General features: G+C 40.9%; 3 protein-coding genes across 3 annotated transcripts; 2 read left to right on the plus strand and 1 right to left on the minus strand.

The window, feature by feature from the left end:
* The first annotated feature begins 5,409 nt into the window (after positions 1-5,409).
* Positions 5,410-85,208, plus strand: XPO4 (exportin 4). Its single transcript, XM_075719625.1, has 23 exons — positions 5,410-5,487; positions 30,564-30,669; positions 34,397-34,538; positions 34,801-34,939; positions 46,988-47,104; positions 47,889-48,042; positions 56,721-56,833; positions 59,265-59,422; positions 59,695-59,869; positions 64,644-64,820; positions 66,980-67,122; positions 67,249-67,394; positions 68,744-68,921; positions 70,736-70,895; positions 72,587-72,756; positions 73,776-73,950; positions 75,062-75,355; positions 76,273-76,453; positions 77,967-78,085; positions 78,962-79,092; positions 79,865-79,982; positions 81,248-81,340; positions 85,011-85,208. The coding sequence occupies exons 1-23, from the start codon at positions 5,410-5,412 to the stop codon at positions 85,206-85,208; spliced, it is 3,465 nt and encodes a 1,154-aa protein (XP_075575740.1).
* An 18,902-nt stretch (positions 85,209-104,110) lies between these two features.
* Positions 104,111-107,807, plus strand: EEF1AKMT1 (EEF1A lysine methyltransferase 1). Its single transcript, XM_009481059.2, has 4 exons — positions 104,111-104,263; positions 105,166-105,248; positions 105,911-106,191; positions 107,680-107,807. The coding sequence occupies exons 1-4, from the start codon at positions 104,111-104,113 to the stop codon at positions 107,805-107,807; spliced, it is 645 nt and encodes a 214-aa protein (XP_009479334.1).
* Positions 107,808-115,503: 7,696 nt separating this feature from the next.
* IL17D (interleukin 17D) lies at positions 115,504-125,480 on the minus strand. Its single transcript, XM_075727687.1, has 3 exons — positions 125,466-125,480; positions 125,030-125,328; positions 115,504-115,819 (listed from the first exon to the last, which is right to left on the minus strand). The coding sequence occupies exons 1-3, from the start codon at positions 125,478-125,480 to the stop codon at positions 115,504-115,506; spliced, it is 630 nt and encodes a 209-aa protein (XP_075583802.1).
* Between the last annotated feature and the right edge of the window lie 10,602 nt (positions 125,481-136,082).

Here is a 136,082-nt window from a genome sequence, read left to right on the forward strand (position 1 = left end):
CTGGTTTAAGCCCCTCACCACAGCAACGCAAGAATGGGCAGGCAAAGACAGGTGCTCTCCCAAAGTTCCTCAAATCTGCTTATTCATTTTCATTCATCCTGCATTTCCTCAACAAGAAAGGTAAGGTTCCTACTACAGACAAGCTGCTTCTCTCATAGGCCTCCGATTTAGAGTTGGATCTTAATTTATTCACAAAAAAGACTTTGGGAATAACAGGAAGAGTACCATTCTCTGTATCCTGAATGAAAGCAGGAGTAAAGGAGAAATGGATGGTGATTGCAGAGACTTCAGCCAGAGGCAAAAGCAAAACCTCTCTGGAGGATGAGACATGCAGTCCAGTCACGCATGAGAGCTGTGAGGAAAAGGGTTGTTCTGAGATCCTCTGTGAACATTAAGATGAATTGTCATTGAGAAGGGAAATCTGCAGGCTACATTTGCTTTATCAAATCAAGTATGTATTAGCATTCTCAGTTTATTAGTTCAAATGTGGCCAAACACAAACTGATTATCAGGTATGGGAAGAGACACTTTCCAATCAAAATTTTGCTCTTTCTCAAACTTTAAACCTGTTTTAAAAAAAAAAAGTGGCTTTCTGCAAAAGCCTCAATTCAATCTTTCATTTACCCCTAGCTTTGTTCTCAGAAGCAACTACCATTTTAGCCCAAGTGTACATATTCTCTAACCTTGTAACAGATACCTTGTACAGAAACCTATATTCCCAAAATTTCAAACTTTGCCCAACTTCAAAGGCAATGGAGAACTGGCTTCATAACAGGAAGTACTGACCAATAGCACTGGGTGGTGCTACCAGACTTGCTTACAATAATCTCGGCAGAAGCTTTTCCTCAAGAGAGGAACAGTGACTTAGGTGCCTATGTAACTTGACTGAGGTCATTTGTATGGAAATCGAGCCAGGGTGTCTCAAGGAATTAAGTAGAATTGTTTGAAGTGACCCTGTCAAGTAGTTCACACTGGTGGCAGATCTCCTTTGTCACTGGAGATGAGCATCACAGAGTACCACAACTGGAACAGCTAGTAGTGGAGCCACTACTCTGAACAGACTTCTGCTAGGCGCTGGTGAAAAGCCAGCAATAAATCAGAAAGTATCGCGGGAATTTATTGCAGAATTTATTTGCAGAATTTATTGCAGGATTTGTTGCAGAAATCCAGCCAGTGAAGGTAGATGTTAAGAAAAAAGTACCTGGGAAAAGAAGCAAACTAGACATCCTGCCCAAAGAAATGAAGTCTACTGAGAAAGTAAGTGCAGGCTATGTGGGAAGAGATCTCTTGAATGCATTTGGGAAACAGGAGGGAAACAGTCTTAGAGACACCAGGAAATCAAGAATAGGAAATAAATCAAGATGCATGTCCTGATAGGAAAGGATGCCTTCGAAAGCTTCTACCTAACCAATGATGACAGATTAATTCCTCCCAAGCTTGCCACTTGCAAGCTTGCAATTGTCATTACGCTTTCATACTAGTGATCCACTTCCCTACTGACTTTGATTTCTTCATCTCATCTTAATGCTCAGTCACTTTTATTTCCGTACCTTAGACTTTGTCAGATGCTCCTGAATACAACAGATCTTTTCTAGAGTGACTGTGTGCATGCATAGGACTGTCTGATTAACACATATTTAAAACAAAACAAAACAAAAACCCTAATTCATGACTGTTTTACTACCAACTGTTGGCTCATTTTCCTTAACATTTTAATCTTTAGCCAAAACTAGTACTAGTTGCATGTTTTCAGCTGTGGAAGAAAGCAAGCTAGAGAAGGACTGTTAGAGCAGGAAACAGTCTCCACTACCCACAACACTCTTTCTGGCATCGAGTCCAAAAGCTTTGAACTATTTTAAGAGTATTAACAACACAAAAGAGGGAAGCGTTAAGGAAGAATGTGATGCATCTTTTTTAGCCAACAGCAGAAATAGCTTCAGCATTCACTCTGACAAGATAAATGAACAATCGGCTTTTCTAAGACTAGCCAAGAGAACATTAAGATTGTAATATAGCTGAAAGAAAATGTGACTACTTGAACATGTTCATTTTTACTACAGATTACTCCACTCAGTCCTTCCACTGGAAATGAGGGCAAGATGCACCTGATGATGATATGCTAAAATGCAAGATTTTGTCTGCACATATTGTATACACTTGTGAAAAAAGAGTAGATTTAATAAACATGCTACTTTTAAGTATGTTCAAATAGACAGACAACTTCAAAAGAAGAAGGGAAAGACACAGATTAATCAAACCACTATGCCTATTCAGGGAACTGACGGATGGATCCTAAGGTGTCTACCTTATCTGAGATGGAATAACCACCACAGCACCATAGACTGAGGACTGACTGAAAAAGGAATCTGGAGGTCCTGGTGGACCGTGCCACGGACAACAGGAGCAGGGCCACTCCATGAGGGTGGGTAAGCTGGGTCCGAGGCTGACCACAGGACAGGCAGGGCAGTGGTGCCCTCACCAACCAGGGTGCAGTTCCATAGGACTTGGGGCAGGGCTGCGTTGGTGACAGGTCTTCCTGAGAGTCCAAGACAAGGCGAGATAATGAGTCAGGTCCAGGGTCCAGCCAGAAAGTCCAGCCAGGAACAGCAGAAGACAGAGTCAGAGACAAGGTCCACACAGGAGAAAGGGTTGGAGGCAAAGCTATATACATCGGTCCATCGAGGAAGACCAACTGATAAGCCAAGACAACAGGAGACAGGACTTGGCACAGGTAAACCTACAGTACTGCACATGCCAAAGTCCCAGGTGAGGGTGTCAGGGCAATTAAGGCCCATGTCAGGGCAATTAAGGCCTAGTTGTGCGCTTTACTTGGCCCTGACGGATACCAGGCTAAACATAAGTGAGGCGAATGCCACAGAAGTGAGCAAGCCTACCTTTATAAAGACATACTAGGTTGTTTTTACAGGCATGAAGCCAGTAAATCAAGACAATAGTCCTCTTTACTCAGTACTTGTTAGATCATGTCTGGAAAACCACATCATGCTTTGGGCCCCCTCCAGGATGAGAAAGAAGTTGACAAATTGCAGTGAGTGCAGCTGAGGGCAATCAAGATGGTGAGGGGGTGGGAGCACATGCCTTCCGAGGAGAGGCTGAGGGAACTGCATTCAGTCAGAAGGCTTGAAGGGGGAACCCAAGAGCTTCCTTCCAGTACCTGAGAACATCAAGAAAATGGAGCAAAACTGTTTACTGAGGTGCATGGCAGCAGGGTAAGAGGCAACAGTCACATGGGGAGGTTCTGATTTAAGGGGAAAAAAACTTCACCGCGACAACAATCAAGTATTGGTATAGGTTGCCCAGATAAGCTGTGCACTCTCCACTCTTGGAGGTTTTCAAGACCCTGCTGGACAAAGCCCTAAGCAACTTGGTCAGAGGGTTGAAGAAGCAGAAGGTTGGTCTAGAGACTTCTTGAGCCACCCAACCTGAATATTATTGTATTTCTATTGCTCCCATGGCTATTCAAGTGTGCTGCTGAACACACGAAGGACCTTTGAGCATGCTGAAGAAGTTGCTGAAGAATCTCATTTTGAATACAAGCTAGAGGTATAGAAATACTCAACTGAAGTAGTCCTTTACTGAACACAGAATTCTTTAAGATAGCTTATTTCATACTCTTCAGGTTTTTTTGACATTACCACTTCGTACTCAAACTTCTCAGTCTTTAGCTCTTGTTTTGCTGTCCTTCAGAGTAAGACTCAATTGTAGATTGCACTGTTTGCCCAATAAACACCCTTCAGGACTTCAGTGTGTTGTCACGCTTTCACTGCCTTCAAACTCCTCCATCTCTGACTGTTGGTTCAATTTTCCTTATACTCAGGTCTCCCTTCAGTGCAGCCCTGCTGATCTCCCCGCATTCTTAAACTGTGAAGTTAAATGTTACCCTGAAATACATTTAATGTTTTAGCATCCATCTTTTACATGGTTCTATTGCTACTTTTAATCTTGTCTAGTAGCAAGCACTGCCATTCCCCTTCCGCACTGAAAGCTGTCATTTCTTGGGAGAAAAATACTTGCATTCTTCTTTTGAATAGCAAAGTTGTATTTCTTGCTGTCATCCCATTTCCTTGATCCTTTCTTCTGCCTTTGGCTATTACATTGTATCACCTATATGGAAATATTGCACATTTACACTCAGTTTATGTGAACAGTCTGTGAGCATTCAAGACTCATATCAGCCTGCTCAGTTAGCTGATATGTTCCAAACTTACTGTAAGTTCAGCACTAGAGGTCAGCTAATGTCTCCTCAAGGTTGGAATGATGGGAGCTATATGGTTGGAAACACCTGACTGCTGTTAAGAGTAGAGTGATCTAGCAGGATCTGGGGAACAAAACAGACGATGCTGCTCCGTGGTCCGCACTGTGAGGGACGTACTCTGAAGATCTGGCCTGGTCCTATGCACTGAACATTCATTCCTTGGCAGTTGCAGATCTTCCAATTTAGCTTCATCTAAAGGTATCAAAGCTCCATGTCTGCAAACTGAAGTGCAAACCATTAGATTTGTTTAAAAGGCAAACTCCTAAACGAAAACGAAACGCCAGTGAAGGCACAATCCGAGACCTTTCGCTTCTACAGGCGTACAACGTTCTCTCCAGCATATTTTTCAGAGGTGACGCTGTCTTGTAACTCACATCCAATAACGTGAAGTGAGCTCCAGATGGAGTTACGTGGAAAAAAAAAAAATCTTATTTTGGATCTGTTTTAAACCTTAGCTGGTTTTTTTGTCTGCCGTAAAGCAGTTCCATTTGGAAAGACGCTGGCCACTTTCTCGACCCCCCGCCACTTTCTAAGCTGTGTTTTAAAAACGAGTCCTTCTCGTCCCACGAAAAATCTGCAAGCACCGCTAAACACACGGAACCGCACGCAGCTAACGCCCGCGGCCTCGCTAACACCGGAGCTCACCGGTACGCACTGCGAAACGCGACCGAAGCGGCCGGGGCCCAAACCAGGCTCACGCTGCGGTCTGGCCCTGCCCTCCCGACCCGGCCACCTCAGCCGGCCGCCCCCGGCCGGCCCGGGAGGCCTGGCAGCGCTCCTCCGCCCGCACGCGTGGCCCGGCAGGTGCGGCGGCCTCGAACCGGCGGCGGGCGGCGGCGGGCCCCGCCCCGCCCCGGGGCTCCGCAGGTCCCGCCGCCTGCGCCGGGCCCGCCCCGGAGGCGGGCGGGGAGGGAGGGAGGGGAGGAAGGTGCGCGGCGCGCAGGGCTGGGGGCTGTCTCCGGCGGCGCCGCGCAGCCCCCCTGGCTGGCGGCCGGCGGTCACGCTGCGGCGGCGCCGCCGCTTCGCCTCCGCGCCGGGGCCGGGCCGGGCTGGGCCGCGCCGCGCCGCGCCCGGGATTGGCTGCGCGGCCGCCTCGTCCCAGAATGCAGCGCATGGCGCGTCATTGAAGAGAGACCATGATGGCGGCGGCCGCGGCGGCGGGGGGGGCCCCCGAGGTGATCGCCCAGCTGGAGAACGCGGCCAAAGTGCTGATGGTGAGGCGGGCGGCGGCACGCGCCGCGCCCGGAGCGGCGCCTCGCGGCGGGGGCGCCCGCGCCGGACCCCTCCCCCCCCTCCCCCCCCGCCTCCGCTCCCGCCGCGCCTCCCGCCGCTCTCGCCCCTCAGGCGCGGGGCTCGGGGCGCAGCCCGCCGGGGCGCGGCGCCCCGCCGCCCCCTCCCGCTCCCCGGCCGCCTCCCCGCACCCCCTCTCCGCGGGCGGCCGCCGCCGCACCGGCTCGTCCCTGTCGCCCCGCAGCCGGGCTCGGCCCCCGCCGCGCCGGTCCTCCATGTGCCGCCCGCTCTCCTCCGCCCCGGGCACGCTGCCCGCGCCCCGAGCTCCCCCGCCCCGGCGGGGTCACCCGTCCCGAGCCCCCGCGCCGCCATTGTCCGCCGCGGAAACCCGCGCCGAAGTTGCCGGCGAGCGGCTCTCCCTCCCGGCGGCGGGGGCCGGCGCCCCGCGGTGCCTCCCGGGGCGGCGGCGGGGCGGGAGGTCGCGCCGGGTCCCCGGCCCGCGGCGGGCGCTGGGGCACCGTCGGCAGCGTGGGGGCGAGCTCAGCCGTGCGGCGGCGGCGGGCTGAGCGCCGCTCCTTTCCAGAGTTTTCCTTTCGGTGGAGGAGCGGGGAGCAGCCCGGGGCTCGCCGTGCTGCCGCGCTGAAGCGCAGGCGGCTGGCGGGGCTCGGCGCCCTGACGTTTCGCTGCCAGCCGACTCCTCGTGCGGGCTGTGATTGTGTCGTGTGTTACTCTCCAGCGTTGCGTGCCAAAGAAAGTCCACGCGGCCAAGATCAGAATTGCGACGGAGCTAAATGGCTCTGGCGACTGTCGATGTTAAAGCATCCGAGTCGCGCGTCGATGCGAAAGTGTTTTGTTCCTTTGAATGAAAAGCTGTATATTGGCCTGTGCCGTTTACAGGTCTCAACTTGCAGGCCTTCTAAAAACGGCTAGCTTAAAGCCTTCCCCGCGAAATTTATCTTACCAAAATGTCCCGACAGAAATAAAGTTTGTAAGTCGAGATATTAAAGGGATTGCAAAAGAACCGAGCAAATAGTAGCAAAGTTTGCCTGGTATCTATAATTGATCAATAACCAGAGCCTGAATGATTGCGAGTTTAACATCTACCTGAAGCAGCCTGACTGTAAAGCAACAGGCGATTAGCTTTACTCACAGGTGTGCTCACCAGAATACTCATGTGTTACTCCTTGTGAAATCAGAGCCTGAAAAATGTTGACTGTGTTTCCGACCAGGAAAGTAAAGGCAGATAGCTTAGCAACAAGCACTAATCCTTTAAGAAAAAAACTTCTCCAAGTATGCAAACAGTGATGCATTTTAAGCTTTGAGTTGCTTTTGATTCATGTGTGCCTTTGCAAAACATAATCGTGTCGATTATTGGACGTTCTCATAATATCTGTGTATCTCGGTTTTAAAAATATCGCAGTTGCTGTATTTACCAGAAGCGTTTGACTGCGTAGGGGAAATACGTAATAAGTATTATTATGAGACAGAACACGTGTGTGGAAGGAAGCTGGTGGTTAGGTAGTTTTTGGTCTCAAACTGATAGCACATGGAGTGGCGTGTCCAAAGTTTTGCATCTGTGCTAGAAAACTTAATGTTCCTTGTGTTGGCATAGTTTCCCTAGCCTAGCCCTGCTGCCACAGAGAGGGAAATGCAACTTAACGTGGAGTTAATACAGTGAAAAGATGCAAGCCTTTTATGGTAATGCTTGTGCTTCTGTTGAAGAATAGGTGCTAAACTTGGCATAAAGCTAAGTCTCGGGTCTGTAAGCGCATGGTTGTTAGGAACCTTGCTGAATTTCTAGCTTCCTCTCTCCCTCCAGCCTCTGACGGTATGCAAGCTGACTTGTTGCAGCCATTAGCTTTTTCTTCTTTTTTCTTTTCCACAGCTGCTCTTGGAAGTCTCATAGACAACATTGAACTGACAAGAATTAGTTAGATGGCTCTTCCTGAGGAAGCTGCATAAAACAGAGATATTTACTAAAGCTATCTGTGAGAAGGACCCAGAATCGGGCTTGAAGCAGGTTTGGCTCTAGAAGAGCTGGGAGAACTGCTTAGGGTTATTGCTCTGTGTTTCTTCTCAAAAATCATCAGGTCTCTGGAGTGATGAAGGAGAGGAGGAGCGCACCTCACCATGTATGCTGCTTTACAAAGGTGGATGTGAGACCACAGGGACTGAAATGGTTATGCGCTCTGCTTCTGTTCTTTCTCACTAGCAACTGTGGAAAAACAAGGGCTGAACTGTGTTCCAGGACTGCACCTGGACAGTGATGATCTTAATTTAATTTAGCCAGAGGACTACACTGTTTGGTAAAGTCTGGTAAAATGTCTACTTGAGGATGAGGGCAAGAAGTAACTGTGCATGGCATTTGGGAGGTGTGAACTGATCAGGCACACTGGTTGGGATCATTTAGAAAGGTATTTATGTAAAGATCTGAGGACTTGGGAGAGTGGTGAACCTGGTACTGGTAATGGAGGTCGTGAGTAGAGGCTGGCACCTTGCAGTGGAGCCATACGTGAAGCGATGGGAAAGGGCAAAGCGGTGAATGGTCTGACAATAGATGGTAGTAAATTTTAACTGGGCAGGGAGTGGTGGAGGGATTCAGCAAGGTTTTCTTGTGGCAGCTGAGGCAGTGGCAATCCGTGCAAAATACAGTTGGCTAGGGAGGCATCAAAGGTGGTGCAATGTATCTGAGGATGGAGTAGGGAGTGGTGATGGTTTATGTGATACTTGGCTTGATTTCAAACTGGAATACTGAGCCTTGGGGAGAATAATGGACTAGAGAAATTCAGACATGCTAATAAAAAAACCTGAATGTGTTTAATTAACTTTCCTTCAGGGTAAGTATGGATTACCATGAGCTCTCTCAATCTTTGATAATAATTGATAATAATCTTTGCTAATCTTTTTCATAGTTTTTTTTTTTTAATTTTATTTTTTTATTGCTCTGGATTAGTTGAGTTTTCCTTTGGAAAAACTACTTTTTATATGTCAGATAAGAGATACGTTAGTTCCGATCTCATAAATTGCTGATCTTTATGGACTTTGCAAACCATGGCGTGCAGTGTATGAAAACTGGAAAGATTCAATCTGTTCTCTTACCAAGCTCCTTTACAGCTGCATAGAAATGCTTTTGCTTTGTTACCAATAACACCTTTCAGCAGGTTCTAGGTAGCCCACATTCAAAAGGTTTGGTTTGGAAAATGATTGACATTTGGTGTAAGTTGAAGAGTTGTTATAAAAGATGAAGTTTGAGTTGTCATTACCTGCCAAATATGACTTTGAACACTGGTCCTGTGACAATTTTCTTTGGTGTGTGTAAGAGTATGTGTTATATTAAAAAGTACGTGCTTTTTGGGTGTTTAATTCCTTTCCAACAAATCTAATGGTGTTTACTTGAAGTAAAGTCCCCGCAGTGCCTTGTAACTTAAAATGTAAAATGCTGTGCAGTCATTCGGTGCTGTAGGGTGATGTACGCCTTTGACCTGTGTGACTTTGGCTCGGTGAAGACCATACACCAGCATCTGTATGAACCAAATGAATTTACTGCTCCTCCATTTCCAACTGGCATGGCATGGCATCCCCTAACCAAATGTGTATTGTTCCTATCTATTATGTTCTGCTTAGCCTAGGTGGTAATTAATGCTGAATATAATTAGTATCAGTTAAGCACTGTTTTAATAGTTGTCTTTGTGGATGAGAGAAGACATAGGTTGTATTATTAAGGAAAGAAATGTAAATGTCATCCCATAGGTGAGAGAATGAAGTAGGAAGCATGTGTAAGACTGCTTAGTTATTGCTGGGGGTTTATTAAAGCAGGCTGAAATTTTTTTTTGCATGTGATGTTCTGTGACATGTAAATCTAAATTCACAAGTTATAGCTTGTTCCCCCCACCCCTCTCCAAAAAGGGGTGCTCTGTTCCTACCTGCAGCTCCGCTTTCTCCCTTGTGACCCTGTGCTGAACATATTAATATTGCTGAGATGACATAAGAATTAAACAAGGGAATGGATTTCTGTCAAGTTAGCAAGACAAATTGGCTATCTGTGCAGCCATTTAAGTCACAGAGCTAGCACAGGGGGGCTGAAATTAGATTGTTGGACATGTACAGAACTGGTCTGCCCCTGTTAGCAATGGTGAGGTGTCAGGTCGGCTCAACTTTATCATATTTATTCACTGTACAGTTTACTTGCTAATTCAGACTGTCTTGATATTAGAAATGCCAGACTTTTCTCAGAAGTGTGCAGTGAAAAGCCAAGAGGTTACAAGTTTCAGAAAGGGAAATTCCAGCTGGAGAGAAGGCAAAAAAAAAAAAAAAAAATTCACACTAAGTGTGGCTATGGGACCTCCCATCTTTGGAGATATTTAAAACTTGAATGAACGTGGCCCTGAACAACCTGATCTAACTTTGAAATGAGTTCTCTTTTGGGCAGGAGATTAAGCAAAGTGAGGTCCAGAGGTCTCTGTCATCCTAAGCTATTTTATGTAGTATGGGTCTGGGTAGCATTAACAGGCTCAAGGACAGTGGAGCAAAGGCTTTTGCAGAATTCCCTTCTTTAAAATTTTAACTGTTCTTGTTTCGCTGTGGTCTGTTTTGCGGGTGGTGAGGGATTCATACATTACTGTCTTCTTGGGGTACTACTTAGTTTGTGGCTTATTCTGCCCTTCTGAGGGAGGTTTTCAGGCTAAAGTTGGGTAGTCTGACACTGGTCATACAAACATCTCTTTCAGGTGTTGAAATAAACTTATAGAATAAGAGTGTGAGGGAACATATTAGTATCCTTAAAATCCAAGAACAAATTGTTTATATCATCTACCCCAATAATTTGTGTGGTTGGCTTTTTTGACTTGCCTTTCTTAGAGTTCAGGACCATGACAATCCCCCTTCCATGAGGAAGTTCAGTTTCTCATTGCAGCCTGTCTTCATTGCTGGGCAGGTTTTTTTTTTCAGACTGTGAAGCATGACTAATAGTAAGGGTGAAAGGAAGAGATGGACTAGCTCTGATTTTGTTATGACAGGTTACCAGTTGGGGGAAATCAGACAAGTGAATCATTCCCATGCTGAGATGAGTTGAAGTCCTCCAAGTCATCACCCAGCAAAACAAGCTGGATGTGTGCTATATTGTGGCTGGATTAGACTAAACATCTGCCCAGCTGAGTTCTGTTTCCAGTGATGGCCTCTAGCTGCTGCTTTAGAGAAAGGGTCTAAAAACTAAGGATAATCCTTTCACTAGTATATACTTTACCTTATTTGAATTAGCAATTTGAAGAGCTCAAGGTAGTATCATTGTGTTTAATAATGACTGTTGATCAACTTTCCTTCCATGAATGTGTCCAGTTGTTTCTGGAATGCATCTATATTTTTTATTTTCTTAGTTGTTGTATTATACTTGTCTGGTAGTAATGAGTTTCACAGGTGTTTGGGGGGGAAAAAACCCCAACATTATGTTATTTGAGAGTAGTCTGCTATTTGATAATTTCATTCATTCTTGAATTACGAGAAGTACCCGATCATTGTTCTGATTTTTCTTCTACGGTATCCTTTGTGATTTTTATAGCTCTCTATCATATTGTGTCCTCCAGTTATCTGTTAGCTAAACTGAAGGGTCATATCACTTTTTCGTGTGGGAGATTCCCCATATATCTAATCATCCCTGTACTCCTCTGTAGCTTTTTAGATTTATGATACCGTTTTTGACATGAACTGACCAGAACTGCATTCTTTTGTGATGTGGGTACATAAGGGTTTTAGATGGTTGCAAATTTTTGGTACTCTTCTGTATTCCTTTCATAATAGTACTTAACACTGTGCTTTTCATTATTAATTCAGAGCAGCAAGATGATATTTTCAGAGGACTATGCCCAAGCAGTCCAGATCTTTTTCTGGAGCAGTAGTAAGTTACTTAGTCCAACATGTGTATGTATAGTTTTTCCTCCTTTTTGCTTAAGAACTGGTATGGTTGGTGCATTTTACAGGCACACGGTTCAGATTACAGCTTGGGAGATAAGTATGTGCAGTGTGCAGCATGTTAATGAAACTCCCCTGGGAGCTGAGAACTAATGTGCATGGAGCATTCCCGAAGCGCACAGTACTGAGGGTGAGGAGTTGAGAATAGGAATATGAGGACTGATACAGATTGTGATATCTGTGAAAAGCAAACATAGCATCTGATGAAATGAAAGTCTAGCGAAATGGGATTCTTCACAGTTAGGGTTTATTTCTCCTGATTGTTTCACAGAGGGAGTATTCATCTTTGAATCAAGACGATATTTCACACTCATTTGACATGTCACTGTTGCATTGGCATATTTCTGTATTTTGTTCTGAGTCATCAATGAAAATACTGTGTGTGTGTGTTCCTAGATTTGTCTGCTGGGGAGCTTCATTAGTCTGTAACTCCATCTGGATAATTCTTCTTCAGGCACTAGCTACTGCTGTCTTCCCTTTAACCTGCTTCCTAAGAGTCTTATCGTTGTTATGCTAATCTGTGTTCATTAGTTAATTAACAGCTTTCCCTATGGAAGGGTAGAAGAAATCTCTTGATTATTAAGTTGAGCTGATGCTGTTACAAGCAGCTAAGTAATATATTCCTTTTCATAAATTTCTAACACTGTTTGGATACTAAAAAGTATGTCTGGGTTAGGTATGCATAAGGTCTCCACTTCTGTGTTCTGGCTTGGTGTAGGGGTGGAATTCTGGATTTTGATGATCATGTCCTTTTCTGTTTTACCAGGGGGAAATGCAGTCTTTGTATCTACCTCCTTTCCTGCTTTCCAGGTTTCCTTGGCTTCCCCAGAGCAAAAGAAAGTAGAACGGATGCCTGTGTTGGGACTTTGACCTGGTAAAGGGAATGCGGTAACATTTGGAGCAATTTTGATGCGTAGTGAGGTGTATGAGTGGCATAAAACCACCACATACATACTGAGAGATGCAGCGTAGAAGGGAGGGTGACATATCTGAGCTGTAGGAGACATTGATGTGGGTCTTCAGTTCTTTTTCATCCCTTTAAAGTCTGTCTAAAACATACTGTTGAATAAGGAGTAGTTGTTCAAACTTAAGTTTCAAGTTTAAGAAATGGGGGAAAACTGGCAAGAGGATATGTTTTAAATAGTCCCTATTCTTTCCCTTCCCTGCCTTCCAAAAAGGAGAACCCCAAACTTTCCTACTTCTGAGACTTAATGATGAGTGGCAGCTGTACGGCGCTGTCTTTGGCTCTACCAAAACATAGAGTGGTAGCACACCCGCCTGAGTGGCTGCATGGTGAACTGGATTGGGAAGTAGATGCAAGAGGAAAAGTTTTTTTTAATTCTGGTAATTTTTATGATGTTGCTTTATAAAGAATTTTGCTACCTTGACTGAGATGAAAAAGCTTGCCTGTGCTCCTAAAAGAAACTTTGGTCAAATTATGTTGTTAAATCACTAGGAAGTAGCAGATATAATTCACTTTATCTTCAGATCAAGACTGATTTCTTTTTTTTTTTAATGGAAAATATACTTAAAGTTACTTGGATTAATATAGGAGCAAGTGAATGAAGTTTTATTGCCTTTGTTGCTCTAGAAGTCAGATAAGTTAGTTTAGTGGTACCTACCAAATTAAAAATTTACAGAACTATGAAAGTGAATATCATAGAATCATAGAATGCTTTGTGTTGGAAGGGACCTTTAGAGGTCATCTAGTCCAACCCCCCTGCAGTGAGCAGGGACAGCTTTAACCAGATCAGGTTGCTCAGAGCCCCATCCAACCTCACCTTGAATGTTGCCAGGGATGGGGCCTCTACCACCTCTCTGGGCAACCTGTTCCAGTGCTTCACCACCCTCATTGTAAATAAATTTCTTCCTTATATCCAGCCTAAATCTATTCTTCTTTAGTTTAAGTCCATTACTCCTTGTCCTGTCACAACAGGCCTTGTTAAAAAGATTCTCCCCATCTTTCCTATAGGCCCCCTTTAAGTACTGGAAGGCCGCAATAAGGTCTCCTCGCAGCCTTCTCTTCTCTAGGCTGAACAATCCCAACTCTTTCAGCCTGGCCTCATAGGAGAGGTGCTCCAGCCCTCGGATCATTTTGGTGTCCCTCCTCTGGACCCGCTCCAGCAGGTCCATGTCCTTCTTGTGCTGAGGGCTCCAGAGCTGGACGCAGCACTGCAGGTGAGGTCTCACCAGAGCAGAGCAGAGGGGCAGAATCCCCTCCCTCGACCTGCTGGCCACGCTGCTTTTGATGCAGCCCAGGATACGGTTGGCTTTCTGGGCTGCAAATGCACATTGCTGGCTCACGTCCAGCTTTTCACCCACCAGTACCCCCAAGTCCTTCTCCGCAGGGCTGCTCGCAATCCCTTCATCCCCCAGCCTGTATTGATACTGGGGGTTGCCCCATCCCAGGTGCAGGACCTTGCACTTGGCCTTGTTGAACCTCATGAGGTTCACAGAGGCCCACCTCTCCAGCTTGTCCAGGTCCCTTTGGATGACATCTCATCCTCCTGGTGTGTCATCTGCACCACTCAGCTTGGTGTCGTCTGCAAACTTGCTGAGGGTGCACTCAATCCCACTGTCTATGTCATTGATGAGGATATTAAACAGCACTGGTCCCAGTACGGACCCCTGAGGGACTCCATTTGTCACCAGTCTCCATTTGGACATTGAGCTGTTGACCGCGACCATCCAGCTAATTCCTTATCCACCAAACAGTCCACCCATCAAATCCATATCTCCCGAATTTAGAGAGAAGGATGTTGTGGGGGACCGTGTCAAAGGCTTTACAGAAGTCCAAATAGATGACATCCGTTGCTTTTCCCTTGTCCACTGATGCAGTCACTCCTTCATAGAAAGCCACTAGTTTGGTCAGGCAGGACTTGCCCTTGGTGAATCCATGCTGGCTGTCTCGAATCACCTCCCTGTCCTCCATGTGCTTGAGCATATCTTCTAGGAGGATCTGTTCCATGATCTTCCCAGGCACAGAGGTGAGGCTGACAGGTCGGTAGTTCTCAGGGTCCTCCTTTCTTCCCTTTTTAAAAATGGGCACAACATTCCCCTTTTTCCAGTCAGCAGGGACTTCACCTGACTGCCATGGCTTTTCAAATATCATGGAGAGTGGCTTGGCAACTACATATGAATATGAAGAAAGGCTAAAGATATATCATTGTTTGTGCTGAAGTTATTAATTTCAGTATTTATTCTCATGTAGTCCAGCTGTGTTACGTGCAGCTGTGCAAAGTGGTAGAGGCACAGCTGTAGTAGTGTTGAAAATAAGCGTTATGCCAGGGTCTCTTGAAGGGTTTGTATAATTATTGATTTCACAGCCACAAATTGAAGTGCATAAAGGTGGTTTGCCATGGAATTTTACTGTTTATGATGGTGGTCCCTGGGATTTCAAAAGGCTTGGCCAAGGTGATGAACATCTGCAGTCCCAGGCTTGTAAGCATGATGCAGACATAGGCTGTGTTTTCACAGAAGCCTAAACCAGCCTAGCAGTGAGTGACTGAGGAAAACCATTACTTGTCTTTTTGCTGGATTGATTATCTGCTGCTTTAGTGAGCTGGACTGGCTCACGGAAGGGCATGCCAGTTGCCAAAGCTAGCACATGATAATGTTAATAACGGGCATCTAGGAGTGAAGAGGAATTAGCATGGTTGGAAGGAGAGGAGAAGGGTCTCCATCACTGCTTTGCCTCTTTGGGAACCACAGCCTTGGAGTTCTGGAGAGGCAGCCCCTGTTCTTTACTATTAAACCGAGACCAGGATCCTCTTGTGACAAAGGAAAAGAGTAATACCAGCATCCTTCACAAATGTGTTTTTAAATCTGTTCATGGGAAGAGCTGCAGAAAAGTTACATGATACTTGTCTTTTTGTGTACCTCACTGAAGTATTTTGTTTTCTTGGCAAGAGTGGACTGTGATGCTTAGTGTGCTGGTGTTCTTGGGGAGTTACTGTAGTATGGCATTAAGGCTGTACTGGAGCAGGTGGTATATTCTTTGACTTTGTATTTCCAGTTTTTCAGAAATGGGGGGTAATGATAGCTTTTAAGACACCAAGAGGCAGTTGAGCCATGTTCAATCTGTTCTTCAGTCTGCTTTGGAAGGACTTGGAATTCGACTCCTTCATATCACAAGTAAATATCCTGGCCACAAAGGGAGCTCCAACAAAGGGAGCAAAATGGAGGAGGGCAGGGGCGGTTCGTAGAATTCACAAAACAGGTTGCAGCATCATTAACACAGAGTCTGAAAATCCAGTCGTTGGGTGTACTATGTTGGCCGGTGCCACAGGGCATCGTGGCTCTGGGACTTAAGCATCGGTTTGTACAGAGATCAGTGGTGCAATTGGATGACAACCAACATTGAGTTATACCGTCCTTTATTATTATAGAACAGTATTCCAACTATTGTTAATTGTGGCATTAGTGATGATATGCAAACGGTATCAAAGCTAACACAACAGCAGAAACAGTTGTACGAACACAAACCCCGCTGGCTCATTTACGCACTCGCTGATGAGTTACTGCAGAACTGCCACCTTTCTGTCCCATGGCAGCACAAGAGAAGTCACACCTCCATGCACCGCCTGGCTGGGGACGGGGGAGGGTTCCCATGCCAGTAATGTGGGGGCAAGCGTCATCAATCCGGGGTCCTCTCTGGACCAGGACCTACATGTAAAGCTTCTATGCCTTGGGCACGCAGCGAAGGCACGGTCCTCTTCTCTTTTTGCTGATTTTTGTCTGGCTCTGCAAATAGGTGGTCTTCAGGGTTTTGCAATGAACTTCCCCAGACTTGATCTCCCAGAGCTTGGGCTTGCATCCATGGTCTTGGCGTCACATGGGCCCTTCAGTCAGTTCCTCATTTGTCTTGTCATGACTTTACCCGGGCATCGCTGGTGCTGGCGGACCCTGCATGCCTGCTCTGGCTTTCACCTTATAGTTCAGTTAGTTTCCTCTTACACCCATTGTCTTAAAGCTACATGTTACACACTTGCCACTGGTAGATTCATGAGGACTCCTCCACGGCATCTATATGTATATATGCGTATGCAGTAACTGGGGATCCCCAAATGGGAGACCGGATCTGTGTATCTGTTGCAACAGGACTGCAGCCCTGGAGGGGGAAAAATGTGTTTCCCCTTGCAGCTACAGATGCTGGTTTGATATTAGGTGCCTTAAAGCTGAGTTTGTGTGGTTTTAAAGCGGTGGCTGAAAAGCATTACTTTAAAACTTCACTGATCTTCTGTGCAAACAGAGCTTTGGGTGTTTTCTGCACTGGCCATAGTTTTGAGGATTTTTTTCGTTAAGGTCTTAACCATTCACATTTAGCTGAGCTCTATCATCTCTTCAGTCACTGACTTCTACTATTTGCTTTGCTAATAATGTTGCTGCTATTTGACTTTTCTATCAACCATGGTTTTTTGGTAGCTTTCCAGATGGCTGAAGTCTTGCATGTTTATTGAGAAAATGTGCGAATAGGTTTACAAAACATGTAAACTCCTCTCTGGTGAAGAAAACATGAATAGCGCTTTCCTTACCTGCCAACAACAACAACAGAAGCCCAGCCCAAAAACCAAACATGCTTCTTCCTGAGAGAATTAGGGAGGTTTAGCTGCAAAGCCTTTATTTTGCGAGGTTGTTTTAAGTGTGATTAAGAACAGATGTTGGGTAGCTGCGGGATAATGAATTGTTTAGCAGGGAATATATAAGTATTAAATTCTAATATCAAGAGAAAGGACAATATTGTTTCTGGAGCTATTCTCCTGTTCATGTTACAATAACATTTCCTCTAACATTGCTAAGAATAAAATATATCATTATGACCGCATTTCTTCACAATAGTTTTTCAGTAAGTATGTGGAGCCCTGTGACTGTTCAGAGCTTGAAACTTAGCTAATTTGTGCAGGTTCTTAGAGTGAACTCGGGCACTTAACTTTAAGGGAGTCTTAAAAATTGCCTCTTCTAAACAAAGCCCCAAAATATGTGTATGTGGAATAAAAAATAATTTTCTTCACAAAAGAAGTGCTTTTTAGAAGAGGATCTCTCGAAACACGTATTGTGTCTCTGCTCCTTTGTATATTGGAAGATGAATACAGAGATGTAACTTCTTTGGTAATGTGATTCAGGCTGTATCTGCAAGAGCAGAACAAATTAGTGAAACAAGGTAAAAGTAAATGACATCCTACCTTCTCAAGTCTATACAATTCTAGATACATTTTTGCTATTTCCCGGTAATGGACAAAATGTTAGGGAGAGGAACTTTTTCTAGGTGTTCAGTGAAAGTCCAGAATTTTGCCTGGTTTTGAGTGAAAGAAGTTGCTCGCTTTACAAAATCATTTTCAGTTTCGCAATTCCTCTTGGCTTCGTTATCCTGCAGGCTGGCTTAGGTGATGAGCTTCCTCCTCTGGCCTCTATTCTGTTGTTCTTTTTTTGCTAAATCTTGATGTCATGTTCCCTGTAGTTACATTTCTGTTTGCTTACATGATTCAGGTATTGTGTTTCCATGTGTATTTTACTTGTGTCTGTCTGTAAGTTTATGTTAATGTGCTAACAGCTAAAAGCCATTAATAAATGTAGGTGTTTTAGGCTGTGCCATTTTGAAAGTACACTAAGCCAATGGAGTTCTCCATGTCAAATTTAGATAACCTTTGAAAACTTTAAAAAATTCCTTATCTTGCTTTTAATCAACTCCCTCCAAATAACTGCTGGGACAAAAAGGTTTTGAAACTTCAGCAAGATTGATGGACAAGGAAGTGCTAAAACCTGAATTTTGGCAGGGAAACTGGCTGCTCTGTGTGTCTGCCTTCATTAGCTTGGTGAGAGGAAACGCTTTTGTGATAGGAGGGAAAGCCTAAAACTCTCAGAAACTAAAATGCATCATTATTTCAGTTTAAATCTTTCACGGAGTGATGACTTTCAACTTCTGTGTTGTGGGGGGTGTGTGAGGCGGATGGGGGGTTACCCATGTGATGTCCTCTTACCCCTGTGATGTCATACTCCATCTGCACGTGCTTGCTGTAGAAGGCTATCTGTAAGTAAAAATAATGCCACCCCTGCAACAATGGGTGGTTACAGCTGTAGTTTCAGCAAGTTTAATTTGAAATTGGACAACAGGAAAAAATAGATACTACAAGATACTTCTTCACATAGGGGAAATTATTAAAAGTTTCTCTTGCGATAGGAGAGCAGTTGCTGACAGTATTTGATGTACAGTGAGCCTGATAAATAGGTTATATATCACCTACATCTCAACTTGTGAGCTTTGGAAAATGAGTATGGCCATTACCAGCATTATTATGATCTGCTGTCTAGTAGAAGACAGGTCACAACAGTTTTTCCTTGACTTAAAACTTGAAATTCACTGTCACAGTCCTGGCTTTTTTTGTTAAGCCACGCCTGTACTGTCTCACAGGTACAGAAATGGACGATATTGAGATGAGCTACTTGAATCTTGTGATCGAATTGTGATTGTGCTTTCAGGGGCTGTGGATGGGCTAGGGTCCTATCTCTGCTGGACAGCCAGGACCTGTCATGGGGATAGTCCACCCTGCAGTGGAGGCTGTGGTGTGTGTTGGTGCGGAGACTCCTCTCCTTCCCACCCTCTAGGATAACAGATCCAGAGCCTGAACTTGGGACCCATTTATCTTCCTTCCATGCCTCCTTGCTGGGGAAAGAGGGAAGCACCTGTAGTTGGTAGGAGCTGAGGGAAGAGTTTGGTTCATTTCCGCTAGCCCTTTTCCTCCGTGCTGCAGAAGGCCAAGTTCACTCCAGCTCCAGGAGAAGGTCAGAGGAAGGAGGCAGGAGAGCAGGACTAGAGGCTAGTGCAAGTGCAGTTGTAGTAAGGGCGCTTTATGACTTTTTGTATGCTTTAGTAACATATTTTTGGGGTTCCTGTGCTACTGCAGTAGTGATGTTTCATTCCAGCTGAAGTCAAAGCAAGCTGATTTTATTTTTTAGCATTAAATGGTGTAAAAAGATTGGAACTATGAGCTTTTCTGTAACTGTTCTGTGTAGTTACGATGTTTTTCTTTGTCCTTCTCTTCTGTATTGGGTTGCACTTGTTCTGTCTTGACTGAGCTTTCTCTGGTGTGCATGGGTTGACTTCTTGTGGCTCTGTAGAATCTTACTGACTTCAAAGGACTGTGCGTGGATTTGCCCATCACTGTCAGCCAGGCATTTTACAGAAATTACTTTGCTAAACAGAACTGCCTGTCGGACCTTGCCTGTGCTTTGAAATGTTAGAACAGTGAATGTGGAGATTAGGAAATGATGTTTTATTTAAGGGTCTGAACTGTAACCTGATGTCAGCATTCATCCTCTGGCTCTCCACAGCCAGACTACCATAAGCTAAATATCCATTATAGATATTACCATGTCAGATTTATCTGTTGACAATGTGCTTAAACCAATCTCCTAACTGCAATTACAGAGGAAACAGTAACAAATAGGTATAAAGCACACACATAATTTTCTAAAGCATTTTGTCTTCACTGCTGTGTTACGCTGTATCCTCGTTTTCATTGCCCAAACTTACAGAAGCGAAAGACTGTTAAAGTTTACACTGAATTTTCTTGGAACCAATTTGAAACATTTTCTTGACCCAGAGATTACAAAGAAAGCATTAAGATTTAAAAAGAAAACCAGATCTTGATTGTCGTGTTTGTAAGGTCTGTGATAATTCTGTGTGCTGCTGTTGTGATTACTTTATATGGGGTTCTGTGAGTTTGGTCTAGCACTGATGAGTTTAAACTTGTAACTCTTGGGACATGCAGAATTTCCCATGCTGAATTCAATAATTTTTTCCAAATTCTGCTGGAGCAATCCTCCGTGGGGTGGGTGGAGTCTGGGCTGATCCTGTTCACCTAATGCTTTCAGAAGGTTGGCATGAGTCAATCTACTGTCAATTTAGTTGAATTTGTGGATTTTTTTTGTTGAGCAATGTGCACAGTAGTCAGAAAAGAGAAAGTACTAAATGAATCGTGTGAGGAGACCAACAATGGTCAGAGTTGATAGTGGATGAACAGCTCACATAGATTCATAGACCAGCTACAGACATCTGTTTGTCTGTCCTACCACAGCTATCTGAGGGCTATGCCTTCATCATCCTCGATTCTTTTCTCTTGCTCCTCTGTGGTCCTGCTTCCTTGAACAAAGACTACACCTTCCTCCCTTTTGCTTTTCAAGTCCTACCCACTCTTCTTCAAGCAGCAGGTCTTGGGTACCTGTTTTGACACTGAGAAGCAGACATGAACAGTGGAAGTGGTGTCCTCACTGCATGAGGACAGTTTCTCTGCAGACTGGTTACCACGAATTGTGTATCTGAAGGGTACTGTGCAGATAAATGAATACTAATATCAGTGGAGAACCTGTAATAGTCTGTATTTGAGGGTCAAATTGTTAGCAGAGAAGTAAAATCTCGGTAGTTTTTGTTGCTTATCTTGGAGAGGAAGTCTTATCTGAGAAAACGTTTTGAGATTGATGGTAATGATTTACTTTGGCTCTCTAGTCAATTAATGTGTATATATAGTATCTTATATAAGACCATTTCAAAATTGAGAATAGATCTTATCACAAACCGCAATTTATCTCGTTTTCCTTGCAAAAGACGTAATATTAAGTACTTCAGCTCCAAAATACAAAACAAAATCTGATATGAAGAAAAAAGAAGTCTTTTTTCCCTATTGTTAAGTCTCTGCATGAAAGCAAGACATGAGTGAGTAGATGTGTAGGAGGTAATTCCTCCAGCAGTCACGCATTTGTTCCAAATATATACGGAAAAATACTGGGCACTCTGGGGTTTAAATAATTCAAATCATAATTACTTTTGGGAAAGAATTTTTTTTTAAATCAAACAAAGTTTTTGTTCAGAAAGTCTTAAGTCTTTACCACGTTGTCTCTATTGCAGGTCTGGTCGGAAGCCATCTATTGCATCTTTCTTACCGATCTTCAAAAATAATCTTGAGGATCTTTTAAATCGGAAGATGAGTTACTGCTGTAATTTTAAATGATTATTCCAAAAAGCAAGTGCAAAGGAAGTAATTGGAACATAGTTGAAGTCGCTTATTAAACTAGCTAGGTTTTCTGTAGTAACTTAGCTGTTACTCGAGGCTCTGGCAGTTGTGTAATGACAGATCTGAATTGGACAGCAGAAGCTGCTGTTGATACCAGTTGTCTAAACTGCTTTCTGGCCTGGTGCCCGAGGCAGGAATGTCCGATCCGCTTGTGAAGCAGTTGCCGAACGCCGTAGAGCTGAGCATCTTCATGTAGCCGGAATTGTTGGCTGGTGGCATCTGCTTCATGGACGGATCAGGCATCCCTGTGTTACTCGGTATCAGCGTCTGCTGGAGAAGTAGGGTGAATAGCTGAGAGCAGAACTGTGTCTAACCATCCAGTTCTCTGTGTCTGACCCCTGTGTTTGATCTCTTTTAGTAGCTATTTTAATAAGGCAAGTGACAGTTACTGAACGTGCCATGATATGCTGTAGGAAAAAGCTTATTTAAAACACTTGAAAAGTGTTACTGGTAAAACCGGGGTGGAAGCTCGTTACGGCTTGACTCCACAGAAGCCAGGGTAATGCAGTCTTGGGGTGTGACTTCGGTAGAGTTAAACGTGGAATCTCCTTATTCTGAGAATCTGATTCTTTTGTTTGTCACCTATATAGCGTAACTGTGCTGGGGAGTAATTCTCTTAAGGTGTATTTTTGTTATTTAAGATACAGAAATCTGTTTTTAGGGAGTTTTGAGCATCTTGGTAGAAGAGCACAGCAAGTTAAAATTTCATTACTTTTGAATATTTAGGTATGTTGCAGCTATAACAATTGCTTACATGGGTAGAGTAATATGTTTAGCTGTCCTAAATGCAGTATGTGCACTAGTTAAAAATTATGGCTTGCCCTTGTGTTTTATTATGTTTTTTTCCTTTTCTTTTTTCTTTCTCTTTCTCCTTCTATTTTTGCCCATACTCCTCAGCTATGTTATCGCTATCACGTGGTATTCCCCTGCACACGCTTCTCAATTTCACTCATGATCTATCTCCTTTGCATATGCCTCCCTGTTACTTGGCTCCCCTGCCTGCTGGGACATGTTGGTGGGCCATCTGGGCTTCCTTTATTCCTCGCTTCTCCGAGCGCGTCTTGCCTGATGGTGGCTGTCAGCGAGGTCCAGACCCAGTGGTGCCATTGCCGTCTGTGGTGGCTTTTGCCCATCCTCGTATATTGATAGAGATTCAGTTTCTTATTCGTGTCTCTGTTAGGCTTCCAGGCTCTCTGTGGCACAGAGTCTAGACACCATTCTGAAGAACAGCTAACGTGTCTAATTAGTTTTTCATAAGCCGATAATGGCCCACAGACCAGAGGTTGGGAACAGTTTTATTTTGCCTCTTGACTGCAGGGAAGGCAAGATTCCCCTACTTACTTGGGGAAGCTCAGTTTGGAGAGTTTGTGGTGAGTTTTATGAAGTCACACTTCAGTAGACATCTCAGATTTTTATTTCTACCCTTGTCAAGTTTGTAATGTGCTTTACTTGCAGACATAAACATTGCCTTTGGCAAGAAAGTTCTGTCTTGGCTTTAGTTGTAGTAGGTACAAGTGATTTGATTTTTTTTTTTTTTTTTAAACCCAAGAAAATTCTCTTAGTAGGCATGTTTGCCTTTCCATAATCCTACTAGTGTTTAGGCTGTACTGTTCATAGGGGACCTTTTTTGTAGGTGGGAATACTGTGGGTGTCAGCTTAAAACACTCCAGTGCACTCTCTCTGTGTTCTCTTAAGGAGCAAAGTCTGGAGGAGTGCCTGACTGTTCTTTGTGACATGCTAATTTGCAGATTTCCCCCAGTGTAATTTCAGAAAGATGCTGAATTCGTTGTATTTCATTGCTGTCTTGCCATAGCAAAAGTCTGTGAAAAATCAGAATTTGTCTCTAGCAAACTTTTCTGTCATCTGTTCTCTTCATCCTATCCTTAATTATGTTTATACATGATCATGGGCAGGATTTTTCTTAGCCAAAGTATAATGCAGAGATAACAGTGCAAACTGGTTAACTAAATCATACTTAAATAAAAAAATGTTCCATTACTGATTTTAATAATAATGTTGTCACTTGAATGCTAGAAGTTGTTAATTTTAAGATACCGTCACTGGCCACAAATGACCAATAAATAATATTCTCTGGCATCTAAAATAATTAAGAAAATAATGTCACTTCTAATATATGATCAAAAAATGTTGTATTTTATATGTCTGCGATGATGAACATGAAACTGCCTGAACAGAATCACTGCGGAGGGGGATTGTTACTTTTTTTTTTTAAAACCAAAAAGTGTTTTCAGAAATAAGGGGAAGAAGCTAAAAAAGCAGACACCACTTCAAATGTGGATGTGGTGTTACTTCTTCAGCCTGTTATTGGCAAATACATGGTGACTTCAACTTTAGTCTTACGAAGAGCGCATCCGATATTTGCAACCCATTTGCTACCTTTCTCATGTCTCTATTGCTTGGCACTCCATTGCTTGGCACGCTCCACCCTGTCAAGTCATAATTATATATATATTTTTTTTTTTAAGGTATGTTACTGAGGTAGGAAATGCTTGTACTGAGCATGTGGTTCTGAATACATATGTGTAGCTTCAGATCCTTTATTTGCATCTAACTACTTCTGTTTAAAACAAAACCCCCAAACCCCTTATTTTTTCCACATGTACCTTCACCAGATGTTTCCTAGTCATGTGTGTATTTTCCAAATGACAGTTGGTCTAACCCTTTCTCATCTGCTTCTTTCCTGTTCTGAGCGTCACTATGAATTAATATTTTAAATTATTTGTAATATATGTTTGTGTTAATCAGTTTCTGCTTAGGTAATGTATGCCAAGTTTTTAGCCTTTTTAAGCATTCCCAGTTGTGCTGTCCTTTCTTGTAGCATCGGTGAATAATATGATATCATTTAAATTCATGGTGTACCATCAAGGGAGGAGCAGGAAAAAAGGTGATCAAAGTTAGCAATGAGAAATCTGTGTTATATAAGGAAGAAACAAAGATGGCTTATTTTGGAGAGGAAAAAAGTAAGCGGCAGTATGGAATTAAATGGTGCTGCTGTATCAGGTACTCTTCTTCATCTTCCCATGGAGATAAAAGGGATGGTTGCAGGCAGTAAGAATGGGAAAGCTAGTTAAAAACCTACCAGTACACTCATGGCTGTTGAGGAACCCATGCTGTTTGGAGGGTTTAATATTGTTAATTTGTTGCATTTGTGACTTCTGCATTTTTGAGATCAGTGGATTGCTTATACTAAGATTGCCAGAGCTAAAGAGTTGTTCTGAACAGTGTTGGTGCACCTCCTCTTTTGTTAGTAGGGAGAGGGGCAATGGAGATTTGTCTGTGATACGGTTTCTTGTAACATTCTCATAGTGGTAAGAAAGGGGAGAAGGAGGATTTAAATGGGATGTGCTGACCTCAAACTCATTGAGGAGAAACTTCTTTTTCTGATGGAAAGCTGAATCCAATTTTATTTTTATCAGGTTCCACACTGGAAAGAAAAGGTAGTTGCATGGAAGTTATGTTTAGATTTTTGTAAAGTATCTGGTCTAATAGTCAAGGAAGGGAAAACCTGACTTGGGATTAGTTTTACACGACAGTTCCTGTCCTTCCAAAATAATTGTCTCATTGCTGTAACACCCATGTAAGCTGAGATAGCCCGCTCTCAGGAGATAACCTGATTTTATTAGTTTTTTTAAATGTACAAAAAGTGAAATATCAAGTGTAGGGTGATATGCGAGTCTGTGCAAGGCAACTATTAAGGCTCTAATCAAGGATATAAGAGCCTAATCTCTCTCTCTCTCTCTTCCTACCATTGAAGATCTTCTGAAGAACTTTCGAAAGGCTTGCCTGCATCTGGGATGCAGACTGAAGGACTTGCTCTTGGCAGAACTGATCCTTACGTACAGAAGGAGCTGTAGTCATTCCCTGTGCATTCAGTCTTCATAAAGAAAGTTGGAGCATGCTTACACTATACGAGAAAAATGTGTTTGTACCTATGATTTGGACAGGTTTTCTGTTTGGCTGATCTGTGCCAACACGTTCCTTCAAACTGCATCTGTCTGCCTGTATCCCAAAATATTAGAAAGATGCTGACTGCTGAGGACTCAGTCCTGTATTTACCATAATATGGAGAGCCTCAATCTCCAGCTCTTTTCTTCTTCTTTCCTCAGTCCCGCTCTTTTCTTCTTTTCTTCTCAGTCCTCTTTTCTGACTGTGAGGTGTTAAAGGTGTTTTCTACTTTTGACTTTGCAGACTCTATTTCCTCCTAAAGTTCAGTGTTTCTGCTCTTTTCAAAGAATTTTTTTTTTTCCACCGGCTCATTTACTGTTGATGGCTTGAGGAGAATCATCGCAATTATTTGTGCTCTTCTTAGAAGTAGAGTGAGAAGGGAAGCAAAGACCTTGGCTTTCCCATGCTTTTTCCTTGAGCAGAAAAACCACAGTAAAGGAGTAAAGGTTTTTCACAACCACACAGAGAAGGTATGGGATTTCTGTAAGCACATGCAGGGTTTAGATCTTCTAACATATGCTTATTGGCTTTGTTACAGTTTTGTCATCAAATACCTTACCTTAATTTTTCTCCTTCCCCCCGCCCCGGTTTTTCTTTTGGTTCAGACTAGTGATAGCAGGACATAATGAAGTAGAACAAACACGTTTCTTTTTTTTATAAACTGGTTGACATGAAAGGGAAGGGGTTACGTTACATATTCATTGTCCAGTCTTTCAGATAAATTTAGTGGTCCTGAAAGTATTAGGGCTAGTCTGCCAGAGTGTTTCTAGTCTTGTCTTTTTTTTCAGTTTCTCTTTCCCTTCTATGAAGAATCGCCATTTGATTCAGTAGTCCTGCTGGCTCCGATCAGCAGGCACTGTTGTTGCTGTTCCTGTTCAGTATCCAGACAGCCTTGGTAGCTGAAAGGTTGTAATTTTATTTATAGTACTGTGTTATATAGGAACTCTATTCTTATGGGGCAGTACCTTGCTATCCTAAAACCAGAAAGATGATTGTTGTCCTGGAGACCTTTTTGCAAGTAACTTGTAAGACAAAAGAGAGAGCAGATGGGTGTTAGCATTAACATCAGACAGTACAGAAAGGAAAGTGGTATAGCTGGAAATAGTTTAAATACAGCAAAAGAGCCTGATCGTTAGCACACTGGCTTTTAATTCTCTGTAAGCTGGATGGTAGAGAAGAGATTGAAGGAGATAATTAGAAAACAGCAAACATGTAGGTATTTTGGGGGGACCTTCCAAGCACCATGCGTACTTGGGGTATGTTTCTAACCTTATTGTGCTGAGGGGGTGCTGGGCACTGGCTTCTGCAGCTTTTGGGCTCACCTAAGCCAGTGTTTTTGTAATATGAAATTTGTACGCCAATATGTATATGTTGGGCTTTCCTTTAAAGCCTTAAATTAGCTGGACTTCACTTTCAGTATACAGGTTAACTACTGTTTGAATGCAGTGAAGGCAGTAGGCTGTGAGCTTTAAGCTCCCTCTGGTGGCTATATAGTACAGTTTAAAGCTTACCTGTTGCACTTGTCTCTTCTGGATAGTTTTGAGAGTCTAAGTGTGTAATGTATTATTAAAATATTGTGATTTTTAGAATTAATACAGGAATAAGATGTACCGTATGCCTTTCCAACGTGCCAAAGGTCTTCTGTAATCAGACTTCAGAGAAGTAGAAGAGTTAAAATAATGTAAAGTTAGAGGTCTCTTTTCTAGTTATTTTAAGCATAAGGGTGTTTCCCATAAAACTTTAATTCTGTCTTTTTTTTTTTTAATGGTGCCATAATTTGCTGCTGATGTCCCTGAAAGTGCCCGTAAATATTACAGAACATTGAAAATAGATATGGTTTCTATATGACAAACTCAAATTGGCTTTGTTAATGCAAAATCAGTTCAAGATCAGGTAGCCCGGATTTCCTGCTCTTGCTCTAAGACTGTGAATATAAATGACCCCAGACTTGCAAAATATTATGCTTTGTCACTTATACCCAAAGGATTCCTTCTAATTTGGCTGTAATTCACAAGACTGCAGAGCTGTGAGCTGCAAGGTCAGTGCTGCTGAAAGGGCAGTGTCACAGCATTCTCTTTTCCCCCATTGTTGCACTGGCTCTGGCACTTGCCTGACTTCTTGATGCTTATTAAAGTAACAAAAGAGTGTTCATTCCCCTTGCGTGCTCCACACCCCCCCCCCCCCTTTTTTTTTTTCAGCCTAGTTGATAGAAGGAACAATGCAAGGAGGTGACAAGACTGTGCAGGTGAGAGCAAGAGAGGGGTGGGACATCCCCTTTCAGTAGCAGAGAGTTATTAAAATAAGTCACTTGTCTCAAGAAATTTGATTCTTAGTTCTCACAAAACTTCATTGACCAAAGCTATGTGTTCCTTGAGACTTCAGGTATTCCCATAGCATTGCACAGCAACAGGGGCTGTAGGTTAAATGCACTTTAAATGGTAATTGGTGCTGAAAAAAGCAGCCTGTCACCAGCCATTATGTCCTATACTGTGCTGGCACAGGCTTCTGTGCTGGCTTACGGTGAACCAGGCTGGGGGGACTGATCCAGATGAAAATAACCTGCCTTTGGTGGGATGCTTTTCGATGATCACTTTCCCAGTCTGGTTCTCTGTGTGCTTGCAGAAATGCTTACCCATACAATAGGGAAAAAATGGGGACTGCTTTTTTGTTTGGTTTATTTGCAATAGCACTGACTGAAGTACATGTTAAGCTGTTGCTGTATAGGTCATTCCCGTGTTTTTGATAACCTGCTCCAAATATTCTTCTGGCATTCAGCACAGCTGGCTCTGCAGTGAATGTAGCTGGAGTCCACACAGAGAAGTACTGTCCTTCAGACTGCGGAAAGCATGGGTGGTTGGCCACAGCCCCTGCTGATGGCTGGCTGCATGCAGGAGATTGGAGTTTTTGGCACAGAAGTGTCATGTGCCCCAGTTCAGTAAGGCTGCTTCTTTACAAATTTTAATAACTTCTAAAGCAAATTTAAAGTTTCAGTTTCTGCATTGGGTTGGAGTTTGCTGAAGCTCAGCGTCCTGGAAGGATTCTGGTACCGCCATGGAGCTTGCTTCTGTGTCAGTTGTTCAGCAGTGTGTAATGGCCCCAAAATCCAAAAGCTTTCCTGTGCGTGCATCTGTGTGCAGCCTGCTGACTTACACCCTGAGATGCTGCTCCGAGCACATGGCAGACAGGCTTGAACTGAAGGCACGCTGCCACCTACGTGTGTGCACAAGCTAACACGTACTGCTGCCTACACAGAAGCGGGCATAGACAAACACTGACTTGTCCCCAGAGCTGGTAAGGTTGAGCTCTTCTGTATATGTCCAAATCACTGTGCACGGAGGTCCTGCCCCAAAGTGGCTGTAGTAGAGCAGGTTTGTGAAGGGACAGAGCATTTATTCTGCATCCACGAGGCTTTTTTTGCGGTCGTCGTCTTCCACTTCTTTTTTTGCTCCCTTCCCAAGGTATTTCTAATATCTGCACTGGAAAAGTTGTTGTGAGAGGCAGAAATTTGCTTTGTAAGGAGGAGCACAGCTGTTTATTAGGACCCCCTTGATCTGAGAATCAGCAGTCTGCTTTCCTTTGCTTCATTTAGTCAGTTTATTGAAGAAATGATTGAGGAGCAGCAGCTTTCATCTGTGGTGTTATTAGCTCATATTTGAATCTTCTGTTTGTGTTTTGTCAAGGGTGAAAGAATTAAATCAGATTTGATATGTTTTATTTACTGGAGAATATTTCTCTTTAAGTTAAAAACCTTGGTCTTTATGCTAGGATCTTTGTGCTTTTATTCCCAAAGCAGCAGGTACAAATCAAAACGAAAAGATACATGGCACATATCTTCTCCTCAGATTGCCAGGAACAGGAGACTAGTTTGGAAGTTCAGCTACTGTTCAATAACCTACTCTGTCACTTTGACCCAGCTCTGTAGTTTTTATGCAATCTTTCTACATGTACATGTTCTATTCTCAAAGGTGCGTCAGTTCAGCTTGCGCTGCCTTGTGATATCAATCCCCATAAGAGTATTTTGTACTGTGTGCTTGTTCAGATAAATCCCAAACAGCAGAAATTGGAGAATATTAATGGCAAAAGTGGAAAGCAGCATGGTGGTGTGAACAGCTGATGTTTTCTGCAGGGTTGTTTTTACCTTGTGGGACAGCAGGGGTGATCTTAGGGTTGCTTGGTGAGGTGAGGCTGCAATACAGGCCATTAGCTCTCATCTGCGCTCCGTAGGCGATATCCCACCTCGCAATGGCCCAGGTTACCACTTAGTTTCATGCTTTACCTATAATTGACTTTCAGGTAGAAACTACCATGGAGCTAGCTTTCAGCAGTAGTGGAGCAGCACCTGAGCAGTTAAGGTGCCCATGATGTAAGGGGATGGGTATGTAAGGGGATGGGTATGTAAGGGGATGGGTATGTAAGGGGATGGGTATGTAAGGGGATGGGTATGTAAGGGGATGGGTATGTAAGGGGATGGGCGTAGGCAGCTGGGGAACCGCTGTGGCCATCCCCAAACAAACTGACCCCTCTCTCAAATTCAAGCCCTCACTCAGTCTTTCAGATGTTAACTTTATTGTGAAACACTAGAGGGTAGTATGTTACTTCCAATACTTTGTTTTAAAACATATCCTTAGTCATGATTTTTTTAATCCCTTGAATTTATTACACAATTCAATATTTTAAAACAAGTGTAGAACTAAAGAAAAAATAGTGCTTTGTTCCTGTGACTGTGGTGTGCAATGATATTTTTGGTTTGAGTAGAAAAAGGACTGGGTTGAATGTAGGTCTGATTTTTTTCTTCAGAAGCGTCATTGGGAACACAATACTTAGAATTATTCACTCTCTGTCTGATGCCTCAATATTCACACTTACATGTACACGACGTAAATACGCAGCGGTATATAAGAAGAGTCTGTGACTGAGAAAGAACGGGCAGTTTTGCCAAGAGATACTTGGGTTTTGATGTTTAACAAAGCAATTATTTATAAGTCCATGACATTACTCATGTATTTACAGTCAGGGTGGGGTTTTAGTACTTGAGTAACTTTTTTTTTCCTCTTTTCTTTCAGGCACCACCTTCCATGGTCAATAATGAACAACGCCAACATGCTGAGCACATATTCTTATCATTTAGAAAATCAAAATCACCATTTGCTGTTTGCAAACACATTTTGGGTAAGTTTTACTGTTAGGCATGTACCTGTTTTTATAACTGGAACTGTGCTGTTCTTCTGCAGCTCGGAATGAACATTAGTTTTGATACTTTTTGATGGAGCATGAAGCCTATTGCTGCCCTTTGGTTTTGTTTCTGGCAGCTTTAAAGTCTGCAACGTGCAACTTCATGTAGTTAAATTCCTAAACTGATTGAATAGATTCAGGTTTCCTCTGCTACATGATTATTGTAATACTGTCTAATCTGTAGAGTTTGTAGAACTGCCTGTAGTGCGATTGCTTGGCTTGATGCTTTCCATTGAATCAACCAACGATGCAATTTTATATACTTCCACTAGATTTTGCACTGGTGCTGAACTTTCCCATGGTGAAAATTTATTTCGGGTTGAATGTCTTAGTAAGTTGCAGTTAACAGTCCAACTGTTGTGTTTAAAAAAAAAAAAAGGGCGGGGGAGGGAGTAGTTAGAAAAGTTTCTGTGTACCTTGTAGAAGCAAGAGAGTATTGATTCAAAGTTTTGTGGGATTATACCTGTGGAGAAAGGAAAGAGATAGGTAGGTATCACCTTTTGTCGGAAATTTCTTGGGTTTTAATGGAAATGCTGTAAATGTGGTTGTGTTGCAAGTCTTTAAAAACAAGTCTGTTTTTACAGGCTCTATAGAGACTTATTAGAGTTTGGCAGCTAAATAATATGAAAATTGCAGGAGCAGTAAGCATGTAAGATTCCTGCTTAGCACTGCAGTACTGACCAGATGTGAGTGTTGGGATGCAAGAGGGAAGTTTCAGTGAAAGCTGACTCCAAAAGCTGGTGAGGAAAACCTGGAAATTTCTGGAAAAGAACACAAACAAAAAGCAACTTTTCTTTCAAAGAATTTGCCAAAATAAATGGAGAAACACTAGAATTATGTCTAAAATATTATTATTTTCATACTTAATTCATTCCACAGTAATTTTTTTAACAGTTATTTCTATATTTACTGGATTAGAGATGTACAATTCATGAATATTGTGATGTCAGTATTGCAGGCCTACTACTGTGTTGTTAAATTATATTGTGATATATAGAGCAGGCTGTGGTTCCTTTCCTACACCCACTCCCCAACCAAAATTTTTCCTACAAATTAGTTTCTTCTAGTTTGACTGTGTTATATTAGTACTTCATGTGGTTCTGAAGACTGTAACCATACTTTTTGCTTTATGGGTCTGCAAAATGGATGCTTTTTATTTTCATGTTGATTTTTAGAGAATTTTAAGTGGGCAAAACCCCCGTAATTAAGTAACTTTGCAGAACATTTTGGTCACTCATAAGTGATGTATTTGTCACTACTAAGAAGTAAACAATGGGAATTTATGAAATTAATACCTAGTAGCACTATCTGTGCTAAGGCATACATCACTGTATCTTGCTCTCAAAGAAAGGAATACAATTTAGCATTAATAAAGAAATATCACTGTAGACATTTTTCTTTTTTTTTTCTTCTGGAATGTGGCTGGTTGGAAGGAGTGTGATCCTGTTTTTAACACCTTTTCGATGTCTAGAAATACTACATCCTTAAACTGCTTGTGTGCTATCACCGTTAAGAAACCAGCATGTTTCCACATGGGACAGGTTTTTCCTGGCAGCAGCTTCTCCAGTAATGTGATGCCGAGACCTGGAAATGAGAGACTTTTCCCCAGACTTTGTGCTTCATGAGCAAGTGTTTGTATAGTCTGGACAGAAAGAGCAGCTGGTTAACACTTGGGAGGTGAGAAGGGAGAGGGAGGGATCATGAAATCAGGAACCAGGAAGGGGAACAAACTGTTCATGATGAAGAAAAGAGATAAAGTGTACTGAAGGGATATGTGCAGGCAAGGATGGGTAAGAAACCAGAGGATCAGAGCAGATGGGTTTAAAAAGAAACAGGAAACAAAAAGGTCAAGACCCTGTCCCCCATTCCTCAATTGGAATGGAGGTAGAGAGAGATAACAAGGATGTTGATGGCGTTCATGGAAAGAAGAGTGTGCGAGCGATACAGGGAGAGCAGTGGAGATGATGAGCATAAGGAAAAGGGCAACAGCCACTACTTCATAGTTTCTTTAGAAACCTAGAGTTGAACCCAGGAAGCGTGAGGCTCTACACCATTCTGCTGTAAGCTTATAGCTCTCAAATGTACTGGCAAAACTTGTCCTGTTTTTTTTTTTTTCTAGTAACTTCACGTAGAGAATAATGGTGCCTCTGACTAGTTATAAGCTTACACCAAGTGCTGGACGTCTGTGCTGTTAATGATTGCAGTTGTGCATCTGCAGTGCTTGATGCAAAGGAGAAATTCCATCCTCCTCTTTTTTTTTTTTGGATATCATTCTCTTTTTGTGTGAGCTTTGTACAGTTTGAAAAGCCAAAGACGCAGAAGGTAGAAAATGCCAGAATTAAAATACCCATGCAGGAATAATCTGGCTCATTTTTATGTGTGTGTTAAACATACACAGTAATCTTTTAATTAAGTGGTTAGTTTTCCAAATTAAGTTAAGTAGATTTAGAGGTGGTTTATTTTGATTTGAGCATACTTACCTTTGTAGGGTTTAGATTTGGAGCCTGATTAAATTAGTTACAAACATTTTAGCAAATTAGCTGCTATCTTGGATGTAGAACTTGCATATAAAGGAAATGTGTTATGAACTTGTGTGTATATAATCAGGGGAAGAAAGTTTGTTTTGTAGTTATTTAAAGACCATCATCCCCTGACTGAGGCTTTCTTGAATAAAGTTGTTTTTTCTGTTTCTGGCAGGTTGCCTACCATGGCTCAAACTCCGCTTCTTGTTCAGGAATTTTATTTCACCATTTCCTATTTTATGCTTTTGCCACCCTGTGGATATACCTTTTCCGAATGCTTTTTCTATGTTTCCTACAGAGCTCAGAATGTTTTGAAACTGGCTACTGAGATACTACCTGCTATTTCTAAGTTAAAATGTTTAAAAGCAAAGGAACGAAAAAATTTCTCTGTAGCATTCTATTGTCATATAAGTGAAATTAAAATTCCAGGTTTTTTTCCGTAAATTATATTTTGTAGTCACACAAACTGTTACCTTTTTCCATAACATCTTTTTCTAGTTTCTTTAGTGCATCTATATACAAAGCAATGAGATAGTCAGGTAATAAGGGCTAGCGATTCCTATGTTTTGTTAAAAGTTACATTTTGATTACCTCAGGATAAATACAGAAGCTTGAACAAAATGTAGAAAACCTTAAATACAACAGTCTGTAAAACTTGTGTTGTAATTAAACACGTTATCTTTATGTGTAAGTGGACTTGCTTCTCATTACTATCCATAAAATGCATGTAATTTTATGCACTGTTGGTTCCAAAGGTAAGCACATGAATGATAGAAGAATCTTCAGTTCTGGCATGCCTGACAATCATATGTTACTGTATTGTGATTGAATCTGTCATTTTTATTTTATTTTGTTCCACAGTTGTGTTAGCATTCTTATTCTTTATTTTTGGCCAGTCCCCTCATGCAGTCAACTTTTCTTCCCCTGAGTCTCTGACTCAAATAATATTGGGCAATTTGATAATTGGGTTATTGGTTTCCTTTCCCCTTTGAGGTGTAAATTCTTTGATTTCATAGCAACAAAGTTCCATTTAATAATAAATCAACTAATAATAAATTCCAATTTTTTTTTGTTAGAAATACATAAAAGTTAAATACATGTATGTCTTCTGATACTCAAAGTGCCTTTGTTTTTCCCCACAGAAACTAGTAAAGTGGACTATGTCCTTTTTCAAGCTGCTACAGCGATAATGGAAGCAGTTGTAAGAGAATGGATTCTCTTGGAAAAAACTAGCATCGAGTCACTGCGAACATTCCTCCTAACCTATGTCTTACAAAGGCCTAAGTAAGTATAGAAAAAACACCTCTGAGCATGTAGGATTCTGTGTAAAGTCTGGGTTATCCTTTTGTTTCCAAGGGTAGCAGTGGAAGACGTTTCAACAGTAATGTGTCTTCCATTCTTCACACTTAGTTGAATTCTGTAGAGTTGTCAGCTTTCCCTTATGAATTCACACAAAATGTTTGAAAAAGAAATGAGGTTAGAATTTTATTTTATTTTATTATGCTAAAAATTATTTGCAAACATATTTTTGCAATGTTGTTTACAGCCTTCAAAAGTACGTTCGGGAGCAGATTCTATTAGCAGTAGCGGTGATAGTGAAACGGGGATCATTAGACAAATCAATCGACTGCAAAAGCATTTTTCATGAAGTCAGCCAGTTGATCAGTAGCGGTAACCCCACTGTGGTAAGCATTTTATTTTCTTCTTCAAAATTTAAGCAATCTGTATCAGCAGCATAAGCTATATACTTAGTGACTACAAAATCTTGTATACTTCTCTTAGATAAGAGTAAAAATTAGTAATTAAGTTGATAGCTAATTCAAGCAGTAATTTACTAAGTCAGAGATTTTTGAGTAAGAATGTTTTGGGACTAGTAGTAGTATGTGTGGTTCTTCGGTACACAATTACACCATATTTCTTAGGGAATAGGTTTCTCTCAGTAGCCTCTTTAACTGTCACTAATGTGATGGGGTGTTTTTTTTCCTGTTTCTCTGGGTTTCTTTAATAAAACAGCATGATCTAAAATGGATTTTCCATTAGCTGGCGGGTTCTCTGTGCACTCTGTTCCCCTTCCATCTGTGCAGTGCTGCACGCTCCTGTGGCTCAGTTGTTGGAATAGGCATAGGCCTCTGCTGTTCTCTGGGAGACGGGTGGGTGGCGAGAAAGGGGTGTGAGGAAGTAAAACGTGGAATGGAAATACAAAACTTACTCTAGATTTAATGTCATAGTACTAGGGGTAAGTGTTACCTTCCATACTGAGCTCAAAGTGGAAACAAGGTGTCCAATATCTATCTATGCATTTAGCGAAATTCCGTTTGCTATGCCAGGAGATAAGTTTAGAATAGGTCATAATAGAGGCATGTGACTAGAGATTAAAGAGAGGTGATTTTTCTCCTATCAAATGCAAATTGAAGATTATGTAGATTCCAGACTGAAACTTTTAACGGAAGCTTTTCTCAAACAAAACAAACCTTGAGGGAATGGACTCCGAACATTGCTGGGCATTTAGAGCAGCAGTTGTACTAGATGCAAGTGGCAAATGTTTAACTCTGAAAATTTGATCAAAATGTACTAGAAGTAATGCAGCTCATGTCATGGTCCTAAAAATAGTGTGTCACCTCTGAGCACAAGTGATATCCCCCCAGGGTATGGAAATTTCAGTTACACTTCTAAACCTTAATTTCACTGTTATTTAGCTTAAAGAGAACAACATTTCAGCCTTTTTGGTTGTACGTCATTTGGATAGAAATGGGTATTTGTTTAGGAGAACAATGTTAAATTCATGCTTTTTTCCAGGGAACATAGTCTTGTTATTAAAATGGAGTTACAACTGAGTTTTTCAAGATTTTTGCATGCTGGTGTGTATGCTCATGTAGTTTGTATGATCTTTCCATAAAGATACATAAGTGGAGTAAATAGAAACCTGGATTCTGACAGAGAAGTCCTTTCTGAACTAACTCTTGCACAGTCCACCTTCTGTGGTTGTATTCTGTGCATGCACTAATATACAGACACACTACACTGAACAGAGCATACAGCAAGCTAAGACTGCCAGCTGTAAGTATATCACCCTGGGCTTGCTGCAGAACAGAGCGTGTCGCAGAGGAGCTCTGGTTGGGGGAAGGGACAATATTTCACTCTCTTCCAAGTTTTACTCGCTGCCACCATACAGAGACCAAGTTTGGCTCAGCTCTTCGTTTCCCTTTATCTATCCCTCTTCACAAGTATTACTTTCTCCATAGTTTTTCCAAAGCCTTTGTGCTCAGGTTAAGAAGGGTATTTAAAATGTCTTCGGTATATAAAGATGTTTTCTATTCCAGTATGCTAATACAACATACTGGTAAAAATGACATGTGATGCTGCTGGAACATCTTTTCTTTTCTGCAAGGCACAGTATATCTTTGTTAGTGTTTGGCAGTCTGGTTATAAACACGTGCTCCTGTGTACGTATGAGGTTTTGTATTATAAAATAGTTCTCATTAATAAAAATGTTCTTGTAATCTTCTGAGACTTTCCTGCAAGAGAAGCTCTGGTACTGGCACAGCTTCACGTGACCCAGGACTTGGCATACACAGTAATAAGCAGTAATAAAACTGTGTGTTAGCACGGTACCTGCCCCAACTGAGCTCTGAGTGCGTTCAGGGCATGCCTCCGGTATACATGTATAACAGCTTTGAAAGGTTGTATGAAATAATTCATGCAATGAATTATCTACTTATATTTTCAAATATGGGTGGGTGTTTTTACTGGTGTCTCTGTAGTCTTCAACCATGCCCATCAGGCTGTCTGGAACCACAGTGGTGCAGCTGCCTTGCTGCCATGTGGAGTCTCAGCAAAGGATGCTTCAGGGTATGGTATGAAGCTAAAGGAGTGGTACTGCTTTCAAGATCCAAGTTGTGCTGTCAGGACAGTGCCATGCAGTGTCACAGGTGCTTCTGCACTTCACTGGAGAGGTGTTTATATTAGTTATTCATAAAAACACACCTCTACCCAAGTCAGGAGGAGGCTAGGATATGGGTGTTGGAAGAGATCAGCAGATGTTTTCCAGCCCTCTGTGCCCCCCTGACTCCTTCCACTTTTTTTAACATGTCTTTCCTGTGATGTGATGCGCACTCTTGCCTCCAGCCTTGTATACTCAAGTTTCAGGAGTCTGTCACACCTTTGACTCCCAGTTCTCTGTTGAGTCTCTTGGTCTCTTTCTGTATCCTTCCCAGACTTCTGCTCCATGTGTCCTTTGACCTACCGCCCACCCGTTTGTGTCTTCCTACCTGAGGTTCACTCCAGTAGCTGAGAAATAACATAGAATGATAGAATTGTTTAGGTTGGAAAAGACCTTTAAGATCATCCAGTCCAACCATTAACCTAACATTACCAAGTCCACACTAAACCAATTAAGGGTAGACTAGACTAAACCATGTCCCAGAGTGCCACGTCTACCCGTTTTTTTGAACGCTTCCAGGGATGGTGACTCTACCACCTCTCTGGGCAGCCTGTTCCAATGCTTGACCACCCTTTCCGTGAAGAAATTTTTCCTAATTTCCAACCTAAACCTCCCCTGGCGCAGCTTGAGCCCATTTCCTCTTGTCCTGTCGCTAACTACTTGGGAGTCAGCAGCAGGTCACTTCCTATTTAAAGATGTTTAAAGTGCTCAAACATGGCTCTTAGCTGTTGATAATAGCTTTCTACAGCAGTTTTGTAATTGAGAGAAAGTCCTTCTTAAAGCAAAGTGGTCCCTTGCTTGCTTCACGCTTGGTTTCTCCTCTCTGCTGTCTGTGAAGCTTCCTGGCCCTTCTTTATCACACAAGAATAAAGTAGGTACTTAATCTTTTCTATTCCCTGCAACCCTCCACCTGGCTCCTGTCAGACATCTGTACCAGTTTTGTGTGTTACACTCATGCTCCTTAAAATCTTTGGGACTTTTCAGTAACATGTTGTCAGGGTCAAGTCCTGAAGGTTGGTGTAATGAGTAGAACAGCAAATGTAGATTGTACTAAGTCTTTTGCATGTGCCCTTTTGCAGGATTTTATATGCTTAATATCTTAACTTCTCAAGTATTAGTTAAAAATATCTTTAGAAATTGATGTATTTTGAGGATGGAACTTGAAAGTATGTTGAGTAATGCTGTGGCAAACTGACATGGGAGCAAGAATGTTGAGAATGAAAAAATGGAAAGAAGATTGGAAGGAAGAGAAGGAGAGGAATAGTGATGAGAGGAAGAAAAAGTAGGTAGGAGATGAAAAAGGTGGCTTTAGTATTGAGTAATCTCTTAGTAGTGGAGTACGGTGTACGTGTTAAGGAAGTAAAAGGGCACTAAGGAGACGTAATAACTACAGGGATGGAAAGGATGCATGGTTAGAGCTAGGGTTTGAACCTGGAGTGTTGGCTCCTGCTGCTGCTTTTCTGCTGTAGGGACCTTTATGTATCTCATGGAAGAAACACCTGTCTGAGAAGGGAGAGCAAACTATAGAGGGTCTGGCCTCCTGTTAATTTATAAATGAATTTAGGTAGTAATCCTCTGGGAGGACAAGGATTAGCTTTGGAGTTCCTGGTTTTGTTTTTCCTGGCTCCTCCTGTAACATCGATACAAGCCATCCTCCTGCTCATGAAGGAGAGTCTGTAATCTCCCTACGATAGCAATTTCAGGATCTCTTTTCAAAATTTTAATCTCTGGGGGACGGAGCTTCTAGCAGTAGACACAGTATCATGGGCCAATCTTAAAATGCTAAATAAATGTTTTCTGTCACTGATTCCAAGATTTTTGGAGAATTGCGTGGGCCGAGTTGTTCTCAACTATGAATGCCTGCAATTTCTTGGCCTTTTCCTTTTGTATTAGAATATTCTGCTTTTGCATAGCTTAAGGATTTCATTTGTCCTTCATCCCTGCCAGAAGGACAGGAATCCTGGCAACTAAGGTGACTGATTCCCGGGAGGAAGAACTGATCTGCGTGTGAACACAATCAGATGGATTTTGTTTAAAACTGGACTAGGATATGGATCATACCTTGATTTCTTGCAGAATAGGAGTAGGCAGATGCAGAGGGGTCCAACTGCTGTAGGCCTGATACAGGACTGGGAAGCAACAGAAGCTGTGTGTTTTAAGATCTGCAACGCACACGGTAGAATGTATTCTAACATAAAACTCCATATCCAAAGCCTAGATTTTTCTGTATGTGCAAGAAGACTTGTCAAGACTTACTGGAAGAGCTCTGGGATCCTAACAGTTCCTTCTCTCTAAAATCTGTAAATTGGTTGGTCTGTTTCCTGATGTATATGGTTGGGCTAGAGAGGAGATTCAGATGCTTCAGGTTACCTAAAAATGCTGAGGAATGTGCTGTGGATGGATCTCTGTGAACAGCAGGAAATTTTAATAAGCAGAACTCTAGGCATTCATCTTCACTGAAATTAATCTATCAACAGTAATGGCTGCATAGATAACTAGTTACATTTATTTAGCATTTATTGTTCTTATTTCTATTCTTTAAGAGGAATTTTACTTCTCATCCCTGTCTAGCTGTTGCTTCTCATGTGGTATAGGGTAGGAATTGGAGAGGCTGTCATGATTTCTATACATTTTTGACAAAAATACATATATTATTTTCCTTCCTCTACCCTCAGCTGTATCTTCTGGTCTTATAAAATTATTACCTTGTCCTATGAACCTTACTGCCCTTGAGATATGTTGAGTATAAAAACCAGATGTTAAACCAGGATGTTTAAGCTGTTTGCTTCATGCTGACAAGTGCTCTATAAAGGCCTGAGTTAGCGTGTTAAAGATTGGTTTGGCAATTTTAGGGATCCAGAAACTACTCCAAATGTGAGGTTAAAATTTGGTAATAGAAATGTAAGAGAACTTTAAAACATAAGTATTTTTTAGTGGTTAATATTAACCAGGTTTTAAAGTTTTCCAGTTTTTCTTTTGAAAGAGCACCTACTTTACTGGAGATGCAGTACAGCAAGACTCCAGCTTAGTTGCTTAATAACTTTAATATTAGATAGTATTATCATTTACAGTAGAGCTACAGTTTCAAAGATGGGGCTGGGAAGTGAGGCGACGTGATCCAGAGGAGAGACGTGTGCCCTCTGTTTTATGTATCGCACCAAGGACTCTTCATTTCCTCAATCCTGCCATCTCGTGAGATGCGCAGGTGTGGAGGCCCTCATCTGTAGACCTCGGAGACTTGCTGGGGAGGAAGAAATGCCTTTCCATGTGTTACACCTATATTTCTTTTATTACTCTGGTGACACACAAATAAACAGGCTTGAGGGGAAAAGCCTCTTTAAGAAGTTTATTGACCGTAGCTGCTTGGTCTTTAGTCCCTCTTCCTCTCAGAGGTGCTGCCCTTCTGAATATATATGTTCAGTAATAAACTGGATCTGTGTGGGAGTCTACTTAATAACAACCAGTCTTTTCCCTCCTAAGCCCCTTCTCCCCCCCAGCCTCCTTTAAGCAGATCTGTTGTGGAGCACAGCCATGTTAACACAGCTCATTTGGCATATCTGGTAGTATGGCAGGCAGAGGCAGGCAGGAAGGACCAGGAACGTGTACTGGGAAAAGTGGGGCGAGAGGGGACGCCTGTCCACCAACAGCACTTGCCAGGATGATTCATTATTTTGAATTTAATTGAAAGTCTTGGATTTGTTCATGCAACTACAGTAGGAGTGAAGATTGAACTGATGCCTTTCAGACAAGAACCTGCAGAAGGATATGTCATCTCTAGATAAATGGTTTTCAGACCTTGACTTTTATTGACGAGATTACTTTTTTTTTTCCTCCTCCTGATTTCTGCTTCACAGCTTTGCCTGCCCCCAGAGGAACAAAGAAAAGCATGTTTTGCACCCTAAGCTCCAGCAAACTCTGCCTGGACCTCTTCCATTATTAGTAGAGGCTGCTACTTCCCTTCTCTCTTTGGCCAAAGCCTGCATGCTTCACATGCCGCAAGATCATCTTCCTGTGGCCTCCAGTGATTCGCAGAGGAATTGGTTTTCTCTTTCTCAGCTCAACCCTGGGAATTTCCCTTGCTTGGTTTGCCTGGTTCCCCCGAGCAAGGGAAGCAGGGTCTCGCCCGTTGTGCCGCTGTAGTTGCGGTGTGTTAACCTGGTGCTGCTTGTCCGTCTTTGCACAGTGGCAGAGAGGGAATGGGAGGAAAGGGGTGCGCTGCCCAGCCAGTCCCTTACTGCTGACAGCACAAAACTGCAGCTGTGGGTCCTATTCCTATCATCCTGTCCCTGCTCTAGAGCTTTTTTCCGCCAGTTGGCTCATTTGGGAAGGGGAAAAAACAGATAAAATCTAGTGGGTTCTTCCTGGCGCTTGCTTATATCTCTTCAGAACATATTCTGGTTTTCTTTGGTTGGGAACTACTACTTCAGCTTCTGGGTTCCCCGTCCCCCTCCCCCAGTTGCAATACTCACAAGTTGAAAAGCTGGAGTGGCCCCAGTTACTCTGTGTACATAATGATATTTCTTTTTGTCCTGTGGCCATCCTGTTAACCTTTCCATTTGGAGTTGCAGCTTACGTTCTGGGGATTTCGATACTCTGAAAATATTAGCAAATACAGCTGTGCTTATGAAGGAAGTTAGGGAAGAAGTATATTACCGCCTTTATGAAGGAAGCCTTGCTTTAAACAATTTATTTGGTAAAATTGCTTTTGACACATTCTCACTACAGAATTCTATCACCTAGGAGCAGCACAGCAAATTCTACCTCTGATAGATTCACTCTTTGATTCTTCCTGCTCTTGTGCAAGCTAAAATTATCTGGTTTAGGGACATTATTAAATGCTTCTTGTGGCTCCCCTTTGGTTTCAGTAACAGAGTTTACATTATACGGATGGGGACAAAAAGTCCTCTAAATGTGTGTTCAGGCTGGCAGGGATCTAACGTAACAGGGTAGATGTTATGATTTGCTCTGTGCAGGTGAGACCTTTGTTCTTTTAAATATACTTACTCATTTTTCTGTAGGTATAAATGACACTTGCAGAAGGTGGGGTGGTTGCTTGATAGTTTAGGTTTTGTAGTAAAATGAATGATTTAATCAAACCTCTGGCAATCTCGCTGTATCTCTGCTCTGAATTTTAGAACAGAGAAAACACTTTTGGTGTTGTAGTTCATTCTGCTTTATCTGGCTTTTCTGCCTTGGAGCTGGTGTACCACATGTCCATTTTTTCCTAAGCTGTATTTGAACTCTTCTTCCTTCCAGATGCTTTGTAACCTAACTACCCTCAAATGAAGCAGTTCACTTATTCCATGGGCAGTCCAGGCACAAGTGTGAAATCCCTTCAAACATTATGGCTTTAACTTTTGTTATAGGGGACATTCCATTCGGAGGAATAAGTTGCATTTACCTTCTGCATCTGAGTTTTATGAATTTTATATAAATGTTGTTTACTGTCAAAATGGTGCATGGTCTTTCTGTAGTGTCTGTGTTTTATTAGAGTAATTTAAAAAGAAAACCACTAAAACGATGTTACTACTGGGTGTCTGATTGCCAAGTTAATCTCTTATCACAAGTCCCATTGATCTTCTGTTTGAGCAGCTGAGAGTCTATTTTATGTATAGCGATCTTTCATGAAGTTTATTCCTGGTAATAAAGCTAACTGGGGTGAGTGCCAAGCTATTCTCAGAGGCAGTCTGCCTTCAACAAGAGAAGTATTTTATTTTGTTAGATGGGGTTATTGTTTGGGTATGTACTTGTGGCAGAACTAGTGAAATTGCTAGCGAGTGAGTCAAACTAGGTTCAGAGGTGTACTCTTACTGGTATTAAGTTAATGGCATTACTGCACAGTAGACATTCAGATCTGACTTTTAATACGATGCCCAGAATCACGTGCATTTTCTACTTATTACTGTATGGTATTATTAAATCGGTTTGTTAATCTCTTCTGTGGCATGACAAAAACCTTAAAAAAGCCCCACACTACAAAACAATAAAAAACCCCCTCCACCCTAGAACTTTACATGTATTAAGTGCATTCAATTATTTTGTGTAAGAGGAAGTAATTTGATTTCACAGAGCACAGCTGTATTGGTTTATGTAAAATTCTGTTGTTTTTCAGATTTTTGGAATCTTTCTTCTAATAGCCTGCATTTGTGTTGAGGTACTTACAGTGTCTTCATACCAAACATACATGTAAATTTAAAAAAAAAAAAAAAGTATTTCAAAATATTAGTAGTTAACTTTCAGTAGTTACTTTTCATAAAGTAAAATTTTACTTTTAGTAAAGTTTAAGCCTTATTCCAGAGTTTCTGAAGTATTACTGCGTATTCAGAAGAGTTCAATAGATGGTAGGGCATGTGTTCTTTTATGCTAATTATTTTGTTAATATTTATATGAAAATAGCAATCTTACTGCTATGCACAACAATCTGTATAAATTCCTATAGTCTTATGGCAGTTTTGGCAGTGGTGGTTTTATATGCAGCTCTATTGACATTGCAAGGATGGGTTACAGGTCTTGATCCTCTGCTCTTGTCTGTAAGCTAAACTCCTGGGCGTTGGCACCTACCTGCTAGGAAACCAATCTCAAGCAATCTCCTCTCACCCTCTTGTTAAGGTAAATTTTAAATTACTGGCCAATGTCTTATCTTTGGTCTTCTCCTGCTCTTGTGACCTGGATATATGGGTGAACTTACAATTCCTCATGGATGCAAGGGGTAAGCAGAGATGCAGAGAGTGACAGGAGGGCATGGATGTGCCTGTAGCACGCATACAGCCCTTGGGATGGGGGGTGGGATGGGGCAGGATTTGCACCCCAGATGTCGAAATACCAAGGTGAAGGAGTTGGCAGGATGCTGGGAATTCAGTGGGAAGGAAGAGAGCGGAGGGGTGCAGTGTGCCCTGGTGTTCGCTGTATGCTAGGCTGCTGGAGGGAATAAAGTGTGTAAATCTCTAGTAACGTCACACTTCTCCTTTCACGCACAAAGCAGGTACTGGTGTCAGAACTACCTGAAATAGCTCTTATTGAAATCAGGGGGGCAGGTCACTGCTCAAGCTGCTTTATCAGGCTCTTAGCAGATCCAGTCAGCCTAGCTGCATCCATTCCTCTTTACACCTTTGAAGAGGTTTCTGTACCATCAATCATAAAATTTAACCTTCCTTTTAAATTTCTCCTTGAAATCAGGAGAAAAGCACACAAAAAAAATCTGGAACACGCTTTTATCATGCAATAGCACATTACTATCCAAACAGAAAGGATAAATTATTATATACCATATAAGCAAACTGGAGAAAATGGAAGGAGAAGATGTCTATTATTTCAGCTAATATTAACTATTTGCAATCACAATGGGAACAAACATTTTCTCCTATTGCTCCTCACTTGTCATTTGAACTTACTGATTTATTTTCCAGTAATTGGCAACTGACTGCAAGTGATGGGTAGTCTGCATCACTGCCCTGCTTGTCCTGTGGTGGTCTGGATGGTGGCTTGGTGTGAAAATCTTTGCATGATAAAGCAGAAGCAGCTTAGCTTTAGCCAGGCTGTTGTATTATTGTAATCGTTAATACCACATGGTAATCATGGTATGTGATGGAGCATCAAACTGTACAGATTTGTAATTGCAACTGACGATGTCCTTACATCATGGCTTCTCTGAGCTGAAAAGTCTCAGTGTGTCAGTAATTCAAGCATAAAATAAAAGCCTGGATTTTAAAGCATTCAGAGAGCCTTGTGAGACTTCTGCATCTCCTGGCACGTAGTGAAACTGGGCAGCGTTCTCTGGCAACTTTTCATTATTACTTTAAAAACATGTATTCTTATCTGAAGCATTGTTCTAGAGCCAAACTTTTTTTTTTTCCCCTCCAGTTTGGGTTTTTTTTTTTTTCCCCCCCAGATTAATTCTTTTCACATGGAACTTTTAATGTTGGATTTAAAACGCAGTGTTAGCCTACACTATTTTTTTTTTTTTATATTGGATCAAATCTGGAATTCCTCTAAATAAAAAATACTTATTGTGTAAATAGCTTACACAGAAATTTGGAAATAAAGTACTGAAATGTTTGAGCTAATTAGAAATATTTCTAAGTCTAGTATAGAACTGGCAAAATTGCACTTTTGCTGGAGTAGTTTAAAGTGTGATGTTGTTTCTCACTGGCTAAGCATTGCTTTTATCACATGTGACAGCAGTGACTGTAGATGAGAAATAGTCCACTTGAAATAAATACATATTTCTTTAAAATGGGAAAACTTGGACTTTGCCACTGATCATCAATATGCTGATCCACTGTACAGCTCTATTATATAGAAGAAGAGAAAACCCATGTGTTATCACAAAGCCACTATGTTCAATCTGTCTGGGACTTATTTAGCAAGTAAGAATGTTAATTTAGTGTATACTGGCTAAGATAACTGGTTGTCTGGGGGGTCAAGGTACTGACTTCAGAGGCATTTCTGAACAAAGATGTTGCAGTTGGTGGGTGGATGGCACTGGTCTCAGCTGTTGTATGAGCTTGCATAAATAGTATCATCTCCACTTTAATCTTTCGGGTGTTCAGAGGTAGTGTGCATATTTCTGTTTAACCCCTGGACACTTGCTGGCATGCATGACCCTTTAACAATTCCTATCGCTCTGTCCATCCCTGGCACCTTGGCTCCAAACAGTCTGGGAGGATAGCCAGTAATTTGGAAGTTTTTGTTAAGAAAGTCTCTTTAACAAAAAGTGGTTTTGTTTCATTGGTATACAGTTTCTATTGTGCTTGTTACAGTAGTGTATGGCACACTTCCGAAGTACTACTTGCATCTCCACTGTACAATATTTACTCCCCTTTGTATGTAATGATCAGTTAAAATATATTAAAACTGGTGTTGATGGTTACTGGACTTTGGCATCAGGAAAAAAAGCTTTTTTTATTTCAAAAAACAGCGACAAAGGCTGGACCAGTGTATTTCATAAAGGAAAGTTGGCTTTTAAGTTGTGTGTTAGGATAAGCATTTCATTTACCTTACCTTAAATCTTGAGAATGAAAAAGAGACTTAAACCTTCAGTCTTCATGGATCTGTTTCTCCAAAATTAATATGTCTTTTTATCTCTCTTCAGAGACATCATTCTAATAGGGTAGTTTTAAAGTTTCTTTCTGAGGCTTGGGGTTGTTGTGCTTTGGAGGGAAGTATCCAAAAGCTTTCAAGCATCAGGCTTTCTGCATATTTCTCTCCTTTTTTTCTTTTTCTTTTTTTTGGGGGGGGGGGGGGTGGGGAGAGGGAAAAGATGTAGTAGATGGTGTATTGCAGGTGTTGTTTTTGACTAGCTTTTATCACTTCTGGTGGTATAAATTTAATCACGATATACCAACATGGTAAGTGTAGCAAATGCAAAGGAGGGCTAAAACAAACTTCAGAGTGACCTGAGCTATTAGATCAATAGAAATAAGTGGAAACTGAATCTTCCCTGAAAGTAATACCTGTAAAGTCCTGTGCACAGCAAGAGAAAGTAAACAGCAAGGCTGGGAAAATGGATTGCAATAAGTTTGTTTCCTTTTTGTAGTGGTGATTGCACAGGTGCTAGCTTTTATATTGCTGAAATACTTGAATTTCACTTGCAAGGATGGAGCCTGGATGATCCCAGAGGTGGTTCACCCAAGGATCTGTACTCCTGGAAGTTTGAGTTGTTCTAGTTTGTGTTAGAAAAAAATGAAGTAATAGTCATAGAAATATGCTAATAAAATAAAATAAGGACGTTGGAGGTGGTATTACATTATTGGACATCTTTTAGTTATATTATTCCCCCTTATTTTTTTTATAGCAAACTTTGGCCTGTTCCATTTTAACGGCGTTGTTGAGCGAGTTCTCAAGTTCAAGTAAAACCAGCAACATTGGACTAAGCATGGAGTTCCATGGTAACTGTAAACGTATATTTCAGGTAAACTAGTTCTGTATCAATATATGTTACCTGTCTTTTTAAACATTGAGAAGCAGAAGTACCTTTTTGTGCCAGGCGCATTCAGGTACAGTGTGTGCCTAACAGCATTTAATAGGACAAATACTATATTATAAATGCAGATACTGGCTACTTCAGGAAAGCTGATAATGTATTTTTTAAAAACTTGTATCAAAAAGGTGCAATCCCTTTATGCCTATTTTATGAATGTAGAGCTACAGATCTTTATGTGGTTGGACTCTTTAATTCCTTGGCTACCAATTGCAAACAAAACCAACACTCTGTGGAACAATGATAGTCTTAAATATAGCTTTGGTTCAAAGCCAAGGAGAGCTATGTATTTAAAAATATTATTGCAGATGGTGTAGTCTGGTTGTCTCAGATATATTGTTTGGCCAGGCAGAAATGTTTTTGTGAAGGCATTGCTTTAAAGTGACTGTTGTGGAGCAACTTACCAACTTTTTTTCATGCCAAAGACCAACCCTCTCCTCCACCAGTTGTTAAAACATATTGTTAAGTTTTTCTTTTAATAACTAGCATTTATGAGAAGGTTTCTTTTCTTACTCCTTATAAACACAATCTATTAATTTTGGCAAAGGAGTGGGTGTGTTCTGACTGACAACTTCAGAATATTTTCTGTATTTTAATGAAAAACAGGGTGAAAACAGAAAATTCTTTTCTCTTTAGAAGAGTATTTCTTTTTAATCAACATCTTAATTAACGACTGAGACACTCTATTAATATATTGTGTTCGTCCTGACTATAGGAGGACGATCTGCGGCAGATCTTCATGCTCACAGTAGAGGTACTTCAGGAATTCAGCAGACGTGAAAACCTCAATGCTCAGATGTCTTCAGTGTTTCAGCGTTATCTTGCACTAGCCAATCAGGTCTTAAGCTGGAACTTCCTTCCTCCAAATTATATCCTTTTAATGCCAGGCCCTTTATTTCAGCTGACTTGGGTCACTTCTACCAGGTGATAAGTAAAGTCTTTGTGAGGAGAGAAAAATGTAAAACTTACAAGCTTTACATTTAGTTCTTGATTTATGTGTTCTTCCGTTAGTACTCTTGGTCACCCCGTGCTTGCTAATAGATGCTTACATACAGAAGCTGCTGTTGCTCTTCATTAACGTTTTAAAATGTTTTATATAAAAGGCAAAACTAGTTCAGCAGAGCAGCCCCCAGTTATGGGTTCATGGTCTATCTGGTTGGTGCAGGGGAGAGGAAACGTAATATGCTGCTTTAGTGCAGAACCAAATGGTGAAGAGGTCTAAGCTCTGTTGAATTTTTATGCGGAGATCTGATCTGTTCTACTTTTCTCCCTCAGAGAAGAGGAGGGGGCAGGTAAATGCCCCATCAGCTAGCAATGTGCCTGCTCAACTGACTCCCCATAAAAGAGCATGGATATATGCTAGGACATGTAATAGGTTCTCTTTGGTCTGAAGAAGAAGTATTTGCTAGCTGAGAGAAGAAATGGCATCTCCTTTTTTTGCCAATACACAGGTGTTGTTGCTTCCATTTTGACATCTTTGTGATGTGTGCTGATTATGAAAGTCCAGAGAAAGGTGGAGATGGAAAGTAGAGGAGGAAATGGGAATCGGGAAGAGTCTTAGTGAGGGAGAGAAGAAAAAAGATACAAAAATGCTCAGCCCAAAAAACGGGCTAGAAGAATATTGTAGAAATAGTCGATCACATTCTCTATTTAACAGAGGGCTAAGACAGCACTTGCAGTAAAACATTACAATGCTTCTTTTAAGAGCTAGACTGTCTTTAAGATGCTCAGCAAACTTTCCAAGAGCCAAATTTTTAAGCTGGTTTATAAAGTTTTTTCTTAAAACCCTTTGAAATTGCTACTAAGTTACACATACCACAGGAATCTGGATGTTGCCTTCAAATCCACTGTTGAGGATTTTATTTACTTTCCTGGTTTGACGGTCAGAAGGCGATGTCTGTGTGTTTGTGTTGTCTTTTCTGTTTGTTATGCAGAGGGCAGCAAAAGTGAAATTTATTGGAAACTGGATATTCCTTGGTTCACATCTGTAAAGCAGAATACCAGTTATATTTTCTTTATGGAAGGTGCCACAGATTAAAAATAAATATCCCACTCCTATTAATCACTGAAGTGATTTGGCAGGGGTCCAGAGAGGAATTTAGTTTATATGCCTCCAAGACTGAGACTAGAGTCCCAAATTCTGATGTTGTTACAGTTTGAAAGTGGAGGTTCTAGTTCTTCATGAGCACTTTGTCCTAGGCTAAGGTTTGCAGTAGTGGAGCTAGATACATACAAACAAGATGTGAAGCCTTGGGAGTTCCAGCTTTCATTTATAACTGTATAAATGTGGTTTAGTCTATAGGTGCTAGTAAGTAAGTGTTAATTGAAATAGCTGAGCAAGCCATACTGCTGCTTAAGGTTAACCGTGTTTTCTGCTGCTTGGCCTACTTGAGCTAATACAGCTGTCAAAGAAATTCCGGCTGCTTCTGGAGATCAGATGGACCTTCAGTGTGAACCACCACAAGTGCTCTTACATGGCTCTCTTTCAAATCTTTTCCTAACTTCTGCTCCACTTGATACCATCTTTTTGTTTTCTACCACTGGGTATTTCATTTTGCTGTAAGAATTACAGCACCAGTGTGGGTCAACCTCCTCTGTGTAGCAGCCCGGTTTCACAGAAGTTGTAATGGCTTTAATCACTCTTGAGAAACGTGGGTCTTAGCTGACAAAGATTCAGTAACTGTTGGGGTTTACAGCACCATGTTGATTATATTGCGGCATAAATCTCTTTTCCTGAAGAAGACTGGTTTAAAAGTAACTGTTGATTGTTAGCTCATGGGCAGTGAAACTTAACTTGACTGCAGTGCCTAAATGGGTAGCACATTACATAAGAATTGCTGTGTTGATTGATCAGTCAGTATCCTTTTGGTATCCTCTTTCCAAATCTTGATAGTACATATGCCGAGGCAATGGGCATAAATTTAATACTAGAAGCTTGGAGTAAAAAGATCCATTGTATCCACAGGTACATGTTTTTTTCCTTCCTTGGTATTTCCCCTGGCAAGATAGTATTGATTCTTAGTATTCCCTACAGCATAATATTAATCTGCAGTATTTGTATATAATTTTTAGCAAGATTCTTTATCTCTAAAAAAAGGAAGTAGCATAAATGTGCCAAGAGGCACATTATTTAAATCACTAAGTTGCGAGAATTAGATCAAAATATATAACTTCTCAAGAGTACTTGTGGTGTTACAGGATAACTTAGTATGTGTTACATTGTTAAATGGACAGTGCTGGCACCAATTATAACAGAAGAGTTGTAGTAAGAGTTGTATTGTCTATTGCTAGCAAGAAGAGCTGACATGAAAGATGCATTCTGGAATAGCCATCTCAATGGAGCAACGAAAGAAGAGAGGCTGGAACCTACCTACTTTTAAGTTGGAACTCAATAATCTTTGAGTGTCTTGGGATGTAATGCCTGCAGTAGGAAGGGCAGGGCTTGATGACCTAGGAGGCCTCCTTTCAGTCACGTGCAGTTTCTTCGATTTCATTTTCTAACACACAGGCAATCATCTATTGTTATTTTTATCTGCTACCTCAAGGTATTAGTTCCCCTGGTGTTTGCGGATGCTTCAGAGGTTTTTGGCAGTACTGTTGGAAATGACAATAACTTAGGATTCCTATTTTGCACTAAGAACGTATGGCAGTCTGTTGTGGCATGCTGGCTTCTTTAGAGTTTCTTTTTTCAGTGCTGTTACAGCACTGTTAAATATTGTGTACTTGGATGGAACTAATTTCAAGTGCATCTTTTCTTAAATGAATGTTTTGACTAATTAAGGAAGAACAGGTGATCAGTACTAAGAGGTACAGCCCTCTCCTTCACAAGAGTGCCTTCAAGGATCCCATTCCCAGTACATTATCAGTGTCCAAAGTCTTCAGTTAAGGAGCTGAATGTTGCTGGGCTTTAATGCACCTTGACATGGATGTATGATATGTCCTGTGGAGTCAGAATGTAATTATAATTTATGTTCTTTTACCTCTAGAGATGTTTCTCACTTCTTCTCAACTTCGGGATTTATCTATTCTTGGCAGCCACATTCTAACGGACTTGTGATGAATGTCCTCAAATGCAAAGGTTCTTAAACAGAACATAAGATTTTGCCCAGCTGTCTCCCATCTACAAAAAGGTGTTTATTAACTGACATTAAGAGCTGTCATAGAACTACTTATCCTTTATTCATTAAGGTACGGATTTTTGCAGCTTTTTGTAAACAGTGCTAATAGTACGTGAATAAAGAGGAAATTGAGCTTTAGTTCTTGTTTTGGATTTTGTGCCTCTGCTTGCGTGGACGCAAGCTGGCAAATTTTCAAGTGAACGTAGAATAGGGGATTGGATTTAAAATACAGGTTATGTAAACCCAATGGGATGCATTCCACTAATGTGCATCCTTGCTGTTCCGTTAAAGTTGATGGTGCGATGGCAATTGTATAAACTGAAGCTTTTGTCTCATTGGAACGCCTTTTTTCTTTTTTTTGTATGTGTGTTCCTCGGCCACACAGTTAAAGGAACAAGCTCTTCATATCTCTGTTCTGAAAATGTCTTTTATACTTCAAGCCAGAATGAGACACCTTTCTGGGAGATCCTGTGAACCATATAGCTCTGCAGACTTTCAAGATCTGAACTCGGTCCAACCCAGATTGGTAGCATCTGTTATGTGTAATGGAAGTGCATGAAAAACACAGAATGCTCCAGAAAACTTGAGGTTTGTTTTGAGGAATGATTCAAGTCGGCACTGCTGCTGAAAAAGTATCCTGCCCTAGCACCTCCCATGAGTGTGATATGAGCAGGGAACGACCTGGCTGAAAACTTTTTTTTAGCGGGTTCAGGTCCCCAGTTTGATTTGTTGCACAGCTACAGAAATGATTGAACCTGTACCGAGGAGCGACAACACAGATTTCCTTCAGCAACAGGGCTGCTTTCCTTAGGTCTTTTGTTTGTTAGTGGCCTGGGATTATCTTGAAATTACTACAGCAGTCTGTCCTTACCTGAAAGATGAAGGGTTGGGGTACTATCCTGGCTATTCTTTGGGATACAAAGAAAAAGGCAACGTAAGTAAAAAAAGCTGTATTTAAGAAAGTGCAAAAGAGAGCTGCATTTTGCTTTTATCAGACTTACCACTCTTAGGTGAAAACTGTACTGCCTTTGAAATCCCCAATGTTTAGAAATTATTTCTAGGGTACTGTGTGTTTTCTTGACAATCCTTTCTAGCAACTTTTAAAGACAAAGTTGGGCAAAACCAAGAAGATTGACAGATCCCCTGAATTTGGTCATAATTGCACTAAACATGTTTGTACTGATATTGAACTTTTTAATAATTAGTGTTTCATCATTTGTGTTTTCCTGAATTAATTCTGAAATCAGTTTGCAATGAAAGAGCATCTTAAAACCATTAATATCAGAAGAACAAAAGAGACGAGTAAGGACCCCTTTTTTTATGAAGGGGAACTGATAAATATATAGGTGTGTTTTTTCTCTTCTGCTCTCTTGTCCCAGTGGTTTTAAGTTTCCAGTTTTGCCATGCTTTGTCATCAGCTTCTTAGATGGCAGCCAGTATATAGTGGAAAGGTGTGAGCTTGAGCTGCATCTGCATGGCAGTCACTTCTGCATAGGTGCTTTTAAGTGTAAGCTAGGCTTAAAGTGATTAGCTTGCATACTATTAGCTGTATAACCATAGCAGCAAAATGTAGCAGGAGCTGCAGAATCCTCTTGAGCAGTCAACGTGAGAGTTGGTACTGGCATGGCTACACTGCTAGCGGCTCCGGAATTGGGCAGTTTTAAAATTAGCTTGGGTCTTCCTATGCCTGTCGCTGCACAGATGGAATCTGAATCCAGTGTCTCCAACACCAAGTAGTTGTTTCATTCTCATGACAGTTAAGAATACTTGTGTTTAATAATTAAATATTTAAGCATATATTCCTTCTCCTGAATGCTGGATATGTTTGCTGAGAGCGTAAGTTACATAAAGGTTTGTGAAGCATTTCTCCATAGGGGGCAGCAAGTCTCTGCGTCAGTGTTCTTCCTAGACTCATCCCATGTGCTTGGCTGATTAGCTAGCAAGCCAGAGGAGGTCTTAAAAATCCAAATATAATCAGTATGTTAGCATTATAACACTGGGTGGCAGGTTTCCAAGCAGTTACCTTTCTAAAGCAGTTTTTTTATTTGTAAAATAAAAGTCTGGGACTGACACAAAGCTCTCCAGAAATGTTCCAAAAACCAAAGGTAAAGTGATTAAAATAACTTTTAAGAAAGATATTTAGGCCTTAGCACTCCAGGAGTTTTCCCTCCATTTCCAAGTTGTTCTCAACAAATTTGTGAATGGGGGTCTGGCAGAAGAAATCTCAGCTTTGATTTCTGAGTTCCTAATTTACTGCTTTGTGGAAGGGCAAGCCTTGCCTCCCTTAGGAAAAAGACCGTGGTATCCATTCTCAGATACTGGAATTTGTGGGAAGTCCTGAAGTGAAACGTTACACACCCTTGTGGCTGCGTTACGGTATGAAATATTTTGATACTCATGTTCATCCATCAGTCCCTTCCTGGGACAGAGGCAAAGAGTGAGAGGAAGACTACATATTTGTTTATCTTTTATTTTATTTTTTTAATATATTCCTCCAAGCAGCATATGAAACTTCAAATTTATCTTCTTTTTTTTACAAATTACAATTTTAAAATTACAAATTTACAATTTAAAAAAGATTACTCTTATTTCTCCAGCTCATGAAACAAAACCAAGCGTAGAGCTAATGCCTAAATTTATGTATGTAGCCAAGGATAAAAGAAAATCTGTCTTATACATTATGGTCTTCTCTTCCTCTCTAGGCAGTAATTAGTGAGCATATGAGCCTTATACATGAAGGCATCTAGTTATATTCTTCTGCTTTTCAGTAGAGCTTGGTACATGTTACTGAATAATCTGTTCAGATTCAAGCAGAAGTTTCTAATCTCTATAGGAATCAGTGCCAAAAGTTCTGTCAACTGGGTAAAACATTGCCGTGCTTCTGGTAGCTGTTTCTTAGCTTGGATTTCTGTGTTGTTCAGAGTGAACTGTAATGAGAGTTACTCATTCTTCAGTGGAATTGGGGGTGTTACAAACATTTGTATTTATTACCAGAAGTGGTTTACAATGTTTTTCATTCAAAAAACAAACACCACCCCCCCTCCTCACTGCCCCCCCACCCCTTCAGGATGTCATAGTAGACTGATCTGTGCTTATCATAAATCTATGTTATAGCTTGAGTGCTTACAAAAAAGTGTTGTGCTAGTTCTGTACTTCTTGTTTCCTCACAAGTATTGAGAATTAAATTAATTTTTGACGATGAAGACTGCGTTTGTCTTGTGTACACCCATGTACTAGGTAATTTAGTGCCATTTTTTTTCAGGTTTGGCATAACTGGGCTGCTGGTAATAAGGCTGAACCATAGCACAGAATAAGTTAAGGTATTTCACGGTAGAAAGCATCTCCACAGCCAACTTATGCTAATGTTTGCATACATCTAGTACACGATGGAAAATGGGTGCAAGATCTCCATAATAGGTGCAGGCATAATTTGTATTGTTCAGTGAATGGATATTTTACCCACAAACCTGCTATTGTCGGATGTGTCATCAGTCCATTAGCATGAGAAACAGTACTAAAAATAACAAGATAGGCCTGCTAAATACTGAGGCTTGTTAAAATAGTGACAGCAAACTGGCCCGTCTTTCATTCCGTGTGAAAAGGGTTATATAGCTGGTCCCCTCTGTAGACTCAGCTCAGGGAACAGCAAATTGATTTTCAGAGATTGATAATGTATCTATGACAATATTCTGATTGATGTATTTCTAAGCCAGTCACTTATTGGAGAGTTACAGCAAAGGACATTCTTGTCACTAAACAATTTTAAAATACTGTTTTTTCTAAAATACTCCAAATGAAAAGGGAAGAAAAGAGTAGCTTAATTTGCAAGATAAAGTTAGTTTTAATTTGTAATATTACTCCTGATAAAGGATGCTTGCATGTGATGATTTCATTCCCCCCCCCCCCCCCCTTTTTTTTTTAATCTGGGAGAACTGAAGCATTTTTTTATCAATTAAATGACATCTGTATTTCAGATGGAAGTAAAATAGACAACTCTGTTATTTTTAGGTTTTCCCCATCTGAAATAATGCACATCTGGTATGGTTCAAAACACACATATAATTTTGAAGTGGTGAAACTGTTTCTGTTTTGCACTAATGTGAAAATCCATAATTGTTATGCATTGTAATGCGCTGACAACAGTTCTGGACACATACTACCAGTGAAGGTCCACTTGGAACTGTACTGTGGAAGAAGTTGCCTTTTTGGAATGTGGTTCTGCACAGTGTTAGGAATTTCTGGTTTTGGCAGAACTCAGAAGACAAGTGTAAATAAACTAAAGTGGTGCATGCTGCTTTGTGCCACAATCTTTCATATTAAGCTAGATGTTGGCTTTATATATTGTTCTCTTAAACAAAACCCATCAAAAGTTAAGAGGTCTGCTTTCTTGAATGATACCATTGTGAAATTTATTTTCTTCTACGCATATAAATACTTTTTGATACACTTTTTATAATACCTGATGACTTATGGTACAGAAGTTAATACAGTTCATTACCAATAAGTAAATTACATGCAGCTGAGCATGCTGTTGCTTATTCTGATGGTTGGGTTAGAAAGGGATCAGAGAGGATAACAAAGGGTTTAAAAAAGACATGAAAACATAAGTAGCTGAGTTAAAGCAGTTTTACTACTATTTGGGTTGGGGGGTGTCACAGAAGGAAGCACTTTCAAAAATCTTTGATAGACTCTCTTCTGTGTGATCAGACTGACAAAGAATGTAACCTGCTTGCTTAAATGTTTTTGCTTATGTCTGTTTTTTCTGTACTAGAGCATTTGCAGAATTTTGTAAATTAAGTTATGCCAAAACACATGGTAAGAATGGAAATGAGTGCAGCAAAATCCTGGCTTCACGGTGTGCGCATTTTTCATGCACGTCTTACAAACATGTGTTTAATGTGACGATGCCTTGTGGTGCCTTATGCTTTTGTTCTTCACAGTGTGATTAAAAAATGTAGATTAATGCAGGGCTAACATATCTTCATTCTGTGATGCATATTTGGCTATTTAGAAAAATAGGATATAGATTTCAATGAGCTATCTTTAGCTATCATAAGGCCTTTTTAAAAGCTGCCAGGAAAATTTTTTAGAAAATGATTTCCCATTTTGCATAAATTTTAACACCTGTTAATTGCGGTTGCTTTTTTCCCTTCTCGCTGTGTCACATTAGACACCCTGGTTATCAAAGTGATCGTATCACTATGGTATGTCTCATAATTATGATCAAACTGTTATCTAACATTCCTGGAGCATTCTTTTTTTCAATACTTAATACCTTTTATTCCTTGGCCTCATGCATGAATTATGCTGTGTATGTGAAGAGGCTTAAAGTTTGTTTCCATTACATTCTTTCTGAATGGATCCTGTTGTATCTAGGATTTTTTTAAAGCCAAGTAGGAATGTTATTGTTGACCTTGACACCAGATAACTGGGCAGACATTATATAGCTATGTTTGAATCCTCACAAAATGTGATGCTAAAGCCAACAGAATCCTGGCGTGAGACCCTCCTGGACAGCAGAGTTATGGAGCTTTTCTTTACAGTAAGTTTCTTTCTTCAACTTTCATAGTCCAGACCACAGGGAAAGCAGCTCCTTCCTGTTCTAAAACTGTATTGTCGGACTCTTCCTTTTGCATCAGGTAGGACTGATTCTGTTAACTTCAGCTTGCTTATCAAAGCAAACAGAACTACTGTATTTTTCCTGGGTTACCAAATATGTATTTTGCCTATAAATTGCCTTAAATGAATGGCCATTAACAAAAGAAAAGGGTGTAGAGTTATCTGAACTTCTGTACGTTTAATACTTTTGCACATGTATTCATCAAACGAAACCAAGTGTGGTGAGCAGTAGTGGAGTAGTTCTTTCAGATAAGGTGTAATGGCTCTCAAAAAAGATCAGAACAGTATGTTTGCTGATCTTAAAGCATTTGCTCAATGGAACAGCTGAAAATAAGTAATGTAACTGCAGTTTTCTAGCCAGTTTCAGCATACAGAATTCTGCATCTCTTTCCTCAGCACAAAGTAAATCCAAACAACTTAAAATAGATTGAGTTAGGAGGGATGGGGAAGAGGTAGAGTTGGGGTAAGGGAATGTAATATTCAATTTCTATAGCTTAAAAACCCCATGATATTAATACAGGATAAAATTAGTTTTCTTTATACTGCTGTTGGGGGGAGAAGTTTGTAGTCTTTGCTCAACTAGGAGTTACTGTAGCAGCAACATATATTGGCTTATAAATTCATTTACTATGCTGTTTTATCTTATGCTATATCTCTTGGGACCTGAGAATTCAGCATTCTCAGGCTATTTTCATTTTTGCAAAGCAGGGAAATAATGTGCTCAAGACTCGAACAAAGTTGGTTTTAGACAAAATAAATGTAACTCTCCAGTGCTGCTTGAGAGTTATCTGATACGTGCTTGGATACATGTCCTTACTTTAGGATTTTTTGATAAATTAGATTTTTTTTTTAAAAAAGTTTTTTGCCTGCAAGTTTATCTGTTCCAGCAGTTTTGAAAAGGTGAAAAAATCACTGGCAGAACTCTTAGCAGCTACACACAATCTGAACAGCTGTCTAGACTATCCAGACAGTTGCTACTGTCAGCTGTGAACCTCCACATGCAAATAACTTTTTGGCTTACATATTAACCCTTCCTTGTTTAATAGCATGAAGTTGTCAAAGTTAAATATCTGTTTCTTTGGTTGATTTACAATTACTTATTCATGATAAGAATAATGTTTTGAATAACATGCAGAATTGTTTTAATACATTTGCGTTTTAACTTAATAGTAACCAAAACCTGCCTGTATTTGATTATTTTTGAATGAATGCTAGCCAGGGCAGTATGCTGTCAGTTTTGGTTTTAGATTCCTGATTTGCAATGCTTGAGGCTTGTAGTATTAGTTTGCTATTTGAAGTAATGTAAGTGAATGGTAGTAATTTATATTCATTTGTCTGATCTGAGAAATTTTAATAACCTTGCAAAAGTTGGCAGGACTGCCATGTTAAAGAGAGAGCCTTCAGTTCTAATCTCAGCCTAATGTGGGATGTCTATGAGGAGGGGTATTTCTGTTGTGGGGTTTGTTTCTCCTGCTAGTTTGATCTTTCAGAGCTTAACTGCGCAGCTAATCCAGCTAGTTATGAGTTGGGTGACGCTGCAGCTATAATGCCACAGAGAAATGGTTAGTGTGTTAACTGCACTTTTATATGTAATATTGCTGAAATAATTTAACTAAATTTGCTTCTGGGTGAAAAAGCTACCTTATATTTATTTATTCAGTAAATCTTACGTGAAAAAAACCAGGAGGCATGAGCCTAAGAAAATTCTTTAAATCCCTATGTGACAATTAAAATAAATGTGTGAGAATATGATTACTGAAATATTAAGATCTGAACCTAGAAAGTCTCACCAGCAGAAGTAATGACATAAAGGTTCGCAGAAATGCAGGAAGATTACTGTTGCCCTTGTATAATGTAAGGGTGTTGCCAAGGAAGTGATGCATTCATTTTTGTATATGTCTTCAGTGTTTACCTCTGCTAAAGAAGCATCTATATAATCTTGATTGAACTTGTTGACTAACTTTAGCAAGACTCTGTAGCCTAGGCATAGTTAGCATAATAGGGATGACTGTCATTATTGCTGTTTTTAGAAGGAGCAGTATGTCTGACTGGCTGGCATCTGTTTCTCTCTGTAAGACATAACATTCAGTAGACAGTTCAATTTTCAACATGTAGGTGAGACTTAACTAAATGTTAGTTTCAGTGAGGTAGTTCAAGGCTTGTGATTTTGTGAGCTGAGTCACGATCTTGACATTTGCTGTGGTTTAGAGAGTTGTAGAAACCCTTGCATTTCAGACTGAATGGAAGTTATAGTAAGCTTTTTTTGGTGTGTGCTCTTTTGGATTGAGAGCCATGTGACTGTTGTAAGAACACCCTATTTTCCCTGTATTATTAACTATCTCACTTCCTGAAAGGTACATCGAAAAATCAGAGAAGATACAGATATGGCCCAAGATTCATTACAGTGTCTGGCACAGCTGGCGTCTTTGCATGGGCCAGTCTTTCCCGATGAAGGTTCACAAGTTGATTACCTGGCACACTTCATTGAGGGATTACTGAATACTATCAATGGGTATGTATGCCTGCTCTCTAAATTTAGATGGCATCTTTTAATCTTTAGTTTGGAGCGTAGCCTATCTGTGTGGAGAACTGGTATGGCTTGCTTATTTCTGGGTATAATTTGTGCTTACTGTTGGATTACTGAAATTAAGAAAAGGCAGTTCAAAGTAGGTGCTTCATAAGTAATATGAAATAGATATATTGATTGAAAATGTATCAACAAAATAAATTCACTTTTAGCATTTCTCTTCATGGCAAAAACCTAACTGCTATTTCTATCTATAGGATTGAAATAGAAGACTCTGAAGCAGTGGGAATTTCCAGTATTATCAGCAACCTGATAACCGTATTTCCTCGCAATATTTTAACTGCTATTCCAAATGAACTTTTCTCTTCATTTGTTAACTGCCTCGCACACCTCACTTGTTCTTTTGGAAGAAGTGCTGCCTTGGAAGAAGTGGTAAGTGTCTGCTCTCAAATAGTAGGTAGGCTTTTTTTTGTTTCTCTCTATTTGTGATAAGCATAAGTAATATGAGAATTTGTCTGTTTTATTAATAACTGTTGTGAATTCAGTGGTTTTGTTCTATATATTTCTGAAATCACATCTGAGAGGATTTTCTTTTTGTTTCAAACAACATAATGAATGTAATTATACACTGTGTGCATCTTTCAGACTTTGTTTTGATTTAAAGCACCTGTATCATTTTCATTTTTAAAAGAATGGATTAATTTAAAAATATTAAAGTCTTCAAATATTGCTGACTCGCTCTTGTAGAACTTCTCTGAAAACTGTTGTAGATAATGAACAAGCTACAGTCCTGAAAGCTTAAAATGACTACATGAACATATGGACAGACTGAGACTTAACTGCTGTCAGGAGTTCTGAGTCAGGAACTTCTGTTTTAAGTGAATGTAGCTGTTAAGATCCATTGTTAACCCCATACTGTTCAAATCATCCCTTCATTGCTGACACAGTTCAAATGGTAATTCTGTGTACAAATTAGCACAGGAATTCAGAGGATTTTTTTTTCTGTTTTACCTCTTTCAAACTTTGGTTGTACCATTAAAGAGCAGTTGGGATAGTCTTAGGTTTCCTGCTTCTAAAAATTGCATTAAAAATAAAAACTTCTAAGGAGACCTAGTTTAAGGAAAAAAGCCCTTAAGAATTAAGGCAAATTATCTTGCACTTGAGCTATTTATGTACAGTAGCTATTGATTTAAAATGAGACTATCAAGACATTAGCCAATATTTCCCCATTATCATTAAAAGTATGAATTTTTACCAGTTTTGCTATATTGACTGGGCTTAATTACCTGAGTTTGAAAATAATTACAGACGTATTTATTTACAAAGTTGATGGATGTGTTTCTTTACCAGAGATCACTGGTGAGTTAATTAGCATTCATTGCAGAGCATTAGATCATGTCTTTGTTACAAGGTTAAAATGCATTACATTTGGCCCAGTGCTCACTTAAACTTTCAAGTGTATTCATGGCTTAGTCAAGAAAAATTGATGATCAAATTTAGCATCTAAGCTACTTTCCAAACCTTATTGGTCAAAACTTGCCCTGCTTTTGAGATTATTTAGTGGAACATTGAACAGATGTTCTGGTGCTCACCAACACATTTAGGAATGCTCCTGAAGCCTTTATAGAAAAGATTCAGGAAAATCATAGGCACCTATCATTTAAATTAAAGGGACTAAAGTGATGTTGTTTTCTCAATTAGCCTCCTGTTACTTGACAGCTAGAATATGCAACCATGTTTAATGAAAGGAGTGCTCAACATCATGCCATTCAAAACGCTTCATTTCTCAGTAAAAGCTTGTACCGCTATCTGGTACAAAGAGTTTGTTTTGGAAATGACTGGCCAGTTATGCCTAGTAAGCTGTGGCTGCCTATGTTTATATAATCCTGTAGTTTTTGCTGAAGAAAGTCTTTTCAGTATTAAACTTAAATGTTCTCAGATTCAGCCACATCAGAAAGGGAGAGTACAAGATTTTTTCTTTTGAGAGAGAATTTGCTCACAGTCCTCAAATCTTTGGATCATTCTGTGGAAAAAGAAACATTACACTTCTGCCACTTCCATTCAGTCATAGGTCTTACAGGTGTACAGTATATATCTTGACTTCATGCTGTTTCTCTGATTTCCAGGATGATACAGAATTCTGTGGAGATGAGCATTAAAAAAAAAAAAAAACCTTAGCAGTGTGTCAGCAATCAGGCATGCTACCGAGATTTTCAAGCTATTGGTGACTTAATCCAGATGGTGTAATGATGCTGGGTGCTGAAAAATTACTATTTTGCATCCCTGAAAGCAATCTTTTGACTTAGGAATGTCCCAGCCATGGTTAATGTGTTCCCTGAGCTTCTTGCTTATAGGTTGCTTGTAGTGACACCTTCAGTGAGCTCATGTGCCGTCTGTAATTAAAAGCTTTCGATAAAAGATTAAGTACTGTGTGCATTTTGCTCAGAGGAGTCCTGAGATAATATTCCTGGAACTTTTCAGAAATCTGAAGTGCAGCAGAATGCAGGCAGGCTTACTCCATAAGCTTTGCTGGTCGGAAAAGCTGTTTTCCCTGTATTTTTGCCACTTCATATGCCAGCGGAACAGCTCATGTGGACATTGCAGAAACCCCATTAGGCACAAGGGTTCTGCTTAGCTGAAGGCCTGCTATGGAAACTGTCAAAATTGGGAAGTCCTGAACCATAATAGGCAAACCACTTCAAAGCAGCTAATACTGATTTTCAACCAAGGGGGAAAACCTCACAATCTAAACATCATGTTGAAATGCTGGTTTACATTAACCGGCCTATTGGGGTTGGGGAGAGTGGCTGAAGGAAGTTGAAATGTTTGCCTGAAGAGCTACACTGGTGGAGGGCAGTAAGCTTCAGCAGTGCTGGGGCTTAGTTTATGGTCCAAGTTGGACCAGTAATCTCTTGCTTTAGTTACACTGGGTCTGAGAGAAGATGCTTGTCCACAGCTATGCTTTGCCTTGCTCAACACTTAGTGCTTGTGTGGAAGTAGAAATCAAATAGTCCATCTGAATTAGTGAAGAGTATAAACAGGATGTTGGATGAAAAGTCAAATAGAGATAGAAATATCAAAAGCTTCTTTTTCTCAAAATGAATCTTAATGCACTGTTCCTGTCTCACGATGGCTTTTTTTTTTTTAAATATCATGTGATGGGAGAGATCGTTCTGAATTTGGTCTTCTCTGCTGTGCTTCCAACTCTTTCCAACTTGTTGCTGCTTGACAAATTTTACAGGTGTTCTGTCTTCAAAGGGTCAGCAGACTAGGAAGAAAGTATCACCAATTTTTCTTTTCCTTTCCCATACTAGAGAAATTAAGCATCTTTGCTTTGGCTTTACTGGTTATATCTTGCCTCTCCTGAAGATCTGAGTTCTGAGCTGAGCTCTGCTATTGCTTCTGTTTGATCCATCAGAATGATTCAGCTCCCCAGTCTGCAGCATGTCACTTAGTTTACCTGTATGACATATTTTGTAGCCCAGCTGTAGCTAATCTGAAAGAAAGATTGGGAATTTTTAGTAAGGTTCCTTTGACCAAATTTGTTCAGTATGGATAAACACTTTCTACTATTTGGGCATGTACTTTATGCGGGCGCTTATTAATCCTAGATTCCTTATGAGAATACCATAAACTGTTAAAACCATTTTTTTCATGGCATTACCTTCTGTATTACCTTCTTAAATAAATGAATTGGATAGATTTGAATTCTTTTGTTGTTCATAAAAAGACATGTCTGTTTATTGGTTTATGCTCTGGATTCTTACAAATCATTAGAAGTTATATGTACATTATATATGTAAATATGTTATACACGCATGTGTCAAAATATTTCAGGATTGAATGACTGTCTACAAATTTGTGTGTCCTTTAGCCAAGTTTTAAAAAGACATGTTGTAGTGTCCATCCTAAATTTGTGGCTTATATTAGTGTTGAATATAATTTTACCTCTCTCCTTGTCATCTTCAGCTTTTGTTTTCACACTTGCATCAGTGTGTCCCATACTTTAACTTCTGTAAATACGACCATTTTGCAGTTATAAGATGATGCTATGAAGCTATCTTGAAATGCTTCCAATGTGATATCAGTTTTCCCTCTTAATCAGCCATCCAGCCAATGTTTTCTTTTCCTTGCCTGTTCATCCAGCTGTGTTTGTAACTTCACTGAAAGTCAGGAATTCTTCTGTCTGGAGCATGATTAAGGCCCTAATATCTCTTTATTTCATCAAGGAATCATTTTACTACGCTCTGCTATCTCATAGTAACTTTTGTGAGTGATGCTGTTGGTTAAAACTTAAGATGACTTCTTAGAGGAAAGAAATGTCCTGCTTTAGCAGCGTGTTTATCTGTACAGTCACTCTTAAGTTATTTGAAGTTGGATATATTTACTAAAGTTCAATTTTTACATCAAATCAAAAAGTTGATAGGTACATTAAAAATACTTTTAAAAATAAATGGCTTCTTTGCTACCTGGGTTCTTTAGTTTGCCTGTAGCCCAGGACTTTATTTTTCAGGCATGTTACTTCCTTTTGCGACTTGTGTACCAGGTAGAAACACATAACTAAAAACATGAAGCATCAGTTAAAATGCACTAAGCAATTGGAGGTGCAGGCTTATTCTGTGGTATTCTGCTTTTCTTTGTTTGTTCATAGAATGAGAAGTTGTGTATCATCATCAAAACTGGCTACCTGTAACACTTGCAATCTTACAGTGATTTCCTCTGGAACAGAGAATGGTCACCTTTTCTCTCTCTTTATTTCAAAAATAGTGGAATACATATAAATCTATATGCGCACATTCTATATTTGTCTGTTTAAAAAGAAATGGCTCGGTTCTTTGTTACTAGTAAGAGCTGAGATGCTTGACATCTTTGGGGTAAAAGCTCAGTAGCTCCTGTAAATAGGTAGTTATGCATTAAAGGCAATTTAAGACTGTTTTTGTTTTGAACATCAGGTGAAGAGAAATAACTATACATTTTGACAGTTTTTTAAAGCCTATCAAGCATGAAAACTGCACTGACCTTTTGAATGCATTGCTTCAGTTCATTCTGGTATTTTTTCTTGGCTATCCTTAGGTGGGTTTTGTGACTCTTTTTTTTTTACTTGTTTCAACATTAGAACATCTGTTAAATAATAAGGATATAAGTGTGTCCCTCTAGTTTAGTTTAGGAATAAGATTTTTTGTTTTGTTTCTTTCATCTCTTACAGCTTGACAAAGATGACATGGTATATATGGAAGCATATGATAAGTTGCTGGAATCTTGGCTTACTTTGGTACAAGATGACAAACATTTCCATAAAGGTTTCTTTACCCAACATGCTGTTCAGGTCTTTAATTCCTACATTCAGTGCCATCTAGCTGCTCCTGATGGTACAAGGAATTTGGTAAGCCCTCATTCTAGTAGTTCTTGATGGTGATATATAGTAACTAGCCCATGTCTTTTGGTGTGTACTATATTACATAGCTCAAGGGAGCTAGTATAGAATTACTATTTGTGACTTTGGAATTGAAAAATTTGCTGAATTTGTTACTCAGTGGACATTTTCTAGTCCATTTCTCTCATTCTGAAGAGGAAATAAAGGTATACAAAGTTGGAAATCGCTTTAAAAAAAAATAGAAAAAACCAAATCAGTGAGCATCTTACTGTTTTTCCCACAGATGCAAGGATGAAACTTTTGACCCTCCTTCTCTGGATTAGGGTCCTAGTTAAAATCCCCAATGAAATTGGAAGCCTTTTATACGGTTGTTATGTCCCATACTTTATCTTCAAAGTGTACTTTTAAAGTATAATTGATATGCATAAATACCTGACAAAATGTTGAATGACTATGCTCAGACTAGAAGAAACTTGCAATATTATGTGGTTCTTTTGGATAAAATGGTACATGAATTCCCAATTGAACTTTGAGGTGACTGTTCTAGAGAAAACCTAAAAGTACCTCAAGTATCTCTTGAACCATTGAGAAAGTAGATTAATCTCTTTGCCAGGAGTCTGGATTTTACTAAAATAGATTCTCATACAGAAAGTTGGATGTAGATGAATTAATTATTGCATAGATTCAATCCAATAACTGTATAAAATCTCTTTAATCTGATGCTGTGCAAAGATCTCTGAGATACCTCATTCTGAAAAGCACCATATAAAACTTAAATTCTGCTCTCTCAATATGTAACAGATGGTAATAACAGTGCCAAAACAGAAATATTTCACAAGGGAACTTTGAATTCATATCAGGCGATCTTGACATAACTTGTATACACAGGTTAATTCATGTCATTCTGTGAGATAAGTCATTTATCCCATGGGTAACCTTTTAAAAGCCACAGCTGGCATTTTAGAATGCTTCTTGTTCAATATCAAAGCAGTAACAGGAACTTCCAGTCTCTGCTTTGAGAGCAGAGGCTTCACTCTTCAGTAAACAGCTGCAACTTTGAAGTTGCCAAAAGAGAATGATTTGCTGGGTTACATAAAGAAAAGATGGGTTAAAAGCACTTTGGATAAGGAGTTGTGTGTGTCTGGATTCAGTTTTCCAGAGCCTTTATAGAAACAAAGCAGACTGATAGCTTTCTCTGTCACTTGTATTTTACTTTGTTAGTTGTGTAAATGTTATGATTCTTTAAGAGGTGGGTTTTTTTTTTAAACATTTTGATACTTAGTTTCTACCTATAATGGTTCATCTCTTCAAGGAATAAGGTCTGATTTATTAAAGTAGTTTTATAATGCAGCCAAGATAAGCTTTGAGAAATCAAACAGTACAACTTCTGCACCAGCAAGAAATGAAACTGAGATGATGATGATGGTTACCAGTCTTACATTTTCCTGAGGTTACAGCATTTACCTTTTAAAGCTTTTTCCCCTTGAACAATGGGTTATCGAAAATCTTTAATGAAAGAGATGATTTTCATTTCATCGTGAAAAATACTACCTATTCTGTGATTTATGGAAGATCTCAGACAACAGAGAACGATATCTTTGACTAATGAATAAGGGAAAGCATGGAAGTTCCAGTGTTTAAAATGGTTCTTGGTCTGCTATATATGTGATTTGAAGTGCAAATTCAGCAGTCTTCTGACCATGGGGTTAGCAGACCATATCTGTGAGCCAGAGTCATTCAGTACCTTATATCACAGTTCTAGCAGTGGATGCTCAACAGAGCTGATTTTTATACCCTGTGGTGTAAAGAAGCTGTTTTGCTGCTGTCCAGCCTGTGCTTATCCTATTAATAACAAGTATCAATTTTCATAACTCTTATCCTTGACTCTTTTCACAGTGAATCTTGACTTGAGAGCACTGTTGGAAACGGTAGCAAATACACAATTAACTGTATGGGGCATTTTGCTAATGAGTTTGTGAAATGCTGTTTTCAAAACAATATGAAGCCATGTTCACTCTTCTGTGTCTAATTTAGTATGAGTCTGTTGTTCATCCATGTAAAACACCTTGAAAGACAAAGCCAAAATCATGTAGAAAATTGTGGCGATGATAAAAGTTAACAAGTATAACACTAACTGGTTGCTTCTAATTTTGTTGAAATATCCAAAGACTGCCAATGGTGTGGCCTCTCGGGAAGAAGAAGAAATAAGTGAACTGCAGGAAGATGACAGAGACCAGTTCTGTGACCAGCTGGCCAGCGTAGGCATGCTGGGGAGAATTGCTGCAGAACACTGTATACCTCTTCTTACAAGGTATTTAAAAAAAAAAAAAAAAAAAAGTCATGAATGTAAATCAATAAAGCCATCAAATATTAAAAGCCTGACTTTGCTGAAACAATTTAAAAACAGTGAAGTTATTTTACTGTTACTTTTTCACAGTTTATTAGAAGACCGAGTGACAAGGCTCCATGGTCAGTTGCAGAGACATCAGCAGCAGTTACTTGCCTCACCAGCATCAGGCTCAATTGACAATAAAGTGCTTGATGACCTGTATGAGGATATTCATTGGCTTATTTTAGTCACAGGTTAGTGAACAGCTTTAAATAGTACTTATTCCAGTATTCTTATTGTAGCTGCAACACCTCAGAATAAAAAATAAAATCCCTGTATATCATCTACTCTTAATTGACTATAAATTTTATTCTTTATGATGCTTGCTACTCGCAAAGTCTTTGTTTTACTTTCATCTGCCTTGAGTAACATGAATGTTATCTTTAAAAGGTTGATGAAATCTTTACATGAAGTATGTCCTTTGGAAATTCCTGCAACTAATTTCGTTACAGATTTTTTGAGATGTGTTATCAGTCAACCTATTCAAGAAATTAGTCTGTTCATGATATCAGTTGTATTGTCTGGGGGCACATGACTTTATAAGGGAATCAACATGAGATCAGGATAACAGTATTACTCAGTGGTGGCAAAGAATCGAGTAAGTTCCAGAATCTCTCAGTGCTGATGATCCATGTCCTGGAATTTCGTTATGTTTCAAGGAACTTGCATTTAGAGCCTTTTTGGTTTTGATTTTTAGATGGAACTATCTTACATCTGTTTGCAAAACATAATAACAACTAAGACGGTGTCTGTACTTTGTTAGGAGAAATGTATACTTTATGAAATATTTTGTGGGATCTTTTTGAACATCTGATGTTTTAGTTGCTCTCAGATGTTGACATAAATGTGTTTATAATATTTTTGTATCACTGTGGGATGGAGTTTGTATTTGTAGCTCACAGATGGTTATGAGATCAGATGTTGAAAACTACAACTAAAGCTGGAATTAATATTAATTATCTGGACACCAGAGTATTGTATAAAAACCCATGCTTCTCCTGATCTGCAGTTGCTATGCAAGGAAAACTTTGTTACAGCACATGTACTTGATGTCTGAAAGCCTCTGACAAATTAGAAATGTTAGCAGAACGGAAGTCCCAAATGAAATGGACTCGATGGGGAAGCTGTAAAATCAAGGTGCTTTTAATCACATAACAGAAGGAGAAAAAAGTGACAACAAAATGTTGCTTTGGTGTTGTGCTCCCCCTCTACCCGCCCCATAGTTGAATTGACTGTCGTACTTTCACATTAAGCAAAGCTTACCTCTCTTTTTTTTACTTTTTTTTTTTTTTTTTTTTTTTTTTTTTAATTTGGTGGTTTATTTTCCAGTCTTGGTTTCTTGTCACTTTAGGTTCTTCTCTACTGAATGGCTTTAAGGATTCTAAAGTTAACTTATACGTATTTAAACAGTGTTAGTCAGGGATTGTACAAACACTTGGTTCTGGTGTGATGTGTGCAGTTAAGCCAATGGATTCTTTAATCAAAAAACCGTAAGTTAACCTAGAGTAGATGATTATGATCACTCTTTCTTTTTTAATGTAAGGCTACCTCTTGGCTAATGATACTCAGGGAGAGACTCCGCTAATACCTCCAGAAGTAATGGAATATTCCATTAAACATTCAGCTGAGGTTGACATCAATACAACACTTCAGATTCTGGGATCTCCAGGAGAAAAGGCCTCTTCCATCCCAGGGTACAACAGAACTGATTCTGTAATTAGGTAAGGATGCGTCTTGTGCTATTAAGTATGTTAAATGCTTTTTCAGAGAAAAACAGTGAGAATGTGAGTGGACTTCTGTGAATTTAAAAAGTAAAACATCAGTATGTAAACACTGAACATTGGAAAAGTAGTGCCTCTTAACTAGTATTAAAGTAAGGGCAAATAATTTATAAGAATGGTTTTATAACAGACATACTAAGGCAATGCTGTAAAAGAGATTAAGAAAAGACAGAAAAGATGAAGTGATCTTTTTAGAGTAAAGGCAGGCAGGGTAAATACAGATGATATTTCAAGTCGAGGTGATCCAGGGGAGGGCTGAGAATAAAAATGAGAGTAAGGCATCAAAACAGATAAAACTGAATCAAGATGGAAAGGCTGAAATGACTAGATTGATGACCTAATAGTCTTATCACAGGACATGAGCCAAAGTCTTGGAAATTAACAGAAATATTTTTATATCTCTACTGAAAACCCATCTTTGATCTATTTGTTACAGAAAGTCCTTAAAATGACTTAAATTACTAAAATGCTGGTAGATCAAAATCTTTAGATAATACACTATATGCTCTATAATTCATTCAGCACATGTACAGCTTAAGCAAACACTTTCCAGAGCATCAGTGAGCTTGTCTACTTTGAATATGAGTTACTGCCCCAGCTTGGCAGCAGCAGCTCAGTTGGTCCTCATGGGAGGAATTGTTGTCACTTATGTACACATATCACTATTAGCCTATAAAAAGGAGCAGGAGAGGGGATTTCCATTCTCTTTTTGCAAGAAGGGTGATGCCCACAAAGGGCCCCTCAATTTGAATACTCACACTTCAGAAGATTGCATTCCACTTTTAATTGACATGGAAGATTTTTCACCGAAGATTAGTTGTTTTGTGTACTTAACGTTTTCTTCTTCTGGAAGAGGCTAGAAAAATGGATCTTCATTGGCAATGATTTGTCTAATGTTTACAAATTTGAATACTGTTCACTGATACTATTGGCAGCTTCAAGAAGTGGCCAACAAACAGGATTTCTTGATGTGGTATCTTAGTGGTGATGGGAATAAAATCAGATCTAAATAAGGAGAGATGTGAGGGTTTCTGGCAATAGCTCTGAAACATCTTCAAGAAAGAGACCGCTTTCAACTTCTAAATTCCTTGTGCTTTATTATGTTCTTACCAAATTTAATTGATATACTAAAAAAGCTAATATTTAATGTAGTTTCATGGACTCGTATTAATGCAGTCACCTGGTGATCTGTAGTTTCAGACCGTTTCTCTGCGGTAATGAAAAAGAGAGAAATAACTGATTGTTTCTGTATTTGTTCTTCCATATGCATCACACTGCAAAAACAGCATAATTAGGCCCCACTTGTTCACTAAGCTTGATGGTGCAAGGAAGGGAGAAACAGTTTATCAAAAAAGCTTTTCAAGCACTCAAAGTAGTCCATTTGTCTTCATTCCCTTGATGTCAGAATGCTTGTGAAGATACTTTGTTGCAGTAATTTTGATGTCAAAGATAATCACCCATCTTTTAATGCATGTTCTGACTTTTTGGAGGATATATGCCAGTCTATCCTGTCTCTCCTTGCATTTAAAGAAACAATGGATTCAGGTGCTTTCTACTTCATTAGAGATGAACTACTTTGTGTTACCCTGTTCCTTCTGTCATACTTCATGAAAAATAAATGTGTTTGGTAGTCCCATTGCTTCTCCAAAACCCACTCTCTCAGCATCCTCATTGTATTTTATTGTATTTTTGTATTTATTTTTGTATTTATATACAAATTATATATTGTATTTAATTGTATTTTAAATTTGCAGGTTGTTATCTGCTATTTTAAGAGTATCAGAAGTAGAATCTAGAGCAATAAGAGCAAATCTCACGCACCTCCTGAGCCCCCAGATGGGCAAAGATATTGTATGGTTCCTCAAGCGCTGGGCAAAGACTTACCTCCTAGTAGATGAAAAGCTATATGATCAGGTAAGGATATAACTTTTATGAATTAATTGGTGAGTATTAGCAGTAATATTACCCTATGAATACGGATGTCAGTGTAGCTATTTTAAAGTGCAATGATAAAGTGTTTTTAATGTTAAATGGGTTGTGGTTTACTTCGGAATTTGTTTGAAAGTTGATGTTTTCTCCAGTTTTTTAATTAGAAATATAACTTGTTAGAGGACCCTTCTTGCACATCTTGCTGCAAGTGTGATTGTTTCCTTTCTTTTTTTCTTTTTTTCTTTTTTGGTGTGGCCATTGCCATAGCAGAATAGCATAGTGCGTTCTCAAGCTGCATAGCGGGTGAAACTCGCTGACAATTTTATAAGCTACTTCTCACTCTCCATCGGATCTTACAGTTCATCTCTAATACAGTGGTTGCCCTTGATGGATGATTTAGTAAGCTGGTCATAATTCTGAATTAGATATTTAACACAATCACAAGGTAGTATACATTAACTAATGTCATGCTACTTTCTCTCCTCTCCCCATTCTCATACATTCTCATTGTATATATCATGATTTCAATGGGGCGTTCTTTGTAAAGGGCAACTTCTTACCATGTTTGGACAGCACTAATCATTATTAGACCTTGATCCTGATTTTGCTTATAGAACTAACTATAATCCAGCTAGCTGATAGAGGCCACTCATCCGGAGGAGGTCCTATTGGCTCTAACTTTTGAGAAGGAAGTCTCTTCCTCTTCCCCTTTATTTCCACTACTGAAGCAACTAAGAATACTAACGCTTCAGGAGGCCCCTCCTTAACAAAATTAGGTATACCAAAGAGTTGTAAATAGTTGGAATCGTATTTTTCAGCTTGTACTTACAGCAGAGATAAGAATTTGTAAAGCTACCAGTTGGGGAAGAGTTGGAGAACATGTAAGAAGGAGATCCACATGAGAAACAATGTGAAGAGACAAAATAGAGTATCTAGGAAATGCACATGTTTAGTTTGTGTTGACATGTGAAAGTGGTCGAAACATCTATTTAAACCTTATGCTCAGTCACATATATATTAGGAGTTTTAAAGTTAGAAATGTTAGTGGTGTGCTGACAGGAAGCCCATGCACAACTATTACAAAATCCTTGGATTTCACTCTTGAGAAACTTTTTTTAAAGATAGGAGAACAGGCAATTTCAAGGAACTGTTTTTTAATGTGCCAGGACCAGAATGTGACATCTTTCCTGAAAGATGTGTAGACTGAAGGAAGAATCTGCAGAAAGCAGATGCAGAAAAATTGTAATGAAAATAAGTTTTTGTAAGATTCGATCTAGATCAACAGCTAGCTTTATTTTTAATTTTTTTTTATCACTGAATTTTGAGGAATTTCATTGTAAATTCATGGAAACACTTTTGGGAGGTGATTTTGGATCTTTCTTAAAATTTTTAAAGCTTTTGAACTTTCATTGGCATTAAAAGCTAGACATACTCAAACCTGGTTTTGTAATGAGGTTGAAACTTTTCTTTGTTTTAGGTGTTGTGCTTAAAATTCCAATATAAATTTGGCAAAGATTTTTCTATTGCAGGTATTCTTTGCCTTTGTCTATGTAACATTTGTGTATTTGAAGTAGGGAAGAAGTGACAGCCTGAAAAGAATTTGCTGACAATGATTACCATACACTTTGGGGTTCTGGCTTCTGTAAAACTCACTCGTTTTAATGCTTTTCTTATAGATAAGTCTGCCATTTAGTACAGCATTTGGTGCTGATACAGAGGGTTCCCAGTGGATTGTGGGTTACCTTTTAGAAAAAGTGATCAGTAACCTGGCAGTGTGGAGTTCAGAGCAGGACCTTGCAAATGATACTGTACAACTGCTAGTAACATTAGTGGAAAGGAGAGAGCGGTAAGTTGCTATACCTCTGGAAGTCAAAAAACTTCTTTTGCTTCCTTTAAATTTTTTTGGCCAAAGTAATCCAGAATGGGGCACTTCATATTCATGTCTCTGTAAGTCAAATTACTTTAGTAACATATTATAAATGGAAAAAAAAAATTGTCTGACAAAGTGAGGAGTGAGACCTAGATTTGACAAAACATGATCTAATTTTTATTATTGTTTAGAAGTGCACTCTCCTTCCCCTACCTTTGTGCCTCACTCTTAAACAGTGAGAAAGGAAAACTCTCCTGGTCTCCACTCTTATTGCAAGGATTTTTGTGGTGGTGTTTATTTTTGTTGAAAAAGTTCTTCCGGATTAAGAGTTCAGATACTGGCTAAGTCAGTATAAAATGTGTTTTGTAAACGTATAAAATTTTTGTTAAAAATTCCGGGATTTGGCAGATTCATACAAATGTCAAAGTTTTCTTTGGTGTCATGAACTGTGAAGCAGGAAATTCTTGAAAGTTTTACTTTTGTGAATTGATATGCAATTATACATGCAATCATGCATTCACAGTCTGCTGAAAGACTGTTCTGAAGTTTGAGGAGTTAAACACTTGAGGAATTTTCTTTTTAAAAAAAAAAAAAAAAATTAAACCCCACAGGAGCTAGTTTTGGAATAAACTGCTTATTTTATCATGATATAATGAGACTAAGCTTTTAATCCATGCAGTATGTCCATTAACTCTGTGTGTGTATGTGTGTAAAACTAAAGCACTTCCCTGCTTTTCTCCCATGTGAATTGCACTATTTTCAGAGAATATACTTTAGAAATCTTAGAGGTGAGGCACTAATAAGATGAAAGTCAAAAGGCGATTTAGCCTTAGAATAAAGGAATTAAAACTTAAAAAGAAAAAAAAAAACAAAAACAAAACAAAACAAAACCCAAACCAAAACTTCTCACAACTGCTAGCAACCTGATGTGATCTGTTCATACAATTTTGTGAAGTCTTTTCTTTAATTAATCCTTTAATTTTTCCCTTTTCTAGGGCAAACTTAGTTATTCAGTGTGAAAACTGGTGGAATTTAGCTAAACAATTTGCAAGGCGAAGCCCTCCTCTTCACTATTTGTCCAGTTCTGTGCAGAGAACACTAATGAAAGCTTTAGTTTTAGGAGGTTTTGCTCATATGGATACAGAAACAAAGCAACAATACTGGACGGAGGTAAGATATTTTGATGCTTCTGTTATTTAGCAAGTAGTACAAACAACTTGGGGAATTTTATAGTGACACAAAATCAACTCGTACAGAATCTTTTGCTTTTGAACATCTGATATTGATATTTTTTTAAATTATTCTCTCTTTGAAGGTCGATAGTTGTATGGCACCGAGAAGCTGCCAAAAATTTTATCTAAAACATCACAACCTAAAGAGAAACAACTAATAATTACCTGGAGAATTCGTGAAACAGCCAATATAGCAGTACACTTGAAAGAGACTATTATAATAAGTTAAGAATTTCCCTTGGAACTGTGTAATTTCTTCCTTTTATTTTAATTTGGTAGTGTTATGCATTGTTCAGTTGTTCACTTGATGATAATGACAGTAAGTAAAAAGCTAATGTGGGACATAATGAAGAGCCTTGACCGGCTTTTTATGCCCTGGCTCCATTAAAGCTCAGATATTTAATACCAGAAAGATTGGTGCTAGAAAGTAGCTGAAATGTGATCTGTGAGCACCACATGAGTTTGTAAAGCATTGGCCTTCTGAAAGAAACTTGCTTTTTTTAGCAAAGATATGGAATTAGTGATTGAAGGTAAAACTATAATGCACTGGAAGTAATTGGGAAAAACATTTAACTATTTTTGTGGAAGTTTCTAAATTGTTTCTAAACACAGCTGATTACAAAAGATTGCACTATTGAGAATCATAATATGACAAAGATAATTGTGAATATGAATCTTAATGCTTTCATTGATGAACTGTTAACAATTTTTTTCCCCCAATACTGAATTTGGAAGAGAATGAAATACTGTGAGCCGGAGAAAGACATTGTTATTTGCTTAAAGACAACAAAATAACACAGAATGTTTATGGAGGTGCTTGTTTTGAAACCAGCCTGCAGGTTATGATGGATAATGAGAATCACTAATCGCTACCACTTCAGGTTACATTAATGTGACAGATAACAACATAATTAAGCTGTTGGAAACTGGAAGTCATTGATTCTTGTACTGCTGTGCCAAAAGCAACCCATGAGCTTGCTAAATTACTTAAACCTCACATCCCGTGATAGTATTCTTATCTTAATGTGACTTTTCTAAACAATTTCAAGGTTCTTCAGCCACTTCAGCAGCGATTCTTGAATGTGATAAACCAAGAAAACTTTCAGCAGATCTGTCAGGAGGAGGAAGTGAAACAGGAAATCACTGCTACATTAGAAGCACTCTGTGGCATTGCTGAGGCTACCCAGATTGATAACGTAGCAATTCTCTTCAATTTCCTAATGGACTTCCTTAATAATTGCATTGGATTAATGGAAGTGTACAAAAACACACCAGAGACTGTTAATCTCATAATAGAAGTCTTTGTTGAAGTTGCACATAAACAAATTTGCTATCTTGGAGAGGTAAATAACCAAAAGGGGAAGGAGGGGAAGAGTGTGTGTGTGTGTGTATGTGCGCGCGCGTGTGTATACAGTGCTATCCCTTAAACATAATAGAGGATAGTGATTTTTAGATTCTATAGAGAAAGAAATGCTATATGGTCACATCTGTTAGAGGAATTCCTTTGTTTAAAAATATACACTTGCAAAGACTAAAAGCAGGATTAAAAGTGTTCTTATACCAATAAACTTAACTATAATTCATCACTAATCTAACTCTGTGCATGCGTGGCAAAAGAGTGCAGACCATGTTGAGTACTTCCTTTAACCATATCAAGCTTCCCTGAAGGCTTGTCTGGGAGAATTGCAGCACTGTTTTATGTGGCAAATGCGTACCATAGAGACACTACCTTGGTCCTAAACAAGGCATAATGGATACCAAGATATTATCTGGTAAAACGAGTCAGTGCAGTACATTTACATCTTTGCACTGTTGGTTAATTTTGGTTTTGCATCTGGAAGCGATCCTGCCTATTCCAAACTGGGTATGCACAGTGTATTATGGCTCCAAACTTTGATAGCTGAAGTGAGACCCCAAGGGATTTTGTTGGTAATCTAGTTTGTGAGATTAGTAAGATGTGTCAGCCTGTCCCAAACCACTCTTAAGAAAACAAATAAACAAACCAAAAAAAAATGGAGGAATTGATAAAAGTTAATGCTCTGCTGTTTCAACGGGTAGCACATCAATATACAGGTATAAGTGTTCCTATTCTTTAAGGTGGCTGTTTCCTTGATGATTTTGTGTGCGGTTGTTACAAAAAGTGGTTATATAACTGAAATTAAAATCCTGGGGCATCATCAACCAAGTAATGCCATCTTAAAACAATATGTGTCTCCTTTAGCATACAGAAGTTTTCTTATTATCTAACATTGTTTTATAGGCCAAAGCCATGAACTTGTATGAGGCCTGCCTAACTCTGCTCCAGGTGTATTCCAAGAATAATCTAGGTCGACAACGGATAGATGTTACAGCAGAAGAAGACCAGTACCAGGATCTCCTTCTTATTATGGAGCTTCTCACTAATCTTCTATCAAAAGAATTCATAGATTTCAGTGATACAGGTATGAAGGAATTGGTAACTGCTGAACCATAACTTGTGTTCTAAACTGTAAAAATCATTGCGGGGCATGTGTTCAATCCAGGTAAAGTGAAGACTGAAGTTTAGGCTTAATTAGATCAGGATATGGAAATTACTGTTTAATGTGCCAGTAGCAAAGGAAGGACTTTTCACAGTATTCTACCATCTGAAATTATTATTCCTCTCATAAAATAGGTCATGTATGAAACAGCTTGAAATCTGAATGTTGCAAGTCTGAACATGTAGTAGCAGCAGTCTTACAACAAAAAACCCATAGAGAAGTCAGAATAGTAAATTACCGCAAGAGGGCAGATGGATTTTCTTCTTAGTACAAGATCCAACTTTTCTGAAATGCTTAGCTCATTAAAATTCCATCACATTTGAGGGTTTTCTATATTCCTCATTCACAGAACATGCTTTATGGTATGTGGACAGAGTTAAGGATTCTCTTTTGTAACCCAGCCTGTTACTTTCTTCTGTGTATTTGCCACTTAAAATTGCAGTAGTCCTGAATATGATCTGCCAGTTCTAGCTTAGCTGTGCTGCATTGCTTTTGAGTACGTTGAGACACATTTGCATGATTCAGATCTCACCACGTCCTATACAGTTTGCACAGAAGACATGCTCAGTAACAAACTGAATCTGCCTAGGCTGCTTTGATGTTGCTTATTGCTTTCTTCAGGTATATCTTGAAAGGGAGAACCTTGTACTCCAAAGTTCAGTGCGTCAGTCTAGTTTTTTGTCATGCATGCACAACACAAATACAGAAACAGATTTAGACTTTGTCCATTGAATAGACAGCTCGATGCCATGTAACACACTCTTTGAGGTCAGACATTGGAAGTTAGTTGCATGGAAAACACTGTAAAATACTTACCATGAAACCAAGAAATGTGAATACTACCTAAATGTAATGCCCAGAGATCAAATGTATTGTAAGTTGTCTGCATACTGTTGCTGACTCAATGCAGGAATTATAAAAGTTAAGGTCACTGCCAGTTGATGGGAAAGGTAGGTCTTACCAGTAACTGGAAAAAGCTTGGCAACGTCTAAACTACTGCATTAACTCTCCCGATTTTTTTTCTCCTCCTTGTGTTTATAAAATATATATAAACATAGGTAAAATATATATAAAGTATAAAAATGAAGTAATATTTTGCTCACTATTTATGTGTGCAGGCATGAAGCAGCTATCACTAGAAACAAATGCAATGTTCTGTAATGGAAGGGAGCCCTCAGTATCTGAAGTGTTCTGTTTTAGCATGCCATCTGGTACACGTGATTATGAAATGCTTAGTCCTAATGAATATAAATATAGAGTGATGTGGCAGCCTCCACTCACTAAGTTTCTATTTTAATACAGTGCCTCATGTTTTTGTTTGGGGAGAGAGGAATAGTCCTATTTTTAAAAATGTCTTTATAATAAAGAAACGGGACTCTTTTTTCAATATGTTTAATCCTCCTTTTATAGAAAACATTTTTTGTCTTTTCTGCAGATGAAGTATTTAGAGGACATGAACCTGGGCAAGCTACAAATAGATCTGTATCAGCAGCAGATGTTGTCTTATATGGGGTTAATCTAGTTCTGCCTCTAATGTCCCAGGATCTGCTGAAGGTAAGTATGTTTTTATACATAGTTGCTAGAATATGAAAACTTTATAGTAATGAATTCCCAGAATTCATTCCTATATGCATTCCACCTCCATAAGTTGAGTTTTCTAGGCTTTTAAAAATGCAAATAACTGTTTGGCAGTTCTAGATACTGTTTGAAAAGAAATATTGTAAGCAGGTCAACAATTAGCCAAACCTGAAATGTGACTCGTGGAATCCTTTTTCTGATAGTGTCAGAAATGTGATAGGAAGCATAAACAGTGACATTAGTCAAAAAAAGAGATCTGGGAGCAAGTAATAACTCTTTAATTATTTTCACAATGCAGCTGGCTTTCATATCATAGACATCAGCCGCTTGTCAGTAGAACAGTAAAATATGAAACAATGGAATGGCACTATTTCATTGGGTTGCACTGTGTTAATGTTTTACTATGAATCAGGGGAACATTTCTGAAGTGCATCTGAGTTGTCCCCTCTTCACATGCTTTCTTATCTGGTAGCACTTGCTGAGTATGAGAGCTGCATCCATTTTAGATGAAACTAAGTCAAAGGATGTAGCCTAGGAGCCCCTCTATTGTGACCAAGGCTTTTACCCCACAGGAATAGACTTGCTCATGCCTGAAGTAAAACTCCTTGACTTTGTACAGAGCAGATACCAGGCTCCCACCATCAACTGTTTAGCTTTAGCAATCTTTTTTATTGTACCACAGTGTTTGCTAATAAAGTTGTAGCCATTCTAATGACTCTGAAGTTGTCTACTAAAATTGTTTTTTCCTCTTCAGTGGAAAGCATCAGTCCTGTCTCTTCGTAAAGGCGGAAATTATGTCAGAACAGAGTTTATGTGATTGATTCTAAAATTACCATGTTTTTCTTTTGACAGTTTCCATCCCTGTGTAATCAGTATTACAAATTAATCACTTTCATCTGTGAGATATTCCCTGAGAAAATTCCACAACTTCCAGAGGACCTCTTTAAGAGCCTAATGTACTCACTGGAGTTAGGGATGTCATCGTATCCTTTATAGAGCTTGGGAGTGTTTAAAAATCTGAGTTGCTTTTATAAGGACCTGTAAAAATCGGATTTTATTTTTCTTTGCATTTTTTTCCTTTTCTATCAGTCTCTGTATCTATAATTATATATTGGTAATCAACTCTTACTCTCTGGTGATTGAAAGTTTCACTGCAGTGTCTGTTGAGATTCTAGTATTAGCTGAATTTCCTCTGACTCGTGTTGCTTGAATGCAGCCTTTAAGTGGTTTAGCATGTAAGTTTTTTCTGGCAGCCATTCCTGCCTCCTCCATTACTTCACTTCAGAGTGTGTAACTTCATAAGCCTTCAGCTGGTATCCCAAAGCCATTCCTGAATTAATTCCTCAGCTGGTAATACAAAACACTGCTGCTGTTCTACTGGGCTGGCTCCAGAGCATTTCCTGTCAGGGTGCCAATGGGCTCTCCCTCTCATAATGGGAGTACCATTTTCACTAATCTGTGGCACGTGTCAGAAACAGATGAGCTTGACCATAAGGGACTCTTTCTGAATATGTTATGTCAGAGGGGGTTATATTACCTTAGGGTGTATAGCTAATAAAAGAAGGCAACAAAGTTGGGATTTTTTTCCCTTTTCTTTTTTTTTTTTTTAATTTGATTTTTTTTTTAATAACAGCTTTATAGTAAAAAGAAATCTTGAAACACACAAGCATTTAAAATATTTTCTGGTGACACCACTGGGAAGTTTACCACAATTTAATTGAAATATGACTTTGATTCTTTAACACTCATTATCAGAATGAGTTCCGAGGTTTGCCAGCTCTGTCTGGAGGCTGTAACACCATTAGCAGAACAGTGTGCAAAAGCACAAGAAACAGATTCAACCCTTTTTCTAGCAACAAGGCACTTTCTTAAGGTAAGGCATCTGCGTTTCGTGTTACTTTGGGTTTTTGCATACAGGTAGCATCAAGAGGCCAAAGAGTGATCATATCTGGCTGGGTTAATCAGGATCACACATACAGTAAGAAACAGCCTGTTAACTAAAAAACTGGTACTTTAAGAAGAAAGAGAGCATGAAGGACTGAAGACATTGGACTAGAGTACAAAGGAGGATGGAGGCATAGAGGGAGGAAATTACTTATTGCCAATCAACAAAAGACCTGAGCCTCTCAAAATGCAATTTATATTTATCCATGCTCTGCCCATGAGCTCTGGAATAAACCTGATTGACAATTTTTGCAGTTAACGTTTACTGTGAAAAGTGTGAAATAGAAAGCTTCGAGTTGTGTGAACTGGAGGCTGGGTAGAGTCCTAAAATGAAGCAGAAAAAAGAGCATAGTTGGGAACTAGAAAGAAGATGCTGTCATTTATTCAATGTATCCAATGAATTATGTTTTTTCTTAATCCAGTATCATATTTAGTAGTTTCCTTTTAGGACCATCCACTCTATCTCATTGAATTTTGGAGTGACCTGGTAGCAACCAGGTTCCTGCTAACTGGGAACAAAGTAGTTGGGGAACTTGTGTACTTGTCTTCCGATTTTTTTGTAAAGTCTTCAGTTTTCCTTAAGACATCTTTTCTTACCAAACTGACATTCGAACTTCTGGGGATTGATCATTAGAAGTATACATCAGCCAAGCTGAGAGGATGAGAAACACCTTAAATAATTTTATTTGTCTTTATATTTCTTCTAAGTTAACATAGCTTTCTGCCTCTTCTCTAAGTTTGCACTTAAAATTTTAATACCATTCTTATTAATCTGTTCCCTGTTTGGCTTACTGTGAGCTGTAGGAGTCTCCAGCACTTGAGGAAAAAGTTCCCTGTTTTATTCTGGAAGAGGAAAGGCTTTTTTCTCTGGAGTATCTGCAGCTTTTGGAGAAAAATACAAGAGATGCCATTTCTCTCTGAAGAACACATATAAATCAACAACAACTTTCAGTGCTTTGAGATGTGAATTTGTGCTGTTAAGCCAAGACTCGACTTCTGAAAGAACTTGGCTTTCCAATTACTGATACCTAAATTTAAAAAAAAAAACAACAACAAAACAAACTTGGATGTTTGTAAATACAAGTTCATTATTATTATTATTATCAGAAGTGAAGATGAGGTTCAGCAGCAAATGTTGGTAAGGTAGAAAGTTAAGTTTACACTTCCGTAACTACTTTTGGTTTGTGATTTCAGATGGTCTTTGATATGCTGGTACTTCAGAAGCACAATACAGAAATGACAACTGCAGCAGGTGAAGCATTCTACACACTAGTGTGTTTGCATCAGGTATGGCATTTAGACACTTACACCCTGAAAACCAGTCATTTGTTAAAGGAGAGTGGTTAGTTACTGTGCGTCTGGCAAATCATAGAATTAATAGGTTGGAAGGGACCCTCAGGAAGTCTGTAGTCCAACCTCTTGCTCAAAGTGTGCTCAACACTGAGTTCAGATCAGGCTGCTCAGGAGTTTTTCCAACTGTGTCTTGAAAACCTCCAAGATGGATATTCCAAAGCCTCTCTGAGCGGCCTGTTGAATGCTTTATTATTTTTCTAAAATACAGAAATAAAATATAGCTTTCAGCACCTGCCAGGCAGTCCTGGTGGCCCACCACTGGACTCATTCAAGTTCATCAATATCCTTCTTGTGTTAAGGAGTCCAAAACTGGACACAGTATTCCACATCTGATCTAACAAGTCCTGTGTAAAGATAAATAATAAATAGAGCCTAGTATGCTGCTAGTGTTCATTGCTGTTGAGGCACACTGCTGACTTACTTAGCCTGCTGTCCACCAGGGCCTTCAGGTCCTTCTATTCAGCAGAACTGCTCCCCAGCCTGTCAGTTCTCAGTCTGTATAGTTGCAGGGGGTTAGTCTGCTTCAGCTGCAGGACTTTGTGTTTGTCCTTGTTGAATTTCATGAGGTTCCTGTCAGCTCATTCCTCCAGCCTGACTAAGTGTCTCTGGATGTCAGTTTTGCCCTTGAATGCACTGGCTCCACTCCCCAGTTTGGTTTCATCCACAGACTTGAGGAGAGCGCATTTCTTCTCCTCCAGGTCACTGACTAAACTATTCAACAGGACAAGGCCAACATGAGAGCTCTCAGTGCCACTTATATGCCACCCGGAAGCTGCTTATGAGCCATTAACCACAATCCTTTAGAGGCTGGTGATACAGGTGTGTGTTCACCCATGTAGTAGTCCACCCATCTAGGCAGTAAAGTCCCACCTTGGTTACAAGAATGCTGTGCAACGCTGCTAAAGATTTGCTAACATCAGGCATCTGCTGCTCTCCCCTCATCCACATTGTAGTCATTTCATCACAGAAGACAGACAGGTTGGTAGAACATGATTTACCCTTGGTAAATCCACACTGGCTGTTCTCAGTCCCTTTCTCTTTCACATGCCCAGAGATAGCTTTCAGGAGTACTTGCTTCATTATTTTCTTAGTCATTCAAAGATGATAGAGAGCAGCCTTTTAATGACATGAGCCAGCTTTCTGAGCCCTTGGATGGATTCTGTCAGGTCTCATGAGCTTGTATCCCCCAAGATTTCTCAAGAGATCCCTGCATTGATCCTCTTTACTACTGGTAGTTCCTCTCCTCCTTGAACCCTGTCTCTAGTCATAAAGGTCTAGAAAACCTGTCAGTGAAGACCAAGGCAAGGAAAGCATTGAGTATTTCAGCCTTATCTTTTGTCTGTTATCACTAAATGACCTGCTCCATTCAGCAGCAGGGCCCACATTTTTCCCTGTTCCTTCTTTTACTGTTAATGTCCTGGTAGAAACTGCTCTTGTCCTTGATGTCCCTTGCCAAATTCAGCTTTAGCTGAACTTTGCTTTTCTGTCATTGTTCTTGTCCAGACAGTGTTTATGTTTTCCTCCTTTGTAGTTGTCCCTGCTTCTGTCTCCTGTTTGTGTCCTCCTTGCACTGGAGTTCAGTCATGAACTCCTTGCTTAGCTGGGTTGGTGTCCTGATGTGTTTATATTGTTTTCCTCAGTATCTGGACAGGCTATTCTTGTGCTTGGAAGAGGTTGTCCTTAAAGACCTGTCAGCTCTCCTAAGCTCCTTTTGACTTCAGAGCTCTCTCCCACAGGATCCCACCCACCAGCCTCCTGAATAAGCTGAAATCTGCTCTTGTGATGTCCAGGGTCTGTAGTCGGCTGCCCTCTTTCCTTGCTCTCCTAAGGATCCTGAACTCCACTATTTCATGATCACTGTAGCCAAGGCTGCCACTAATTACCACATCCCTGACCAGCTCTTCCTAGCTGTGAGTAGCAGATGCAAAATCACGCCATGTGGCCCACCTGGTATTTGAGCAAATGTTAGGGAGATAATCTTTGATAAGTCTGATCTGGAAAGTTCCTCAAGTTGCTTGAAGATGACTCGGTCCACTACTCACCCTGTTTTTGTGATTTGTAACAAGCTCCCACCATGATGTCTTCTTTACCACCTCTCATCTGATCACGACCCATAAGCACTCAACTAGATTGTTGCCCAGTCCATAGAAAAGCATCCTTAATTTGAGCTGCCCTCTCACATAAATGGCAATCTTCTGTTCTCTTCTTCCCTAAAGGGCTTCCCTAAAGAGCTGTCCACTCCAGTCATGCCACCTGTCCCACCACATCTCAGTGCCTGCAGTGATGTTGCAGCTCTGCATCTGCACAGGGAGCTGTAGCTCTTCTGTTTGTTTCCAAAGTTGAATGCATTGCTGCACAGGCATTTGAGGCTGGCCTCCTTTCAACCTGTTTCATCCTTCCCAATGAGCACTCTTAAAGCCATCACCCTCACTTATCTACAAGCTGTTACCACCAGCCCCCAACGTGTCCTTTAAAGCCCTTCCTGCCAGGTTGGCAAGCCTTTGGCAAAGGTGTTCCTGAGCCACTTCGTCATACGGATCCTCTCTCGTTAGCAGCCTCATCCCTCAAAGAGGGACTCATGATCATATAAGACAAAAAGACCCTGTGACACCAGCCACAGGTGGCAACTTCATGTTGTGTCTACCCCCACCCAAGCCCTTCACCAGTAGAACTGAGGGGACTGCCATTCTGGCTCCCATGTCCTTCACCCTTGCTCCCAGAGCTCAGTAGCTCTGGACTTACTGCCAAGGGACACCTGGAGCTTGTGTCATTGGTGGCCATGTGGCTGAACAACAAGCAGTGATAGACTGAGGGCTGAGGATGATTCTCAGCAGTCTGTCCATAATAACAGCCCAGATCCTGGCCCCCAGCAGAGTTTTTAGGTCCCAGTCTCATCCCCTGCTGCACAAGCTTCCATAGTTTCTGCAAAGTCCCCTCCAGGAGCCATGCTGCTGCATACCAGGTAGCCACGTGTTCCCTCAGCAGCTGAGCCAGGCGCCTGTTAAGAGTCAGTTTGCTGCATTTCTCAAAGCTCTCAAAGATTCTTTCACTGTCCTTTTAGTCATGTTTAACGTGTTTCTTTGTGTTCTGTTTCTGTCCAAGTAAGCATGAGAATAAGTGGGAAACTCTTAGAAAGGAATCTAAGCTCTGTCCCAGGGAAGGGAGTCTAGAGAAGGAAAAACCTGTGGGAGGAGATGGTTGGTATGGCATGCCAAATGTGGGGCAGGCATGAAGAAGAGCAGTATGGTTTGCAGGAGCAAGCCTATGCTAAGTAAGAGCCAGAAGGCACTTTGAAGGGTGTGCCTTAAAATTTTCTTCTTACTCTGCACTGCAAAGCACTGTACCTAGCTCTAAAGGCTTCTTTAGCCTTACTAAAAAAACTGGTCTGACTGAAGGGCTTTGTCTGGTTTAGAGGTAGGTGAAAGGCTGCAGGTCCATAGTCGCTTCTGGTATCCTGGTCAGTGAAACTGGGTAACAGGTGGAGAGGTACTGATATTTTTCTGTCACAGCCTTGATTCTGGATTTTGTCCTGATGAGAGAATGTATATATTGGTTTGGTTTGGTTTTTTTTTTTAAGTTAATAAGATTCTTGTTTATGTAACAGGCTGAATATTCAGAACTAGTTGAAACATTGCTATCAACTCAACAAGATCCAGTAATTTACCAGCGGTTAGCAGATGCCTTCAACAAGCTTACTGCAAGCAGCACTCCCCCTACACTGGACCGTAAGCAGAAGATGGCCTTCTTAAAGAGTTTAGAAGAATTTATGGCAAATGTTGGCGGACTTCTCTGTGTAAAATAAACAACAAAACTCTATGCCTAATTAAGACCCTTTCTGCAAAATGCACTGAGAAATGCTGAATGCTGACTAAATCTTGTACCTGTCTCTGGGTTCTTTGCAGCCATCTCAGATTCTAAAGAGCCTGGAAGTTTGAACATAACACAATGGAATAGGAGAGGTCAACTTTGAATCAGCTTCTGCTATTATGTGTTAGCTGCAATCTGTCATACTTTTGTGTGGGAGAGAATGAACAGAAAATTTGAATTTGATTTTTCCATATATGTGCAAACAGATATGGGCACAATGAAAAATAAATTCAGTGCCTTCCCCCCCGCCACTGGTTTAAAATACGAGTGACCAGATAAACATACAGATTTCTTTTCTACCCAAAATCAGGTTAGAGTGTGATGCAGATACATACAAAGCTCTAAACAGTTTAGCTGATTTTAAGCTTTATTTTTCCTCTCTTAAAGTTTGAGTTTGTGTTCCAATGGGAAAGAAAAACCAAATGGTATTTTAACTTGTGTTTAGTTCTGGTTTTCTACATCAACCTGGCATTGCATGTTTAATGCAATGCAGGTTTTTACATTATGTTCTGCTGCCTAAAGTTCAGAAGAAAAAAGGTGTATATTTTTGTTCCCCTAAAATGAACTTTAGGAACTGTAGCCATTTCATTGCCTTAACTTAAAAGAAAAAAAAAAGCTCATATACTTTAGATAAGAAATTTAAGGCAAGATTTGACTCTTCAGAGTTGGTTTAGGATGTTGGCATTAAGCTGCTGCATACTTGTTGCAGCCCTTCATGTTGACGTGTCATTTTGGAATGAGTGTCTAATGCAAGGTTCATGTGTAGTTTTACTTTCAGTATCTGTTTTGATTCATACCCAGGCTGCACGCAAATGCAATGTATTTCTACACTGAACTGTTTGCTTAAGCAATAACAACTCAAAAAGTGTAAATTACTGGCAAACTTTTTAAAGTTGGGGCATTAGCTAAAACAATTATGCTAGAATGGGGGCATCAAACCCTTGTACTCAAGGGCCATGTTTGTTTGACTTGAGTCAAGGAAGGTACTTGGGATGTGTAGTGCTGTGGGGGATTTTTGGTTTTGCTGAATCTGGCTCCACTGCTGCAGAGCCCTCCCAGCTGCTCTGCTCGTGCTCGGTTTTTTATATCAGCACTTTAGCTATTAGGACAGCAGAATATAGTGCCCTGAGTATAGTGGACCAACAAGGGAGAGCAGCACATGAATACAAAACCAAGGCCTGCTTTGTCTCCAGTCATGAGCCAGAGAAAACTGAAGCAAACACAAATGCTGCATGTCTAGTAAAATTGATTTTTGTGGAAATACATGGAGGCAGAAGTGGGCCCTTTTGTTTAAGACCTCTGCTAGATCATGCTGTTGAATATTTCCCATGTGTTTTTAAAATTTATGTAAAATGTACGGTATACACCTTTACATGGCTCTGTGTAGCATCATGTTTGCAACTCTGTGCCATTCTTCAGCTATTCATCTCAAAATTAGTCACAATAGCCAGAATTTTAAAAGATATAAATGTCTAGTTCTGTGCTATAAGTGATCTAAGGCTTTTTTATTTTTCAGTTAAATCCATACCTGTCTCAAGCATGGATCCACAAGGCCAAAAATGCCATCTCTTCTTTATACTTTTCTCTTTTAATTTATGTGAAAACTGGGCTAGGGCAGATTTACACATTAAAAGGTGACCATAAAACTTGTTACAAAATGTACCTTCCCAGCTAGTATTTTATTTCTAAGATAATTTACATAGTATTTTAGAACAGGGGTATTGCTCTCAATTTTTTCTTGAAACTCCAGTGCTTTTCTTTAAAAGATTTCTTGACTGTGCACTTGCACAAAAGGTAATGATCCTGGCAGATCCTTCTGGTTTTAAACTATTCTGATGACTGATTCTTTTTAAATTTTTCTGGGTTTTGCTATGTTTTTGAAACTGCTTCTGCAGTTTCTCAGAGTTTGTACATTGGATAGGGCAGCAGTTCTGACTTTTTTTTTTTTTTTTTTTTTAAGATGAAGGGCATTAAAGCCTGGGAACATAAGTGGCAGTAGGAGCTGCTAGTTTGTCATGATGTGCTCAATGTCAAATATCTAGGCCGAAGTCTTCAAAGAGATCATAGCAAATACCTTCAAGTTTTTTGGATCTGAGTGAATAACCGATACTTTCTGTCATAACTTCTTCTATAACTAGCTCTGTCACTATCATTTTTTTTTTAATCCTAAAGCTGGCTCACTATTTAAACATATTTATTAACTTCAAAATTTTGAAATCATCTTGCATATTGTTATTGAATGGGAGCACAAACTGAGTTAGTATTCAGGACAAAGTAATGTGCATACTCACTACTTTCCTATCAGGTCCATTGTGTTGTAACAAGCAGAGACACACAGCATCTTTTGACTATCAAGACTTGCTAAAGTATGAACACTTACTTTCAAAGACTAGTTTTGAAGGTTGCTTAAAACTTTCCTTTGCCCTTCATTTAAAATTAATATTGTATGTTAAAGGGAAACTGTGCTAATAAGGGGGGTTTTTTTTGTCGTTTTCCTGCTTGATGTTACGCTAGACAACATTCTTCCTTTCTTGTTTCTTAATTTTTTCTTCCATTCTTGTATATTCAACAGGGATCTTTCCATGCCATTTTATGTTTCTTTTACAGCAAATGTTAAGATGTCTCTTTAGTGACATCCATGAAATTGTTGCAAAAGGTTCTGGTAATAAGTTTTATTAATTCATATTCCTGCTGGCTAGGTGGCTGCTTCTATCTAAACTATTTGGCTTCTATATCCCTCCCCCACCCCACCCCACCCCCCCAAAAAAAGGAAAAAAAATCCTTCAGTGAGCTTCTGCACATCCAGTTGCTGTAAATCTAGATGCAAAAGCTTATTCAAGTCCATGGGAAAGACCTGTAGACCATTTTTAGTGACCATTGAGAGTTGGCTCCACGTGAGTGTTCTGAAATTTTCATAGCATCACTGTATTGATTTTCCATTCACTGTGCAAAGTGAATAATGGTTCTAAAAATGCACCTGGTTTTTGAAGAAGAAGAAAAGGGCAACTGAAACTGAATTATAAATGCTGCATGATATAATTGTAACAAATATATTTGTCTAGACTTTTTTTGCTAAAACAGATTACTGCTCCACTGTTTTCATTCTGAGACTAGAAATGAAGCAGCTTCTTTCCCATTTTGACAGCTCCTTCCCCATTGTAATAGCTAGTTCTAGTGCTGGCATAATTTTCTGTTGTTCAACCTATAATTTTTGATGCTGGCGAGCATGACCATCTAGTTGGGTCATGAAATTCAAGACCTCCTTGAAAGCACAGATACACGTAGACAGGGAGAAGTGGACTACTACTACATGAAACTTCCATTTTCATGTGCATTTATGCCTTAATTATCTTCACTGAATTACTGCCAGAATCTGATACTTATTGCCCAGAGATTTGTGTTTCACTGTTCAGTGATAAAGGGCTCACCATTTTCCTCAGGAATGAGAAACTTGTTTTCTCAGCATGTCCAAATCCTACTAGTTGAAAGAGAGGGATTTGAATCAGTCATCTCTTTGATAGTGCATAGCACTCACTAAAGCCCCAGTGTTTACCTGGGTAAATCCCTTTATATCTAAGCCATGTAGTTGTAGAAAATAAGCTTGCCCAGAGCAGTCAGTTGTCCATTTAAAATCTAATTCTTCAAAAGGTAAAACAAATTCTAATTTGTGATCTGTAAAACTATTCAGAAATACAAATTGCAGCATTTCTCTTGTAAAACACTTCAAGTAATTTCAGCTTTGGTTAAATAACTACATAAGAAGGGGTGTTTGTTATGGAAGTAGCTTGATGAATATAAGCGCAGGAGTAGGAGCCAGGCTCCTCTAATTTTGTATCACTAGATCCTCTGTGGCCATTGGCAAGTCGCTTGAACTGTGTTGTCGTTAAAGTAGCGATAATACCTACCTACCTCACAGGGATGTTGTGAGGATTAGCTTATGCCTATAAAATGCATTGAGGATCTGAGATGCTATGTAAATATTAAATATTTTAATTTTAGTTTTGTGAGGTGTAAGATTTACTGTAACGAAAACAGAAGATTTTCATAATTATAAAGCCCAGTAGAGCAGTGGTGCAAGTATTCCCCAAGACTGGTCTGCTGCAGTACAGTAATGCTTGCTGTAAATTGTAGTTATTTCAATTACAGCCAATTGAAATGGTGGCTTCTTCTTAAATAAGGTAAGATTCCCCACCAGTGTGCCTCAGTTCTGGTCTAAATAGTGAGAGGACAGTTGCTAGTTATTCAGGCATTGGTGCCTCTATTTGTGACAAGTGCCACTTGTGGTTGTAGGGTTTTTTTGTTTGGTTTGGTTTTTTTACTCTTTTCTGCAAGGAACAAACACCACTTATGTCTCCCATATCTGTTCCAGTCACTCAGTATAACAAAAGCCTAATGATCTCAATTAAAATTTATAAGAGCCAGCCCCGCCCCCCAGTAAATTTGCTTTTTATTAAAAAAAAATTGTAGATTGTGCCCTCTTTGCAGTAAATGAGACTAATGCTTTCTAGCACTAATCATGAAGCAAATCATGAAGTGTGTTTTGCTCTAGATCCTTAAGCTCTTGGCTGTCTTACAAAACCCTTTTTTCAATGAGAGACTTCTTGGGGCCCTAGCAACTGAGAAATAAGATATCCCTGGCTTTCCCTTCTCTTCAGTGAATTAAAGTAGATTCTGCTTTTGCAGTTCTTCCCTTTCCCTATCCTGCTTTTCCTGTCCTTTTAAGCCATTCTTAGAAGACCCTTCCAACCTCAAGGGAAGGGTACTACCCATGTGATTTTCCAGTCGTCTACAGCTTGATACTTGAAATTGATAAAATCCTTTCTAATAGTATTCCCCAGCACATTTCAATCTCCCATTGAACCATTCTAGAGTTTATAATTAGGAAAAAAAAATATCCTGTTTCATTTGTTCCCTTTGTGCAAAATAAGGAACCTCCATGCAGTGAACATGCAGTTTTAAGGCAATAAATGCTAGTACTGCTGTTGGTCAAGTGTGTAAATATTTTAAATGTATAATTCAGTACTATGTTGAGTTTATATATTAAAAATGCAGGGATTGAAGTGCTAGTTGATTTCAAGTATTGTTTTACCTGTACAGTTGATGATAAGAAGTTGCATAGAAATATTTCACAATTTGTTGCAATAAGACTTGGGAAATGGCTGTGTAATCAAGCCTTATCACAACTGAATTTTCAATTTTGAAATGAACACTTTCTGTATTTTTAAAATCCATAAGGAGGAGGAGGATAAAATTGTTTTCCACTAAAGACTTTTATTATTTTGTTTTGGCCATGTGTGATTTGTGTGTATTCTTGTTTAATATTTTTCTAAAATCTCACCTGTGTTGAATCCCTGAAATAGCATTTGATAATACAGTAGAAACAAAAATAGGAATGTTATGAAACCTCAGGCTACACATTGTGCTCTTTGGCTACTGTGAATGCGCAGTAATTCAGTTAAAGTTGATGGGGTAATTTTAATTTACATTGGCACTTAAGGCATGAGTTTGTCCATCAACTGGAAAAAAACATGATTAGGTGTGCGACCTGAGTATCTCACACTGGACTACAATTACAGAAGTGGCTGTGAATATATAATCAAACTAACCTTTTCCCCTATTCTCCAAAAAAAAAGTCTAATGGTGACTTTTCAAGTCACTGTTATTGGTGGTGTTTGTCTACCCAGAAGGAATACTCATTTCTGAGTCTTGAAATTTTTTTTGTGTACATTTAATCTAAACAGTTTCTGATTATATCTGGCACGGAAATGTTCTCCAGGCTTGTAATCTGTTCCCATGTAAGGGACACCCAGGAGTATGTTACTTCATGTATATCAGAAAAGATCAGTTAAAGGCAGCAGTTCCTAATGTGCTATAATACAATTACATTTGGATAAACTACAGCTGTTTTCTACTGTTCCCCTCTTACTTTCATGTGCTCACATCTTTTTTTTTTTTTTTTTTTTTTAAAAAAAAAGCTTCACAAATCCTGAAAGTAAAACTACGCGACAACTATAGTGGTGACAGCTTGCTATACATCTTGGCTGTATGTATCACTAGAATTTTACTGGTTTCAGAAGTAAAATTATTGCAATTATATATTTATATTGGCCTGGTTTAGTTCAGTGAGCATTTTGCTGAAGGACGGAAACATTTAAGGTAATCTTGAGCAAATTCCTGAAAGCAGCCGGTAAGATTAACAGCAGCAGCGTATCCAAGAGCCTTTCATGTAGAAAATGGAACTATTCTGCTTTACCTTAAATATGAGGTCTGGAATAAACTTGAATGATTTGGCTACAAAGCCTTTATTCACACTTGTTTGTGTAAATGTATGCAAAATCCATCAATCTTGCCTTTATGAACCTTATATTTGCTTCAGTTGTGAGTGGTGGAGTTGGTGGTGGTGTTTTTCCTTCACTGATTTGCCATGTGTTATAAGCAGAAAGGCAGGAAAGCTCAACCTTCCAAATGGAATTTGTCTGGCAGGTCAACCAAGGAGGAGGTCGTACAGGAACTAGAAGAGGGGAGGAGGAGGAGAAGACAGCAAAAAGGTTGCAACCTTATGTGGAGAAAAAAAATAAATCGAGCTAATGTGTACAAAGAAAAAGAAATCCATAATACAAGTGTTATCCCATAACTTGGTAACGCGTGTCATCCTGACAAGGATTAGTAAAAGCTTGCCATTTCATCCACACATTTTTTGGGGAAAAGAGAAAGTGCTATTTTGGAGTTGTATAAAATGCGATACTGTTGGTGTGAGTTTTTTGTTAATTAAATAATAAAATCTTCCTTATTTTGGGAAACATTCCAGACAAATCTACATCTCCAAAGAGAACACTGCAGTTACCCACTGTGGCTGATATATAACTCTCTACTAGTTTTTCTCCCATCTATATTTGAATCTTGTGGAACAACTGTTTTCACCTTAACATCTATCAGATGTTATCAGATTTGGTTTTTCTGACTCTCTGTTGCCTTTGCAAGTTAGAGTAAGGCAGAGTTTTGGGTGTCGTACTTTCCTTTTTCTTCCCCTCTGTGTCTGGCCTACTGTTCATGGTTGCGAAGGTGCGTATGTTTGGTTTGCTTTAACTTAACTGTTTTAGATGATGCAGTTTGGGTTTGTGGCATATTCAGACTGCTTCCAATCTCTGTGTTTGGTGTTCATGGAATGAAAGTCATCACTAGACTCCAATGCAAGTACCGATTTGAAAGCCTCATTCATAACTTGGTTTAATAAGTTGTCAGGACGTTTGCTTTAATTTTAGAACTGCACCGATACTTCTAATGGTCTTTTGTTCATTCAAATGATTGTTGTAACTCAGAAAAGAAAAACCCAAAGCCAAAACCCCACCACCATACTGTGGAGTCTTAGGAAGATCACTGATGTCCTCACACAAGATCAACACTACTTTGGGGAAGGCTTAACATTCTTCTGCCACTTTTAAGGAGAGACTGTTCTTCTGAAGTACTTTTTGCCTGCTTTTAGGCTGTTATGCACTTTCATGATTTCTTAACAAACTACTGTTAAAAATGTACTGTAATATGGATTTTGATAAGCGCACATGTATTTAAACAATTCGCTCAGCCTCAGGAAAGCTGGAAAAATCGGATACCTGTTTTGTATCTTGGTTAAAATGTTTGTTACCTACATCCCTAAAGATGGCCAGATAATGTCTAGATCCTGTGAGTGTAACTATTTAAGGTACCAGTATAGTCTGTAACAGGAGGACAGTGTAATTTTACTCTAGGGACTGAGAAAATGGTGCCCTTCTCTTATTTTTCTTAGAGGTATATATAGTCTGAATTGGAGTTTCAAAAGCAAAAAACAGTGATAAACCCCATTTACTGTTTAGGAAAAAAAAATGTTTTCTTTCTTAACACTAGCTTATTCCTATTTTCTTCCTCCTCCTTAAAAAGAGTGTGTGAAATAAGTGTAGAGATATGTGTAGGAAAAACTGTAAAATCTGTTGCTGTACATAATGTTTGCTACTTGACTGCTTTTTCTGTTCCACTTTAATTTTACTGGTTTTGCTAAATATATTTTATATATTTTCCTTCCTGCTTCTTGTGATGGCAGAGTGATTACATCTTTGGGGGGGGGAAAAGCAAAAACTACCATGAGAGGGCTCTGGCCAGAAAATTCCATTAAGTTTACATGTTAGCATGTATCTCAGGGCATTTTTCTGAGAGAAAAGCATAAATCAGGGGCAATATGGCATAGTAAAATCAATGGGGATATTAAAATGTATGACGGTAGAGATACTGGTAATTCTGTTTCAGTTTGTTTTTTTTTTTTAAGTTACTTCTAAAATCTGTTTAAAATGTTGATACTGCTAGATGTTATTAAGTGACTCGTAGTCACTTAAGCGGAGCGCTTTTCAATCTGAAGTCTGTAGCCCTCTTTGTGATCCCTGAATTACTTCCAAGGGATCCACAAAGCCTGGCAAAATAGAAGTCACTGTGATCATGTGTCGCTGTAATGTTTCTAAGAAGATCTGTATCTCCAATCAAGAAAGAGTTGGGAGTCCATAAACTGTTGGAGGATGAAAACTTACTTCTGTACTTGAATTCAGAGAGTGGCTGCAAGCTTTTACAAGGCTGATCGATAATCTGTCCTACTGCGTGACCCAAGGTCTCAGGGAGCTGCGATGCACCTGGCCTGCAGAGCTACCCCACGGGGCTCTGACGCAGGTTTTATCCTGCATCTGCAGGAGAACAGCTCGGTGCTGAAAGAAAAAGTGCAGTAAGCCTCTCTTTACAAAGATCAGATGTTGCAGGTTGTTCTGCAAGTAGAGTATTTGCACTTCTATTATTTTCCATCTTCAGAAGTAGGATTACGTTGATGTTAACTAGAAGTAATCCTTGTATGGTTGTAAAGCATTGCATGCTTGGCTGCCTTCCAACTGAAATGTGCAGTTGGCTTGCCAGCCCTAAAAATGTCGAGATTTGGTGTGTGTGGGGGGGGGGAGACACGCTATTAAGAAATTTTTTTAGACTTCATGGCAACAGCAGAGATTCTACAATTGGAATTTAATAATCTATTTTCATATTAGTTAAAACCCATTATACTTTTTCGTATGGTTATGGTTTGTGCTACAGCAAGAGGACTCAAAAAGTATAGACTTTCATAAGTAAAGAAAACAAATACAATAGACTGTAAAATAAAAAGATGACCCTCAAAACCACAAAAGCCATGAGTAACAAGTTGCTGTTACTTACCAGGATAGAACTGTGTTTTTAAAAACTGTTTTCATGCTCTGTTCCTGATCTGGTCTGACATAGAGTACTAGCAAATGTATTAGTATAGTAGCAGTGGTCTATATCATCAGGTTCGTCTTCGAGACGCCAGTGTCACTGCTGTGTGACGTGGGTCTGTTGGTGAAAGGATAGGGGAGATAGCTTAACTAGAAATACCTTTCTGAAAAAAAAAAAAGAGATTAGGAAACAATAAAACCTAATTATTAGTAAGAAATCTCTTGCAGGGTGCACTTTACAGGTGTTCGCATATTTGTGGTTCGTTTGTCCTCACATCCCAAAGAAGCTGTACTGCAAGATGTAACCTGTTTTCCTTCCCACAGTGTCACTCCAGCTCCTCCTGAGCTTTCCTTCTAGAACCATCTTGTAACACAGATTCAAGATCGTGAGCTGTGTGTTTGTTGCCAAGTACTATCTGATACCATAACCTAAATAATGTCACTCTGCCTGCCCCCCCCAAGCCCCCGCACAGCCATGTGCCCTTACATGATCTCTGTAACCCTCCTGGTGAGGAGGTGTCGCTCATCACGGGGGGAATGTTGCTCTGGGAAATCAGGACTGAGAATATGCGCCTGCCCGTCTCCTCTGTCCTTTCATTGTCAGCCCTGTGCGGAACGTTTTTCATGTAAAATGCTTTACAAACATGTATGAAATAAGAGAATTACTTAAATGTCACTTTGTAGAATCTAAACCAGATTTCTTACTGTGCTCAGTAATATTCTGCAGGTGTCGGATAACTGTCACTTTGCAGCAATGCAGGGAAAAGGGTTTTTTTTGTTTTAAATTACAGCAGTGGTGGTGACATGAATGGATGTGGGTGCACTCCATCTAGGACAGTCTTCTATGCTGGGATGAAGACCTTTTTTGGCATTTCAAAGAAGCCAGAGGAGGTAATGCACTGGATGCCAGATCCAGACTACTTGGAATTCATTTAAAACCAAATGGAAAAGCCCACAGTTCTCTAATGCCATGCAAAGTATCATTTCTAAAATGGAAAACTAAGTGATGTAAAAAGTACGGGGATCTGAAGGAAAAACCAGCCTATCCCCACATCCTGCTCTGGCAAGAAAATTTTATTCTCCGCTGCCTGCGTAAGCTGTGCTGCAAAAATATTTTATCAGAATTTAGTGTTTCTGTCTTCTAGGGAAATAGTTCTGCTCTGCTTTTTGGTGCCCAGTGCTGAGCCTGGGACTTTCTGTTCAGCCACAAGCGAAGTGTTGCAGCAGATAAAGATTCAACAGGTTATAGGTAAAACAGCAGTTTCTTATTCAACTCATTGCTGATAGGCACATCTATCTAGCTCTGGAGCATGGGGGGGAGTCTGCTGTTGGGTTAATTATAATTAATCTGAGTTGGCTTATAGGGGAGTCACTGAACAATAGGAAGACAGGAGGAAGTTCTTAAGTTTTTGTTTTGGGACAATGAGATGACAAGAAGTGCCAGACAGGCACATGGTGCCTGTCATGAAAAACAGGGAGATGAGGAGTTTGTATGCCCAAAGAGAAAGATTCGGTGAATTAGTTGGAACAAGCAAAGTACTTTAAAACTTGTTACCTTTTGAAACTGTCTAAGAAGCAGCTCGACTCCTGCCTGTATGCAAGAAAGGGAGCTTGTTCAAACTCGATCATGTTTAATTCAAAGGGAGAGACGGGACAGGCAAGCCAGGTCTGGAAAAACGGTGTGGGGAGCTGGGCTGCTGCTGGAGGTAACAGCTCGTGGCTTTTCACTGCTTGGCATTTGGCTCGAGATACATCGCGATTTCGAAGTCTAACACGACTGGCTACCTGCGCGTGTCTAACCTGAGCTACATGCTACCTAAGATTTCTGTATCCCTGGAACCAACCCTTCAAACCCGCGCCCGCCTCTGCAGGAGCGGGAGGGAAGGAGGCGGGAGCCGGCCCCGCTGCGGGCCCCGAGGAACGGCGGTCACGGCGGTGCCTCTCCGCGGAGCTCGCACGGTGCCCGCGAAGCTTGGACACCCTCCTGCAGATCGCTTTAAAGCCACCCGAAGCACCGCGGCGGTGACAGGCGCGGCGAGGCCAAGGCTTCCCTCCGGGTGCCGGCGGAGCAGCGCCCCGGCAGCCCCCCTCAGGCGGCTGCGCCCCGGGCCAGGCGCCTCCGGCCCCGGCAGGCGGACCCCCGCCAGAGCGCGTACGTGGCCGGGAGGGGGGCGAGGTGGCGGCGGCAGCCGTTGGCGCTGCGCGGCCGTTGGCGCCGCGCGGCCCGGCCCGGGCAGCGCGGAGCGGCGGGAGCGGCCGGGGAGGGCGGGACCCGGCCCGGCCCCGCCCCGCCCGTTGCAGCCAATGGGGGAGCAGCTCCTGGGAGCCCCGCCCCGCAAGTCCCAGGCAGGGGGCGCGCGGCCCCGCTGCGCGCGGCGCTGGGGCGGGGCGGGGGAGGCCCGCGTGCGCGGAGGGATCCGGCGGCCGGTGAGTGGGGAGAGGAGGCGGGCTCGGCTGGGCGGAGTGGCGCGGTCCCTCCGCCCGCCTTTCCTCCCCGAGCGGGCGGCCGGCGGGGCTGGGGCCTGCTCTGCCCCCGGCCCGGGTCTCCCGCCGGCGGAGGTGGCGTTTGCGGGCCGGGGGGGCGGGGGGCCTCCCAGCGGGACGGCCTTTAGCGCCCCGGGCCTGGGGGCGGTGCGTCCCCGCCCTGCGCCGCCCCCAGCGCGGAAGGGGCTGCTGGGGCGGCGGGGAGGGGGAAGCCTCCCGGCAGCGTCGGGGCAGCGCGGAGCCTCCTGCCGAGCGGCCGCGCTCGGCCCCCGCCGCCCCGGGCGGGTGGTGGCCGAGGAGGGGGCTGGTGGGCGGTGGTGGGCTCGCCGCTGCGGGGCCGGGCTCGCCAGGCTAAGCCCTCGCACCAGGAGAGGCGCGGGGCTTCTGCGGCTCGAAGCAGTTAAATACAAGAGGGAACAGGGAAAAAGGGCCTGCTTCAGAAACTGTGTTTCGTCAGGCACGGGCAGGATAGCAGCGGTTGTGAGTCCAGCTCCTCCTCTGACTGTGCCTAATAAAGAGGATGAGAATTGGGCTAGAATGCATCATACTTTCCTTCTCCTTCAAGTAGCCACCTGGCTTCCAGACCTTACTTTTTGAGTCCAGTGCAGCGCTTCTACATATTTAGTAATCCTCTGAGAGTTTCTCTTCTATAAACTTTTCTGTGTCGCTTTGAAGCACTGTGAAGTTTCGTCACCGATGGGGATTCTGTAGCTCAGCAACACCTCGTGTCAAGAACCAGCTCCTTTTGATTCTTTCTTTGAACCAGGCTCTTGCAGCCTACGCTTGTTGCCTTGGAAAACAGCAGTTGGTCTCTGCCCATGGTGTTCATGCCCCTCGCGATTACAGGCTCTGTCATACCCCTTCTCGGTTACTTCTTCCTCGTACTCATTCCTCTGCAAAAGCTATTCTAGTCTTCGGATGTCTCGCTAACCTTCTTGAACCTTTTCTATTTGCAGTATTTTCTCTGCTTTTCGTTGAGATGAAGGGACCAGAACTGCTGTTTTGTTTTGTTCTGTATGTGCTGGTGCCTTCAAGCTCTTGGCAGATCCATTTACATTTCTTTGTAAATTCTACTCAGTCATGTTCTCATCAGACACCATTCCCACTCAGGCAGGAAACTTCGGGATTATGATATGTAATTCTGCAAAAACATGATATCAGGGTTTGGTGGCAGCCAGAAAAACACATCAAATGTTAGATTTTTTTAGGAAAATAGACTGTAACAGAAAACGTCATAAAATTACAGCATATATGTGTCATCACCCATATCTTAGATACTGCGTAGACTTCTAGTCTCCTCATCTCAAAAAAGGGTATATTAGAAGTGTTTGACAAGGATGAGCAAATGCATGGAAAGACTTTTGTCAGCCGGTCAATGGAGTGGGTTAAGACCCGCCAACTTGCGGAGTGAGGGAAGGGGGATGACTTACAGGTGTCTGTGAAATGACATGGAGTGGTGTGGGGAGAGTGTGTAAGGGCTGAACCATTTGCTTTCTCTTCTGATACATGAAGTATTTGCATCATGTGAAGCTAGTAGCTATGTTCACAGCAAGAAGAGGTAGTTATTCGTAAAATAAAACTTTGTACTAGCTGACATTATAGACTAAAAAACTTTATGTGAATTTAAGGGATACTGGACAAGTGTCTCTAAGAGAACTGCATTCACAGAATAAAATCACTTCAGATGCAGAAACAACTCACTTAGTGGAAAATGGTTAAAGTCTGGGAGAGTATAGAGTGGGGAGGTATCACATATACTTGCCTTATCTTGCTCCTTCTGAGACAGCTGCTTTTGGCTGCCTTCAAGATAGAAGAATGACCAGTATCAACCCTTGATCTGATCTAGTATGGCTTTCCTCTTGAACCATTTGCCATGGATATTAACAAAAAGTTCTCCAGACTTAATCCTGAAATGGACCTGTTCTCAGATGTGTGGGAGGTGAGCTTCTCCTGGTTTACAAATCCTGCCTTGTCCCTCTTTCCCTACTCCACAAAAGCATTAATATATAACAAAACTGCTTCAGGTTTGTGTGCTGGTTTGTCAGTTCTGCTTTTCTGATGTCCCCCAGCTTGGCCATGCTGTTCAGGGGCCCAAAAACTGGGCTCCAAAAACTTGAGGTTTTGAGTTTTTCCCAGTTGACTGCAGGGGAACAAGCTGGCTGCCTGTGCTTAAGGATGACCTCTCAGATGTTTAAGAAGTTTTGATTTGTATTAGGAGACTCTACAAAACAGATGCAGGTTTGGCCTAGCATTTCTCTGTTTCCTTCTGGCTAGACTATGCTAGCTAGCAGGGGGACTTTTTTCTCTAAATTACTTTAGACTGATGTAGTTCATACACTTTGTCCTGTCAGTCATTCCTGTAAAAGTGCATTTGGCAGTACTCCCAGTGTCTTGTCAAATCATTGACAATTAACTCTTTTCAGGATTTAAAGATCTGAAAAATTGTTTCCAGTAGGAGAGATGCTTTCTCTGGGCTTTTACTATGGTTGGGACAGACTCCCACAGCACCTACGTCTGGGTTAGTTTGGCCACTCCTCCCATCACTGTCTGGGGACGGGGTATTTGGATGCCTGTACACGTTAAGGAGCTGAAGCTTGAGCAGAGCCCAGTACCTCCCTGGTTTTAAGGTAGTAGGGCACGTGTCCAACCTTTTAGTAACTTTCCAGTCCCTCTGATCGGGACTTGTTCACCTCCAAGCAGGTGGTTGCAGCCCTTCAGGTGATTTTCATTACAGTTGCACACCATTGTCCAGCTTTTCTTGACGTGTGTTGCAAACAGCATAGACGATGAGCTGTTTGTCTCAAATACTGACTTGGGTGGCTTGGGAGAAACACAGAGAACTGTATTTAACTCCATTCCATGCTGTCTGCCTTTAGATCCAAGTTACTGTAGAATAAAATCTTTTCTGAAGTTGCACATGTGCTTTTTATATTCTTGGTAAAACATCTAAGGGGCTAACACAATTCTCTTCCTCCCCCCTCCCAGTGATGAGCAGGGTGGCTTTCCAGTTGGAAAGCCTTGTCCTTTCAGTAGTCTTTCCTCTCCCCTTCAGCTAAGGGGCATCTTAGTACAATGAGATGACATCTTTAGGGTACCATAAAAGAATGAGCATTGGAAACTGGCAGAGCAGCAACGTGTCCTTCTGCTTGTACACTTACCAAACAGTATTTCCAAGTTGCATGGGCATTGGGGAGGCCTGACTTACAGACATGAGTTAGGTTGATGCTACCTCTTTGGCAGAGAAATGTGAGCCAGTCAACTTCAGTGCAATCTATTGGCAAAAGCTCTGAAGAAGCAGTTGTGTACTTTACAATGAGAGTATTTTTTGAGGTGGCTTTGTAAATACGGATCCCGCCTCCTGCCTGCCTTCCCCCACAGAAGAGGAGCTTCCTCTTGAGTAGTGCTGTGGATCTAGCAGGATCTGACCTCTGGAGCAAGCTACGTTTTCTGTCTTTATGGGGTGAGCAATGGTGCAAGGGCACACGGGGCACTTGCCTCAGCTGACCTGGTGACTGCAGGTTTCCAGACTTTTCTGGATAGGGGCACACAGTTACATTGGGGCGTAGGAACCGCGCTCTATCTCAGAGAGTACTGGTTTCCTCATGATCATAACTTCATAATTACGGGTGGACCGAATGTACAGGGGACCAAAGACTGTAGGAATTTTTGAGTGAGTTAATTTCTCCATAGTGTTCCTTCTAACTTGGGTTTTTTTTTCTCCACTTCAGAATTTGGCTATATAAAATCAGAGTTTTCATACATGACAGCTGGAAACTAATGTTAAATAGATGCAATACTCTTGTGTAGACAAGGCCTTGGAGTCTCCTGTGCTACTATTTTACTTGGTATTAGCTCTTTTCATGTATTTTTTGTTTTCTTTTAAGAGCTTTCACTCTGTAGTGATGACATTTACCTGAACAGTTCATCAGCTAATAAGAGAGGGATTGAGCTGTGTAGAGGGGAAGGCACGAAGGAGTCTGCAGGCACCTCCACCCCATTCATCCTGCCTGCTGCACTGTGAGAGCCACATGGTGTAGTTGGTCACCTCACTTTTCCTGTTTTATGGGTAGATCTGGCCCTTTAGAGGCCAGTAGCATTCAAATTTGCCATTTTACCCTATGAACACAACCCTGCCTGTTCATGTTCTACTGTATCTGTGGGAGCTTACCCCCTTTTTTTCCTGCTTTCCTTCAGATGAACTTTGACATCACCATGAGTCTTATTTTTCCAAACTCTGTATGCAGTGTTCTTGAGCTATTCTTGGAGATCTGATTTCTTGTTTTGCTTTTTAATTAGGTGGAAACGCAACACCTAAGCTAAGAGTTAATAGTAAAGAAGATTTGTCATGTTGCTAGTTTTAAACCTTGTATTCCTATTAATACAAGGGTTTCATGTAGGTAATATGGCTCTATCAGCAACGTATGTGTTACGAACGCTCTGAATCCCAGGGCATTCCTAAAATGCAACCCTGTCCCCCCATGGGGCTCTCGTAGAGAGCCTGTGTGAGGACAGAGAGCCGGCTGCTCCTGGGGAACCCAGGGGCTGGGGCAAGCGCGGATGGGCCAGCTGGAGCCTCAGGGCTCCAGGGCCTGGGGAGTTAATAGAGTTTAAAGGTTCTCTAAGCGCCAGAGGCACTGTGGGTTTCTCTGCTTCCTCTCGTCGTCCATCCCCCCAAAAATTTTTAGGGTTTTTTCTGGACTTGAGAGCAGTGAACACTCTGGGAGGGGCATAGATGGGCTTTCAAACAGTAGAACTTTCTCCCTTGAAGGCAAAGGAATTTACAAGTCTTGTTCACATAAACTCACTTACTTTAATAGTTTTCTGATGTAGTTCTTGAGCATGAAAATGTGTTCATGCTAATGACCTAAGTCAGTATATGTAGACAACATATGTATGTTCAGAAAAATACCTTGAATTTTGAAAGTGTTCTTAATAGATGTACAGCATATTTCTACCATATGTTCTGAGTTGCCTCTCACTGCAACCTCACAGATAATTACTGCTTGGTTCCTAAGACTTTAATTTACAAACCAGAAGGAAGACTATTAAAAAATCAACTAAAAAAATATTTATAGAAAAAAGATGCCTGTGGCTGTATGCCTTTTTATCTACTGAAACAATGGGTAATGCTTCATCAGCAATTTTATCTGTGAGGGTTTCATTTCATGGGCATGGATTTAATCCTTGCAAATGCCTATATAGGCTCACTGAACATAAAATCAAAATTTCAACTTTTGACTTAGAACTGCAGGTTTGCATCTGTTTCTGTTTCTTAGTGTCAAAGCATAGATGTGTCCTTGCCTAGGTGATAATAGCAAACCAGATTACTACATGTATGATGCACATAATAAAAAAGCAAGTTGTGAGATGAGGAGTGATTTTAAATGTCTAACATCTGTCCTAACAGAAAAAGTTCCTGTATGGGGCCTAAAATGGATTGTAGCATTACATATTGTTAGAGCATTGTTGATAGAAACTATATTATCTGTGTGAACTTGCAGTAATTTTAATAGTAAATACTTTAAATAATACATAATTTATAAATAATTTTAAAGCATTTATGTTTTATTCAACAAAAAAATAGGGACAAAATTAGCTATTTGGGTTTTACTAGGTAGCTTGCCTCCAGAATTCTCCTCTTGCGTGAGGCTAGTGGCATAGATGGGTCTTTAGGCTCTGAACGATTCCCTGTTTGGCCAACCTGGCCTGAGAAGACAGCAAGTCAATAAACAATACTCTGGAAAAGCCAAGCACTTTACTCTTACCACATGTAGGTGAGTACCGCATCAGCGGAATGGCAGAGTAATTACTCTAGTGAATACTGATGAGTTATCTCGCAGTGGCAGGTTAATGGTACCATTTTTCCAGCAAGTAGGGAGTAGGTGTGTTTTAGGAAATGTCTTGAAAGCTTCTGCTAGGGCGAGCAGCACAGAGGGAAGGGTGGAAGGGGAGGAGACCCCGAATTCTGGAGTTCTGGTAATGCAGGGAAGGGGGAGAAGAAAACCCGTGAGCAGCCATACTTCAAATTATACTTAACTTTTGAAGCTACACACGGTTCAGATGGCACGCGGTTCTCTCAGTGACTTCTGCATGAAGGCAGGCGTACGCCCGTTTCCAAGTTCTGCTGAAGTCATTGCTCGTGTACTGGTTCTCAGATCAGACACAGAGAAAATGGGTTTCTTGAGAGAAGAATCTTCTCCGCTTTTTTCCAGTACTTCTCACAAGCCGAGTTCCTGGTTTTGTCCCGCGAGGTGGCACTGTCCCTCTGGGAAGGACACCAGCGCTCCAGCTTTCCCTCTGGGCAGATGCTGCTGAGCTGCCTGGGGTGCGCAGGCTTGAGTGATACTGTGCAGCATAACCCAGGTCAAGAGGTCTCTGAAAATGCCTGTACTTTTCCCTTACCATATACTGTGTCTTTCTGATACGAGTTATGTCCGTGTTCTTATGCACAAAATACACAGTTTTTCAGTCAAGTAGTATTGCCTTAGACAAACATCTTCTTGAGCTTCTTGCCTGCTTTTGTTCGTAGAAGGTTTCAGGCATTCAGAGGAATCTTTTTATGGTGTGGAAGTTAAAGCCAGGTGATGCTCATACTAGAATGCTAGTTTACTTCATTTTGAGTCAGAATTGTGTGACTTTCGAACATTGGAAGGAAAGACCAGTAGCTATCATTATTTCTAGGAAGGAAGGGAATAATTTCTATAGGATTTGACAAACCCACTAAAGGGGGGGGGTTTTTTGTGCAAGCTGATACAAAAAGGGTGTATGGATTCAGGAAATCAAGAACTGCAATGACAACTTCCCTGTAAGAATACAACGCAATTGTGTTGGACAGAAAGGGAACAGTGTTGCTGCTGTTCCTGAATTCTCTCTGGAGATCTGTTATTTCCAATCTGCCTCTCACTGGTTTAAGAGCTCCTAAGTAGAGGAAACATGTTTTCTCTTGTTAGGAGACTTTCCTAGCTAGCTGTTACACTAAGTCTGCATTGTCGGTGGAGGTGGTTTTACCTCAGGAGACTATGCCATTATAAAAAGCATTCACCATCGAAAAGGGTTAATTTAATTAGGTTTTTTTTTTTTCCTCTGGTTGACGTCTAGAAAAATGGATGATGATGATGATGATGACATTCCCCAGCTTTCATCCCATACATTGGCTGCCCTCCAGGAGTTCTATCTGGAACAGCAGCAGAGAGAGGGCATGAAGACCTCCCAAGGGTTTAATCAATATTCCATTGGCTCAATAGAAGAAGACTGGGTAAGAAACTATAAACTTCAGTGAATGAAGCAGTTAGAGGAGTAGCCTTTACCAAGTTTCTTTTGTGGATGGATGATGAAATGAAATTAAAAAGAGGAACACTCAAGATGTTTCTAGAGGAGCAAAATCAAACTATTCATGCACAGCAACACTGTAGGGATATTTGCTTGAATATTAAATCTGGGTATAGCTGTCTGTTCTACGTGTGCTTGGGGGGTACAAACTGAAATTACATGGAGAGGGAGTAAAGCTACCAACAGAAGCATCTATCCCTTCTGGAAATTTTAACTCCAGCCTGGCATGTGAAGGTAGTAAAGATTTTTCCCTGACTTTGAGACAAACACAGTGTAACAAGATCAAGTGATCTTTCACATCGTATTTCTTTCTGTGTTTTATTTCTTTGGTTTTGTGGATGGTTGCTTTGCTGCTTTTTTTTCTTCTGACAGACTGATTCTTGATTTGTCTCTGGGTTGGTTTTTTTTTAGTCTTCCTTTTTCTGATCTCTTCCGACTTAGTACTTTTATCCTTTATTTCCTTCTATACTGTCATTTTTCAGGTTCCATTTTCCTCTTCCACTAACGTAACTCAATTTAAGAGCACATAAATATTTTCCATCTGCATATTGGGTTTGAACTAACCTCGTCAGTGATTTTGCATTACTTGGTTTTCCTGATACTGTAGTAAATGCTTTGCAAACACAGTGTAAGCTACCTGCTGCGTGTCGCTGGATTACAGAAGTAAAAGACTGTAAGGAAAACAGTCACCTTTCCAGCTTTACAGTTTGTGAACTGAGAATTTGCTATGGATTTTGGTTTTCTTCAACTCTGACTCACCACACCTACCTGTACATAGCACAGGCAGAAGATTTGATGTTGTTTGTAATTGTGCGTTGCATTTCTCAGCAACTGAGCCAGTTTTGGTACAGTGATGAAACTGCATCGTGCCTGGCTAATGAAGCGGTTGTGGCAGCTGGAAAAGGTGGCAGGTAGGTTTTAATAATTACATTGTAGATTTAGCATGTCTTTTCTGTAAGTATTTTGTTTCTACTATGTAGACAGACCATGCAGTTCAATTCATTACTCATTGTACTTCATCTTTGTTCAACTGAGATATTGCAGAAATGCTTTGATGTTGTTTAATTAATAGTTCATACTGACCTTACTATTTAGCATTTCATTGAATGTTGTAGGCTCTGCCTTGTAAAAGTTTACTATGAATCATTTTATTTTTTGAGAAACACAAAGAGCTCCAAAACATATTAATGACTTGTAATTCTTTTCTGTTTTCGTACAATGTTTCTGTAGAACAGATGGAAAAACTTGGGTTTCTTCCTACTTCTCTAAGAAGTTATTTTTAATTTTAAGTTTTCCAGTATATTTCCTTGCTGTTCTGAAACAGGATTTTCTCTGTAGTTAAGCTCAAGGTCTTTGTGCAGCATGGAGGTTGAACAGGTGATAGCTTTAATACTTAAAACTCTGTTATTAAAGTAATTATTTGTTAGAATGGAGGAAGAATAGCTTACATTTTTGGGACTAATGTTTAAAGTGTTTTCCCAAAGCAGCCCTGAGGATTGTTGTAGGGGGTTTTTTTGTTGTTGTTGCTGCTTGCCTTTTAAATTAGTATTCTAAGTTATTGTCTCTTTTTCAGGATAGCATGTGTTAGCGCACCGAGTGTGTACCAGAAACTGAAAGAACAGGATGGTAAAGATTTTTCAGTGTGTATACTGGAGTATGACAGAAGGTTTTCTGTATATGGAGAAGAATTTATCTTCTATGACTACAACCACCCTTTGAACTTACCTGAAAATCTCCTGCCACACAGTTTTGACATCGTAATAGCAGATCCACCCTATCTGTCTGAGGAATGTCTGCAAAAAACTGCAGAGACCATCAAATACTTAACAAAAGGAAAGATTCTGCTTTGCACAGGTATAATTAATAAAAATGTTAGGTCACCATTAAGCATCTTTTTCTCTCAAAAGACAAACTTACTCAAGTGAGAAAAATACTAACTCAATAATACTAATTTATGGTTAATTTAAGGAGGAATATGTATGCTTTTTATTGGAATACTGTAGTTCAACCTTTATTTTAAACTGAAGGCCTGTGGTTTTTCATAGTTGAAGTCAGTACTTTTTTCATATGGCATTACAAGTTTTACTGAATTTTTGAAGAATTGTAAGATCATCCTGCAAAGTTCCAGAATTATTTTTTTCTTGTAAAAGGGCCGCTCTCCATAATTGCAATGATTGAAATCTGGGTATGACAAATATAGGTGGAACTTATTGTTAATGTCTTATTCAGTAACCTTACAAATTTGTGATTTTTTAAACATGTCAGTAGCTGCAGGATTTCAGCTGCCACATACTACTTGGCATCTAAGGTGAGCTAAGTAGAAAGAATGACAAATAGGTTGGAATGGCCTTTGCTGAGTAAAGTGGGATGATTTTAGCTAAGTCTTGAAAAGAAAAACAAAGTCACCTTTTTTTTTTTCATACTACCTGTCCTTACTGGTAAACATAGAAATTGTAGTGTGAATGAACGTATGAGGGGATTCTGCCACTGTGATTCAAGTAAAGAGATCTTAGGCACTGAAATACAGCAGGAAGAATTAAAAAACAGTGATACGAGCAGTGAAACTGGATAACTTACCAACTGTACTCATAGGTCTTTCTTTATGAAGATGCACTTGCTGGTTTAAGAAGCTATGAGTATCTGCCTTAGTCATGGTGTTTCTTAAACTGTAATCTTACTACAAGATATCTGAAGACATCGAGGCAACTTTTGCAAAAAAACAACGGACAAAAACCTATACGTACAATTTGAGGGAATTCAAGCAGGCAAAATAAAGAAAGATTAAAGTAACATATGGCCATAGAAAGCCTACTTTTTTGTTTAATTGCACGTGGCAGTCATGCACAAGGATGGTTCTGAGAAATTTTTTCCCTTACATGGATAGGTGGTCCTTCAGTTTACAAAGTTTGAGAAATACTGCTCAAGGAAGTGATTTCTCAGTGTGTAGCTGTAAATATTGCACTGCGGTTTATTTAAGTGGAAGAGTGTATGTAATCTTCGCATTTCCCATGGCTCCCTACCATGTAATTTCTTTGGCATGTAGCAAGAAGATTGAGTTCAAGTTTCTGTTTTCTATAAAAGGGGCACTGATCTTACGCTCTACCTATTTTTATGAAACTTCTTGGACATTCGTTTCCTTGGGGCGTCTTCCATTCTTTCAGATTTATTTTACATTTCCCAGTAGATTCAGTTGTTAAAGAGGACTGACAGCGTAGCTGCTTTAAGCCTTGCTTCCTTAAAAAAAGCAGGCTCTATATATATACATTTGGGAGGAGCTAATAAAAAAGCCCAAAACGTTGTGTTACCCTTTTTTTCATCGACTACTAATTATTTTTGCTGCAGGTGCAATCATGGAGGAACAGGCAGCAAAGCATCTTGGTGTGAAGATATGCAAGTTTATTCCAAAGCACTCACGAAATTTAGCCAATGAATTTCGATGTTACGTGAACTATGCTTCTGGACTGGACTGATTCTCATAAGAAGATCTACAACTTTTTCAGTCAAGCTCCTTTCTGGTTTTTTATCAGTGACTCCACATTTCTCAATGCTGAAATACTCAGCTCCAAGTACAGTTTTCTGGGCTAGTTTTAATCAACACGGTGTGACAGCCTTTGTCTTTTAAATGTGTAAGCATTTGCAGTTACTGTGTTTTGTATCTTACCTATTAGGTAAATAGGGACCAAACAATGCAGGTGCTGGATAATGGGAACTTCTCTGTTAGAGTTTCATTCTAACTGGTAGTTTTTCCCATTCAAGGACTCTTCAGTGACCTCTCTGAAGTGATTTTAGCTGGTTGGCTTATAACAACACATAGGTGCTTGCCTCACAGACATCAGAATTCTCATTGCATCAGAACTGCTGAGTTGGTAGCTAGTGGGTGGTTGAAAGAGCATGAATAGTGGTTTCCTTTCAATCTTGAGAGATGCTCCCTTAGTAGAAGCACTGAGGGATGTTTGTCCTGAACATGTCATGTGTTTTCACATTCATTATCCAGCAGGCTGATGTTTTATAAAGGAAAACTAGAAGATAAGATAGGTTTCCTCCTGGGGAAGCCTCTCCAGTTGCCTTTCATAATAATCAGAACTACCTACCAGCTGCCAAGTAAGATAAGACCTGCTATCCACAATTGTTGCCAGACTGGCTTTTTAAAAACTTGTAGTTATTATTTCACTTTTTCTCTAAAGCCTTGTCACAAACCCAGACTTTCTTTTTGTGAAAGAGAAGATCTATTTTGTCATCACTTACCACCATATAAACTTGTGTATGTATGTATGCTGTACTAGAAAAAAGTAACGGAAGTTGTTAAAGGTCTCTTTGCAGAAGTACGGTGTGTTTATTTTGCGATGTTTATGTGTTGGCACAACAGAAGGTCATGAGCTTTTAAAAAAACACACAACTAGGCTGTTCTATTTACTAATTAAGCTAATCTCCAGAGGTGGTATAAACCTGGTGTCTCCTTGAAAAAAGCACAATAAGGATTTCCCCATTAGAGAGAGTTTTACTTTCATTAATAATCCTATACATTAGTCAGGCCAAATCACCTGGAATATGAAGTAATTACTAGTGCTTCAGGCTGTGTTCATGGGTTCTCACTTTGAATTACTCTTACTGTTGGTTATGAGATACTTCTGTAGTAATGTGACCCATGCATGTTAGTCCCTTAACTCTTGAATCATAATGGATCTGATTAAATATAGTGCCTGCTTTTTAGTAGATTTCAGTATCAAGCTAAAGATGATTTACAGGTATGTTAAGTTTGTAGTTACAAGAACAGTCCTTTTTTTCCAAGTGCCCAGTTTTATCTTTGCCTCCTGTTCCACAGACAGCAGCAGAGCAGTAGAATAGAAGCATCTAGGAAATTGTTGAATCTTAACACCACTGAGGTGTAACATAATGTATTGATAAACTCCCACTGTTTCTAATAGACAAATGCTAAATTTTATATGCAAGGTTCAGGCTGTATTTCAATCAATTTCAATCAAAATAGATGATACATTAGAAAAACTGCTTTGGGATAGTAGAGATTATTGGTAACTGAGAATTTTTAAAGCCAGTTTCAACTTTTGACTACACTACTAATGTATTTTTGGGTGAAAGCTGGTTCATAAATTCCAAGGCACTCAACAGTTTTGTCAGCTATAAATATACTATACAAAATATGAGTACTTGTCTTTATATGCCGTATTTATATATTGGGATTGTGTAAAAGACTAACAGAAATGCTGCATCTTTAAAACGAAGTACCTAAAGTGAAGTATTAAGAAATTTATTTTGTGGTGGGGATAAACCTAATTAAGCTTGTGAGACAAGACTTTTAATAAGGTAGAGATAATACTCATGTTTCTGTGCATTTCTGCTGTTTGGATGCAGATTTTCCCATCTGGTGGAGTAAACAAATGAGCAGGAGTAAGGTAGATGGAATATAATCCTCTCTCAGCACTCAGAGAATCGTGCTTCCTGAGCTGGACACAACACTGCTTCACAAATACCTGTCCAAGCCACTGTTGCTCTCTTCCCCATTTTCCAAGAGATCTGTTCACTTCCTAAGGCTTTTCCCTCCTCACATTTTATATCTGCTGCTTCCTCCCCCTTCTCCCCCCATATAGCATTCCTGAGTTTCATGACAGCAGTTTTCTTTCTCTTTGACGTGCCTTGGTTTCTACCAGACGGGTAATAGGTATTGCTAAAACGAGGAAGGTGCAGCAGAGGAAGAGCTTGCAGGGAGAATGGAGACAGGGTGCTTCTGACAATCTCTGTGAGCCCGCAGCCGGCACAGTTTTGCCTTTCAAACCAGGAGCTGTCCTTGCTGCTGAGCCCAATAAAGCCAGAATCCCCCCCGAAAATGACTGCCCACAGGTGACATACAGCTGGGTTTAGCTGTTTGCCAGGAGGCTACGCCATTGCTTCTATGTGGCCAGTTTCAAAATAAAGCAAACCAGAATGTTAAATGCATAGGTATTGGCACAAATCTGTACTTCACAATTGTAAACTGGTTTATGTTTCTTACCTCAATGTCTTGCACACCAAGCAGATGGAGACAATGAAGTAACTCCTCAAACTTTATTTTTAACTATGTAGAGGCCTTAAGTGAGACAGGTATGATTGCCAGAAGGGTTGGTATTCTTCCCCCACCACCCACCTAAATTAGAACATGCTGTTCAAATACAAGCTTCACCTATGTTGCTGCTTTGCTATTAATTCCTTCAGTTGTCTGCTTCATTTTGGTAAATGTGTGTTGTTGGGCGCTCTATATCAGAATTAAGACAACTTTGCTAACTTCATCAGAGACCTTTCTTAAAAAAAATTACACCATTCAGTTGTACCAAGAAATTCAGTTCACCAAGAAAATAACTGCTACTTCTCACATATAGGTCAGACGGCTTTGAAAAGAGGCACTGTGAGGATGCATGATTATGAAAATGAGGGTACATGTAAATCTGTGTAGACGCAGTCAACAGAGCAGCCCGTTGTCCACCAGCTTCCCTCTTAAAAGTCTGGTGAGCGCAGGCAGCTGCCCAAGCAGAGCTTGACTAGTGGCATTCACGGCCTTCCCCAATGATGGGAGGTAAGCTATTTTTGTTGTACTTGTTTCCAGGGTAGTAGCTGTGTTTCTGAGAAGGCTGCAAGTTGCAAATATTTGTAGTGAATTTGTACTTTGTGCCATCACTGTAACTTTAAGAAATACTATGTGACAGCAAATTTTTTTTTTTTTTTCTGTAATAGGATTATGAAAAAAACCTTCAGTGTCAAGTAGTGATTGGCTTGCTTTATTGTGGATGGCTCATGATGGACTTGCTTTTGGAACAGACTGTGGTGAAGTGTTACCACCTTGCTGCTTTTCCAGTGGCATTTATGACTGCAGAGTCATATGTGCTACAGCCTCTTGGCTGCAGCAACAGGCACCGTGCCGCTGCAGGACATCTCAATGTCCTGCTGTTGGTATGGTTGTGACACTTGGCAGAGGAAACCTGGGGTCTTGTGCACAGGCTGATGGCTGTAGGTGGAAGAGAATGTGCTGCAGCAGCCCCCACCTCGCCCCAGAGGACAAATGAAACATTTCTAGAAATGCTGTTGCATGAAGTCCAAGGTACTGCTTCCATTCAGATCTAATCTGCACTTCCCATTAGAAATGGTGGTGTTAGCTCGATGTTGCACAGTTAGCCCGTCTCTGTACCACACAATTGCCTTCACCCCTCTGCCCATGCCCCTCTATACCAGAGCAACTGGGAAATATCTCCGATGGTTGGTTTTGTCACTCTCCCTTGGTTGCCTGCACGGTGCAGCCCCAGTGCTGTGCAGTGAGGTGGGAAACAGGGCGGCTGGGTTCGGGTCACAGAAGCCCCTTGTCAGCCGGCTGTGCTGCTGCTCTGGTCCTACTCGTGTTCTGCACCTCCTTAGATGGGAGTAGAGCAAAAACAAGTGGTAGCTCATGCCACTACTCAGCAAAACATGTAGGATTGACCAGATCTCCCTCATGTGCCCTAGTCCACGTAGTTACGGCTGTTCCCTAATCCCAGTGAGATTAATGGGTGTTTATACTTTCTGAGCACATCATAGCCGCCTTCCCTTTTCCCCTTGCTGCTTCCATGTTTCCCCATACGATTTCATGTTTGCTTGCAGCTGTAGACCTCTGCCTATTCAAACATCTTCATGTAGTGACTGACTAGTAAACCAAAAGTAGCATCTCAGGCTTTTCTCACCCTTCCTGAATGATACGAATTTTCCAACCTATCTTAAGTGATACTACAGAGAAGAAAATAATCTCTTTACCAAGGATATTGTTCTGTGTTTAGTGGCTCCTAATGTATTCCAGGGACAACCTCATTGAAGGAAAAGACTTTCCTGGCACAACAAAAATTTTCTCAAATCAGCTACAGCTGCCAGATAGTTTCAGCTTTGAATTGTTTGCATTTATTGGGCCTGGAGTTGGTTCAATGAGGCATTTCATGTCTGCCTTGTGTCAACAGTTTGTGAGCCTTGAAGCAACTCCAATGAACCCTCCCTCCCCCCATGCAAATTTAAGGCCAGGCTGCAGCAGCTGGAACCAGAGGGCTAGAAGCTGGAAAATGTCACACCACAGTTGATGTGAAACCGATAGAAATCCATGATGTGATGAGCTCTTTAAAAACAAAACAAAACCCCAAACAAACGCAAACTACATTTAATACTCAACCTTTTCCACAGGAGTTATGTGGAGAGGGTTTATATATGGAAGGATATTTTGAAGGGTAACAAATGTTTGTGTAGCTAACAGTTCTTGATGTGAAGTATTAACAAACAGTTGTTCACTAACAAATTATTAACAAACAGTTGCTCATGCTAAAACATAAACATAGCTTTTAAGCAACATCTAACTGGAAAGTTGGATCGGGAGGCAAACTGGTTCAGCTAAAAAGTCTGTCACAGAAGAGGGTGAGGATTAAAAAAGGAAAATGGGCTTCTGAGCAAGATAACATGAGGTTGCCTGTAACCATAGGAAGCTTTCTGCACTTGTTGCAGTATGACAAGAAGGAGGTTGCCAACATACATAATCTATTGATCCACTGAGGTTTAGCAGTTCTCTAACACTTTCCTTTCAGTCATCCAATTCCTGAAATTACATGTAAGCTAAAGCATCTGTTTTTCTGGATTGGCGAAACCAATTGTGTTCCAGTTACCTGATCTCAGCCTGCAACTCCCAGGAATTCCAAGAACACGCTCTAGTTACTTGAAAACCTCAAACTGATTCCATAATTTATGCCTGCAGGACGAGAGAGTTGCAACAAAAAGTGAGATTTCTTTCTCCACATCATGCAAATAAATCCATGTGCTCTAGTAACTAATTTGTTGCAGACAAATTTGTGTAACAAAAGTGTGTGGGCAGGCAGATGAATTTTGCTGGAGAGCAGTGTTTAGCCAGAGCTTTAGCTGGTAGCCCTTCTGGGTATTTAATAAATGTTAAGGGTTGTGTGGTTTGGGATTTTTTTTTTGTTGTTGGTGGTGGTGGGCTTTTTTTACTGCCTTTTACTGTGAAGACTTTGCTTTCTACGCTGTGGAGTCTGAAGGTACGACTTCACCCTGCCTGAAATGTGTGGAGAAAAAAAAACCCGCAATTTAATAGTGAAACTGTAAGATCTTAGACTGCTGAAGCATCACCTAATGCAGTGTTTCTCCAGTTTTGCAGGTCTGCTTCCCTTTTGAGCCCCTCTGTCTGATTACCATTTCCCTCTTCTCAGAGGGTGAGAAGTTCTTCCACATTAGGAGGAAGGAAAGTGGCTGTAATTGCTGCAAGTATTTACATTCTCCAGGGAATGGGTAACTACCTTTAATTGCTGGCAGCAGCTAGGCAATTAGCTGTTCTCTGAGTAGTTTAAATGCTTTATGACCTTCTTTGAACCCTCCTTTGAGAATCCTCCTGAGATAGAAGCATCACAATTTGAGGAAACACAGATCAGAAAACAAGTAGAGTTGTGGAAAAGCATCTGCACAACAAATGCGGTTATAAACTTCAATCTGACATTGTGGTGGGAATCTTTTATTGGTTTCTGGCACTCTTAAAGTTGTTTTAGGCTTTGTAAGAAGCTATACAGATTGCACTACAAAAATAGTGTTAGACTAGCCTGAATCATAAAGAACACAGTCAATAATTATGCATCAAGACAAGGAGTTGTCATATGATTTTGATTCTCTATTTAACTTGTTAATTCTGTTTAGCTTATAGTCTTTCCATTCTTCATCCGACAATACTCCAAAGGAATGTGTGTTTGTGTAGTGCAAGGACCTTCTCTGCTATGAATTAAGCCCAATTTTGAGATTCTTGATGTAGCAAATACATTGCTGCATATGGTGCTTATTCTTTTTTATAATGCTATTGCAGCCATGATCCTTCAACTGTAAAAGACATTCTCTGCTGTGCATTCAAAGATTTATCAACTTTGGTGATCATGGCCCTCTGAGGAGTTACGGTCATGCAAGGTATGACTGGTTATTCCTGATTCTCATTCACTAGACTGAGTCAACCTTCAGTCTCTTGTCCTGGAAACGCACGTTTTTTTGTATCGAGGGTTCCGGGTTAGGGCTTGCCGTCAAGTTCCTGTAAGCTGCAAAGATGGAAGACTGCTCTTCCGCAGACTAGCATCTTTTGCAGGTGATTGTTACGTGTAGCATAGGGAAAAATGAGTAATACTAATTGTATAAATCAGTTGGATTTAACAAGTTTGGATTGGTTGGGACTCACCTCAATGCCCTCTGTAGCATCTAGAAGTTAAGACCTAGCCTGTTTACTCATCTGCAGTGTACCTGAGATGAAGCCTATCCTTTGTACTTTTTTTTTTTTTTAATGGGGAATCTCCTCTCCTAACATGAAAAAGGTTTTGGCCTTTCAACTGTACAGAATATAGTTCTGTCACAAGAAACAGTTAAACGGTTAATGATGAATGAAATCTAATACAGAATTCTTGGACCCAAACTGCGTTTTTTCTAATTGCTGTTTTCTGCATAGACTTAGTCCACATCAAAAAAGTCCACTGCAGTTTTACAATATTCTAGCATGCTTTTTCTCAACACTTTTGTATCCTTAGCAATTTAGCGAGTTTAAAAATAGCAAACTCACAGAATATTGTTTCCTGAACAACTCAAACTCAGCAAAGGTTTCCTTGCTGTAGTGTATAAATGGCCAAAGATGTAACAGCCAAGAACACTGCTTGGAGTTGAGCTATGCAATATAAAGGAAGGCTCTCCCAGCCTGAGAAATTACACTTTTAGCTGCTGATTTGGCACATGTATGACATCTATGTGATTTTTATATAAGAGTATTTAAAAGTAGAGTATAAGAGATTCCTTAAAAGTATCTACAACCAGTAGTCTGCTACAGCAATAGCTAGCATGTCTTACAGTTGCATCATCTAAAATTTACTGTGAATAAGCATGGATAGAATGTTCTGCTCTAAGGAAAAAAAAAGCTACTTTGGAATTTGCAACAAATACTTACATGAACTAAAGAAGTTCTTAATATGAATCGTCATTTCTAATGATCTGAGTGACAGGACAACTTTCCATCTTATAACTGAAATAACCGTAAGGAGAAAAAGAGGGTAAGTCAATGGGTTTGCTGCTGTGGTGCGGTTTCCTGAGGTGGTGAAATGATGTTGTGAAGCCAATACTGTAACACAACTCTTTATATATTCTTCATTCTGATGACGGCTTGTTCTGGCTTACCAGCAGCTTCATTTCTTGCTTATCTATGCTGGAATTTACGCTTTCGGCCTCTTTTTCTTGCTCAGGTACACAAGTGCAGCCCACCGGGATAGTGACGTAATCTTCTGTGTAGACATAACGGCCCCCAGCACACGACGACGTGCGACGGAGGATGACTGTTGGCATGTACACAGGGGTGCTGCGGAAGTGAAAATTCTCCTCGCCAAAGATCCCCATGAGGCAGCCTTTGCACAGACAGTATGCTTCAGGAATATATTTAGGATATCTTGTGGGATCATAGGAAATTCTACAGGGAAGCAAATAATAAAGATTCATTAGTAACTCTAAAAATAGATATATTCATCTGGAAAACATTATTATAATGTGATTTAACCGTAACCATTTGCATAATGTTTTTGTTTTCTTTGCCAGGAAAAATAGCTATAGCTGTTCCTGTCTGGCTTCTTATTTGTAAAGTGTAAAGAAAAAACATGAACAACGTCTAGCACTGATCAGGTCCTACAGCACACACTGAAGTATGTAATGACTGGCTTTCTAAAATGTGACATTCAGGGGTTTAAGCAGAATAAGTTTTGCATTTTGGACTGAATGGGTAAATAGAGCATTAAAAAGGACACTTGGGCATTTCCACACTTTTGATCTGCCTTGAGTTCTTCAAAAATCAATAGAAATCCTTGTTAACGTTGTTATTGTTGAAGCTATGACATGAGGTTTTAAAATTTTCTAATTTAAAGAGAATTGTACTACTATTTCTGCAATAGTTTTTGCTCCCTAGTGTACTTGGGGTTATAAAGGTGCCTTCCTCTTGAAAGCAGAACTCTATTTTTTTCTCCAATTCACCTCCACTGTCTCTTTCTCTAACCAGAGAAAAACAACATTTGCATGCCCACACTGAGATAAACTGCAAAGTTAATGTTTTTTCTGCCCTCTCCTGCTATATTTTGAAGTAAAGCATTGCCCCAAAGCTTCAAGAGTATAGCCTCTATTTTTTGTTGTCTTACAGTTTGTTGTTTGATCCTTTCTTTTTGCTTGTTAATGCCCTGCCTCTGGAAATTCCTGATTAGCAGGAGCTGGAAAGCTTGTAACTGAAGTCCAGCTTGGACCAACAAAGTCCAAGTTCCAGCATTCCTCTCTGGGTGTCGTTGGACGCAGAGACAAAGATGTGCTACTATGGTCTCAAGTCATACAGATCCTGGCTGACCTAGAGCCATTGCTTTTAGTGAAGAGAGTAAAAGCTGATAAAGTCTGCTTGTTTTCTGAAATAAAAGACTTAAGTACACAATGGATTACACATACTGGAGTGTGTAGCCATGCTGCTTATTGTGGTGGTGATGTATTTGTTGCTTTGTTCTTTACGTGCTTTTCCTGCTTATACTGCAAGTAATTGCTGGGCATGGCTGTAACTTGTACATTATTACAACTGTGTGTCATTATTCTAGAAAAGGGGTTTGCACCTCCAGAAAAAGCAGATTTTTTTTATATGTTTAGCTCGTATGCCAGCTGTCCTCCTTGTACCTGTAAGCTTCCTCCAGATCACCCCCTGCTCTCACGCTGTTACAAAACTAGCCCTGCTTCAGCAGTGGTTGCACTGTCCAGCTGGAGAGGGATGATGGCTCTCTTCGGCGGAAGAAGCGTTCAGCCCAGAAACACTGCCAGCTGCCTCTCGGTGCTCCTCCTGCAGAGCCCGTCCCGCCTTTGCGAGGATGCTGACCCCGAGTATATCATCAGAAGCACTCACCCACCTGTCAGCTCACAGAAAACCCTCTTCTGCCCTTTCCCCCTGCTCCTGCTTTCATACAGTGGATGGTTAGACCTACACACGGTGCACAGCAGAAGTATCCTACAGGCTGTTACTGGCACGCAGAGAGCATGAAGACACGTTGGGAGGTCACCTAGTCCAAATGCCTCCATCAGGCAAACTCAGATGTACTTGCCCATGTTCACCCAGCCTGTTCTTGAAAACCTTCAGAGGCATTCCCCAGCCTGCCCAGAGGCTCTGTTTGCAGTATTTCACCACCTCTTCACTTGGTAAGTTTTCCTAACAGTGAAGCGGAACTTTTTTTTCTTGCAAACTAAATCATTTCCCCTGCTTGGCCAGGAAATCACAGCAGCTGAGGCTAAAAAACTGAGTAACAGTCAAAGATCTGATATGAGAGAGAATGTTCAAGCTGAGAATGTTCATGTTTACTGTGATGTGAAGTACTGCAAAACCAATAAAACTTCTTGCACTGGGTTTTAAGCCATACTCTATTTGGAATCAGGATAGGATCACCACAGAGTAGATGAAGTGGGGCAATTACATAAAAAACATGAATAAATTAAATACCTGTCATCAATATAATTATTACTGGGATGATACAAACTACTGCATATACAATGCCCCCCTTTGCACAGCAGTTTCAAAATAACCGATTTTGAAAACTGCAATAGGTTTAAAGTGATTCCTAAATTGTGTTTCCCAGGGTTTGTATCACTCCCTGGGGTATCAAAGCGTTAGCCTTTTATCTTTACAGGTGGTCTCTGAGACGAGGTTTCAGCTGTGGAAGGGCCAGCGTAAGCCTGCCTCGAGCTGTGATTGCACAGCCACTTCTAGTCAACAAAATCTGCACTTCCCAAAACAGGCAGCCTGGCTCTCCCTCTTGCCTCCGCCCCGGGTTGATGCTGATGTTCTTCTGGTCACAGGGTTAGATCTGGGAATTCATCCAACTGAAAAGTAACTTAATCAAAATCTGGATTTTGGTCCTTCAGCTGTCTTGCCACATGGACACAGAGCCCTACACAAACAAGCCAGTGTGAACAAGCAGCTGTAGATGGGGGCAGAAGGGAGCTGCCCTCTTCAGAAGTATCACCAGTTTATCAGGTTAAAACAAATCTGGAATCACAGCTTTAGCCAAATACAAACTTGATTATCCTGTCATCAAAGAAAAGAGACTTTTTTTTTTTTCTAAATGGCAATATAATCTGGAGTCTTTGTCTTTTTAAGGAATTTGTTTTCCTCACAGAAAAATCTGACCAGTTCTCTCATAACCAGACATCTGTGATGTCGCAGATATTTTTTGCAAAGCTTCTCTGTCCCATTTGTACTCGCTTACTTTCCCCAGGAAATACCCGCATGTTACAGGATCTCACACCAATGTGAAATAAAATGTCTGGTAGCCAGCAGAAGAGAAGAAAGTGGAATACAGGCTTTTCTCCCGTGATACATTCCCATTTCAAACTCAAGTGTGAATGATTTCAGTGGTGGATTGTTAAACACACCATATGTCAAGTCATTGGTATTTCCTCTACTGTATTATCTCTAGCACCTGGTTTATGATGTTACTGGAAAGCATGAACATGCTTCTGGATGCAAACATAAGCGTTTTCACTAATAACAAGAGAACACTGTCATTGGAATCATGGTCTACAACAAGTTTCCCCTCCAAATTCCTATGTGGCAGAAGTCAGGTATAAATGAGGATTTTTTTTTGAAAGGATGGTGTGGTTTTCTGCTTTCTATAGAAAAATCCCTTGTATTGCTAAGTTTGCTGTAGATACCTCTACCCCATCATGTGAGGACTGGAAGGAATCAGAGAGGATCCAAACCCAAAGATGGATCCAAAATACAGATGGGGGTTTGCATCCAGACCAGAACTTTAAAGCTGAAGACTCTTGAGTAATGCCTCCTGAAATTAAACGCTGAACTCAAACGTCACTGAACTTTGGAGCCATATCCGAGGTTCTGCATCTTCAGCTCAAACCTGTTAAGAAAGGACGTATAACTAAAGCCTCATTTTCATCTTTCTAGGCAAGCCAGCCTGAATTGGGTCTGAACTGCTAACAAACACCAGTAACCTAGCTGTATAAATGCAGTTGTGTGACCTGCTTCCTCTGTTTTCATGCACTGAACATAATCACTCTGTGCATGTAATGACCACAGCCTCAGCTGTAGTTCGATGCACCTCCATGTCTCCAAGCACTGCAAGTCATATTTTTATGTCTTCTCCTAGAACAGGGCAAACATGTTTGATCAGGTTAATTACCTTGATAAAACACATACTCCAAGTTCCCACTGACTCTTTCGTGTAAGTAGTGAAAGATGCATCTAACTGGGGTGGACACAACAGAAGCAGCTGGGAAGAGTGGTGGAGAACCAGAGAAGTGCAACTTCCCACTGGCACCCAAGTGCCCCCTTCATCCTTGTGCCATTTGCTGTAGCCACTGCTGCAAACTAGACAGCCCAATCATTTTGATAAGGGTTGCCCTTGTCTTGTGAACTCAGGTTACTGGTATGTAAGGCTAACTCTGCCTAGCCGGCACTCCTGATTTGCAAATGACAGGAGCAGTGAGCTATGCTGGGCTGCTACGTTTCAATCTGCTGGAACAAGAAGCAGGTTTGTACTGAACTGGAACTGCTAATGAAGTGTGACTAGTTCTAGGCTGCTTTTCCTTATGGCCCTATGAGTGCTTTGAGAACTCCCACTGAAAAACAAACTTCCTGCCGTTTACGTACTAAGCCTGGAAACTCAAGAGAAAAGTTTCTGTTAGAAGTGAAACTCTTGCAAAGACTTCATCTGTCTTGTCTTGTACCGCTACTTTCATATGTAGTATTTTTAATAACATTATCGCTTCATAGTTTCCAAGTTTCTAAATCCAGTGGGTCAGATGCTGTGCTGGGGCAGACAGGTACAGCTGACTCTTCAGAAAATCACTGTCAGCACTGGGCTAACAGCTGGATGTTATCAGAAGTCTAATAAGCAGATCATCATCCCTTTACTTTGCACTCTGAAATACTTACAGGACTAAAGCTAACAACTTTTTCTTTCCGTCTTGGCAAGACATTTATTTTTCTATAGCAGGTGTTCTTTTGTTCACAATATGTTTAGTTTGGTTTATATACAGGTAGTAAATACAGTGCTTGCATAAAATAGCCTAGTGCCAACAGTGATTTTCTGGAGTTGTACGAACATGTACTCAAATGAAAAGGATGGCAGTTCTGTGTCCCCTTGTATTCTTTCCCTTGGCTGCATCTTTGGGATATGCACACTGTGCCACACGATAATGTTAAATCCTGGAAAATGTCTTGAATAAGGTTCTTGAAAATCAGTGGAGTATTATTTAAAGGAAAGCCCTCTTGTATGACTTCTTTCAAAGCACTGCAGACAAGCTTGGCTTTTACCAATAAAAGACTTGCCTGTATTACTTTTATTAAGATTTTATGCAGATGAGCACTAAATCAAGGATGTTTATAAACTGAAAGTGGTTTTTGAAAAGCAGAAAAAACAAGCTGGGCAATGTTTCAGAGAGGGACTAGCTAACAGGGGATTTAGTGATCAGATCAACACTGACATAAAAGTTAGATCTCTGTAAATGAACCCTTCGTAAATGCAGGATTAGGCCCCAGAAACAGAAGCCATGAGGTTTGGATATTCAGAAATGGGAATGACTTCTTGAATACACATAAAGAATTTTTGCTAAATTCGTGCAGACGTCTGTTTGCAGAAGACTCTGTATTCCTACAAACTAGCTATTAATGCTATTATAACCCTAAGACAACAGAGACCAGAGCTGACGTATATAGCTGATTAATGAATGGCACCTGTGCTCTGCAGCACCATGAATGGAATCACAAATCAATGCTACCTGTAAACGCACTGTTGACTTCAGCGGGATCAGATTTTTCAACCATTACTCTGAGCTTTATGATCAGACCCTGCTAACATTTAGGCACGCATTTAAAATTAATCCTTTTTATAATGGCTCTTGTCCACGAGCCACTTGAGTGTGCCACCTCTGGAGCTGAGCTTGCATTGGTAAAGATTCACCATGCTTATGGCTTCTCTAAATTTTAACAAGCAACACTCATCCTGCGCTGTCGGCAGAGGTCTGTAGCTGGTAAGACAACCTGTATCACTAATTCTTGTGAAGCAACTGTGAATCATAGCAATAGCCAAGGACCACAGCCCTTACCAGTACCTCCCTCTACAAGCAGGCTTTCTGGATTTCATTGACTGTCCTCGTAATACTACTAAAAAGGACAAGCAACTCCTGGATAAATGTCAGAAACTGGCACACAGTCAACCTGATGATTTCATGGCATGATGATTTCATGGCAGAGCTTCTGCCGCTGGCTCTATTTTTTTAAAAAAACTGGGTAATTCTTAGACCAACTTCCTGAAGTGCTGAACAGTATGATATAGCCAGTATGCTCAAGATTTCACTCCACTCAACTGACTTCAGGGAACTCCGCTGTCTCTTTATAGCTCTGCAGGGTGAAGAGCGATTTGGATGATTAAACTTTGTGCTCTGACTTATATACTGATCTCCTGTGGCCATCATGATGGAATTTCAGTATCGGGCAGATGGACTAATATTCTTCCTCTAACTTTTGCGTCAAATACCAACTGTTGGTTGCTGCCAGCAGCAGGATCGTGGACCAGATGGATATGCGGTGCAATCCATGTGCAACTCCCGCATCTCTGGGTTGTAGCAAGCCAAAAATGATGTAAGTCTTGATTTTTGTATAACCAAATTAAAGAGACCAAGTAATAGCAAATAAATAGTGAGCACAAAACAAAGACAAGGAAAGCAGCCACACAAGGATTAGCTGAACTTTGAGTCAATCAAACCTAATTCTTCCACACTTAAATAGAACGACAAACTTGGATATATGCGATGCAGTAGGATGAATGTTATACACAGATCTCTAAGTAATATATTTGATTCTTTCTCACAAATGCTGATATGAAAAAATTTCAGTTGACTTGAACTGAACAGTCATATGAGCAGAAGAATTACAAGAAGCAGTGTTAAACAGCTGGGAACAGGTGCCTAGGGAGATACGCAGGGGAAGGTAGGTAGAGCCAGACTTAACATCTTTATTATTAATGACCTGGAATAGGGAGTATAAACAGTATGTTAATGAAATCTGCAGATGGTAACAATGGGAACTGCTGCAACACCAATGAAGACAGAGAAACAGCATGAGGTATCTCAGACATTAAAATGCAGTTCAAAAAGCAAAAAGACCCGTTATGCATAGAGCAGAAATTAATTGCACTGTGACTCTTCAGGGGCAGAAGAGAAGTTGGAGAGCAGGATGCCTGCGAGGCGCTGAAACGGGGCAGGCATCTTGATGCAAGTTTCAAATAGTCAAATTCATGCTTTGAGGGGTGTCCTATCAGAGTGTACAAGAGGGGGCTGCCTACAGTGAATTAATTTCTGAGCATTCACTACTAGAACAACTCTGGTGATTCAGGATGCAGTTCAGGAGACAGCAACGAATGAGTGAAGGGGAACAATTTATGAAGAAAGATTAAAAGAATTAAATGTAAACAGGCTTGTCAAGAAAGCTCTGTATTACAGAAGAGAGCTGTATGCAGTTTTTCACATTAACACCCCAGCCATGGAGAAGAAATTGTTGGGATTGTGTAAGTGAAATTGGTTAACCACTGACAAGACGTAATGTGCCATTACTTGCAATCTTTAATGGACAGTTGCATGTCCTTTTTAAAGATATGCGGTAGCTCTAATGGGATTTGGGAGCTTGCTTCTAGGGTAACCAGGTGAACCCCACAGATCAGACCAGATCTTCATAATGCTTTCTTTATCAGGCTTCAAAATTTAGGAAATAGCAGGTTGTAACAGCAAATGCATATTACCATTCATAATGAGCAATTTTATATTTTACACCTTCATTACACGTCTTGCAATGTCTGTTGCTGTCTCATTGCACACTAATGATACAGTAAAAATGCGATCGAGAAAAAAAGCTGTAAATGAGATCTTTTAACTGGACAGTGTACTTGGGCCTCTGCACCCTGGAGAAACAACTTTTCTCCTAAATGTAATTTTAGAATTTTAGATTTTGCCTCTAATGGTGTAATACTTTTTTTTTTTTTTCCCCCCGACTTTTAAAATTTGTAGTTTGGAGATGTCATGAAGTTACTTGTATGTGACTGGTTAATGATCCATTTGAAAACATTTTGATGAAAAGTACAGTGGATTTACAGTTTCTTAATAAACTTTTTGTAAGCCAGGCCCCAAATAGCAGCTGGTTCTCTGTTAAGAAGTAAGCCCATACAGAGCTCCAACTGAAAATAAATACCTACCCAACGAGATGTGAGCATGGAAGGCACTGTTGTCAGACCAGAAGAACAATTTTCTGATAGCACTAGGATTTGGCAAAACCAACGTAAAAAATACCTGAGCCTAATGGTAAGTATTGCATTCATCACACTTTGCTCTTTGCACACTTAGGTAGCTTAAAAAAATCCTCAGTCTGCTTACAGAAAACATATTGCTAAAAATACTATTTCTAAAAATACTTTGTTTATGAAAGGCTTCTTGAGCAAATAAACCATTTTTCTCTCAGTAGGATTACTTCTTCAACTAAAAGTGGGCAAAAACCATGCCACAAAATAAATGTTTATTGGAGATCACTAACAAGGAGATATTGAAGTTTGCTGAATACACAGTAACTGTGTCAAGGTATAGACGGAGGATAATGTACAGAAAGTAGCAAGAAAGTCAGCTCCTTTTAAGTTTGTGCATGTTTTAGTTTCCTGTTGTCTCCAGTGCCTTTACAGAAAGCTGAAAACAGAGAACCCCATTCTGCCAGTCTTACTCAGACAAAACTACCAGAAGACTTGATAGTGAGAATGTGATCACACACTGGGTTTAGTGCTCTAGGACAGTGCTTTCCAAGCTTTTCCAGAGTTCCCTACAGAAGTGCAGACCCTTGTTTTGTGTATTAACCAGCCTGACAACAGATTTATTTTACTTATTTTTATGCCCCCTTAAAAACAGTCTGTCAGCCCCTGTTCCACCTCAGGGGAGGGGGGGGGGGGGGGTGCGGTCTGCAAAGCGTAGGTTGAAAACACAGATGTAGAAAATCGCAGTACTCATTCCTCGTCTACACTCCTACAGCAAACTGGACAGCAAGCCCTTGGGAGCGTTTGCAGCGGCGTACGTGAAGACACGGCTCTGCTGGGGTGTAAGAAGAACACACGCTGTACTCTGACAAGTTTTAGAGACCGGCAGAGTGCCTGGAGCCGCATCTGAGGGGAAGCATCTGAGCCCCCTCTGGGGATGCTACAGGGTCAGGAGGGGCTCTCCTGGCGATGGCCCTTTGCTGAGGGTCCTCCGAGTGAACTTCGCACCTGAGCATTTGCCCAAGTGACTTTTGGAGGGGTGGTCTGCGCTCCCGGGCGGGGGGGTGGTGTGTGCGTGTGTGTGTGAGCTCCATCTCATATTTACCTTCTATCTGCCCGTTCAGACGCCTACTGTAACACCTCTCCGTCAGGCTGCTGCGCGGTGCAGCCGTCATCCCTCGGGGCCGGCGCCTCCCGCCCCCGCCTCAGCGCCCTGCGCGGCGACAGGCGGCGGGAGCCCCGTCAGGGCTCGGCGGGGGGGGGGGGACCCAGGCAGCGGAGCCGGCGCTCGCCGGGCCACTGGCACCGCTTCGCCCCCTGACGCGGCTGGAGCCCCCCGCTCCCCCCCGGCGCCCCGGAGTCACCTGTAGGCCCACGGCGAGGCGCTGCGCAGGTTGACGGGCAGCCGAAACCTCTTGTCGGCGGCCGGCCGGCCCCCGGCCGGGCAGCTGGCGTTGTGCTGGCGGCCCGGCGGCTCGGGCTGCAGGGTGTGGTGGAAGGCGCTGAGCATGCCCGCCGCCAGCCGCCCGTACAGCTGCTCCAGCAGCTCCTCGGGCCGCTCGCCGCAGGTCCGGGTCCGCGCCGGCCGCTTGGGCGCCTTGACGGCCTCCGGGCGGAGCGGGAGCAGCGCCGCGCACAGCAGCGCCGCCAGCGCCGCCCGCACCTGCAACGACGCCGCCGTCAGCGGGGCCGGGGCCGGGCGCCCCCCCCCCCAGCCCCCGCAGCCCGCAGCCCCCGGCCCGGCGGCCGGGGCGCTCCCCCCGCGCCGCCCTGCCCGCCCCCCGGCCCGCAGCCCCTTACCCTGCCTCGCTGCATGGCGCTCGGGCCGCTCGAGGGAGCCGAGGAGAGCGGCGGGCTGCGGAGGGAGCCGCGCCGTGCCACTGGCTCTCTCGGCGGAGGAGCTGTTGGAAAAGTGCCCCGCTCCTCACTGCATCTCCCCTGGCCTCGCATGCCAGGAACATTTTAGGCGCTCACGGAGGCGGCGAGCGCTCAGCGCCGGGAGCCGGCCGCTCCCGCTCGGCGCGGCCCCGCCGTCCTCGGCCCCCGGGGACAGCCCCGCCGGCCTGCCCCGCTCCGGCCGCCACCGGCCGCCGTCCCGCCCTGGGCCCGGGGCCGGCAGCCCCGAAGGGGCGACCCGCCCGGCTCTCCCTGCAGGCCTGGGGGGTGTCAGGGCCCCCCGCGGGCGGCGGGGCCCCCCGGCCCCTGCGGCAGGAGGCGAGCGCTCCCTGCCGCGGCGTCCGTGGCGTGGAGATGAGCCGGGCTCTCCTAAAGCCGCCGGGCCCCCCAGCCTCGAGTGGGACCCACGGGGCCGGGGCACGAGGCTGAGGCAGAGCCGGGATGGTTTTGGCCCGGTCAGGGTCAAGGCTGTTGAGAAAAAAAGTGGGGGCTTCTGGCTGAAAATCGCACAACTCCGGCTATGTAACTGCAGCCGCGGAGGGGATTGCTGCAGTCCGGACGCTTTCAGTCACTTTGGAGCAACTGGCACTGTCCCTTGTAGGGGTTTGGGATCTCCAACATGCCTAGCTCCAGGTAGCAGCACCTCAAGTTCGCTTCTCCAGAACCAGCCCTGCTGTGTAGATCCTCCAGCAGACACTGGGGTGGTTGAAGTCCCGCATGAGGACTGGGGCTGGCAAACACGAGGCTGCGTTGAGCTGTCTGTAGAAGACCTCACCTACTGGTTCTTCCTGCTGAGGTGGCCTACAGCAGACACCCACTACAATGTCACTCTCCACTGACTAAAAGAAGAATAGAATAGAATAGAATAGAATAGAATAGAATAGAATAGAATAGAATAGAATAGAATAGAATAGAATAGAATAGAATAGAATAGAATGACAGAGTAGAATAGAATAGAATAGAATAGAATAGAATAGAATAGAATAGAATAGAATCATTAAGGTTGAAAAAGACATCCAAGATCATCTAGTCCAACTGCCAACCCAACACCACCATGCCTACTAAACCATGTCCCAAAGTGCCATGTTGACAGGTTTTTTGAACACCTCCAGGGATGGGGACTCCACCACCTCTCTGGGCAGCCTGTTCCAATGCGTGACCACTCTTTCAGTAAAGAAATCTTTCCTAATATCCAATCTGAATCTCCCCTGACGCAACTTGAGGCCATTTCCTCTCGTCCTAAACCTGGAAAGGAAACCTGCTTCAGAAGGTGAGAAGCTTGCATTGTACATATCTAAAATAACATTGAGGTGAGTCTCACCTCTAATGACTTCTCCATCCATTCTGTGCTGGTTTACCGGTACTTTTAACAGCCACATAATGCAATCTATTCAGGGTCTCTGGCACAACCCACAAAAAATGAACATCTGTAGTACTCTGGGTCATAAAAGATGTGGTCCACTGAAATGTTTTGCACTAAAAACAGCCTTTAGAATTTATCACTTGAATCAGATATTTGGTGCGCTGTGATGAAGTCCTGCATGTCTATTGAGGCATTTAGTATAAGGATAGTTAAATGTGAAAATATTGATCAGGAGTAAGGGAAAAAAGGTTCATAAGTCATACAAGGACTGTGAAACCCCAGCGTGGTACCACAGAAATACAAGACATCAACTTCACAGACCATACTGGAATTGAAGCAGGATGACCCAGCATTCATAATGTGATGAAGTGACTTGATTTCATGGTTTCTGAAAAGTGATTGAGTTGAGTCAAAGCGTGATTTTTAGTGGGTTTGGTGCCTTATGCATCACAGGTCAGTATCACTCATGAGCGGTATCTTAACCTTGAACTGTATGGGATTGGAATCAGGTTGCAACTCTGAGGAAGGACTTTTTTTCAAATTGAATTCAAAACTTTCCTTTGCAGTCGTATCCTCAGGAGACGGACTGGGGCAAGGCAGCTGTCCATTTAGCACGGTCCCGTCTAACCCCCTGAGCCCCATGCTGCACCTGGGCTAGGGTTACTTCAGCACCAAGTGGCATGTGTGGCAGCATGACTAATATTCATCATGACAGATGTCTTTATATTACTCTTCCTGGGATAAACCAGTCTCTTTTCTCAACGCTTTCTGAATAGCATGAGGATGTCATACTTGACTTTTATGCACTTCCTTTATATCCACTGACATTTCTGGGAGCGGTCTGGCTCAAAAATCAGAGCAGAAGGAGAGGAAACAATGGCACAGACGTTAAATTTCCAGTGAGTTTAAGGCTTTGAGTCACATCTAGACAATATTCTAATTCTGTCCATTAGTTTAAATCATATTATCTGATTAGCAATCTCATTGATTCAAATAATAAGAATCACAGAAGGGCAACAAATGAGGTTCCATTACATGGGAATTGAAAGCGTACTATGCCAGCTCTCACGGCATAGTCTATCCCAGAGACATCTGAATCATAAAAATTTGACTTACGTACTTCAGCAAAACATAGATTTTACCATGACTTTGAGAAGTTACTAAGATATTATAAAGGTACCAGTATTGTTGTCTATATAATCTATATAATGAAATATTAGAAAAAATCTTTAGTAATAAAAAGCCTGTCCTGGATTTGATGCAATATATGATATTTCCATCAAGAAATTCAGAATAGCAGCCATATGCACCTTTACGTGAATCTATAGGGAATTCCATGGCTCATGGGTGGTTTTTAGGAGAAGACAGACAAGGCAGTGAGATGTTTCCCTTCGATGGCCTCAGGTGAAAATTCCCAGCGATGGAGCACAGAACATCCCGCCTGTGCCCTTGACAACAGCTGACCCGGTGCTGAGGTCCGTATGGAGGCCACGGGCTGCGTCCTGCCTCATCCCGCTGGCCGAAGGACGTGACTCTTGGCTCTTTGTAACGGCACTGAGCTGCCTTTTTGTAAAACATGACCCACTCATTTTTCATATCCTCTGGTTGACTCACGGCCATTTCTTGGCACCAGCCACCCCTTCCTGTCAGCTTTAGAAGGGCCTCAGAGTGGGAAGTCCCCTCCCACAGCATGCACAGGGGCCACCGTGTTGTTTCAGATGCCATTTTGTGGCAGGTAGTCGCCATTTCTGACAGTCTCATGGCCCACATGTTTTCATCCTGGCCTGTGCCTGGCTGGCAGGGCCAGCCACCCCTTACAGCTTTGCCAGCATTATGTGACAGCAGGAAGCCCTTGCCCGCTGCATACATGGAGACTGCCGTTGTTGATGATGTCATACCCCTGCCTGTTTCGTACTGTTTCCAGCTGCTATCGGGCAGATGTCATGATTTGAAACCATCATGCCCACATGATCTCAGAGTACCCTCTGACTGGCTCCCCACTTCCTTTATGTCAGGAGGTGTTCCTGTATAACATACAGATTTCTAGAGAGAGATTTCTGTACATATGTAGGAACAAGTTTCCCCCAAAAGACCACACAAACAAGAACCAGCCAATGGGTTCATGAATCAGAAATCTTTATTTTGAGAGAAGTGACACACAGAGAGGTGCAGAGCTCCCCTCGTCCATGGGTGTGGGGAGCTTCCAGCTGCCTGTGAGACTGTGCTGCAGGACAGGCTGTGGCTGTAAAAGACGGGGTAATATCAACAACCGGAGCAGCCACCCTCCATCGCCCTGGGCAACCCCTGCCGCCTTGCCCGGGGCTCTCCTGGTGTAACATACTTATCTAGTGCCTCTTTGGCTGTCTTAAAATCTAATATCCTGTGAGCATGCAGGAAACTGGCAGATAAGACACTGGACCTGGGATCAGCCGCATGGGATACACTAGGGCACCACAAATTGCACTAAAGGCTTGATTGTAATGCCTGAAGTCCACACTGGCTCCACTGATGGACAGTTAGCTCACACCTGGCTGCACAGAGCAGGATTCAGGGATTCAATCATCTGGAAACAGGCTCCGCAGTGGCACTTTGAGCAGTGTGAGGAGCCTCGCCTCCCTGTAGCCGCTACACCAGGACAGGGCAGGGCTGGCATAAATGTGGCACCGTGCTGGTCTGCTCTGCCTGGGGCAGGTCTCAGACACTCCACGACCTCCCAAATGCCACTGGATATTTGTCTGTTAGGAACTGAACACTCTCTGCACAGAATAATTCAAGTGCTTGAAGTTGGGTGTCTGGCCTCATCCCCAGAGGCCACTTCAGAGGCTTCCCATAGATCCTCTGTCATATATGGCAGCTCTACGTGGATCTCTTGGTGAGTCTGAGATATGGCTCTACATAAGTATGTTTTAGGCATTTTAAATGTATTCCTACCTTTAGACTTCTAAATTTGGTTGTACACAATGTGTTGCTGACAGATACCATGAGAGACCTGATTCTGTACACTGGTGGTTGCGATCATCTAAACTGTTTCAAAACTGTGTCAGAATGAACCCACTCCTAGAAATGCTGGTTTTCTTGTGTACTTTACCACTAAAGATGACCCTTCATTTTGCTAAATAGAGCATTTCATCTTACGGGTTATAATTACGTGAATGAATGTTGAATCACTTATTTACTGTGTCCAGTTTTGGGCCCCTCAATACAAGAAAGACATTGAGGTGCTGGAGCATGTCCAGAGAAGGGCAACAAGGCTGGTGAAGGGTCTGGAGCACAGGCCTTATGAGGAGCGGCTGAGGGAACTGGGGTTGTTTAGCCTGAAGAAGAGGAGGCTGAGGGGAGACCTTATCGCTCTCTACAACTACCTGAAAGGAGGTTGTAGTGAGGTGGGTGTTGGTCTCTTCTCACAAGTAGTTAGTGATAGGACGAGAGGAAATGGGCTTAAGCTGCGCCAGGGGAGGTTTAGGTTGGAAATTAGGAAAAATTTCTTTACGGAAAGGGTGGTCAAGCATTGGAACAGGCTGCCCAGAGAAGTGGTGGAGTCCCCATCCCTGGAAGTGTTCAAAAAACGGGTAGATGTGGCACTTCAGGACATAGTTTAGTTTAGTCTACCCTTGATTGGTTTAGAGTGGACTTGGTAGTGTAGGTTAATGGTTGGACTGGATGATCTTAAAGGTCTTTTCCAACCTAAACGATTCTATGATTCTATGATTCTATTGCAGAATTCCTATCTTTTAGTAAATCCTGAAAACATAATGACCGCAGTGTCACAGCACTGTAGCAACAACATAGCTCGATGTGGTATCTCACAGGAAGGAAATACTAATTTATGTTAAAACACAACTGATTTTAGCCCCTAACACACTTTCATACATACAAACACCAAGATGCATGTAGGTAGTCCACCGAGCAGTCAGGCACTGACACCTGTATCCAGGGAGTCTGTCCAGGACTGCTTGCAATGACATGGAGGACAAGAGGCACTGGTTTTCAAGCCTATTCCCTACACTTACTGGGTTCTTAGGAGGGTGCTGGTTTTGGATGCATGTCTTACATTGTTACTAACACTTGGAGAAAACATATGTCATAGCAGGAGAAAAAAATTCTATTCAAAGACTTTGTCATCGGACCATTAAGGTAACTTGGAAAGTTGTTTCAGAACCATTAGAATGAAATGAAATGAAATGAAAATGAATATAGAATGAAATGAAAACCTGCCAGTAGGTGTAAGAATGGAGCCCTTCCCAGACACATCAAATCACCAGCAAGCAACCTTGTCAGGAGCTTCTTTTGGTTGGGATTGTCGTCTTCCATAGCCACCCTGGCATGACAGCTGGTTCCAGATACTATGATTCACACATAAATAAAGCGCATTATTGTGACAAGCATTATTAATGATGCCACAGTAATGTGCTTGTCACAACAATGAAACAATTGCCCTAAACTGGCATATTCCAAATGCACATTCCCATCTTGCTACAGCAGCATGTACATTAACAAGATCCCATCTCTATCTGAAATAATGACATGAAAAACATTCAAAAAATCATCATACAGATCTTCAAGTTGAACAACTCATATTGTTGTATGGAACAAACATTCAGCTGGCATCACCAGCAGGTATAAATCTTCAGACAGAGAATTAAATCACTCCCCAAAGATGCCCTTCTCCCTCACGTTCTGTTTGCAGATAACCTCCCACCCAGACTGCTGATTGTGTTCCTATCCCCTCTGCCCTGCATTTGTAAGCACTGTAGTACCACTTTGCAGCTTCCATGGCATAGCATCTTCTACAGCAGGGTCTCAGCATATTTTACAGTTGTTAGGCAATTTAGCTTTGCAAAACTGATTTCTTGTAAAGTGGAGAATCCTTAACGGTCTTCATTTTGCAAAGGTGGAAACTGAGGTGCAAACAGGTTAACCATAGCCTACTGAAAAGCTGAGCATCTGTGCCTTTGAAATCAAGAGCAATCAAAGCTTAGCAAATTAGTTTCTTACAGTCTCCTACCACACTTGCAAAGAAACCAAGAAGAGAAACAGACCTTTTTCAGAAGACTTGCAGAACTATTTATCCTTTTTTTGTACAGTACTTGTTTCCCATGTTAATCTAGAATAACTTTGTTCTAAAAGTAATGACTTACACAATCTGTAGCAAAGGAATTCAGGGTGAAACATGAAATACGTGAATAAGAATGCTTTGATATTGTGGACTTAGGCTTGTTTAGAAACTAATAAATACTAACCCAGGTAATAATTTATATTTGGCTATTTATGCTGCCAAGATACTCGCCACCAAGGTAACCAGCTAGAGTGTCCACAGCCTATGCTCTAAGAGACTATTCTCAAAGGATTTTTTTCCCCACCTACTTCTGAAGTAGTAATTCACATAGAAGACTCTAGAGAGACTCAAGATGACAAATGTCTGTTTCAGGGGATAGAATTGCTGTGATTACTTTCCACCTTTATCCAAGGAAACTGAATTCCTGTATGTTTTGTAAAATGACCGTGACTCATAGGGTCATTACCAGAGAGCCTACTGTAGAAAGAGACATTTTTCACACATGTAAAGAGAAAGGTAACTTTCTACCTAACTGAATCAAGCACATCCTGAAGAAGACTTACAGAATGTCTTAGGTCTAAGAGGTCAACCAAAGATTGTTTTATATTGTGACCAATACATTTTTCATGATAATACAAGCTAAACCAGCTCATGAGTCAGTTCCTCGAGAGGATTATCATTTTCCTAGGTTTAATACTGCTGCCTTCCTAAAACCCAAAACCCTAATATAATAGCAGTCCTATTGCATTTACCAAAACTTTATTCAGGAATTTTAAATAATCTACTAATTCCAAAATGCTAAACACAAAATCAGGGCTTAAATGGTGCTGGAAGCACATACCTGCAGTGTGGCTTCTGGAGATAGAGTCCATTTTGCACAACCAAACCTGACTAAGTGTTTCTGCTTGAATTTCTGGGATCAAGGTAGAATTATTTAGCTAATGCAGTGTTTCCACTGCTGTGGTTCCTGAGACCTATCTCAGGACTGAGGGCATCCTACATGACAGCAGAGAACACAACTCACATTGCACCTGAGCAAAATGCCAACCAGGATAGCTCCAGGACAGGGGCAGGGTCATCACATCAACATAGCACAATAATCACCCAGGTATAACCCAGGTAATTATTTTAGACACATCACCCTACCAGCATGGCCACACTTCTTTCAAGACCTGAGCTGCATGCAGGCATCATGCAGGTGTGTTCATCTACCAATAGCTTGAGGCCTTCCAGCAACATAGCACTTTGGACATGCACACAGCTGCTTTCTCCTGAATGGATTCCAGTTATATTAGCCCCTATCAGGGAGCACTCTCCAGCCTTGAGTCCAGGTGGGATGTCGCATCTTGCGTTCCCTCACACAGAACGTCTCACACGCTGGAAGAAGGAGGCTGCACCTAAGCTGCCTATGAAGAATGGTTCCTGGCCCAGGCTAACCTTTGGGTCATGCAAGGGAATTGTCTGGGAGATTGCTAATAGTCACAGGCCAAAACTGTACCGGGGAGCGTGCTACCAGTCTTACAGTGTGGATAGTTACTGCTCTGCTCTGGGCCTGCCCTGGAAATACTGCAGTTCTAGTAGAGATGCAGCCATAGTTAACATAGTTTTGAAGGAGTTGAACGTGGGCTAAATCATTTTGACTGTGACCAGGATGACTTATTCCAGTGTTGGAGCTGGATCACATGGCTTTCTGTCAGTTCAGAACAAGCTCAACTGTGCTTGCAAAATAATGTGCAAACACATCATAACCCAGAGCATTATATGATCAGATCCTCATGCTATAGGAAACAACATGTTCCAGAATTTCCTGTGATTTTGTGCAGGACTGGAACAAAAGAGCAATTCTTCATTTGTAAAACACAGAATTTTACATAATGTATAGTTAGGCATCTGGGCAAACTGAACTAAGACTGCTGCTGATCAAAGTCTCTCTGATGTCCATAGAAGTTTCTATGGACTAAGTCTGCCTGTAAACCGTATTCCGAATTGTTAGTGATTCATACCACTTTATCATGGACACGTCCATGCAATTGCAGTGTTTGATTAGATGCTCTACTCAAAGGGTTTTGTGTTAGAAGACCATGACAGTATCTTGCCTGTCTGCTCCTTTGCCCTGTTTCACAGGTTTATCTGTACTCCCTGCCATGGTCCCAAAACTTTCTCCCACTGTGATTAAGTCAGATACCTCATTCCACTGCAGTCTGTAGCTGAAAACGTTCCCTCCTGCCTGGCACATCGCATCCTGGAGGTCCAGATCTTCCAGGACTGTCAGCCTGACAGAAAAAGACTACCATGACATCCAGGAATATGTCATTCCTTGTCCAGAGCAATAGATACGGCAGCACTGAAGAATGAGCAAGGGAAAAAGCTGGGTCCCAAGTGTGACCGTAAGGTTAAGGCATCTGCCCGAGCCCTTCTCTGAGAATTGTTCAGCTCGATTGCCTTTCCATCTCCTCTCCTTTGTCTTTCTGACATTTCATTGAAAATGTTAAAAAATATACAGTGTTGTACTGGGTGTCAGTGCCAAGGTTTTGGCAGTGGTGGGGCTGCAGGGGTAGCCTCGGTGAAGAGAGGCCAGGGCTGCCCAGTGCCAGAGACAGCAAGCTCATGCCGGCTCTACAACGGGCCCAGAACAGACCCAGCTGACAACAGTACACAGGCTCCACGTTCACAGGTGTGCACCGTCTTTGGACTACTGTCAAGGAATGGCAAAAAGTAAAATGGTGAAGCCTGCAGTGAAACTGGGGATTCAGTGGAGACAAAAGAGGCAATGTAGTTCTGTATTTCTCATTCTAAAAGACACAGAAGGTCCCCTCAGCTGAGGTGAACAGTCAAAAAGCCAAAGACTGCTCTGGCTTGGCACATTAGCATTGCAGTGTGGTATCCAAGTTCTTTAGCCGCATAAGCCATCCATTCTTTCCCTTTCTGTCCGTACCTGCAGCAGAGGTCATCTTTGTTCCCTTTCTGTCCTGCTGCTAAGAGAGAACTGCAGCACAGGAGAGACTTGCAGAAATAAGACAGGTGGGATCCGCTTCCTTCTTGCGCTCTTTTGCACCTCTAGAAGGATCAGGCCCCAGAGCTTACTGTGTCTTTTTTCTTTGGTGAGCTCCTCAAGATGTGCCATAGACCACACTGAATGTGCTCTGCTTATACCACCAAGCAGAAGCTGTTGCGGTCCTAGGCTGAGTGCTGCACCAGTATCATGAGAAACACATTACATGTAAAGCAGTTCATTAACTGTACCATAAAACACACAAGATCACATTCCTACAACTGTGCCATTAAAGAAGCATTTCTGACCACTTGCAGAGACGTCCTATGAGACCAGGCAGATGTTTTTAAAACCTGAAAAGAACATTTCATGAAGATATAAAGAGAACTTTCCAGTGCCACCCGTAGGGAAACAGTCTAAGCACCAACACTGAGAATGAGCACTGGAAATTTTAGAAGACTGAATCCTTGCATTTCAAAGTGTAATAACAAAAGTCTAACTATTAAACCAAACTCACACAAATGTTTGAAAAACAAGTCCCTGCCACCCCAGTGTACTAGGTTTGCAAGTATTTATTAGGAAATTCTGAACACCTGACTAGTATTTTTATCTCCAAAGAGTGATATAAATTGGAAACCCCATGTTCCTATTTAACATGTCTCAATGACTTCAGATCAAACTTGTTCAGTTCATAAGCAAAATGATGGTTTCTGTAACTAACATCTTTGCGCATACTCAGCCTAGGCTGTAGAAAGCTACCTGTGCATAGTCAGTGCCACAATCCCCAACACAAGATTCAATAGCTGAAATCTAATTAGCAACTCCGAACATCAAACTAGATTGAAATCCTGCCCACTCTGACCATTTGAAATAAAAAAAAAACCCTTATCTTTGTAATTGCAAAAATACCTAGGAGATTGCCAAGAGACTGCAAAATGGCCATAGCTCAGACTAAGCATAGACTAAAATTAAGATGCTTTCTTCTGTATCAGTATTAAGTGCTTTGCTGAATTGGGGCCTTGAAGATGACTGATGTCATATCCAACATTTTCAGAAAGTCAATTCACAGGCCTTAAGTAAGTTCTGGCTTTGGATGAGGGGTATGGGAAT

Source organism: Pelecanus crispus, chromosome 1, assembly GCF_030463565.1.
Source record: "Pelecanus crispus isolate bPelCri1 chromosome 1, bPelCri1.pri, whole genome shotgun sequence".
In the NCBI taxonomy this organism is placed as follows: domain Eukaryota; kingdom Metazoa; phylum Chordata; class Aves; order Pelecaniformes; family Pelecanidae; genus Pelecanus; species Pelecanus crispus.

Excerpts from the sequence above, each read along its gene's own strand:
- XPO4 (XM_075719625.1), top strand. The coding sequence starts at position 5,410 with ATGATGGCGGCGGCCGCGGCGGCGGGGGGGGCCCCCGAGGTGATCGCC. Across the intron at positions 48,043-56,720 it reads GAACTTCCTTCCTCCAAATT|TGGGCAGACATTATATAGCT; the intron begins ATATCCTTTTAA and ends ACACCAGATAAC. Across the intron at positions 56,834-59,264 it reads TTATGGAGCTTTTCTTTACA|GTACATCGAAAAATCAGAGA; the intron begins GTAAGTTTCTTT and ends ACTTCCTGAAAG.
- EEF1AKMT1 (XM_009481059.2), top strand. The coding sequence starts at position 104,111 with ATGGATGATGATGATGATGATGACATTCCCCAGCTTTCATCCCATACA. Across the intron at positions 105,249-105,910 it reads GCAGCTGGAAAAGGTGGCAG|GATAGCATGTGTTAGCGCAC; the intron begins GTAGGTTTTAAT and ends TCTCTTTTTCAG. Across the intron at positions 106,192-107,679 it reads AAAGATTCTGCTTTGCACAG|GTGCAATCATGGAGGAACAG; the intron begins GTATAATTAATA and ends TTTTTGCTGCAG.
- IL17D (XM_075727687.1), bottom strand. Across the intron at positions 115,820-125,029 it reads GCCTCGCCGTGGGCCTACAG|AATTTCCTATGATCCCACAA; the intron begins GTGACTCCGGGG and ends GCTTCCCTGTAG.